Below are 142858 nucleotides of genomic sequence, written 5' to 3'. Positions count from 1 at the left end.
ATATTGTGGACACAAATTTTGATAGGGTTAAAGTATGAATTTGGGAGCACAAAGAGGTTCCTGCAGCAGAAAAAAACGGGCCCGTTGATTTTTAAATAAACCCAACCCTTGGGAAACATTGGGAAATTTTATCTAGCACCCGGGCCCCCTTTTTTTTTGTTTAAAAGGGGTTAGTAAAGGCCCAAATTTAAAATCCCAGTCCCGAAACACTTTAAAAAATTTTGTGGGGAAAAATTTTAAAAAATTCATTTTCCGTTCCTGACTTTCACGCCCTTTTTTATCAAACAACATAGCCCTTAAAAACTTTTGGAAAATATTTTTGTAAATATTGGTGGAAAGAAAAAACCCTGTATAAAATCATTGCTTTGTTTAAAATAATACTATGTAAATTTAAAAAAAAAAAAAAGCCTTTTTTTTTAAATAAAAAAAAACGTTGGCCTAGATTTAAAAGGAAAAATTTTTAGGGACAATTGTTTTTTCAGTATTCTGTGGAAATTTTTTGGGCGATAGTTTATCCCAGCGTAACTAATAATATAGTTTTAACTTAACAAAAATACTTAAACAAATAATTTTCGTCCCATTTTTTTCCGGGTGGGAAGGCCCCGGGCTGCGTACGAAAAATCTTCATAGGTTTATTACGATGTTTTTATGAATGAATTCTCGTATGTTTTTTTTGCGCCCGTAGCCATGATGTCAACTGTTATTTAACGTTCTATAAAAACTTTATACATATCTTCAATAATTCCGAATGCAGGGGGAAAAAAAAAAACTTATTAACTTTTTATAAGTTTTAAGAAAAACCCCATTTTTTAAGGGGGGGTTAAAATTAAAAGTCTCGTATAGGGATTTTCCTACCCTTTTAAAATTTAAATGTTTACAGCGGGCTCCCCAAAAAAAAACCCCCCCCAAAATTTTAGTACAAAAATAATGTTATATGATTTTGGGAGTAGCCTTATTTTAAGGGGTTGTGATTTTAAACCGGCTAAGTGTGACTTCCTGTCTTTTCCGAGTAAAAAAAAAAAACCCCGAAAAACATAATTACAAATACGTTTGGTTTTTCCCCCCCCCCCCCCCGGGAAAAAAGAAAAAAGGGTACATTTCCTTTCCAAAACCTTTATTTATTTTTTAAGATATTTTTTTTGGTTGGGGAACCCTTTTTTTTTGGGTTAAATAAAAATTTTTTTTTAAAAGGGTTTGGTTTTAAATTCGGGAAAAAACCCCGGGTTGGGTAAAAAGGGGAAACTACTTTTTTTATTGTACGCAAAATTGGGGCCTAAATAAATACAAAAAAACACGTTTGCCCCAAAGAAAAATAAAAATAATTTGAAACTTTTTTTAAAATTTATTCCAAAAAAAAGGGGGTTTTAAAGGTGTTTATTCTTTTAATTTAACGTACACGTTTTAACAAATTTTTTGGGTCTTTAAAAATTTAAATTTTACCTTTACCTTTAACCAGGGCCCTTTGGGAAATTCTATTTTAAAGCCCTAGTAATAACTGACTTTTTGGGACACAATTTTGGTAACGTTTCAAAAAAAAATTTAAGTGGTTATTCCAATTCAAAAATTTTTCCAAACTATGTGACTTCGTTTTCTTTTATATTTTTTTTAAAAAAAAAAATTTAAAATATCCCAAAAATTTAAAGGGTTTAAAAAGCGTTTTCGTATTAAAATGTTTTTTTTACTTTTTAAAAAATAAAAAAATAAATTTTTATTGGTAAAAATTTTAAAAAGTTCTCTTTAAAATTTTTTAAAACCTAAAGGGGTTTAAAATCAAAGAAAAGAAATTTTGGCATTTTAAAAATAAATTAAATTTTTTTTAAAAATGTACTTTTTTTTACATTTAGGGGTTTTCTTTACGTTAAAAGAAAAAAAAAGTATTTTTTTTTTTTTTTCCCCTTTTTTTCTTTTCCCCCCTTTTTCCCTATTCCAACCACGTGACACCTAAATAAAAAAATTTTATAAATACGGGTCCCTTAGTTACAAGATTTAAACACAATTTTTTTTAAAAAACACAAAAATTCATTTGATTGGAAAGGGTTCCCAAAACAGGGGGGGTTTTTTCCTTTTCGGAAGCAAAAAATTTATACGCCATAGATCAAAGGTCTAATTAGGGGGGAGCAAAAAAAACATGTTTTTTTTTTTCGTTTTTTATAAAAGATTAAGTGGAAAATTTAAAGGGTTTTAAAAAAGGGGTAATTGGGGGCTTTGGGGAATAAATGTATGTAAAATAAAATTTTAAAAGGAAAAAGGGAATAAGTGAAAAATTTTTTTTAAAATATATTTTTTTTTTGGGGGAAAAAAAGGAATTTAAATTTTCATATTTTAAAAGGCAGGAAAAAATTTTTTCAAAATTTGGGTTATTTTTTTCCCGGTGTTTTTTTTCATTTTTAATTAATACGGGCAAATTTTTAAGAGGGCCCCTATCCATTGAGTAAAAGATATAAATAAAAAAATTTTTTAAAATAATTTTTTTAATTTTTTTGGGGGGTTCCCTTTTTAAAATCACACACAAAATCCCAAAATTAAGGGAAGCAACTAAATTTTCTTTTATGTAAAAAGGGCCCAGTTTCACATTTAAAACTCGTTTTTTACGTATTTGTATTTTTGTGTTTGAAAAAATTGGCCAGTTTAAATCCCCGAACCTTTCAAAATATGTAAGACCAAAAGCCCACGATAGCAATGAAATTTTAATAAATTTGTTTTTCTTTTTGAGCTAAAAAAAACCCCCAAAAGTTTTAAACGAGCAAATAAATTTTGTTTTTTCCCTTTGTTAAAAAGTGTTTTTTTTTTTTTCTATACTTTTGGAAAAGGGTACGTGAATTACCCCGGGGCGCCAAAATGTTAACTAGGCAAATGCGGGGGTTTATTGAGCACTTTGTGAAGCGTGGGGGGCAAATGTCAAGAAAAATTCCGGAACTTTTGGAGGGCATGATTTTAAATAAAAACAGAAATGGGGGAAAAAAGAAATTCACAGAAACCCAGGGCCCCTCCACAAAAAGCATGTTTTCATCAAAAAGACTCTTTTTTAACTTTTCTTAAAAAAACAATCGGAAAAAACCCCTTTTGTTCCGGCCCCCTGTAACTTAATTCCCTAAAGATTTCGTTCTCCAAAAAAGACATGAAATTTTTCGCGGTTACAAAAAAACCGGGCATCTGTTTAAATATTAGATTAAATTTGATTTTTTTTATTTGTCGCATTCCCCCCAACCCTTTTTTTTCCCAAAAAAAAATCCCAAATTTTTCATTTAAACTTTTTAAAAAATTTCATATTTTTTTAAAATAAAGCGTTTTTGGGGCTTTAAATTGCACGCTTTTGCTTTCCCCCCATTTTATAAAACTTTTATATAAATTAAAATTTTATTAATACAATTAAAACATTTTCCCTTTTTTTGTTTTAAAAAAATAGATGTACGGGCCCAAGCTTTGAATTTCTAACAGCCCATTAAAAATTTAAAAAATTTTTTCTTTCTTAAAATATGAAATTTTTGCCCTTTTGGTCACGGAAAATCAAAATTTTTTGAATAAGGGGGCTTCGTTTTTAAAAACTTTTAAAAACCTTTTTGGCTTTTTTCCAAATTGGAAAATGTTTTTTAAAACTTCTTTTTGACAAATTTAAATTGTATTCGAAAATAAGTTTTTTCCCTTAAATTAAAATTTTTTGGCCGGGTTGAATACCCCCCTTTTTTTTAAATTTTATTTGGGCTTTAAGCAAGTGTTTTTTTAATTTAAACCCTTTAAAGGCAATAATTTTTTTTTTTGGCGGCCCTTTTTATTTTTAAAATCGCTTTAAATTTAAAGTACCTTTTTTTCTGCCCTCTTTACAACTGAAATTTTCGTTTAGCAACTTGGTCTTTTTTTTTGGAGAAGTGACCGGAAATACCCAGGTATTAAGTACCTTTTAAAAGTTTTTCCGAAATTTTTATTATTTTTAACGCGGTCCTTTGGCCCGAATTTTCCACATTAATTTTGGGCCCAATTCCCATACGGTGCCCGTTTGGGCCGTCTCACGGAAAAACTCGTGCACTGCAGGATTTTAAATTTTTTCAGATTGATTTTCGGTGCCCAAAAGAATAGCCCCTGAGAAAAAAAACCCGGGCGAATCTGCCAAAGGTGTAAAATAAAATGAGTTTAATTTGTTATAAAACTGAACGTAACTTTACCTTTTCTTTTTCTTTTTAAAAGAACAATGTTTAACAGATAAAAATGTATAAAAAAATCTTTAAAAAATTTAAAATTTTTTTTGGGTAATAAATTTAAACATGGGATGCGGGCCTTTTAAATTTTGGAAATTTTGCCCTTTTAAAGGTATATTTTTTAAATTTAACTTGAAGGGCCCAAAAATAAAAGGTTTAAACAAAAAAGGTTTTAATAAATTTGGGGGAATTTTATTTTGAATTTTTTAAAAGGGAAAAGGCATTTAAAAAAAAGTTTTATTTGTTTATTTGGACGGCTGGGCTAATTATTTTTGGGAAATTTGTTGGAAGAAATTTTAAAATTGTCGGGTTTTAAAACTTAATATAGTAAAATATTTATAATTTTCCCTAAAAAGAATATTTTTATTCATATTTTTAAATTTTTAATATTTAAATCCTTTGTTTTCTATTTTAAAAACCTTTTTTTTTTTCCCAAGCAATATTTTAAAAAATTTTTAAAATGTACTTTTCTGTTTTTTTTTTATAAAATATTTTGGAATTTGGCCTTTTTAAACCCAAATTTCCTTTAAATGTATAAAATTTTTTGAAAAAAAAGTTAAAAAAATTCCCCCTTGGTTTTTGCTTTTTTTCAGTAATTTTTAATAGTATAAAAAAATTTAATTTACAAATTCCTAGTTTTGCCTTTTTTTAAAAATTTGGGGAGAAAGGGGTTTCAGGAATCGGGAAATTTTTTATGGTCCCCTTTTCACTTTTAAAATTGAAACTGAAAATTTTAAATTTTTCAAGAAAATTTTGGGTTTCTTTTTTCAAATGACTAAAATTCCATTAAAATTTTAAAATGGGTAATAAAAAAAAATTTCCCACTTTTTCTTAAAAAACCCCAAATTTGACATTTTGGAGATAACCCATTTGCACGAGCTCATTATCTCCCATTTACACTTAACAGATACGCTAGTAATAAAAGACAGGCGATATTCATCTAAACACTGTTCATTTTCAGAAAGATAAAAGTGAAATTTACTAATCCAGTAAGGATACGAGGGAATTAGAGACGCCGTGGGATTTGTTTAACTTTACGATATTTCCGGCGGCAACATTTCAAATACAGGTAATATTCCCATAAATACAGCTCAAGTTATTAGGCAAGTGAAATTTATTAATTCACATTCGTCGTAATTGAATGATCTGGATTTGGAAAGACATAGTATTGTCATGGCCTTATTTAGTAATAAATATTGCCACGATGATTTCGTGCAGGTTTTTGCATTGGTTAAGCCGTTTTATTGGAAGCATAAACAAACTACCATAATAATACGAAGCAATTTCATTAAAACAGGAATTCTAGAATTTTTTTTTTTGTATTTATTATTTATTAAGATTATATCTTATTACTTAAGGCTTGATCGTCCCTAGAACAATTGACTAAAATCATGTGATGTGTAAAAATTCCATCCATTATTTACAATTACTAAATATACATTGTTATAATACTAATTAACTCCAACATGGATCTATATTTAGTAACCTTTTTTAAATTAGATTTTCTACTTACATTGAGTATCCATTGCTCATCCAACTCATTCCTGCATTCAAAATTCCAACTAATCATCTATATAACAGTTAAAATATTTAGTAGTTATGATTTGCTAAGTATAAATTTTAAATGATATTATTGTCCACTGATTTTTTACAGTATTTTATGCCGAAAATGTACATTCAGTGTTAAAATACAAGACAAATATATTTCTTTTATAGAACTTTAAGAACATGTTTTATATACAAAAACTTCCTTTGAAATAACAGTTTCTATGCATTACGCATTTATATACATCTATCTAGTAAAACATTTTTTATGATGATTGATATCAAATGGTTTTACAAAATGATAATAAATGATAATTATCTATAAATATAATAATATAATGATGACTGATGATGCTTGTTCGTGTTTATTGTTGTTGTTGATGATGATGATCAAATACAATTTATAATATAATGATATGATTGATAATAATAACAATAATAAAATGTAATAAATTATATAATGTTTATGTTAATTATGAAAAGAAGGAGAAAAAAGAAAGAAAAAGATGATGATGTTGATGATGATAAAAACATAAATAATAATAACTAATAATAAATGAAAATAAAAATAAATACATTCAACAGCAAATCTTTCGATAACAAATATCATCGAAGCATCTTCATAAATGAAATGTGGTGCATTATGTGCTAATATTTTTGACTTATAAATTCGCGTGTCAAATTGATGCACGATGTTTCATAAAGGTTGATAAATAGGTCAATATTTGTAAATTGTTCAGACATGTCTTATTTTAAATTATTAATTATTTGATAGAAATAGTTAAAAAAAAAAATCAAAACATAACTTTGGTATAAATCTCTTTTTTTATCCCTTTTTGCTTAAAAATAAAGCCACAATAAAACTAAAAACATTGTACATGGTTAATACACATTAATTTTTGATGACTTATTAATATTATATAATATTGATGCGCATAAGATTTTCAAAAGCAGAATATCTGTTTGACAAATATTTTATACATAACTGTAACAGAGTATTATCTCCGTCGCGGGATCTACTTTCTTGTTAGCCCCACAAAGCCAAAAAATCTTTGAAAATCAACGTAAATATGCATGGGATTTTTTCTTTTAATCTTCATAATCAGAGGGAAATCACTAGGGTAATTAACGAGATATCAGAGACATCTGATTCCCACAATTTTCCTTTTTATTTTCCGAGATGTCGCGATGTGACGCGTGGTGAAACATTGCGCAAGGATTATTTTTCGTGCAAAAAATCACGCTGTGTTAAAAATCACCGTTGCGCATTATGCAGTAAATATTATATAATCCAAACAAAAAAAATGATCTTGTCGCCATCTGACAAAATTTACACAAGTATTAGTATCAGCAATAGGTATTGTTTCTGATTTGATTAAATTATGATGTACTGGTCACAGGTGACATTCATTTTTCTGCATAAGCCATCGACGCGAAGCTGCAATCACCTAGTGAGCATTGTTGATGCTCAAAGTCGTCTTGTCTTTGAACTTTGTTTTAAAAATAAATATATTTAATATTTTAATGAACGCGAAGAATGCTACATTCCATTGAGTACAATTACGATATTTTTCAATATTTAATGATCAGTAGCAATTTTCATTTTTGTATTTTTATTTAGATGCCAAAATTATTTAAGACAATTGCCTTTTAAAATGAAAGAATAGAAATATTAAATATTTATTTCGTAAGTAATCGGAAAAGTTGGTAAATTCAGATTTATAGAAGATATAATTTTCACCCCTTCCAATCCATTTTATGAATGTAATCACGATGGCGTAATCGGAGAGCTCACATCTCGCAGTCACGGCGCCGGTAGTCAGATATTAAATGATAAATGAATTCGGCGGGAAACTTTGAGAATCTGTAGAGGCAAACTCTTACGGCTTTGTTAAAAAATATTGCAATTATTCGACTCAACTGACTCAAATGTATTATACCACGATGAAAGAAAAGTTGTCTAATCTTCTTTTTTTAATAATAAAAAGTATAGTACATGAATTAAAGTTGGTATGCCACTTGGAAAAAAGAAATCGTCTATATCTTAATGTTTGCCATTAATATTTTATTACATTACACACTAAATATACATATAGATTAAAATCTTTTAAACGTAAATTACAACTTAAAGAGTTCACTTATATAGCATAAAACACTCACCATTTGATCATGAATAAATAATGATGACGTCGATGTCCGCACGTTGCTGTCAGTGAGCATTGGCAGTGACAGGCCCCCTTCCATTCTCCACACAGGAGAAAGCATAACTGAGTCTTTCATGGCACATAGTTGACCAACTGCGACATCTAGAGTCACTAAGAATGTCATCGTTCTTAACACTTGATTATAAGAAGTCCCAAATATATCTTGTCGCCTAATTTAAAGTTTGTATTTTGCTAAGCTTGTCAACGCGAATGTTGGAATGATTGTCGTAGGCTGGTGAAAAGCGTCGTTAAGACTCTGAGTACGTTGTGTCGCTCCCGGACGTTTGCCATGCATCTTTGTGTTGCAGAATCTTCCAAAGACTGGGGACCTTTTCCGCCTTTTTTCGACCCAGTTTTCAACTTCCTGCTCTCATTGAACCGTCTGGGGACGACACATTTTCAACACTGTCACTTCGTCTGCTGAAACTTCCGCTTCTTTGGTTGTGTTCGTCCTTTGAGAGACTGAAGTTATCACTTCATCACTAAGGGGCTATATTCGGTATGTTCTTGTTTTATGAAAAAGTCCCAAATGTTGATGCGGCAAATGAAGCGGAACTGTTGCTAATTGCTGGTGGGCGTGGGGTGATTTCGCTCAGATATTGGTGTTTGCGTCAAAATGTGGTTAACGTGAGCGTGTTTTCCATGCCGGAAGTTGTCTCCGATTCCTTCTTGCTCCATTCTGCAAGAGAATGGTCCGGAATCATACTTTCTCTAAAACTGCTGAATGTTTCTGTAATTTAAAGTTTTGTTCAAATTTATGACGCTTATTTTTTAAAAACTATTGTCCTAGCTTAAATTCAGATTTACATTGAAAAAAAAAATGTTAAACACAAATTATCAAAGTAGTTTCGTATGTCTTCCAATTATCACTAATTATCACCAATACATCACTAATTCCACCTTTCGCACGACACGGATGATAAAAAAATCAAAAACACAACTTTTCCCCGAATGTTACTAATTTTAACTCCACGTGCAGAAATTGAGCGTTAAACTCTATGCGAACGTTATAAGACAGCTACCCTCCACGGAGATGTTGGAGTGATTTTTTCATTTTTACTATTTTCCAGAAAATATATATGAGGGAAAAATGCTACCAAAATCTTAAGTGGGCGGATGTTAGCCGTTCAAGAGATTACCCTCTAAGAAGCATCTGCGCATTGCTTATGGCCAGAGAAGTGTCAATTCAAAACAGCGGGGCGTTTCGCGCATGACCAAATGGCGTCTCGGATTTACGTTCCCGTACCGGCGTGCGCTTCGTGTGATAAGCATAGCACTTCTTCTGCATTTGTAATTGGTGATCAAAATGAATCAAAACAGAGTCATAAATTACTCATGACTTTGTTCTTCACGTTGCCATGTAACAGCATGTAGCACGCGGTCTGTTTATACCAGTACGACAAAATACGCATTACACAAAAAATATATACAGAACGTATTTTACGAAACAAACAATACCGTATTGCAAAAGTAATATAGTATATATATATATACATAATCAATTAAGAGCACATTTAACAATTTATTCAAATATAGGTAAATTTGCTTCAAAAACAATTTATATGCTTTGAAATAAAATTCATGTTCACATAACCTAATTTGGAAAAGACTGCGGCCGATTTCACTTTCTTTTAGATTTTTTTTAAAAAAACAACCGCATAATTATTTATTTACATATCCCTTAAGAGAAAAATGTCAGTAAAAAAATATTCCATATGTCCGAAGATATTCATTTAATATACTTTAGTATAGAAAATGTGAAGAAAGTATAATTTAATAATGACTAATATATCATTCTGTTAATATAATAAATAACTGAATATAAATAAAAGTATTTTAAAAATGTACTTAATTGAAATTTTGTTAGATCTACAGTTTTTTTTATTAATAAGTTTTTTATTATATTTGTTGTTGTTGTTGTTGAAAATTTTGTCATTTTTAATTAACTTCAAAATTCAACACAGAAACAATTATTTCTTGATGACCGGAAACTGCGCAAATCATATATGAATTTACCCAGTTTTTTTTCAAATGGTAAAATATGAAATTGCGAATAAATATCACTTAAAATATTAATTTTTAGCATTATTTATTTTTGGCCAGAAGTCTCCTCGAATTCCATTATCGTAAAAGTATTTTAATTACATTATGTATATATCAATGAAATAGTATGTTTTGTGAGTAAAAATTAACCTTAAATAATCTATATTTGCATCATTCATTATGAAATCATATTTGTCAACCAAAAAACTACATCTGAAAAATGCCGTGAAAAATATTTTTTAAAACGAATTAGGAATGTACGAGTATTTTATTCATTGTCTTATACACATGTTTAATGCGTGTTTAATGCGCACTGTATAAATTTGAAAGAATATTTTCAAGTCTACATTCTCAGTGAGAAAATATAGAATATTTCACTCCAAAAATTTTTTTTTATATGTATAATTATTATTATTTAAAATCTAATTATAATGTAATGATATATTATGTAAGTAAAGTGGGGACGTAGAAGGCATCCTATGTTAACGGGACTGACAGCTTCTATGATCCGTGCCAAACTGAAGTGTAAAGTAAACAGAAATCTTGAGATATTCGTTAGGTTTGATGATGAAAAGCATTTCCTTGACAAGTTGATATTTAAGTGCATTTAAGTGCCTAAGATGACGAACATGTTTTGTTTACTCCAGGGTATAATCCTATCATGGCCTATTAGGTGACAAAATGATACCTTTTTTCTTCCGTTAAAACCCGTGAAACACCGTACTTTACCGAGGGTGCATAAATTGTTATCAAGTACACGTTAATAAATTTATTATCCAATTTATATCCGATTACATTAATTGCGTTTTAAATAAAAAAAATAAATAGGATATAATCAATTAAGAATTTGTTTGATTTTTTCACCTCATGCTTTAATTTTTTATCTGTCCGTCTATCGAGGTAAATCAACTTTCTCTTCTTCTCTTTTCTTGGTTGGGTTATACATCCGCCACAAGGACAGTATAGGTCATTATGGCGACTTTTCATCTTTACTGGTGAAGGAAGTCCTCATGTGCCTTTCCGTAGATTAATTTCAGGCACGAACGGGCACCTGAGTAGAACCACCGACCTTCCGTAAGCTAGATGAATAGCTTCCTCACATAAAAATCTAAAGTCAAAGTATGGATTCGAACATATCACAATGAGGGGGCAATTGGTTTGAAGTCAACGACCTTAATTCGTACTTCGTTTCATTATTTATACACATAAAATATTTCAGACAAGTTTCCCTTGATTGCTCTATTTGCGTTCATTGTGTGTTCGTAGCCTTGAAATATTCTTATTACTATTTGCATAAAACAAATAAGAAAAAGCTACATCACCAAAGCCAACATTGAATTCCTAATGGGAAAAGGACAACGTCTTCATCCGGGCTTCATTTTATCATTTAACATGTACTAAACAAACCAAAGAAAAAATAACCAAGTTTCAATGTTTTAGGTTAAACTCTTACTCTACCGGAAACGGAAGTCACCAGTATAAAGCCAGGTTACAAGAACCGTGCTGTGGTACGTTATCGGAGACTTATGGACAAAGATGTCGGACTCTGAACCCAGGGGTCATGATTTCGAGCCCAACTGGGTCTCGACCAAGATTTCTAGTAAGTGAACTGGAGCGAGATTAAAATATCTTGCAAGATTTTTTCTTACAATTACGCATATATATAAGACTTAAATGAAACATAACTATGCTATAATGTAAAGAGAACACTATGAATTTGACCAAAAATTATAATAACAACAACACCCCCTAAAAACAACAACATTTTTCGGTATTACAGCTTTTTTTACAATTCATAATTACAAAAACTAAAACAGCACTATTTTGAACTTGTACTGAGTCGCAAAATTTTGATATTTAGTCGTTTTTTATATTGACTATAAAAACCGAACTTTCCGAATAATGCCCATTATTTCATTATAATATCCCTTTGGCAATTTGGATTTGTATTAAAGAACAATAAAATCGCAGAAGCAAATTTTATGAATGTAATTTGAATTACAGCAGTGAGAAGTGAATCAAATAATGCATTCTAACATCTGTTCACACTTGAAACAAAATGAAATAAATGTACGAATAAAAAAAAACCAAAATAATAAAAATATTAAGAGAACTGTATGTAATAATATATGCAACAGTACACGTATTAAATCAAGTGTATTTCATATACAAAACACATAAGATTACAGTATTCTTATAAAATGAATGAACGCTCTAAATTTTGACAACTTTATTCAAGTATTTCTTGAGGATTTCGCCTAAAAACAATGTGAGACAGAGAAATCATATTTGCAAAATTTCATATTTATGTTGTCAATTTTCCATTGTCGTTTAGATGATATTTTTATAAAAATAAATTCAAACACAAAATGATTAATATTTATTAGTAAGCATTTACTACATTACATTGGTCGCACGACATGTCTTATTCCATAAGCAAGTTTAAAAACTGAAATAACTTTTGTTACATATATATTTCTTTTGGATAAAATGTACATCTTCTCGATGCATTAACAATCTTAGACATATCTCACCACTTTACCCACGACCCCAATCCATCTGTTATAAGGTAGGTAAAAGTTCATCTTACAAATTAAAGGCCCACTGAACTTTCTTGCAAACTTTCATTCCATTTTGTCTGACACATAACAGGTCTAATTGACATCTAGGCGTTTCTTAGTAATTTCTGCCCATTCACTGTTTCTTTTGATGCCTGCATATTAAAAGATGAAATTTCATCCTTTTGTACAAGTTTGATAGTTTTAGCATCATTGATCAATCAATTTTATATCTGTAAACTTCGTAAATCTGAAGTTTGAATCTTTCATAAAAACTAATTTATTACAGGGTATGAACTTGCAGCTATATTTTAATTGTAGCAGAGTATTATCATTACCTCCGTGAGTATGAAATGAAAGTAAAATGGTAGTGTTGGTAGTTTTCCCTTTTGGATCACGGCAGTAAGCCACATTGAATTTACCAGAGCACAGTTCAGTCACCGCATAGTTCGTGGGCAGGCTGTGAAATGACGAGGAACTTTAATATTCATGTTATTATGTATATTAATAAAATCTGTTTTAAATTTTAAAAACGCAAGTCAAGGGGTTTTCGGTAAAGAGGATTTTATCCGGCCTCCCATGCATGTTTAACATTTAAAGGGACAGTTCTTAACTTCTTCGAATCTTGTATCAACTATTACTAGACAATAATTTCATTTTAAAACATTAAAAAAGTATATATTTTATCACGGATCTTAGGCAATATAAATCCGTGATTTTATATAGCATTTATTTATATTATTATTATTATTATTACTTACTTAAATACTGCAAATACAAAAAATATGTGTCACAACAAGGAAAATAATTATATCAATCAAAACATGTTTTAATATATGTAAAATCTTAGTTTCAAAATAAACAGAGCTTGAATATCAATCGAGGATCTCGTGACCGGAAGTGTGTTAGCTGCGGGACTACTTTCGCGGATACTGAGGCTTATCCAATAAACACTTGACGAAAATGTCTCAAATGATGACAGATAAGTGTGAAGTGGAAAGCTGAAATGTGTTATGCATGTAACCAGATTAGCTCCCGAAGTGTTTGATTTACTTACCGAAACCCAAATCTCATTAATATAGACGCTTGCCTTTATTTCGTTACGATACCCCACCCCCAACCTCTACACACACTTTCTGGCACGCTATTAAATTAAGTTTTACAACTGTTTAAAATGAAAACAAAAACAACGTGACATTGTCTGTTTAAATTAACGAAAGTACAACAGACACTTAACATAAGTACAAAAATAAAACAACCCTACCAACCACAACAACGATGACGACGACGACGACGACGACGACGATGATGATGATGATGATGATGATGATGATGATGATGATGATGATGATAAATAGACAAATAGATTAATAGATAATAATAATAATAATAATTATAAAAAATAAGAAAAAATAACAACAATAAACAATATAAAACCAACAACAACACCTTTTTTCTTATCGGACACCCTTACAACATATTACATGTATTAGCAAGGCTTATTATGGTATATGTACTTGTAAATGTCGGCAGTTTTAAAACGTAAAGCAATTATAAGGGCAGCTACAGCATTTTCTATCAGAGGGGCCTGCAAAATTTCGGCAATGGATAAGGGGGTTTACTAGTTTTCAGAGAAGGTTAAGAGTAGAACTTTTCTGTTTTATACTCATTTCTGCGTGATGTTTTCCAAGAAAAAAAAAACCCAATAAAACAACATGATGTTGTCAAAATCTCAAAGGGGTTCCATATACTAGCCATATCCCAGGAGAGGGGATTCATGAACCCAATGAAACCAACCCCTGTAAATCCGTACATGCATTATATCAACTATCAAGTTTGTAAAAGAACACACTTTCTCTCTAAAATACAATGTAGTTAAATTTGTATGGTTTTCCGTTTTTCACCAGTTCAGACTGGTTATAAGTTTTTCACGTGCAGGTCACTTTGTTAACACCGTTGTGTGATGAACACGTCTCTTTACATCACGTGATTTAGAAACAAATCACCTCTCCTTAATTAAATTATAAAATGATGATTAAAAATATATCTTGATATTTCATGAACTTATTGTGATAAGTACCGCACTAGCATTATACTTTCCATTTTAGTTACAATTCTTTGTTTTTCGAAAGGTATTCCTTGACTTAAATTATATTACAAAAATAATACAGTATTAAAGTTTAAGTGCATGGTGATAAATAAGTGTGACAGTTAGTTTGCAAGTTTCCGCTTCGTAAGAAATCTTGCTCCTTTTTCCCACGACTGATAAACTCTCAGGTTACATTCGGCATCGCATCAGAAATAAGGGAGCGTGTGTTTTATGAATGAAAACATGAAATATTTTGACTGAGTGACGGACGCGAAACGCATCAATCTAGAATGATTTAGGCATATTGTAGTTCTCGGTAGAATGGTTTTCTTTTCCATTTTTATATTTTTCTGTAGCATCACCCCGTATAACCGGCACCAGTGATGACAGATTGATGCAGTGATGACAGATTTCTACAGGTAGGTTATAAGCTTGCTTGGTTGGCATATTTATATTACGCAAATAAGGTCAAAACGTCAACTGAAAGAACTGTACAGTAATTTTGGACTCGTTTACCCATTTTACAAAATATTTTGAGCGAGTTAAAACAGCAGCTTCGGAAAAAATCATACTTGCAAATGATTGTTTATTGTTCAATTATCTTAAGTTTGTAAGTAATGAGAATGGTTGTACTTTTAGTTCACAATCCCTCAAGTTGAAATAAATGAATGAATTTTGTGTTATGCGCAAATGTCATTCATTACTTAGGGTCACGCATGCAAACTATCAGCCCAGTATGTCTTTTCTAGAGAATATCAGGCGTCCAAACTGATCGACGTGCAAATGCTGCAGTTGAAGACAGAAATTTTAGCTAATAATTTTTGAAGTTGCCGATAAAAAAAATAACGCTCTGAAAGCGGCAAACATCGTGACAGAAAAGCAAGATCTCTCTTTTATTAATTTCTTTATTTGTATCGTTCCTTTATCCACATTTGAGAAATTAAACTACCTTTGAAATGTTTTTTTTTTCTATTGGCCGAAAAGAAACAAAATAATTCGGTAAGTCCATAGAAAAAAGCCTTTAACATGATTATTATAAATAGAGTAATTAACATGAAAATACTTAATTTTCTATGTATGAGAGAAAGCCTTATCTGTAATGTCACGCACTTAACATTGAGTTCATTGACATTGAGTTATTCTTTTAACATAGACATACAAAGGGAAACGGACAAAAGCCCTCCCGGACAAAAGCCCTCCCGTCAAAAAATGACAAGGCGGACAAAAGCCCTCCCATGAAAATGACAGGGCGGACAAAAGCCCTCCCGTGAAAATAACAGGGTGGACATATACAAATTGACTATATTTTACAAATTATGTTAAGATGATTATAATTATAATAACGGTTTCTCAAATATTTTTGAGAATCCTAGTTCTGTAAATTTTTGTGTGAATTTATTTGTAGATTGATAGATACTTTTAAGCAAGAATGGTATGGATAGATAACACAAGCTCTATTTTGAATATGTATCTACCTTTAAATATATATAAAAAATACTTAGACATATTACTAAACTAATTACGCATTTAATTTTTTAAACGTCGAATTTCATTGCGGCATTTGAGACTAGAAACAGGGTAATAATTTACCAAGAAACTAAATATATTGTTTATGTTGTAACACAAGAAATATTGATGATGAATTCCACTTTATTTGCATATATCAATGTTTTTTTTTCTCAAAAAAAAAGAGAAAGAAGTATATCAATAGTTTTTAATATATATGTAAATATATGTTAAATGTATACCATTAAACCTTTGTTATATGATCTTCATATTTGTCATGTTTATCATTGATGTTTATGTATTGAAATAATATTCTTATGTGTAAGGCTAATTAAATATATGTTCTGTTCTGTTCTGTTACAAGTAGGATTAGGCGGGTAAGAAGTTAAATGTATATACTGGCAAAAATCGCCCCCAGGTCAATATTAGCAAACAAAGTGCGAAATATATCTCCGACATATTATGCATACGAAAACGTTTTTGTTTTTAGAAAGAAAATACATATAAATCTTTAATATACAATAAAATGAAAAGTAGAAATTAACTGGAAACTCATTTTTTACCTATAAATTAAATATGATCTTTATAAAATTTCATACGAAACTTAAAAGGACGAAACCCGATTTCTCGCTTGGTTTGTATAACTAGGTTGTATATACATGTATACCAATTTAAGACAAACCCTTATAATTTAGTCTCCTTATCAACAACGATAAGGAAATGACATATTTGAAAGTCTGCCCCTTGAAGAAGGGGCGGACAACCCTTTGTCCCTTTCTCATACGAGAAGGGAAATCTTGTGATGCGTGTATGTGGTCGCACGGTAAATTTTCTTCCAACATGTCCTCGACGCGTGTATGTGGTCGCACGGTCGAAACTCTCTATTAAGACATTTTTTTTAATCGTGTGTTTTTTTTTATCGTGTCAAATTTTAATAAGACCTTTAAATTCATATAAATTAAGTTTTTTGTTCTATTTTTATCAATTAATAAGAAGGATTTTACTCCTAAATATGAAAAATAAAACTATTTCTTTCTTATAACGAGTACTCTATATGACTTTAAAAAGACTAATCAGAAAAAATAGGGGATGAGAAATTAAATCTTAATAAGGACTTTTGTAAATTTTAAATAGGAGTTTTAGAAGTCTAATTACCAGAAATAGATTCCTTATTAAACTTTGTAACTCCTAGGTAGGTTTTAATCCTCCTAATAAGTATATATAGAATTAATAATTAGGCTTTTACTGTCTTATTTACGAGTTCAAAATCCTGATTAGCCTAATATATTTCCTATTAGGATGTTTTTTTATATTAAAAAACCTTATTAAGATGAACAAAATTAGAGTAGACATTTTTTTATTTCTGCTATTAGAAGGATGAAAATCTGAAATAAAAGACTGATAAGGAGAACTATAATAATATAATTAGAACGCAGTATATTGACAAAAAATCTTAGTTAGGACTTGGTAAATTTTTTATATGGAACGCACAAAGTTATGAGTTAAACTTTGTTACTTTTACATAAGTTTTAAACAAAGTTCTAAGGATTTTGATTTTCTTTTAATAAGTATTTTCAATACAGAAGTTCCTATTTCGGCTTTTTACTGTCATAATGACGAGTTAAAAACCCTAATAGACTTTTAAAACTTTTCTTTAAAATTTTCATTAAGAGTAACAAAGTTCAAATAAGGTTTTTTGTTTCTATAAATTAGAAGTCAAAAATTCTTTATCAAACCAACCTAGAAGTAATCAGTAAATTTTAGGTTTCTGTCATCACTGCAGCAATCTGCCATCACTGGTGCCGGTTATACGGCGTGGACATGATGCACCAAATTGTAAATAAGTAGTCCGTGGTGAAGGGTGGTCATATAACGTACATTCTTCTGTAAATATAATATTTATATTTCGGTTATAAAACTGTTTTAGATTTAGGGAGAATTACTGCTGTTATTTTTATTATTATCATTATTATTATTACTACTATTATTATTATATTTTTTTATTATTATTATTCAATCATTGTTATTGTTATTAAGTATTATTAGTATTTTTATTGAATGATCAACTTAAATGGCAAATGTCATTTACATTTATACTTTTTTCTATTGTTTTCAACATTATCAGAAATACTTATGGAAAATGTGCCAAACCACGTTTAGATGAATGTCACATGCATGAAATCTTCAAGTTTGCTTAATTGAAATTTATTAACGTACAATATTTGTGTGTTAAATTTCGATAATCAACCACTGGAATATCGAAAGAACATGATTTTAATATTAATTTTTTTGCAAGTTTTACAAAAAATATCTTATTAGATTTAGCTTTATAACGATTTATCCGGATTATTTTCTTAATTCAAAAGACATCGGTCATTTAGTTATTTTAATAATGCCTGTTACCTCTTTTCGAACATCTTGTTCAAATCATTTTTATCACTGTTACACAATATTTACATTTATTTTACGAGGTTACCTTTCACCACCTATAACTGGTGCAATATGGGCAGTCGTAAAAGCCAGTACCCGGTATCTCCGGTAATGAAGAAATAATTCTGTCACTCGTGACGACGACCGTAGTTTGAAATGTAAAGAATGGTGCAACTGATTGGAACTAATAGCATTATCATTCTAGTCAATTACACTATTTAAATGACCATCCTTATCGTGATTTTATGATACTGTTCTCTGATATGATGACATCACAAATGATAGTGGCGCCGCCTAGTAAGGGGCTGATCAGTTAACTCTACGACAATAAGGGCCGGCGATCGAGGCTAAGGAACAAAACAGAACAGAACATAAGTTTTATCAAAGACTTAATAAGCATACAGCTCATCGTCATAACAATACAATTATACATACAATTGATATAAAGTATAAATAAACGTTACAGCAAAATTGTTTAAATTCAACAGTTGAGAGTGACCTGTGTAAGAATGTTACCAGAGTACATAATAATTATATCTTTCATTGGAATATTATGACATTATGATAATAATAACAAAAGGATTTATAAGTTGTTAAATTGGTCAGTTTTCTAAATTGCAAGATTATGTATAGACATCTTACATTTTGAATTTAAGAGTTCTATAAAATTAAACATACTTGGGCGTGTATAGTAGAATCTGGGAAAATATTTTCTCATATAATCATGATAAAAAGGCAAAGCAAAACAAAGTGGAATTCGTCGTCGATATCATTTGAATTGCAAATTATACAATAATGTCGATTTCTTTAAATATTGTTATTGTTATGTCGACCAATAAAGAAACGAAATGCTGATAATTATTTTTTATTAACCGCGTTTATCTAAGCTATACATGTTTATTTAGTTTGATCTACTACGTACACGTTTAATTTTTTAACAATCCGATTTTATATAGTCACCTCTTGGGCGTTAAATGTGGCATTATGCTATATAGTTTGAAACCGTACTGATGCTTTATATAAAAGGCTCAAAAAGCAGTTCAAAAATTCAAATTCGCTTCAGGTCCAAATTTAAAAAGATAATGTAAAAAAGACTTTCAATACGACTATAGCGTTTAGACCAATTATAACTATTGTTTTTATCTAAAATATCAAATATACAGTGCTTTAATGATTTTCATGTAAAGGGAGGTAACTTTAAAATAAGTATTAGAATCGAACGACAAGAGTTAATTTTCCTTCACAGTATAACACGTGCTATTCACTACACGCAAATTTATCTAAGATAACACGTAAAGGAACTCCACTTAGACCCAAAGACTTAAAAACGTAAAATTTTACTGTCTTACATAGGTCAAAATAATGGTACACTTATTAAAAAAAAACCTTAAACAGGCGAGATGCTTTTTGTAAAAGTTCGGAAGCCATCTTTAAAAAATTGAAAAATCGTAAAGTGGCGAAGTTAAAATCATGAAGTTCAAAACATAACTTTATGAAGTTGAAATCGTGAATTTTTGAAGTTGAAATCGTGAATTAGTGAATTGAAATCGTGAATTAGTGAATTGAAATCGTGAATTCATGAAGATGAAATCGTGACAATATAGTTAAATTCAGCATTTAGAAAATATTTTTTTTATTCATGCAAGAAGTTTATAAAAAAGTATAACATTTTTACGACATCTCTTTGATTTTTTTTTTTTAACTAAATGTCAAAAAATTAAGGACAATACCATATATGCGACCTACAGAAAATTATAACATTTGAGACAAAAGATAGAGAGCTGTTATCAGTTAGTACTTAGTTTTCATACAAACATGGCGACGATAAAATTTCTACTACATGTATATTTAGGTAATTTATTCTTTACTTATATTTCTTTAATATCATTTATTGTTTAACCACTTTTGATGTTAAAATAGTTATTTGAAATCTTCCTCTGGAACCGTATATAGATGAAAAATGTGAAGTCAGTTAATGTTTATTATCATTTGTTTTCTTGAGTTGCATTAGTTGAGTTTTGAAAGTTCATATCGTGTATATACAGGTTAGACTTTAAAAGGAAACCATTAATAGAAAGAGCATTGGAACACGAAGCAATCTTATTATGTACGAGGGGGCGTATCAAGTGTTTTTGGTATTTCTTTCTCTTTGTATCATAGGCAAAAATAAAAACACTTTCCTTTCGTCAAATTTACTGAAACCCCAGAATAAATGAACAAATGTACGAGCATCAAAATATGATTTTTCTATCATTATCTCTTTCCCTGTTGTCATTATACTTAGTAAATTAAACCCCAAGAAAAATATAAGCCAATCAACGAGCATGATCTATGTACAGATAGTTGAGGTGACTAGAGTTCGGATAATAATTCTGCCACTGCATTTAACGGGCATTGTGCATGTATGAGTATGCCAATTAACTCTCATAAAAAGGGCCCCAAACTATGATATCATATTATAACATGGCCGGTTGGCAATGACTATATCGGCTTTGCAGAAAAATACAGTTTACAACTTCATGAATTAGAAGACAAAAGCTGTACAAGAGGAGCAATGACCGAGTGGTAAAGGGGCCTGCATCTGAACCCAAGGAACATGGGTTCGAGTACTACATACTTCAAGACTATGTTTCCTCGAATGACACCAATACCGCTTGATTCGAGAGTGTTCAAAATAAGCTATTAGCTTACTTCTCTTCATCGAGCTGAAATAAAAAAATAATTATTTTTTTTGTAAAAATTGTCATATTTATAAAAAAGTCATTTTTGTCTCATAAAGAAGCGACACTTATCTGGTTATATACAACATCTGTAGAGCTACACCCTTTGGGAGACAAAACGTTAGGTTGTTGTTGAGAGGAGTTTCTGTAGCTCGAAAACCATTATTTAAACAATGTTTTTCCTTTCTTCAGAAAAAAATATTTTATTCGTTTCTGGGGGCATATTCTGCCTTTAAATGATAATGCTTTAAATTATTGAGTAGAAAATAAACCTTGCCTGACACAAACTATCTTACACCAAATATTTTGAATCATTTTCAGTACTGGTCTTGCTTACATCATGTATTGACGCAGACAAAAGGCTAGGTATGCTTAACATTACTTTAAAATTTTATTTTTCTAATAAAATTAAGAATACGATCTACGAACGACAGAATTAAAACGGGAAATATTTAAAACATGGACCAGTGTGTGCATCGTTTCTGGTGCGTGTTCAATTGATGATGGTTTCAAGTCCTTGTCTGAGATCATTACGTCTTAGGGTGTTCCGCAGGGTTCTATATTAGGTCCTATTTGATTGTTGTTGTTTTTATTTACACTTAAGAAGTAAGGAAAATTATGGTAAATTACTAAAATGTGTGAAGCTAGTTATTATTGATATAAATGTTAAAGTTATGTAACTTCAGAATATTTCCATTTATTGAAGTTGCAGACACCGATCTTTGCAAACCTTTACAAGCACCAGCTCACGGTACCATAGCTTGTGCGCCAGGATTTCCATTTTAGTAAGTTCAAATTTTCCAAAAAAAAAGTTCAAAAAAATTTTCCCTTTTCAATAAAAAACATTTCATTTTTGTAAAAAAATTTATCCTTAAAAACGTATTTTCCTTGAAAGTTTTTGTGCTTTTAAAAACAAATGGAAAATTTTTTGTTTCCAGTTCTTGCAGGCGTCATGCGATTCGGGTACCATTTTTCCCATCTAATGACGTCAGAAAAAACGGGAATGGACCAGATGTTCGGGAAGGGTTTTTGACCCCCCCCTGGAAAAGAACATTTTTCCGCTGTATTCCGTAAGTTTGCCAAAAACAAATCTGTTAATCGAAAATTGAAAAAATTTATTCAAAATTTTTCTTTTTTTTTGTTTTCCTTTTCGGGATTTTAAATTTGACCATAGTTAGAAAATGCAAGAACGTTAAAAAAATTTTTTACTCACAAAAAAAATTTTTTTTTGAAATTAATTTTTGGTTTTTTTTTATTTTTTAGTGGTTAAGCAAAAAAAGTAATCTTTTAAAATTTGCGTCTTTTTTTTAAAATTAAAATGCCAACCAATAATCATTTATTTATTTAAACGAGCATTGTCAACCTTACCCCCCCTTTCCCGGAAAATTTTTTTTCCCTTTTCCTTCAGAAGTTTAAATTTCCCAAAATTTTAAAAAAATCCTTTCTTTAATTAAATTTCTTTTTGGGGAAAAACCCGGTTTTCTTAAACTTTTTCCCTTTTTTTAATTTGGAAAAATTTGTTTATTTTGAGGGGTCCGGGGGAAGTTTTTGGGTGATAGAAACGAGAATTGTTCGGGAATGGTTCGATCCTCCTGGCCAAGAACATATCGGATTTCTAAGTTGCCAGAAAAACAAATTGTTATAAAATACGTTGACTATTAAAAAAGACGGTAAGGTTATTTTCTTTAGTTCAATAATATTTCATTGCCAACTAAATAATACATGTAAAATATGAATAATACAAAACAAATTTTTTTTTTTTTTTTTTTTTTTTTTTTTTTTTGAAATGGGTAAAATATGTTCCTTAACATTACATGTTTATTGCAAGACAATACCAAGCCATTAGATCAATTATGAAAAACAACAATAACAACAACAAAACAACAACAACAATAACAGAAACAAAACCACAAAAGCCTTTTACAACATTATTTAGTGTAGGGATAGATTGTTTTAGTATTAACATGTATAGTGTGAACAACGCAGAATTCATGGACCATTTACTGTTACCATTAAGATGTAAAAATATCTACTGTAACTGTATTATTAATAAATGTCTTTGATTATTCACATAGGTGTACCAATACACAATATTGGCAAACGATATTTGCGTAAGTACTTAATTAATAATTCAATTACCCAACACCATCACAGCATTAACATCCTCTCCCACCCTAATCCCCACCCTAATATAATGTAAATGGGTAAATACTTTGAACATTTTTTCTTGGTAAAACTGTTAAAAGTTATTTTCATTAAAAAATTAAGTCACATGTCAACCAAATTATTCGCGTTCTTTAACTTTAATGAGAAGTCAGATGGGTTATAGAAAATTAGCTTAATTTTATTTTTTAATATTCGACGAAACATGTAAAATTAGACAATAATCAACTGAACATATTGTTCATTCGAATGCGAGTAGAATAAACAAAATATATTATCACCAATTACAGTTGGTATTGTATATCAATGGGGTCCATGGGCCTCTTTCACAACATGTACGGACTGCGTTAACGGGAGTAAGCAACGTCAACGTTATTGCTATGACGACAGCAAACAGCACGTGCAGGGGAGTTACTGCAAAGGCTATGCAATTGAATTTAGACCATGTTTACCGGCAGACTGTGGTATACATATTTCTTATTATTACTGTACTTGTATCGGTACCAGTTTTATGAAACTTGTAATGCTTAGTCTTAAATCTGTGTAACAGTTAAGGTATCAAGGCCATAGCACTTTCCGCCAGACTGCGGTAACCGTAACATACAAACATCCATACATCTACTGTATAATCATTAACTATGTCAAGCCAGAAGTTCGATACTCACTGTTAGCTTCATTTTAACGGTGATAGATGTAAGTAAAACATTTAGATTATACATGTACTTATTTCCGGAAAGGAATTGACTTTTTATGTATTTTGTACCAAACGCAACACACCAAAGGTAATTCTTAAATCCAGATTCTAATATTTATCCTGTTTCATTTACATATATGCTCACGTGATAGATTTTATCATTTATACACAGATTCCTGTGTTGACACGTATAACCCTGGTGTGCCGTGCCCTTTAGATTATTGCACTGTTTATGCTGAATGGTCAAAAACCTACTGCAAAAAGACATGCGGACACTGCAGTACACCAGGTAACAATGAATCAACATTTAGTATTTGAGATCTGCTGCCGTGCTGGGGAAGACAGCCGATTTGGCCGGTCCAGCAATCATAAATTTATTAATTTATTTACGCTGTTTCAATTACGACAAAAATATTTTGTCTCAAAACATTCTACTCACTTGAGTGAGCGGGCTCTAATCTTTATTCCTTAAATAATAATGTAATATCTTTTAAAAAAGATATTGCGGACTGGACCGACTTTTGAATCGGTTTTCTGCGCCCATGCAGATCACAAAAGGTCACGCGGTACAGGTATCGTGAAACGATATAAATTGTTGTAAGAAAAAAAAAAAACAATTCATATACATTTAAATGATGAACAAAAACATTGTCAGTGTTGCAGTCCTTTGAAATATAGAGGATGAATATCATTTTATATTTCCTTGTGTGTACTCGCTTTGATAGTTTTCGCTGACAAGCAATATCTTGCAGTGTAAAAAAGCAAACAACAAAAAACACACAAAATAACAACAACAACAAAACAATAAAAAAAAACACAATAACAGCATGGCAATACATCGAACTGTTATCGAAATTTATAAATAATTCTGCATATTTAACAAGATTTTAAAAAAAGAGTATGTAACTGCATTGTCTATGTAGTTAAAATGACTATATATTCTAAAGATGTTTAAAACAAAGCATTTAATCTTACACACAAGCTCCAGTTATCAACGGCAATTGGGGAAGCTGGAGCCAGTATAGTGTATGTAGTCGTTTGTGTGGCAAGGGAACCAGGTCGCGTTACAGGTCGTGTAATAATCCGCCGCCTTCCGGTGGTGGGCATGGTTGCTACGGAAACAGTAATGAGGCAACATCTTGCAACGTCGCCCAATGCTCGAGTAAGTCTTCGTTACTTTACCATATTTTAATGCCAGTACACATACCAAACAAGCACTAACGAGCATTTTGAATAAATTAAGTTACCAAAAATAAGGGAAACCACTCCGCATAAACTTTGCCTCGTATAATTTACATTTTCAAAACTAGCATTTCCATACTTATTATTAATATACAAAGAAGCTTATTTTAACATTCATTATTTTGATAGCACTTATAGCTTTCACTATAAAGACAGATCATAATAAAAATAGGTTAAGTGTCCATGGACGAGCTCAAACCATTTTTTTTTTTTCATTTTTGGGCGTTCTTTAATAGTTCCGGGTTTTCTCTATTCCAAATCGATCACTGTTTTAAGACCCTTATACACTGACTCCTTGATTTTATTCTTCTTAAAGTCGATGGTCGTTGGAGCAACTGGAACACGTGGTCTTCCTGTTCAGTGTCGTGTGGACTTGGAGTTATAACACGTGACCGGATGTGCGACAACCCAGCGCCTGTTGGGAATGGGGCACCTTGCAATGGCAACAGTACAGAAAAGCACGAATGCACAGTTGGTCCATGTGCAGGTAAAACAAACTCGTGTTGTCTTTTTTTTAGACTTAGCCGCTCATATACATTTAATCAAGTTTTAATACTTAACAAATATTTTTCTCGATATTTTAAAGGCCCATTATGCCCCAGGAATGCTTTTATTCTTATTTCGCATAACCGTTTTAATTTTTGATGTTCTTATTTTAATTTTATAGTTTCAAAAGTTACTCATTGGCCAATTTACTGAATTATAAATTTCATATGTGGCTCTTTTTTTGCATTTAGTACCGTTATCATGATTTGTATTTTGTATGGAAGTTAAAATACTACTTTGTTAACATTTTGCTACTTTTATCATTTCACATTTAGCAATATCTTCTTCGGGTACCAATCATTTACCATTCTCTTAAACTATTATTTAAACGTTATCAAAGTCATGATAAGAAATTATTTATTCGTTTCTGTGTCTTTATTTGCCTTTAAATAATAATTATCTTTGTTCCATGTAATTATCTTGTAAAACTACTGAGTGGGTATTCAATATGTGCAAAACCACTGTATATACTCTGATAATTGTATATTTTTAAATGTGACTTTATAAAAATGAATCGTTTTGCTTTTTTTCAAGCGTTAATTTGTTGTTGTTGTTGATGCTGTTGATTATATGTCTTGCTTAAAGTGTATATTAAAAAGTGCATTAATTACTTGTAAGTGACTTTGAAGCCCATGGGGCTGATTTTAATATAATGTATTTAATTTCATACGAATATCACATGCCAATATAATAAAATAATTACTTAAATTACATATATCTAATTTTCCAGAATGGTCACACTGGTTTAACGGTGACTGCTCTGTGTCGTGCGGAAATGGAACGATGGAGCGTCTCCGACATTGCAGTACAGGCCGGGAATCAGACTGTAATGGTATAGCATATGAGATGGTACCCTGTAGTAATGTCGAATGTATATAACATATATTTGAAATAAATTTAACAGTTTTGTACTGTTTGTCAAAGCAGAGAGATTGAAGACGGATTTCAGTTTTAATTTCTTCTCAACATGATACACCAAATTGTAAATAAGTAGTCCATGGTGAAGGGTGGTCATACAGTTTACGTACATTATTCTGTATTTATAATATTTATATTTCTGTTATAAAACTGTTTAAGATTTATGTAGCATTACTATTATTATTATTATTATTATTATTAGTATTATTATTATTATTATTATCATCATCATCATCATCATCATTATCATCATCATCATCATCATCATCATCATCATCATCATCATCATCATCATCATCATCATCATCATCATCATTATTATTATTATCATCACATCATTATTATTATTATTATTATCATTATTATCATTATTATTATTATTATAATTATTATTATTCAATCATTGTTATTCTTATTTAGTATTTTTATTGAATGATCAACTTAAATGGCAAATGTCATTTACATTTATATTTTTTTCTATTGTTTTCAACATTATTAGAAATACTTATGGAAAATGTGCCAAACCACTTTTAGATGAATGTCACATGCATGAAATCTTCAAGTTTGCTTAATTGAAATTTATTAACGTACATTATTTGTGTGTTAAATTTCGATAATCAGCCACTGGAATATCGAAAGAACATGATTTTAAAATTTGCAAGTTTTACAAAAAAAAATTCTTATTAGATTTAGCTTTGTAACGATTTATCCGGATTATTTTCTTCATTCAAAAGACATCGGTCATTTAGTTATTTTAATAATGCATGTTACCTCTTTTCGAGCATCTTGTTCAAATCATTTCTGGGAGAGGACATTTATTAGCTTTATAGCTTTCTGCCCAATCCCAAAATGTACTTTGTAAATATTGTTCACTTGCTAAATGTTTTGTTGAATAAATATGTTTAAACCAAATCATTTTTATCACTGTTACACAATATTTACATTCATTTTACGAGGTTACCTTTCACCACCTATAACTGGTGCAATATGGGCAGTCGTAAAAGCCAGTACCCGGTATCTCCGGTAATGAAGAAATAATTCTGTCACTCGTGACGACGACCGTAGTTTGAAATGTAAAGAATGGTGCCACTGATTGGAACTAATAGCATTATCATTCTAGTCAATTACACTATTTAAATGACCGTTCTTATCGTGATTTTATGATACTGTTCTCTGATATCATGACATCACAAATGATAGTGGGCCGCCTAGTAAGGTGCTGATCAGTTAACTCTGCGACAATAAGGGCTGGGGATCGACGGTAAAGAACAAAACAGAACAGAACAGAAGTTTTATCAAAGACTTAAGCATAAGCTCATCGTCATAACAATACAATTATACATACAATTCATATAAAGTATAAATAAACGTTACAACAAAATTGTTTAAATTGAACAGTTGAGAGTGGTCTGAGTAAGCACGTTATCAGAGTATATATATCATTTATAGGAATTTTATGACATTATGATAATAATAACAAACAGGATTAATATGCTGTTTGTTATTGGTCAAGTCCCTGTCTGAAGCTTTTTTTACAGTAAATCCAAGATTATGTAGAGTTTCATGACACAGTTCTATAAATTTAAACATACTTGGGCGTGTATAGTAGAATCTGGGAAAATATTTTCTCATATAATCACAAGTAGAGATTTTGATCCTAAAGCATCAAGTCGCCGGATAGAAAAATGATTGTATTATCATAAATATAAGAAAATATAAGTTTAATGGTTCAAGTATAAAAATAAGAGGAACAATGAGTTGAGTAATGTTTGCCACTGAGGCTGGTAAGGCAAGTGCTATGCTGGTAATTCTTCTTGTAATTATACTGTTGTACCATACATTGAAATCCGTATAGGTTACTAGTTCAGATTCAGATAATTACCGACAAATAATTACCGATCATCGAATATTTGCAAAGTGACTATGAAAATATATATGTTTAATTATTACATGAAACAATACAATTTTACTGTAAAAGTGTTGTACATCATTATTATGTGCTGTAGAAAAAAATATATAATTTAGTTGAAATCAATACACGTATTCCAATCGTTACATACGATATATAAAATTAACGTTTAATTGCCTTTCAGTGCGATAAACTATCAACACAAAGATAGTTTATTATTTTTTTCTATGTATCTAATACGATTCCGGACCCCTGACGTCATACCGTTTTGGAAACCTGCGTGACGGAAACCGACGGAATATACCGAAATCAACGATTACCATTATATATTTCAATAATGTGCCTCTTAAGCATAACATTATTTTGGGATGTTCAACTTAAACTAAACAATTGAACTTTCTTGACGAATGTTTGACAGAAAGGGCCAAGTTAAACCCTTTACCAAGAAGAAAGGAAAAGGTTTTGAAAATGTATTTTTAAAGTAAACAGGTTTCTCTTATGATATAAAGTATGAACCTGATTAATGAAAAATAACTTATGTAATTATCTGTACAAAATTACAATGATTTACATCTTATCAGTTACCACCATTAACAAATTAACTGTCTTATCAGCAATCTAGCTGTTACTATTAATAGATTTTATAACGATATACAACATATATAAACATGTAGTCACGTGATTCTTACGAAAGACCAGGGAGCATTTGTTTATAATTAGATAAAATAATGTAATATAAAAGGTCTCATAAAAATAAACAACCAAATTATTGTAAAGAGTCCTTTCAAATATCATTCATGATTTATTTATTATAAAATAGCAATGCTTGACACATAGAAAAAAGTAATAGTATCTCTAATATTCAATGACTGATCCTTGGGGATACGTTATTGATTCATTTTATGAAAATTGTAATGTTGCTTTTTAAGACGTCAATATGTGCATATTTCATTCATCTGAGCAAAGTTATCATATGTTTGATTTTTTGTGATTACTGAAAAATAATTGTTGTCTTTAATTGTTCAATGATTGATATGCTTTTATTTTCAGATTTTAAGGGCTTCTCCTACCATAGGTATAATATTAAACTATTACAAATATAGTCGCCGGTTTCTACCGGCGACTAATGATAAAAAAGGCAAAGTAAAACAATGTGGAATTCGTCCTCGATATCATTTGAATTGCAAATTATACAATAATGTCGATTTCTTTAAATATTGTTATTGTTAAGTCGACCAGTAAATGAAAAGGAAATGCTGATAATTATTTTTTTTAACCGCGTTTATTAAAGATATACATGTATTTTAGTTTGATGTACTACCGTACAAGTCAATCCGATTTTATGTAGTCTCCTCTTGGACGTTAAAGGTGACATAATTCTATATAGTTTGAAACCGTACTGATGCTTTATATAAAAGGCTAAAAAAGCAGTTCAAAAATTCAAAAATCGCTTCACATCCAAATTTAAAAAGATAATGTAAAAAGTCTTTCAATACGACTATAGCATTCAGACCAATTATATCTAAAATATCAAATACTCAGTACTATAATGATTTTCATGTAAAGGGAGGTAACTTTAAAATAAGTATTAGAATCGAACGACAAGAGTTAATTTTCCTTCACAGTAAAACACGTGCTATTCACTACACGCAAATTTAACTAAGAAAACACATAAACCAAACTCTAAAAAGAACTCCACTTAGACCCAAAGACTTAAAAACGTAAAAATTGACTATCTTACATAGGTCAAAATAATGGTACACTTATTAAAAAAACAACCTTAAACAGGCAAGATGCTTTTTGTAAAAGTTCGGAAGCCATCTTCAGGAAATTGAAAAATCATAAAGTTCAAAACGCGAATTCACGAAGTTGAAATCATGAAGTTCAAAACATAACTTCATGAAGTTGAATCCGTGAAGTTGAAATCGTGAATTTGTTAAGTTGAAATCGTGAATTAGTGAATTGAAATCCTGAATTCGTGAAGGTGAAATCGTGACAATATAATTAAATTCAGCATTTAGAAAATATTTTATTCATGCAAGAGTTTATAAAAAAAGTATCACATTTTAACGTCAGCTCTTTGTTTTCTTTTTTTAACTAAATGTCAAAATTAAGGACAATACTATGCGACCTACAGAAAATTATAACATTTGAGACAAAAGATAGAGAGCTGTTATCAGTTAGTACTTAGTTTTCATACAAACATGGCGACGATAAAATTTCTACTACATGTATATTTAGGTAATTTATTCTTTACTTATATTTCTTTAATATCATTTATTGTTTAACCACTTTTGATGTTAAAATAATTATTTGAAATCTTCCTCTGGAACCGTATATAGATGAAAAATGTGAAGTCAGTTAATGTTTATTATCATTTTGTTTATTGAGTTGCGATTGGTTGAGTTTTGAAAGTTCATATCGTGTATATCACAGGTTAAACTTTAAAGGAAACCATTAATAGAAAGAGCATTGGAACACGAAGCAATCTTATTTGTACGAGGTGGCGTATCCAAGTGTTTATGGTATTCTTTCTCTTTTGTATCATAGGCAAAAATAAAAACACTTCCCTTGTCGTCAAATTATGAAACCCCAGAATAAATGAACAAATGTACGAGCAGCAAAATATGATTTTCCTATCAGTATCTCTTTCCCTGTCGTCATAATAAGTAAACCCCAGAAAAAATGTAACCAGTCAACGAGCATGGTCTATTATCATCTCCGACAGAGTGTGAGGTAACTAGAGTTCGGGTAACTAATTCCTGCACTCCAGTTAAGGCATTGTGCATGTTTGGGTGGGTATACGATGAAATTCATTTTCCCCAAACTATGATACCATAATACGATATGGCCGGTTGGCAATGACTATATCGGCAATTTATGCTCAATTTTGCAGAAAAAACATTTTATTCTTAATGAATTTGAAGACAATTTGAAAATATTGATTTGCCGTGTTATATTCAAGGGGAGCAGTGACCTAGTGAAAAAGACGCCTGCATCTGAACCCAAGGAACATGGGCTCGAGCCCTTTACGACTATGATAACAATATATTAATTCTAGTGTTCCATATAAGACAACAGCTTACTTCTGTTAATCGAGCTTAAAAAATGTCATATTTTTCATTTTTTTTTGTTATCATTTATATTTTGTGCGCCATACGTTATCATTTCCGGAAAATGCCCCGATTTTAATATTTTCAGCGGTTATTCTAGACAAAATAGGCATGAATGCTTAGATGACAACATATTACAACTTTTTAAAGTCAGTGGTTTCAGTTGATATACATATATGTAAACGAAACATAAATTTTAGAGAAGAAGCCGTACGTTACCACGATCAAACCGGTGGAAAATTATCTCGCTTCGAATCTGGTGACGCGCATTTCAGATTAAGTACGGGACGAAACATCATGAAATAAAATCCTGTGTGCCAGTAAAATTGTGGAGAAGGTTATTATATGTACCTTTACATTAGAACATCACGAATTTCTGAGAAAAAAGGGAAAAACCTACTTTTTGGCTGCATCCGCTATCTTGTTTGTTTGGGTAACGAACGGCGTGATTCTCCCCCCCCCCCCCCCCGTGGTTTATATTATGGTTTATTGAATCATTTCGTCAAATATTTTTTTTTGTTAACAAAAATATGAAAAAAGGAGCAATTTATACCGCCCAAAGCTTTGTCCATTTGGGCACTTTGTCACTTGTTCATAAACATTGAAGGCCCATTATGCTTCAGAAATGGTTTATTTTATATTTCATAAAACCTTTTCATATTTGGTGTCCTGTTAAAGTTTCCAAAGAGTTACTAATCTGCCCATTACCTGGATAATATTTCGCTTTTGTTGCTTCCTGTGAATAACTATAGTTATAGTTAGTGATTTAGTATTTTTGTATGGAAGTCAAAATAGTACTTTGTTTACATTTTGCTACTTTTATGACAAATAATAGAACGTTCAGTGCTACGTTTTGGTCAGGTAATAAGCCTCGCACATGCTCGAAAACCCTATCTTAAAGATCCTGTATGCTTTGTGATTGATATTGTTACTGTTTGTAACACTTGCAAAAAATTATATATGTATATAATTATGCAAATAAAACAATTTTCAAACATCGAAGAATATGGAAAATGTGTACTGCAAATATTTGTGCACATTATATTTAATCAATAAATTATATTATTCATTTCTTATTGGAAAATTTGACTTAGAATTTATAGAAAATAAATTTCTAATTACCTCCCTTTATTTACATGAAATGTTAAATTCGGTAATATCTTTATAAATAATGCTTATTGGAACTTACATAATTGACAAATGTTAATTTGAGCATCATATTTATGAAATAAAACCATGAAAAAAATGTGTTACAGGATCTTTAAACATTATTAACTTATGTTTGTCCTTTAAAATAAAGGAACATTTTATTCGTTTCTTGGGCATATTTGATGCTTAATATATTGAATAGAAAATAAACCATGCCTGACATCAAATATTTTGAATTATTTTCAGTACTGGTATTGCCTACATCATATATTGACGCAGATAAAAGGCAAGGTATGCTTAACATTACTTAAAAATTTTATTTTTCTAATAAAATACGATCTACGAAAGACAGAAATAAAACGGGAAATATTTAAAAAATGGACCAGTGTGTGCATCGTTTCTGTCGCATGTTCATTTGATGATGGTTTCAAGTCCTTGTCTGAGATTATTACGTCTAAGGGTTTTCCGCAGGGTTCTATATTAGTTCCTATTTGATTGTTGTTCTTTATTTACACTTAAGTAGTTAAGAAAATTATAGTAAATTACTAAAATGTGTGAAAATAATTCCCGTGAAACTTGAATTTTCTGTTTATTATACACATGTATCTTTCTTTTGACCTTACAATTCTGAAGATTTCCCGTTTTGTATAAATTTAGAAGAAACAGGGTCTTTCAAATTGAAATTCTAAAAGAACCTGGAAGAAAGTAGTCCGGCAAGAAACCAGTGAAAATATGGAAATTTGGTTTTTCTGCTCTGAAAAATACAGACATTTAATAATTCTTTTTATTTTTTTCATTCGTCCGTCCGTCCGCTCGTTGATTATAGATTATAAACTTTATTGAATTTCTGTATTAGTATAGTGTAAATGTATAATACAAGACAATACCAATCCATTTGACCAATGACAAAAACAACTTGCCATTGACAACATTATTTAGTGAAGTGATAGGTTGTTTTAAGAAGAAACATTTATACGGGTGTACAACGTATGAAACATGTAATGCGCCCTGTTTAAACCGTATTCTACTTTAATTGTAATACTTAGTATTATTACTTATTACTTATTATTATTATTTACAAAGGTGTACCAGAACACGCTGTCGGCAAACGGTATTTGCGTAAGTATTTACCCTGTCCCAACCTAACCAGTAACCTTATGTAAATACTTTGAACATTAATTCTTGGTAAAACTGTTTAAGGGTATAAAGCTATATCTTATGCAATATCTTTGTAAAATTAATCAACAATATAATGATATTGCTTTAATAATATTATGGTTGATTCTCGAAATAGTTGTAACTTAAGATGTCTATATGTTATTTTAATACAAATAAATAATGTACGTGAACAGAATAAAATGTTCCGGAACAAAATATTATTTTCCTATTTAAAGTAAGGTTTTGTCTGTTTAGCAATGATATTATGCGCATGCCCAATTCATACCATATCTATTTCAGGCAAGCATTTTCGAAGTATTTCTTTTTTTTTTTGAATTATTATTCTTTTTTGCAGCAGATGTATAGCATTACACATTTAAAAACTTATTTTATTGAAAATTGAAATAACGTGTAAGCTGAATATTTGCATTCTTTAACTTTTAAAGGCATATAATGCCTCAGAAATCCACATTTTAATTTTTTTTTTTTAGAATTATTTGTTTAATTAATGGATCAAGTGCATATAAGATGTTTACAATTGAAAAAAGAAGCGCAACCTGAGCATGCAGAACGTTATGTGCCGTTTATATAGCAATATTATGTTAACAAAGTAGTCTTTTGACTTCAATACAAAATACCAATTCACTATAATTATACCAATTGTGATGCTGAAGTTAGTTCATGTAGGTAGAAAAAAAGTATTTTTGGAAACTGTAACAAGATACTAAAATTAACCAGTTTTTTGAGCAATAGAAATGATTGCCTTTCTTAGCCATAATGGACCTTTAAGGACATATTACTAGCCAGAAGTCAGATGGGTTATCAAGAATAAGCTATATTTTATTTTTTTTATGATTCAAACAATTGCAAATGGGCGACGAAATGCGTAAAATTTGACAATAATCAACTTCACATATTGTTCATTTGAATGTGAGTAGAATAAACAAAATATATTATCACCAATTGAAGATTCAACGGATTTTCAATTAACGTAACGACATGTATTTCATTGACGTCAGAAATGACGTCAAAATGGTATGTGAATCAATTTTCATTCATTCAAACGCAAGGAACTGTCAAATATCATAGTCTGAACGAACAATACCAGCAAATGATGAAATAATTCAATAGTCGGGGATAACTTATTCTAGTTATACAATTTTCACCACCTTAATTCTAAAATATAACATTAAAAAAAATATAGATTCTATTTTCATACAGTTGGCAACGTATATCAATGGGGTCCATGGACCTCTTTCACAACATGTACGGACTGCGTTAACGGGAGCAAGCAACGTCATCGTAATTGCTATGACGACAACAAGCAGGACGTGCACGGAAGTAACTGCAAAGGCTATGCAATCGAATTTAGGCCATGTTTGGCGGCAGATTGCGGTAATATATATTTCTCATTATTACTGTTCAAGTATCGAAATCATTTTCATGAAACTTGTAATGCTTTGTAACACCGCACTTTGGGGTCAAACGCATTTTGGGGTCCGACCCCAAAGTGCGTTACACTTCGCACCGCACTTTGGGGTCCAACGCACTTTGGGGTCAAAATCGAGAAATTGACCCCAAAAAGCGTTAATATGCTACATATCAACGCACTTTGGGTTCAAGAGGTCTAAAGGTGTCATCTGAGTTCTGCTTAAATACTGAGCACTGACTTATTTTCAATCTGTGACATTGGAATATTTGAGGTAGAGTTCAAGATGGCGGTCAATACTTTATGAAAGTTTCATTAATTTTACCACTTGAAATATCTAAAAATTGTTTCGTTTTGCATTCATATTTTATTTTTGATTTTCGTACATATCTAATTTTTGTTTTTCAGACATATTTTAGCCAATCAAAACAGCCTTCAAATATCATAACAGCCCATAGTTGAGTATAAAACTAGCACAGTGGTTTGGTCACATTTCGGCCCATTTTTGAAATCGACCCAATCGTTTTCGGCCGGGCAAGTCTGGTTTCGGCCGTCCTTTTTCGGCCAATTTTTTATATTATATGTATTTTATATAATTATTGTTTTCTGTTATTAAATACTGTTATATTAGTGTCTATTTGGAAAGGGCTGTTGATTGGTGATCAGTTATTATTCCATGAATATGCACCACTCAACCCCACCCCCGAGTATTGAGAATAATGAAACTTAGGCCAATTCTTTAGCCCACCCAGATAATGTGCAGAACTTATATGCCAGGTGTGCCGGCTCAAGGTCGGGGTCACACATACAGGTCAAAGGATAAAGACTTGGGTTTCATGTCCGCTCCTTATCTTCGAATTTAAGGCACCTTGTGACAAATGTTAACCACATCGAGACCATATGCAGAACCTTTCTTTGGGTTACCGCGGACTTTATATACATGTATATACATGTATATTATATAACTAAAAAAGAATATGTATGCAAAACTAAAAAAGTATGTATTCAAAACTAAAAAAGAAATATGTACGACAAACACAAAAAATATGTACGAAAAAACAAAAAAAAAAAAGTATAAAAAAATACAAATGTCACTTTTATGCCACCGTTCAAAATACTCTAGTACAGAAATTGTATATTCCTAGAATTAAAAGATGCTGCGAAAAATATCCCGTTCTGTCGGTCATTTACTTGATAACTTTTGGTGCCATATTGAGCCCCATTTTAAATATGTAGGGAATGAAATAAAATGCACTTAATAATTTTTTCCAAAGTACTATTAATATACTCTATTGCAATGTTCTGGTGAAACATCAAGTTTTTCGATCGGACAGTGACTATAAATAGTGATTTTTACAAATACGTTATTAAGCTTATCAACAAACTTAAGGGTTTTTGTAAGCTCCGTAACAACCGTTCGCCAGAGGCTTTTTTATGGGAAATCTTACATACTTCTTAAGAAAGAGCAAACATGAATTTTATGATGTTTAAATAATGGTATCAGAGAAATGTAAGATGCTTGTTATCTGAAGAAAGTAGCGATAAATGTGAAATTATTTGTCATAAAAGTAGTCAAAACAATGTAGTATTTGACTTCCATATAAAATACTAATTCACTATAACTGTACTCATTATTGCCAAAAAGCAACAGATGAAAAAGATGGTTCAGGTAATTGGCCAATGTGTATGTTTTGGATAACATAGAAGAACATCAAAATAAAAAGCTTTTAGGAAAAACAAATAAAAGCATAATGGACCTTTAAAACGTTATTTTGACCCTCGGGGGATCGATACCCCACAATCCCCTCTTTATCCCCATTGAGAATTTTACATTATTCTGAAGCTCCGCTCTTAATGTACGACTACTTAAATAGTTGATGTTCTTAGTACTGCCTGTGCGGACTACTACTTAAAAGCTGCAATATACCTAGTCAAGTTTCTTATATGTCAAATTTAGCTGAATAAATGGCTATTTCAACATATTATCAGGCACAATTTTTACTGAAATGTCTTACTAAGATTTTCCAGAATGTATACCTTTGTCTATGCTAAGACTATCATATTTCTATAAAATGTGTAAATAATAAACGGGAAAATTATGCATTTAGCTAAAAACAAGGAGTTAATGAAAGGTGTGCAGAATGGATAATAAATAAAATAAATGGAAAATTTGAGAAAAAATATTTTAAGCTTAATAATTGATACAAATTCTTTATTTAGTGATTTATTTGGTGAAAGTTCTACACTTACTAATCAAGACCATTTAAATCCCTATTGATTCTACTATAATTCAGGGCACATGTTTGTGTCTATTTAATACCTTGATTTTGTGTTTACCATTGGCTTTGACTACAATATATTATTTAAAACATAATGAACATAGATTTTCTCTGACCCCAAAGTGCGGTCGTTTGCCTGATGTTGAAAAATGCATATGTGCCCGTTTAACGCACTTTGGGGTCGAAATTGGACCCCAAAGTGCGTGACGCACTCTGAGGTCGGATCCTAAAGTACGTAACGCACTTTGCGGTCGGACCCCAAAGTGCGGTGTTACAATGCTTAGTCTTAAATCTGTGTAACAGTTAAGGTATCAAGGCCATAGCGCTTTTCGCCAGACCGTAACATACGACCCTATTCAGGGCGATTATCAGATCCCATGAACAAACATCCATACATCTACTGTAAAATCATTAACTATGTCAAGTCAGGAGTTCGATACTCACTGTTAGCTTCATTTTAACGGTGATAGATGTAAGTAAAACATTTAGATTAAACATGTATCTTTTACCGAAAAGGAATTGACTTTTCATAAATTTTGTATTAAACATAACGCAACACACCAAAGATAATTCATAAATCAAGATTTTAATGTTTATCCTGTTTCATTTCCATATATGCTCACATGATAGATTTAATAATTTGTACACAGATTCTTGTATTGACACGTATATTCCTCGTGTGCCGTGCCCTGTAACATATTGCACTGATTACCCAGATTGGTCAAAAACCATCTGCAAAAAGACATGCGGACACTGCAGTACACCAGGTAACAATGATTCAACATTTAGTACTTTCTCTGTATGTGAGAAGTTAGCAGTTAGCAGTGAGCTTAGCAAAAAGGCATTACGATTTATATAGGGAAATCAATGATCTGCTGTTATGCTCAGCTGGGTAAGCTGGGTAGCAGAGCATCCCAAAATAAAGTGTAGAAGTGCTTTGCTGGTATGCTCAGCTGGCTAGGCAATCTAGCAGGCCATTCCTTAATATAGTGTAATTATGTTCTGCTGGTATGCTCAGCTGGCTAGGCAATCTAGCGGGGCGTTCCAAAATATAGCGTAAAAATGCTCTGCTGGTATGCTCAGCTGGCTAAGCAATCTAGCGGGGCATTCCAAAATATAGTGCAAAAAATGCTCTGCTGGTATGCTCAGCTGGCTAAGCAATCAAGCGGGGCATTCCAAAATATAGTGTAAAAACGCTTTGCTGTTATGCTCAGCTGGCTAAGCAATCTAGCGGGGCATTCCAAAATATAGCGTAAACAATGCTCTGCTGTTATGCTCAGCTGGCTAAGCAATCTAGCGGGGCATTCCAAAATATAATGTAAAAATGCTCTGCTGTTATGCTCAGCTGGCTAAGCAATCAAGCGGATCATTCCAAAATATAGTGTAAACATGATCTGCTGGTATGCTCAGCTGGCTAGGCAATTTAGCAGGGCATTCCTAAATATAGTGTAAAAATGCTTAGCTATCATGCTCAGCTGGCTAGGCAATCTAGCGGGGCATTCCAAAATATAGTGTTAAAATGCTCTGCTGAATTGCTCAGCTGGCTAGGCAATCTAGAAGGGCATTCCTAAATATAGTGTTAAAAATGCTCAGCTGGCTAGGCAATCCAGCAGAGCATTCCTAAACATAGTGTAAAAATGCTCTGCTGGTAAGCTCAGCTGGCTAAGCAATCTAGCGGAACGTTCCAAAATATAGTGGGAAAAATGCTCTGCTGGTATGCGCAGCTGGCTAAGCAATCTAGCAGGGCATTCCTAAATATATTGTTAAAAATGCTCAGCTGGCTTGGCAATCCAGCAAAGCATTCTGAAAATTAGTGTAAAAATGTTCTGCCAGAATTGTCTAGGCCAACTAGCAGGGCATTCTTAAATAAAGTATAAATTTCGTTGGTATGCAACTGATTATTTGGCACTCGTAGACTTTCTGAAATATTTAGTGCCAATGTAGATAATGACATTTTTGACTTCTACGGGACCCTCAAGTGTCTATTTCTTTGGTCTCCGACTGATTCTGGGACGATCGCAGATTTTCAGGAATTCTTGGTGTTAATGCACATAATGACATTTGTGAAGTTTTAGGACCATCCAGAGTCCATTTCGTTGGTCTGCGAAAGTTTCTGAAACACTCGCAGACTTTCAGAAATTTTCGGTGCCAATGGAGAAAATGACATTTTTATTTCAAAAGGACCCTCCTGAGTCTATTTTGTTGGTCTGCGACTGATTCTAAGTCATTCGCAGACTTTCAGGAATTTTGGTGTCAATGCAGAAAATGATATTTCTGACTTATTGGGACCTTCCTTAATCCATTTTTTTGGTCTGCGACTGATTCTGAGACAATCACAGACATTTTTAGGAATTTTGATGTCAAGGCAGATAATGACATTTTTACTTCTAGGGACCATTCAGGGTCCATTTTTTGGTCTGCGACTTATTCTTGGACATTCAAAGACTTTCAGGAATTTTTGGTGCCAATAGAGATAATTACAATTTTGACATTTTTGACCACCAAATTGACGACTGATTATTGGGTACTTACAGACTTTCAGGAATTTTTGGTGCTTATGCAGATAATGACATTCTAGAGTAAAAATGCTCTGCTTATGACTAAGGGGTCCTTAAAAGTAAAGCATGTCATGATCTGCAACGGCACTAAACATCCTGAAGTCTGCGAGTCTCAAAATATCAGTCGCAGACCCAAGAAATATACTCTGGCGGTTCCCTAGAAGTCATAAATGTCATTTTCTCCATTGGCATCAAAATTCCTGAAAGTCTGCAAGTGTCCCAAAATCAGTCGAAGACCATAAAAATGGACTCTGGCGGGTCCCTGGAAGTAAAAATTGCCATCATCTCTATTGGCACCAAACTTTCCTGAAAGTCTGCGAGTGTCTAACAATACGCTTTAGGCAAATGGACTCCTAAAGGTCCCTAGAAGTCAAAAATTATTTCCAAGGCACCAACCATTCCTGAAAGTCTGCAAGTGTCCGAGAATCAGTCACAGACCAACAAAATGGACTCTTGAGGGTCCCTAGAAGTCTAAATTTCAATATCAGCATTGGCACCAAAATTCCTGAAAGTCTGCGAGTGTGCATAAAAAGTCGCAGGACAATGAAATAGTCTCTTAAAGGTCCATAGAAGTCAAAACTATCATTTTTTCTATTGGCACCGAAAATTCCTGAGAAGTCTGCGAGTGCCTCAGAAGTGCCTAGAAGTCGGAAATGTCAATAAAACGTTGGCAACAAGAAATCCTGGAACTCAGAATCAGTCTGCCAGCAGAGCTTATTAATAATATAATTCAGAATGCACCGCAAGATTGCTTATCCAACACAGCATTTTCACACTATTTTTCAGAATGTTCTGCTAGGTTGCCTAGCCAGCTTAGCATTCCAGCAGAGCATTTTTACAATATATTTAGTAATGCTCTGCTAGATTGCCAAGACAGCTGAGTATTGCAGCAGAGCAATTTAACACTTTATTTAGGAATTCCCTGCTAGACTGCTTAGCCAGCTTAGCATTCCAGCAGAGCATTTTTACACTATATTTAGGAATGCCCTGCTAGATTGTCAAGCCAGCTTAGCATTCCACCAGAGCATTTTTACACTATATTTAGTAATGCCCTGCTCGATGGCCTAGCCAGCTGAGCATTCCAGCAGAGCATATTTTTCACTATATTAAGGAATGCTCTGCTATAGTGCCTAGCCAGTTGCGCATTCCTGCAGAGCATTTTAACACTATATTTAGTAATGCCCTGCTTGAGTGCCTAGCCAGCTAAGCATTCCAGCAGAGCATTTTTACACTATCTTTCGTAATGCTCTGCTAGATTTCCTAGTCAGCTTAGCATTCCAGCAGAGCATTTGTACACTATATTTAGTAACGCCCTGCTAGATTGTTTAGCTATCTTAGCATTCCAGCAGAGCATTTTTTCACTATATTTAGTAATGCACTGCTAGATAGCCTAGCCAGCATTGCATTCCAGCAGAGCATTTTAACTCTATATTTAGAAATGCCCTGCTAGATTGCCTAGCCAGCTTAGCGTTCCAGCAGAGCATTTTTACCCTATATTTAGTAATGCACTGCTAGATAGCCTAGCCAGCATTGCATTCCAGCAGAGCATTTTAACTCTATATTTAGAAATGCCCTGCTAGATTGCCTAGCCAGCTTAGCGTTCCAGCAGAGCATTTTTACCCTATATTTAGTAATGCACTGCTAGTTTGCCTAGCCAGCTGAGCATTCCACAGGAGCATTTTTTCACTATATTAAGGAATGCTATGCTATAGTGCCTAGCCAGCTGAACATTCCTGCAGAGCATTTTAACACTATATTTAGTAATGCCCTGCTTGATTGCCAAGACAGCTGAGTATTGCAGCAGAGCAATTTTACACTTTATTTAGTAATGCCCTGCTAGATTGCCTAGCCAGCTTAAAATTCCACCAGAGCATTGTTTCACTATACCCGGTATTAAGGAATGCCCTGCTAGATTGCCTAGTTAGCTTAGCATTCCACCAGAGTATTATACACTATATTTAGTTATGCCCTGCTAGATTGCCTAGCCAGCTTAGCATTCCAGCAGAGCATTTTTACCCTTTATTTAGTAACACCCTTCTAGATTGCCTAACCAGTTTAGCATTCCAGCAGAGCATTTTTTCACTATAACTAAGAATGCTCTGCTAGATTGCATAGCCAGCTTAGCATTCCAGAATAGCATTTGTACACTATATTTCGTAATGCTCTGCTAGATTGCATAGCCAGCTTAGCATTCCAGCAGAGCATTTTTACACTATTTTTAGTAATGCCCTGCTAGATTGCCTAGCCAGCTTAGCATTCCAGCAGAACCTTTTTTTCACTATATTTAGGAATGCCCTGCTAGATTGCCGAACCAGCTTAGCATTCCAACAGAGCATTTTTACGCTATATTTAGTAATGCCCTGCTAGATTGCCTAGCCAGCTTAATATTCCAGCAGAGCATTTTTACACTATATTTAGGAATGCCCTGCTAGATTGCCTAGCCAGCTCAGCTAGCCAGCTGAGCATTCCAGCAGAGCATTTTAACACTATATTTAGTAATGCATAGCCAGCTGAGCGCTCCAGCAGAGCATTTTTTCACTATATCTAGGAATGCTCTGCTAGATTGCCAAGACAGCTGAGTATTGCAGCAGAGCATTTTTACACTATATTTAGGAATGCCCTGCTAGTTGCCCAAAACAGCTGAGCATTTCAGCAGATCATTGACTTCCCTATATAAATTGAAATGCCTTTTTGCTAAGCTCACTGTTCACTGCTAACTTCTCACATACACTTTCTCTTTGTAAATTACAAGATAGACTTAAGAAATAGCAAACCGACCAGACAGTGCCTTTACCGCGTGACATTTTGTGATCTGCGTGAGGCAGACAGCCGATTTGGCCGGTCCAACAATCATAAATTGAGCCGCGTCATGACAAAACCAACATAGTGCGTTTGCGACCAGCATGGATCCAGACCAGCCTGCGCATCCGTGCAGTCTGATCAGGATCCATGCTGTTCGCTATCGGTTTTTCTACTTGTTATAGAGTTTGTAAGCGAACAGCATGGATCCTGATCAGACTGCACGGATGCGCAGGCTGGTCTGGATCCATGCTGGTCGCAAACATATTATGTTGGTTTTGTCATGGCGTGGCTCAATTTATTTACGCTGTTTCAATTACGACAAAAATATTTTGTCTCAAAACATTCTACTCACTTGAATGAGCGGGCTCTAAACTTTATCCCTTAAATAATAATGGATTTTTTTAAAAAAAGATATTGCGGATTGGACCGATTTTTGAATCGGTTGTCTGCGCCTATGCAGATCACAAAAGGTCACGTGGTACAGGCAACGTGAGGCGATACTAGTATATACTCAGAATTTTAAAGTTGTAAGACTTTGTCAATGATGAAATCCTTTGAAATAATTATAGAGGATGAATATTATTTTATATTTCGTTGCGTAAATTTGCTTTCATAGTTTTGGCTGACAACCAACACTTTGCAGTATTAAAAAAACAACAACAACAACAGCATGGCAATTTATTGACATGGTATCGAAATAATGTTTTTTTTCTTCTGCAAATTCCACAGATTTTACAAGCATTAAAAAGATCTTGTAACTGTATTGTCTATGTAGTTAAAATGAAAAATATTCTGATAAAGATATTTAAACACTGAATTTAATCTTCCATACAAGCTCCAGTTATCAACGGCAATTGGGGAAGCTGGGGCCAGTATAGTACATGTAGTCATTCGTGTGGCACGGGAACCATGTCGCGTTACAGGGCGTGTAATAATCCACCGCCTTCCGGTGGTGGGTATGGTTGCTATGGAAACAATTATGAGACAACTTATTGCAACATCGTTCAATGCTCGAGTAAGTCTTTGTTTTTACATATTTTAATACTAGTACACATAGCAAACGAGCACTAACGAGCATTATGAATAGATTAAGTTACCAAAATAAGGGAAACCACTCCGCATAAACTTTGCCTCGTATAATTAACATTTTCAAACCTAGCATTTCCATACTTATTATTAATATACAAAGAAGCTTATTTTAACATTCATTATTTTGATAGCACTTTTAGCTTTCCCTATAAAGACAGATCATAATAAAAATAGGTTAGTGTCCATGGACGAGCTCAAACCATTTTTTTTTCGTTTTTGGGCGTTCTTTAATATTTCCGGTTTTTCTCTATTCCAAATCGATCACCGTTTTAAGACCCTTAAACACTGACTCCTTGATTTTATTCTTCTTAAAGTCGATGGCCGTTGGAGCAACTGGAACACGTGGTCTTCCTGTTCAGTGTCATGTGGACTTGGAGTTATAACACGTGACCGGATGTGCAACAACCCAGCGCCTGTTGGGAATGGGGCACCTTGCAATGGCAACAGTACAGAAAAGCACGAATGCACAGTTGGTCCGTGTGCAGGTAAAACAAACTCGTGTTGTCTTTTTTAGACTAAGCCGCTCAAATACATTTTATCAAATTTTGATACTTAACAAATATTTTTCTCTCGATATTTTATAGGCCCGTTATGCCTCAGAAATGCTTTTATTCTTATTTCGCAAAACCGTTTTAATTTTTGATGTACATATTTTAATTTTATAGTTTCCAAAGTTACTCATTGGCCAATTAACTGAATTATAAATTTCATATGTGGCTCTTTTTTGCATTTAATACCGTTATCGTGATTTTATATTTTGTATGGAAGTTAAAATACTACTTTGTTAACATTTTGCTATTTTTATCATTTCACATTTAGCAATATCTTCTTCGGGTACCAATCATTTACTATTCTCTTTAACCATTATTTAAACGTTATCAAATTCGTGATTAGAAATTATTTATTCGTTTCTGTGTCTTTATTTGCCTTTAAATAATAATTATCTTTGTTCCATGTAATTATCTTGAAATAAATATTTGTAAAACCACTGAGTGGGTATTCAAGATGTGCAATACCGCTTTATATATTCTGATAATTGTATATTCTTAAATGTGACTTTATAAAAATGTATCGTTTTGCTTTTTTCTAGCGTTAATTTGTTGTTGTTGATGCCGTTTATTTAAATGTCTTGCTTAAAGTTCGATTTTGTTCCGTGTATATTGAAAAGTGAATTAATTACTTGTAAGTGACTTTGAAGCCCATGGGGCTGATTTTAATATAATGTTTTTCATTTCATACGAATATCACATGCCAACATAATAAAATAATTACTTAAATTACCTATATCTAATTTTCCAGAATGGTCACACTGGTTTAACGGTGACTGCTCTGTGTCGTGCGGAAATGGAACGATGGAGCGTCTCCGACATTGCAGTACAGGCCGGGAATCAGACTGTAATGGTATAGCATATGAGATGGTTCCCTGTAGTAATGTCGAATGTATATAGCATATATTTGAAATAAATTTAACAGTTTTGTACTGTTTGTCAAAGCAGAGAGATTGAAGACGAATTTCAGTTTTAATTTCTTCTCAACATGATGCACCAAATTGTAAATAAGTAGTCCATGGTGAAGGGTGGTCATACAGTTTACGTACATTATTCTGTATTTATAATATTTATATTTCTGTTATAAAACTGTTTAAGATTTATGTAGCATTACTATTATTATTATTATTATTATTATTATTATTATTATTATTATTATTATTATTATTATCATCATTATTATTATCATTATTATTATTATTATTATTATTATTATTATTATTATCATCATTATTATTATTATTATTATTATTATTATTATCATTATTATTATTATTATTGTTATTATTATTATTATTATTATTATTTTTATTATTATTCAATCATTGTTATTCTTATTTAGTATTTTTATTGAATGATCAACTTTAATGGCAAATGTTATTTACATTTATATTTTTTTCTATTGTTTTCAACATTATTAGAAATACTTATGGAAAATGTGCCAAACCACTTTTAGATGAATGTCACATGCATGAAATCTTCAAGTTTGCTTAATTGAAATTTATTAACGTACATTATTTGTGTGTTAAATTTCGATAATCAGTCACTGGAATATCGAAAGAACATGATTTTAAAATTTGCAAGTTTTACAAAAAAAAAATCTTATTAGATTTAGCTTTATAACGATTTATCCGGATTATTTTCTTCATTCAAAAGACATCGGTCATTTAGTTATTTTAATAATGCCTGTTACCTCTTTTCGAACATCTTGTTCAAATCATTTTTATCACTGTTACACAATATTTACATTCATTTTACGAGGTTACCTTTCACTACCTATAACTGGTGCAATATGGGCAGTCGTAAAAGCCAGTACCCGGTATCTCCGGTAATGAAGAAATAATTCTGTCACTCGTGACGACGACCGTAGTTTGAAATGTAAAGAATGGTGCAACTGATTGGAACTAATAGCATTATCATTCTAGTCAATTACACTATTTAAATGACCGTCCTTATCGTAATTTTATGATACTGTTCTGTGATATGATGACATCACAAATGATAGTGGCGCCGCCTAGTAAGGGGCTGTTCAGTTAATTCTACGACAATAAGAGCCGGGGATCGCGGTAAAGAACAAATCAGAACAGAACAGAACAGAAGTTTCATCAAAGACTTAAGCATTCAGCTCATCGTCATAACAATACAATTATACATACAATTCATATAAACTATAAATAAACGTTACAACAAAATTGTTTAAATTGATCAGTTGAGAGTGGTCTGAGTAAGCACGTTATCAGAGTATATATATCATTTATAGGAATTTTATGACATTATGATAATAATAACAAAAGGATTTATAAGTTGTTAAATTGGTCAGTTTTCTAAATTGCAAGATTATGTAGAGACATCTTACATTTTGAATTTAAGAATTCTATAAATTTAAACATACTTGGGCGTGTATAGTAGAATCTTGGAAAATATTTTCTCATGTTTTCATGATAAAAAAGGCAAAATAAAACTTTCGTCCTCGATATCATTTGGATTTTAAATTGCACAATAACGTCGATTTCTTTAAATATTGTTATTGTTATGTCGACCACTAAAGAAACGAAATGCTAATTTTTTTTTACCGCGTTTATTAAAGATATACATGTATTTTAGTTTGATGTACTACCGTACAAGTTAAATTTTTACAATCCGATTTTATGTAGTCACCTCTTGGACGTTAAATGTGACATAATTCTATATAGTTTGAAACCGTACTGATGCTTTATATAAAAGGCTCAAAAAGCAGTTCAAAAATTCAAAAATCGCGTCACATCAAAATTAAAAAAAGTCTTTCAATACGACTATAGCGTTTAGACCAATTATAACTATTGTTTTTATGTAAAAGTACTATAATGATTTTTCATGTAAAGGGAGGTAACTTTAAATTAAGTATTAGAATCGAACGACAAGAGTTAATTTTCCTCAACAGTATAACACGTGTACGGAAGCCCATTTAGGCCATTTTGTGTTAGAAGTTAGAACTTAGATGTTAGATCTTGGAACTTATATCTTAGAACTTAGGTCTTAGCTCTTAGAACTTAGAGGTTCCGTAAAGGCGGGAAAACGCCATATTGACTGCACAATAGACAAGAAGATGTGTGAGGCAAACTTTTTATTATATTTCTTGAATTTTATTTTTGTAATTTAAAGTATTGTTAGAGATATAGCTAGTACGTTAAAAGATTAATGATTATATCTGGGTAAAAAAAACAACCAATTTCAATGGCAGGCAAAGACGACAGTCTGTCTTCAACAGACTGGGACAAACTCCATGAGCGGCTATTTTAGCCAGTTCAGCTATTTTTGCCGAACCTGGCTACAACAAAAATCTACGACAAGGGCACAAGTGTCGAAACTGATATATGTTGTCTGTATTTGTGTAATTCCCCAATTATCATGTATAATTGTGTATCTGTTAGTGTTATAATAATTTTAAAAATGTTTTCTAATGTGTATTTAAATAATTTGATTATATTTCCTATTGCAGAATCTTCTTCATCCCTTTTCCGGACGACGAAAATGGTCTCTAAATGGGCATGGACGATTGGAATTTGGCTCTTTGTTATTACACCAGGAACAAGTGTTGTAATCATAGATTTAACTGTCATTCTCAGAGGTGCGCATTTAACAAGATTAGAATTGATAAACTTTGTTTACATATAAGTTAAAGCCATCTTGATTCTGCATCCAATGATCGATCTGTACAGTCGACTTATGTTATGGCTCTTAGTATCAAACAGCGACAAATTGCTTGCAGTGATAGCGTCATACTACCCAGACACATTAACAAAATAGAAATTGCCCCAAGGCTCCTTCGAAGTCGTTGTGATGGAGGAAATGAAAATTCAACGGTAGCATTGCTTCAACCATTTTTCAGATAAAACGGCACAGAAAGCGTATCAAGGTTGAAAAGTTTTATGTATGGAAAGATTGTAGCAAATCAGCGTTTAGAATCCTGGTAGGGATAACTTCGTATACAAGGTTGCACTGGTGGATTTCTTTTTTCAAGGATCTTACTGATTTCAAAGTTTGGATATAACAAATCGTGTACACATTGAATACCTAAGACATTGTTTAATGAATTTGACCCTAGAAGAAATCTAAATGATAAGCTAAACTCAAAATAATTTTGAAATACCTTACGGAAGACCTGATATAATATTGTTTGTACCTGGAATCTATGGTGTGCATATTTTGGTCATCGTGTTAATCAAGAAGACATACATATATGCAAGAACTTTATGCATCTCTTAAACGGCTTCATTGTAACCAAACCGAGAAACATGTTTGAGTGTTGTCGTCGAGTAACAGAAAGCTTTTGACATCTATAAAACGAATCGTTAACATCAATTGTACCTTGAATTTAACAGATGATGGTGGAGCATTAACAATGACTTACAATGAGCATGTAATTGGGTTTCGTGTTGGCATTCATAATTATAAATTATACTATTTCTTAATTAATTATTATAGAAATTATATTATTAATTATATTATAATTAAAAAATAAGATTTATGTTATTTCAGAGCCTTCAACCTGTGTGTCCCAATATATATCATTTTCGTAAATGATACCAGGAATCTTGTTGAAAAACCTATTGAACTGTTTCAAGTTACTGTTAATGAGGAACGTCTAGTGTACAAACCAGAGCTTCAATAAATGTCCCGATCAAATTGTTTGTCTATTTTACATTTAAAATTATATGTATGTGTACTTTGCATAAGCGGTCAATCCTACCGTGTTTCCATTTCTACTAGGTCCAGCTCGCAGTGGCCACTTAAATTAAAGATAACCATTTTTCTTAATTTTAACGACGTGCACTTCTGTATTAATATTTGATGAAATTATCAGCGGGTTGTTACTGATTGTGGTTACCATAATTATTATATAAGTATATTTAAAGACAAAGATTTGTCTACAAATTGCCATTTCTACAATAAGGTTACAAAAGGGGCATAATTGTGCACAAATGTTTGATGGTGTGACCAGCTCTTGGCTACAAATTGGAGCCATCAGTACATTCAAAAGGAATCGCATTACGGAATTGGCATAATATAATGTTATGTTCGTCACATTGGCAACGTACCAAATGATGGCTTATCAAGCAAATGTTGCATAACAAGCTATAATACTAGATGTAAAGTGGGCAAAAAATGATGAAAGAGTCCATGGCGATTTTATAAAAACAACATGCCATTATTATGGCTATAGTTGTATGTTCCCTTAAATTTCAGTGATAAGTCAAATCACAGAGTGCAAAAGTGTTTCTGACTATGCAGTACGTTTATTTTTTGTTAGTGTGTGTATGCGTGTGGGAGGGGGCTTTGAATCAAAGAAGTTTCAGCATCAGAAGAACTTCACGAGATACTTCTGTACGTGCGCCTGTCTTTTAGACGCATGTTTAAATGTGCTGGCCAACATGTTTAACAATGCGATGCAGACAAAATAGACGTATATCCAAGCGGAGACCTCGTCTTGATTGTTTGAAATGAAGGGCTTTAAATAGGTGGTCCAAAGGGGCCCGTGCCAGTGAAAGACCTACAAAGTGGCCTAAACGAGGTTCAACTATCTTAGAATTTAGACATTAGAACTTAGAAGTTGGAACTTAGTTATTAGAACTTAGTTATTAGAACTTAGTTCTTAGAACTTAGTTCTTAGAACTTAGATATTAGAACTTAGACATTAGAACTTAGACATTAGAACTTTAAAAATCGGTTTTGCAAGAGCTTAAAGAAGGAAATATAACTGCCTTCTCATACATAAAACTTTAATAAAGTTACAGTAAACTGCAAAACATGATAAAAGACACTCATTTATCACAAAAAAAGAATATCACAATCTCGACAGGAACTTGTCGATAGCATACCCACATACTCACTCAAAATAAAGTTAATACTTCAGCTCTGTTACAATAATACTTTTGGTAAAGATCAATGATATATGTAGGTCAACATTAACTATCAGCTTATGTTTAAATGATAATAATAAAATGGTGAATATTGTTGTATGGAAAATGCAACTCACAATACCTCATGCTGAGGTACGCTATTAATGGATGATCTGCTAAGAATTATTCTAAAGAAAAAATGGAAATACAGACCCGCCTAGTACTTTTGTAATGGTTGGCTCCTTACAAAACTTCACTAGTCGTAATGTCGAAAGAATAATAAAACTTATTTTTAAACGTTTAGTTAAAAGTTTAATAAGATTTCATATCGTTTCTGAATCCGTCAGTTATATTCAAAACATACATGCACATGAACTTGAAAATTAAACCAAAATGATGTACAAAGAACTTTGATATACATTTCTGTAAAATGTCTAGTTTGTTTAATGAGTCAAGATAGTATTACGCTTTCACACTTGGCACTCCTCTGGATTGCTACAATAATTGGGTCCCTTGCTTCGTCCTCAGGTGTACGTGTTTTGCGTCGGCTTTCAGTATTAGTTTAATATCCTTGTTAAATCAACTATGAATAAGTTATTTTTTAATCAGTTCTAGTCTTGTTAAATGCGCTCCTTTGAGAATGACAGCTAAATCCATAATCACAGCACTGGATACTGGTTATATGACAGCTAATTCCAAACATACATGTCCATATAACATCATTTTCGTCGTCCGGAAAAGGAATAAAGAAGATTCTTCAATAGGAAAAATAATCAAAATATTTTTGTAAACATTACAAAACCAAAACTGACAGTTACACAATCCAAATTTTACAATCAATGAATTACTCAAATACAGGCAACATATATCAGCTTGACGCTTGGGTCCGTCATCGTAGGTCTTTTTTGTTGCAAGGTTTGTCTAAAATAGCTGCAAAGGGCTAAATAGCCACCTTTGCCTGCTATTGAAATTGGTTGCTTTTTAACACGCCTTTTAGATTATACAGATATAATCATCTTATCTTTTAACATAATAGCTATATATCTGCAATGTACAAAAAGTATAAAATTAAAGAAACATAATAAGAAGTTACCTCACAAATATCTCCATGTCTATCTTTCAGTCAATATGGCGTTTTCCCGCCTATGTGGAACCTCTAAGAGCTAAGATCTAAGTTCTAAGATCTAACATCTAAGCTCTAACTTCTAACTCAAAACGGCCTCAAAGGGCTTCCGTACACGTGCTATTCAACACACGCAAATTTATCTAAGAAAACACATAAACCAAACTCTAAAAGGAACTCTACTTAGACCCAAAAACCTAAAAACGTAAAAATTGACTATCTCACATAGGTCAAAATAATGGTACACTTAGTAATAGAAAGAGCACCGAAACACGAGGCTATCTGATTTGTACGAGGGGGCGTAGCCCCCGAGTATTAATCAGATTCCCAAGTGTTTTGGTGTTCTTTCTCTTTTGTATCATAGTCAAGCATAAAATCACGTTCCCTGTTGTCAGAATATGAAACCCCGGCAAAATTGAACCAATGAACGAACATCTGAATATGACATTTCTGTCGCTTTCCCTTTCTCTGCCGTCACAATATGTAAACCCCAGCAAAAATGAGCCAATCAATGGGCATGCTCTGGAGTGCGGGTAACTAATACCCGCGCTCCAGTTACCGGACTGTGCATGTATATGTATACGATTTAACCCTGACACATTTTCAACAGAAAGGTCTCCAAACTATGATACAATTAAAAAAACAACCTTAAACAGGCAAGATGCTTTTCGGAAGCCATCTTCAAAAAATTGAAAAATCGTAAAGTGACGAAGTTGAAATCATGAAGTTCAAAACATAACTTCATGAAGTTGAAATCGTGAATTAATAAACTGAAATCGTCAATTCATGAAGATGAAATCGTGACAATATAAGTAAATTCAGCATTTAGAAAATATTTTATTCATGCAAGAGTTTACAAAAAAGTATAACATTTTAACGACAGCTCTTTGATTTCTTTTTTTAACTAAATGTCAAAATTAAGGACAATACTATGCGACCTATAGAAAATTATAACATTTGAGACAAAAGATAGAGAGCTGTTATCAGTTAGTACTTAGTTTTCATACAAACATGGCGACGATAAAATTTCTACTACATGTATATTTAGGTAATTTATTCTTTACTTATATTTCTTTAATATCATTTATTGTTTAACCACTTTTGATATTAAAATAATTATTTGAAATCTTCCTCTGGAACCGTATATAGATGAAAAATGTGAAGTCAGTTAATGTTTATTATCATTTTGTTTATTGAGTTGCGATTGGTTGAGTTTTGAAAGTTCATATCGTGTATATCACAGGTTAGACTTTAAAGGAAACCATTTAAGAAAGAGCATTGGAACACGAAGCAATCTTATTTGTACGAGGGGGCGTATCCAAGTGTTTTTGGTATTCTTTCTCTTTTGTATCATAGGCAAAAATAAAAACACTTTCCTTGTCGTCAAATTATGAAACCCCAGAATAAATGAACAAATGTACGAGCATCAAAATATGATTTTTCTATCATTATCTCTTTCCCTGTTGTCATTATACTAGTAAATAAACCCCAGAAAAAATATAGCCAATCAACGAGCATGATCTATGTACAGATAGTGAGGTGACTAGAGTTCGGATAAATAATTCCTGCACTCCAGTTAACGCATTGTGCATGTATGATTATGCGATTTAACTCTCAATAAAAAGGTCCCCTAACTATGATATTATATTATAATATGGCCGGTTGGCAATGACTATATTGGCTTTGCAGAAAATACAGTTTACTCTTCATGAATTTGAAGACAAAAGCTGTACAAGAGGAGCAATGACCGAGTGGTAAAGGGGCCTGCATCTGAACCCAAGGAACATGGGTTTGAGTACTACATACTTCAAGACTATGCTTCCTCGTATGACACCAATACCGCTTGATTCGAGAGTGTTCAAAATGAACTATTAGCTTACTTCTCTTCATCGAGCTGAAATAATTTTTTTTTTAAATTGTTATATTAAAAAAAAGTCTTTTTTTTTGTCTCATAAAGAAGCGACAAATATCCGGTTATATATAATATCTGTAGAGCATCGCCCTTTGGCAGACAAAACGTTAGGTTGTTGTTGAGAGGAGTTGCTTTACCTCGAAATCCTCCTATTTTTCCTTTCTAAAGAACGAAAATTTTATTCGTTTCTGGGGCATATTCTGCCTTTAAATGATAATGCTTTAATTTATTGAGTAGAAAATAAACCTTGCCTGACACAAACTATCTGACACCAAATATTTTGAATTATTTTCAGTACTGGTCTTGCCTACATCATGTATTGACGCAGACAAAAGGCTAGGTATGCTTAACATTACTTTAAAATTTTATTTTTCTAATAAAATTAAGAATACGATCTACGAACGACAGAATTAAAACGGAAAATATTTAAAACATGGACCAGTGTGTGCATCGTTTCTGGTGCGTGTTCAATTGATGATGGTTTCAAGTCCTTGTCTGAGATCATTACGTCTTAGGGTGTTCCGCAGGGTTCTATATTAGGTCCTATTTGATTGTTGTTGTTTATTTACACTTAAGAAGTAAGGAAAATTATGGTAAATTACTAAAATGTGTGAAGCTAGTTATTATTGATATAAATGTTAAAGTTATGTAACTTCAAAATATTTCCATTTATTGAAGTTACAGACACCGATATTTGCAAACCTTTACAAGCACCCGCTCACGGTACCATAGCTTGTGCGCCAGGATTTCCATTTTAGTAAGTTCAAATTTTCAAAATTAGTTCAAACAAATCCTTTCTTTTTAATATAAACATGTTCATTTTGTAGAAATATACATTTATATCTTAAAGAACGCTATCCTGATATATAACTAAACTCTCAGAAAGAGTTTTGCATGCTAACAAGTTGTGTCCAAAACTTATGAGTAAATTTTGTTTCCAGTTCTTGCACGGCGTCGTGCGATGCCGGGTACCAGTTTCCATCTGGAATGACGTCAGACAAACGGGAATGCGACCAGATGTTCGGGGAATGGTTCGGCCCTCCTGGCAAGAACATATCCGACTGTATCCGTAAGTTCTGCCAGCCACTATACCTTAATCGTGCTGAGATGCTGAAATTGAAAGAAAGTTATTCATAACAATTTCTGTTTTATTTTCCGTTATTGACGCTTTATCGTGTATTCAATAGAACATATAAGTCTATGTATAAAAACATCAACGGTGAAATAAAGCGTTACATACACAAAACTAAGACTGCGCTTTTCAATAAAAATAATCTGACGGTTTTTTTATCTACATTTTAGTGATTAAGACAAAAAAAGTAAATCATTTAAATGTCAGTAGCTACTTTTTTTAAAACATATATGTTGAAGTAATGCAAGTTCAATACATTTCGATTCATTTTTTTCACAGCGAGATATTGTCAACCTTTACCAGCACCTGGTCACGGCACCATAGTTTGTGGGTCAGGATTTCCATTCTAGTAAGTTCAAATGTACAAAATTAGTTCAAACAAATCCTTTCTTTCAATATAAACATGTTCATTTTATGGCAAAAACAGATCCGTATCTTCATCAACGTTATCTGACGCTTGGATAGCTTGTGCTTAGATCTACTGAGTAAATTTTGTTTCCAGTTCTTGCAAGGCGTCATGCGATGCCGGGTACCAGTTCCCATCTGGAATGACGTCAGAGAAACGGGAATGCGACCAGATGTTCGGGGAATGGTTCGACCCTCCTGGCAAGAACATATCCGACTGTATCCGTAAGTTGCCAGAAACAAATCTGTATACTATACGTAGACATTGAGCTATAAATAGTAAATTCAGTCCATTATATTGTGTTTTCTGTTGTCATAGTAACGGAATCAATAGAACCATAGTTACGGAAAAATAGTAACGGGAAGAATCGATATAAATTTTATCTCACAAAAAGTAATATATATTTGATTGGTTTATATTTGTTTTATTTTCTTCAGCTGTCTGCAAGCCCAATTGTCAAAATGGCGGGAAATGTATCTTACCAAATACTTGCGCCTGTGCGGGTGGTTTCATGGGTGAACAGTGCCAAGACCGTAAGTATAATCTTAAAAATTATATTTTGAATTTTAAAATCTCAAATATGAAAATAATCATATGTCACTCGAGGTTACCCCCACTCGTGAAATATTAATTTTCATACCACTCGATGAAGATAAATCCCATATTTATAGAAACACTTGACTTTTTTCTGTTTATTATATATTTCTTTGATCTTGCAATTCTTAAGACTTATACTTTTTAATTTTGTGTATTGTATAAATTTAGAAGAAAGAAGTCCGGCAAGATAATAGTGAAAGCACGGAAAATATGTTTTTACTGCAATGAAAATTCATTCATTCATTTTTTTGTTCTTTCTTTCGTCCGTCCGTCAGTTAATTACATGATATAAACGTTATTAAATTTCTGTTCTATTAAAAATGACGGTAAGATTGTTTTCTTTAGTTCAATAATATTTCATTGCAACTAAATAATACATGTAAAATATGAATAATACAAAACAATTTTTTTTTGTGAAATGGGTAAAATATGTTCCTTAGCATTATATGTTTATTGCAAGACAATACCAAGCCATTAGATCAATTATGAAAAACAACAATAACAACAACAACAACAATAACAGAAACAAAACCACTTGCCTATTACAACATTATTTAGTGTAGGGATAGATTGTTTTTAGTATAAACATGTACATGTGAACAACGCAGAATTCATTGACTTTTTACTGTTATCATAGTTAAATTATTATAAGATATAAAATATCTACTGTAACTGTATTATTAATTAATGTCTTTGATTATTCACATAGGTGTACCAGTACACACTATTGGCAAACGATATTTGCGTAAGTACTTAATTGATAATTCTATTACCCAACACCATCCTCTCCCACCCTAATCCCCACCCTTACATTATGTAAATGCGTAAATACTTTGAACATTATTTCTTGGTAAAACTGTTAAAAGTTTTTTCATTAAAAAATGAAGTCACATGTCAACCAAATTATTCGCGTTCTTTAACTTTAATGAGAAGTCAGATGGGTTATCGAAAATTAGCTAAATTTTATTTTTTAATATTCGACGAAACATGTAAAATTAGACAATAATCAACTCAACATATTGTTCATTCGAATGCGAGTAGAATAAACAAAATATATTATCACCAATTACAGTTGGTATTGTATATCAATGGGGTCCATGGGCCTCTTTCACAACATGTACGGACTGCGTTAACGGGAGTAAGCAACGTCAACGTTATTGCTATGATGACAACAAACAGCACGTGCAGGGAAGTTACTGCAAAGGCTATGCAATTGAATTTAGACCATGTTTACCGGCAGACTGTGGTATACATATTTCTTATTATTACTGTACTTGTATCGGAACCAGTTTTATGAAACTTATAATGCATAGTCGTAAATCTGTGTAACAATTAAGGTATCAAGGCCATAGCACTTTCCGCCAGACCATAACATACGGGCCTATTCAGGAAGATTTTCAGATTTACTGTATAAGTATTAACTATGTCAAGCCAGGAGTTCGATACTCACTGTTAGCTTCATTTTAACGGTGATAGATGTAAGTAAAACATTTAGATTGTACATGTACTTATTTCCGGAAAAGAAATGACTTTTTATGTATTTTGTACCAAACGCAACACACCAAAGGTAATTCTTAAATCCAGATTTTAATATTTATCCTGTTTCATTTACATATATGCTCACGTGATAGATTTTATCATTTATACACAGATTCCTGTGTTGACACGTATAACCCTGGTGTGCCGTGCCCTTTAGATTATTGCACTGTTTATGCTGAATGGTCAAAAACCTACTGCAAAAAGACATGCGGACACTGCAGTACACCAGGTAACAATGATTCAACATTTAGTACTATCTCTCTGTAAATTACAAAATAGACTCGACCAGACGGTGCCTACACCACGTGATATCTTGTGATTTGCCGATTCGGTAGGTCCAGCAATCAGAAACTTATTTACGTTGTTTCACTTACGACAAAAAAAAAATTGTCTCAAAACATTCTACTCACTTGAATGAGCGGGCTCTAAACTTTATCCCTTAAATAATAATGGATTTTTAAAAAAAAAAGATATTGCGGATTGGATCGATTTTTGAATCGGTTTTCTGCGCCTATGCAGATCACAAAAGGTCACGTGGTACAGGACCGTGAGTCGATATACAGTTGTAAGAAATACATTTAAAAGATGAACAAAGACATTGTCAATGTTGCAGTCCTTTGAAATATAGAGGATGAATATCATTTTATATTTCCTTGTGTATACTCGCTCTCATAGTTTTCGCTGACAAGCAATATATCTTGTATGATAAAAACAACAACAACAACAACAACAAAACTCTCACACAAAACAACAACAACAAAAATAAAAAAACAGCATGACAATACATTGAACTTTTATCGAATTTTTTTAATAATTCAGAAGATTTTACAAGATTTTAAAAGAAGATTATGTAACTGCATTGTCTATGAAGTTAAAATGAAAAATATTCTGATAAAGATATTAAAACACAGCATTTACTCTTCCATACAAGCTCCAGTTATCAACGGCAATTGGGGAAGCTGGAGCCAGTATAGTGTATGTAGTCGTTTGTGTGGCAAGGGAACCAGGTCGCGTTACAGGTCGTGTAATAATCCGCCGCCTTCCGGTGGTGGGCATGGTTGCTACGGAAACAGTAATGAGGCAACATCTTGCAACGTCGCCCCATGCTCGAGTAAGTCTTCGTTACTTTACCGTATTTTTATGCCAGTACACATACCAAACAAGCACTAACGAGCATTTTGAATAAATTAAGTTACCAAAAATAAGGTAAACCACTCTGTATAAACTTTGCCTCGATGAATGAATTTATATTTTCAAAATTAGCATTCACATATTATGAATATACATAGAAACTTTCATTTTAGCACTCATTATTTTGATAGCACTTAAAAATTTCTCTATAAAGACAGATCATAAAAATAGGCTAAGTTTCCATGTGCGAGCTCAAACACATTTTGTCGTTTTTAGGCGTTCTTTGAGAATTCCGTTTTTGTCTATTCTAAATCGATCACCGTTTTTAGACCCTTATACACTGACTCCTTGATTTTATTCTTCTTAAAGTCGATGGCCGTTGGAGTAACTGGAACACGTGGTCTTCCTGTTCAGTGTCGTGTGGACTTGGAGTTATAACACGTGACCGGATGTGCGACAACCCAGCGCCTGTTGGAAATGGGGCACCTTGCAATGGCAACAGTAAAGAAATGCATGAATGCACAGTTGGTCCGTGTGCAGGTAAAACAATTCGTGTTGTCTTTTTTAGACTAAGCCGCTCAAATACATTTTATCAAATTTTAATACTTAACAAACATTTTTTCTCGATATTTTAAAGGCCAATTATGCCTCAGAAATGCTTTTATTCTTATTTCGCAAAAACGTTTTAATTTTTGATGTTCTTATTTTAATTTTATACTTTCAAAAGTTACTCATTGGCCAATTAACTGAATTATAAATTTTGTATATTATTAAGTGTAATAATTACTTGTAAGTGACTTTGAAGCCCATTGGCCCTTTTTTTAGATAATGAATCTCATTTCATGCGAGTATCACATGAGAATATCTAGGCATATATCTAATTTTCCAGAATGGTCACACTGGTTTAACGGTGACTGCTCTGTGTCGTGCGGAAATGGAACGATGGAGCGTCTCCGACATTGCAGTACAGGCCGGGAATCAGACTGTAATGGTATAGCATATGAGATGGTTCCCTGTAGTAATGTCGAATGTATATAACATATATTTGAAATAAATTTAAAAGTTTTGTACTGTTTGTCAAAGCAGAGAGATTGAAGACGAATTTCAGTTTTAATTTCTTTCCTACTGTGCGGAAATACAGGGAAACGGTGACAATACATATGAATGTATTTTTCACTGATCATAAAATGACGAAGTTTTCGGAACTTTTTTACAGTTATGAGAGACTCTATAGTGAATATATACAATGTAATTTCCATTTGGATCTCTGCCGAAAGCATATGGATGTTTCAGTTAACAGAATCATAAAAATTGTAAGACAGATTTAAAACAATAAATTTACAACCTTCTCAAAATAAGAACACATTTTTAAAATTATTAAACTAGTCGTTTGAAGTTAAAACATTAACTTTATATTTTACGACAATTATAATTTAATAAGGTCAGTGTGTCATGCTATAATAACTCGACAGTTTGTTCAGGTATACAAGCAAATACAATAAAAGTTCAAGAGTTTCCTGAAAAGCAGTACAATACAAATAACAAGTTTACAAAAACTCTGTTTTTCTTTACATCTAAAATATAGTGTCAGGGGAAGGAACTCTTCAGACTATAAAGTTCATACCCGCATAATGAATTATGCACGCGAAAAATATCTTAAAGGCCAAATATGCCCCAGAAATGCTTTTATTTCTATTTCGCAAAACCTTTCAAATTTTATTTATTTCCTGTTTTAGTTTCCAAAAAGTGACTCATTGGCAAATTATCTGTACCATCTTTTGGTTCTGTTGCTTTTTGACAATAAGTACAGTTCTAGTTACTTAGTATTTAATATGGAAGTGAAAAAAACTACTGTGTTTACATTTTGCTACTTTTATGAGCAATAAGTTCCCATTAAGGTGATAAGCACGATGATTTAAAAACCATTATTTGAATGTTATACAACTCACATTTGACCTTTCTAAAGGATGAAATTTTCAATCATTTCTGGGAAATGATGTGCCTTTAAAACAAATCGACTTTTAGCATAAAAACAAAGACTGCGTCCTTTTCTTAAACGAAATGTTATAAAACTCATATATGACTTTCCTAAAGAAAGCAACAAAAAAATCCTTTCTGAGACATGATGTGCCTTTACAACAAATTTATTTTTTGGCATTAATAACGTGGCGGCTTCTTTTATTTTGACGGACTTTATTATTTAAATTTTATTAAACTCATGTTTGACATTTCTAAAGAGGGATTTTTTTTTCTGAGACATGATGCGCCTTTAAAACAAATTGACTGTTGGTCGGCTCCATTTTCAAGATATCTTTACGGCCTTTGAATTTATGATGCAATCTAATGTACAGCGCTTGGTATGCAATTCTTCACCGATTTTCAATTTAAATTGTTCGGCATTAAGATTTTATTTTCGTTATCTCTGGCTCAAGATATACTTTCTTTTCTATCAAGGCACAATGATGTCATGGAAAGGATTTGAGATAAAAGAATGTTTGAACACTTAGTTATCTCCGTGAAAAAGTTTCATTTATGAAAGTCGGTGTTTTTAGGCCAATATTTGCTTTATTTGGTTTATGTTATATTTCACTTTGTTTCTCTTATCTGTTGATTTGAATAGCCCCAGTTTTAAGTATTTCTGAAAGATATTCGCTGGTAGTTTATATTACAGGCGTTCCTGTGTCATTTATAAGTATTAAATTATTTTCTCCGCAAGAAACTGCCAACTTCTCCACATAAAAGATATTTGCAACAGCGATGAAGCTACTCTGAATTCTGTAAAAGTAATACAGCCGGGACAGCTCGGTTATTACCATAATATGAAGTTGAGAAAATCCTTAGTATTGTATAATATTAACAGATAAAATAAACATTCTGAAACATAGCGCGAAAGAAAATAAAATTACTGGTACGTGGTACGATTGGTCGAAAATGGAAGGTCATTCATCATGTGCTGATAATAATAATAATAATAATAATAATAATAATAATAATAATAATAATAATTAATAATAATAATAATAATGATAATAATAATAATAATAATAATAATAATGATAATAATTAATAATAATAATAATAATAATTATAATAATAATAATAATAATAATATAATAATAATAATTAATAATAATAATAATAATAATAATAATAAAAATGAAAATAACCAGTTTTAAATATCTGATAATCTATGTATTCTTGCGAATTCTAACACGACCCGCATTTCTCCCTATTGAACATAGAAAAACCGAAAGTGTGTGTTATTATGCTATAAAATCACTGTTTGACGTTCTATATTTAGACATGTGACGTAATCATTATACATGTGACGTAACCACTAAAAATGTGACGCGCTGACAATAAGTACGGAAACAAATCAGGCGCAATTTAGCTAAATATCAGGTACGGCAGCATTAATTTGTTGATGTCGTGTTAGAATCGAAATCAAATAATATATCCAAATCGGTGATTTTATTGCTTGATAACACACTGTTTGTCGTTCTGATGCGCATCATTATATCACGAGGGCGTATCCTCGCATCCGAACTCCAAACAGTGATGTTATTGAGCAATAAAATCACAGTTTGGGATATATTATTTCTTAATTGTACGTCACTGTATTTTTGACGTTACGTCATAACCTTTGACCAATTCTGCTTAGTTTACTCAGTGATTTAACACTACTGTAAACGTGGAAATTGACTTTTATCTGTAATAAGACGGACATGATGGACAAAAGTTGAGACGAAATATAGCCTACAGACGGCAGCCATTTTATTTCTGGTTGCATTTTGGTTAAAATATCACGTGGGTTATATTAACTAGAAATTTACGCTGGTTAAATTTATTCAAATCTATATACAATCGGTTAAGCAAAGTTTAACCTTAAATCTGACTTAACCATAGATTTAACCAATCTAATCAACGTTTGTACGAGTATGTGCTGGATAATGCATTGATCATTGAAACAAAATGGTATATGGAACAGAAAATAGATAGATTTATAATATTGATGAATAAGTTAATATTCTAATATGCATTTTATATCAACTTGATAAATGGCAACAAAAATCACTAGATTTACACGCCTGTGACATTTACACATTGTCTTATTCTTAATACCGCATGATTATATTTTATTTAATAAAGATAAAGATCTTAAGCAAGTATGTAAAAAAAAACTTTCTGAAAGATAACAGTTTTAAACGACAGAAGGTTATCTGTGGCAGATGTTTTTATCTGATATATGGCATGATCATGTAAATTTATATAATAAGAATATAATTGATATATACCACTGTAATCGGCCGATTGGTTTCGAACCACTTGACTCTCATCGCCGGAAGTCAGGTTCTTTTCGACCAGCAACTGTCGTTATTAAAATTATCATACACGGATAGGAAGCTCTGAAAATAGACAATAGTCATATTCAGACCCATAAGCCTTTGAATGCTTTGGTGATTCCGCTAGTCTCAGCGATATGAATATTTAACGAAATGATAATAACTGTATTTTCTGCATCAGAAAAAAAATTGTACTGCATAATAATAAATGTGATCTTGTATAACAGATCCTAAAGGCTTATATATGTCATGTAATGAAACGACCAGCATGTCGTTTTTCCCGCCAAAATATTCAGACAAGTCACTTCATTGTCATCTGGGCGCTTGTGTCTTTATTGTCATCTGGGCGCTCGAGCACGTGCAGTCGCACGAATATAAAACGCAAAAACGATTACTCAGAAATCAGCCAGGTGTAACCTGCATGTTACTAATACCTGTGTGATGTCATGTTTTAAACAATTGAACGGCAGCATTAAAAAACGGACAATCTGTAGGCAAATAATACGTACATACCCCACCACTCACGAATACACCGTTTAATAAATTTGCAATTTATTGTTTTTTCATATTTCCTTATTGAAATATCGAGCAGAAAACAACATTATAGATTTTACAAACGGAAGGGCTTATCTCTTCATCTTTTCGTTCTTTTCGTTTTGCATTGATATTTGGTCTATTGAACTAAACACGTAAACCAAACAAATTAATTAGATATGACCTTAAATTTAGTGCGAGAGTTGAACATTACGAAAGGTGATCAACGTGGTATAAGATAAGGTCTCTGTTAGCAATTGTTTAAACACCACTTTAAAGGAATAAATGGATAATTTCGTTCAATTTACAACTTTTTATGGTCAAGATACCGTTGGCTGGATTCAAATATGTGCAACCGGGAAGTTTTAATGAGTTTATGTTACTGTTGTGAAAATAATGTGACGCCGAAATGGCCTTAATATGCTGGGATAGTCGTTTAGTCGTGTATTTAATAATGTCTTGTCCGTATGTAAACATGATGTCAAAATCTTGACAGCTAAACAACATAGGTGTTACCGCAAACTCAAGAAAAAGTAACTGTTAGTTCATTATAACACGGCGTTATTTTGAATGAAAAAAACAAACAAACAACAACAAAAAGTTATCGATATCTAAATGATTATAATAATAATAATCAAAACTCTTAACAGTTCATTTGCTAACAATGCACGTTTATCGCACGAAACGAATAATGCACGATTAAAAAATCAATGACTGGTAATTGTTCAATTTAATAGTTAAAGTTACATACGGCGGTGGAAAATACTTACTTTACGGACCATGTTTTACTTGTAGAAAATCACAAAATATATGGAACTGAAGTTATAAAGTTGCTATATCAGAGATGGGATTTTACTAAATATAAGGTGAGTTAACAATATGAAAATATCGTTTTTATATAATTTACAGCTTTCTACATATCATGATAAATGAGCTATAATGTCATATCTAATCACCTCGATGAATAACGTCATGTCTCATAATTAAGACAGGACATTAATTTGAGAGAATTTAGTAAGTGTATTTATATGTTTATTTGGATAAAAAAGTGTGTAAACTTATGATAACAGTGTTGTTATAGAAGTATCTATTTGTGAATTGTTTCTTGTTGGTTCATTTAAAGGCACATTATGCTCGGAAATGAATATTTTTTGACTGACTTTAGAAAGGGCAAACGTGAGTTTTATAATGTTTAAATGATGGTTTTGTGGTATGTTAGATACTTATCACCTGAAGAAAGTAGCACTGGATGTGACATTATTTGTCATAAAAGTAGCAAAATGTAAACAAAGTAGTATTTTGACTTCCATACAAAATACCAAATTACTATAAATATGTTGATTAACAACAAAAAAAAACAGATGCAAAAGATGGTTCAGGTACTTGGACAATGAGTAAAGTTCTGGAAACTATAAGAGGACATCAAAAATTAAAAGCTTTTGAGAAATAAGATAAAAAGCATTTCTCGGGCATAATAGACATTTAATAAAATAACAATAAAGCGCTGATATGACCGTCTGCGAAATATCTCAAGGCTATCAATACTAAATTCTATAAGGCGCGTATATAGCGAGCCTGCCAAAACTATATTGGACGAGATGTTACCCGAGTCCAATATGTATGTTTTGCAAATGTGTACCAAAGTCAAAGTCAAAATATCTTTATTTTTCATCAGTTCACAAAAAGTGACAACATGATGCATTTCAAAAATTATGAAACAATTAAATTCGGGTAAAAAATAGGACAAAGTAGGCTAGCAAAGATCGCATTTTCGAAAAGTGAGGATCCTTTCATAAAGAAAAGGAAAAGTTGATTTAAAGTTTCTTTTCTTGTATATAACTTCAGGCTACGAGAAAGTGTGAGAAAATTATTATATTCAAATATAACAAATTGATTCAAAAAAGATAAAATAAAAAAAAACTTATAGGCGGAGAAAAGTTGATTGAAACGAAATTAATGTACACCGAACGATTTTTATTATTGTCTCAATTTGTCTTGTTATGTCGATGAAGCGTTACGTAAGGCAACGCTCCTAATTTTATATTTACAGACTAATGCGCGTGTAGTCTGTGACCTATATCCGCGTGACATACCCGGTCTGAGCACAAATGAGCCGCGTCACGACAAAACCAACACAATGGGCCCGCGACCAGCATGGACCCAGACCAGCCCCCGCACCCGCGCAGTCCGATCAGGATCCACGCTGCTCGCTAACAGTTTCTCTACTTGTAATAGGGTTTGTAAGCGAACAGCATGGATCCCGACCAGACCGCGCGGACGCGCAGGCCGGTCCGGACCCATGCCGCCCGCAAACCCACCACGTTGGCCCCGTCGCGACACGGCTAAAATGATCTATATTAAGTAACGCGGAATCGGAATCTTTCGCTTGAGTAATTTTAATTGTAAACGTTGTAAAACGGTATGTTTACATAAGGCGAGACGGAATTTTTTCTTTCTTGAAATTAAGTTTCAAAAAGCTGTCAAAACGAATCAATATTTTATGCAGCACTGTATAATGACTTCTTTATTTCACACACTTCACAATTTCCAACATTATGACAGAACTTTGTTACTTCGAATACAATATAGTTTTGATACGGATATTTTAGACTCGAAAAATAAAAAAGAGGCTAGACAGAACACACTATTGGTTAGTCCAATAGATTAGACGTTACAGGCTTGTTATAGTTTTATGTTGGTCAAGCCTGACGTCTAATAGTTATTGCTAATAAACGCGTAGCATTTTGAAAAATTAAAAAAATGTCTGTTGACTTGCCTCTCAAGCTTTATTCAAAAGCTTATCTTCTGTTCTTTCAATTGCATGGTCTATCATTAACAAAAACTTTCAAACAATGTACTTATCAATTAAAAATAAAATATAAATATCAGTCTATTTCGCTCATCGGCCATATTGGTTAAGTAAAGCGTTTTACAGATTGATTCCAATTTTTTGAACGGAAAAATATATTCAAACACACTGACGGTGCATGGGCAATTATTTCGTTGAAAAAATATTCCGTTAGAAACTTCTGGACTCATTTAAACGCTTGCATTTGAATTAGCCAATCAGATTTCGCGCACTGTATGGCGGCCATTTGTATATCGGCTGTACAAGGAATTTAATTAAATGAGAGGATTTAATCATGACTTTTCGGATGTGACAGTTCAATTATTTTGTTAAAAGGTATTTATTTTTTAGTTTTGTTCATAAATAGGTCAAAATTAATGTAAATACACGCTGTTTTAATTGTTTAAATTCATTAGATCTAAATCGATGTCTAATGTCAATTTTTTTGCTACACGATTTTGCAAAGATCTGTTAAGATGGAAAATGAAAAATGTAAAATATCAGATTAATGAATGATAAATATGAAATAGGTTACGTATAGGTCTTATAATTAGGACTAACTATTGGTTTGATAGGACTTGAAACATTTAAAAATAGGCTAAATTGACAATGTTGGATCCATAGTCATTTCTATTCAAACATCAAGTTTCACACGACTGATAGTAGTTTTCATTACTATTGTTAACAACAGATTAACATTTTTTTTTCTAATTTGCTTTTTTTGCAAACGCTAAAAGAAGTACATGTAATTATAAAATCGCAAACGCTAAAAGAAGTAATTAAAAAAATGATATTACTGTGTTGAAATAATTCTATTCGCCACGTGTTTTTATCAGAAATCTGTCTTTCAACAGTTCAAATAATTTCGTGACAACCTTTAATTTGTTAAGACATCGCCTTTATCCTAAATCTTATTATAATGAAATGTAATATCAACAATGGCGTTATATTTGCTATCTTAACTCGATTTAGAATTGTAGTAGATGTATTTGTAGATAAAAGACAAATGAAGCGGTAGAGTTCAAAAAGGAGCTACTGAAATGTTAGATAATTATATTGAAATTTGAAAAAGATTTATATTTTGACCACACGGTGGTTAACATTAATTCATTTATACAGATTTAGAAATTATTGAATGGGAAGAAAGACATAGGTTATAAAAGAAATTTTATACTTACAGTGAAATGTTGTAAACTTATTGTAGAACGATATTGGCATATTTTGTATCATATTTGGAGAAATATATTGATTACACGATGGTTTACATTTGAATTTTTAATGAGATCTTTGGTTCAGTGTGGAACATTATTCAAACCAAAGCCCATATGGCGTTACGTCAGGTGCGTGCAGTCTCGAACATTTTTGTTGATCCATAGCTGACATGAACGCAATAGATACTGATTAAATGATAGATCCCTGCCCTGATATTTTATTTGAATAACAATAGATTTAACCACAAACATTGGCATGACTGTGTTCCTTTGTTAGTTGTATCATAGTTTGGGGACTTTTCTGTTGAAAAAGTGTCAGAGTTAAATCGTATACATATACACGCACAGTGCGGTAACTGGAGTGCAGGTATCAGTTACCCGCACTCCAGAGCATGCCCGCTGATTGGCTCATTTTTGCTGGGGTTTACTTATTGTGACGGCAGAGAAAGGGAAAGCGGCAGAAATATCATATTAAGATGCTCGTTCATTGGTTACTTTTTTCTGGGGTTTCATATTCTGGCAACAGGGAACGTGTTGTTATGTTTGACTATGATACAAAAGAGAAAGAACACCAAAACACTCGGCAATCTGATTTATACTCGGGGGCTACGCCCCCTCGTACAAATCAGATAGCCTCGTGTTTCGATGCTCTTTCTATTACTTATTTACTAATCAGATTATTTGAATTAGATAAATTAGGGATAACTTATAGTATTTTTTAATGGGGGGGGGGGCATATTTGACTTTTTTTGACACATTTAAGATGAACACGTGTTTTTTTTATTAATCTGGTCATAATTTTTCTTCCCAATTCCGATACTCTTGCCTGTGTGTGACATGTCATAAAGACTGTGAAGCAACAAAGCGACGGTGTGAAATGACATAAAGACAATGTGAAGTGACAAAGCGACGGTGTAAAATGACATAAAGACAATGTGAAGTGATATAGCGACGGTATGAAATGACATAAAGACAATGTGAAGTGACATAGCGACGGTGTAAGATGAAATAAAGACCATGTGAAGTGACAAAGCGACGGTGTAAGATGAAATAAAGACTGTGAAGTGACATAGCAACGGTTTGAAATGACATATCGACAATGTGAAGTGACAAAGCGACGGTGTGAAATGACATAAAGACAATGTGAAGTGAAATAGCGACGGTATGAAATGACATAAAGACAATGTGAAGTGACAAAGCGACGGTGTGAAATGACATAAAGACAATGTGAAGTGACATAGCGACGGTGTGAAAGGACATCAAGACAATGTGAAGTGACATAGCGACGGTGTGAAATGACATAAAGACAATGTGAAGTGACAAAGCGACGGTGTGAAATCACATAAGGACAATATGAACTGACAAAGCGACAGTGTGAAATGACATAAAGAAAATGTGAGGCGACTTAGCGACGGTGTGAAATGACACAAAGACAATTTGAGGTGACATAGCGACGGTGTGAAATGACAAAAAGACAACGTGAAGTGACAAAGCAACGGTGTGAAATGACATAAGACATAGTGAAGTGACAAAGCGACAGTGTGAAATGACAGAAAGACAAAGTGCAGGGAAATTACGGGACTGTATTTGTAATAAGAAACACTGGAACTATGCATACTGGAACAGCAATTCAACGAGTTTAAGATCAATTCTTAATATATATATATATATATATATACATATTTTTTTCGAGTTTAGAAAGCATGTAGTATATCGTAATGTCAATTTAGGTTGTCGAGTGTCACATCGTTACGAATAGTCGTGTGCCGACGAGCGAAATAACATGGCACATTAAAGACACCATACCTAACCATAACTAGACCAGTAGCACAAATATAATCTGTATAGGGGCAAGTAAAGTATACTTTTCTAGATAACAAAAATGTGCAATAACAAATATTCTTCATAAAGGATATATTGAATTGCACTTAAAATCTCGCTACAGTTCAAAACATAGAAATTTCGTTGATAGATACGAAAAATATTGGTCAACCTTTAGGTGTTTTTGTTATTGAATATGTTGCAATGATTTTGCAGTATATGTATTTATCACCATATTTCTACTGCGTGATTAAGGCAGTAAAGGCTGTTTATACTAATTTTGACCTATTTTTGGTAATTAACATGGCTTGCAATTGCTGCTTGAAATGCGTGATTAATTTCTTCATTCACTTCTAAATACTTTACTTTTAAATATATTTTTTTAACAATTTTCATGAAAATAAAGACGAATTTTGAGGCACGCTGCTTAAGCTTATAACATGTATATAATAGTCTGTACGTATCTATGTTTTTATTTCATACCGCTGATATCACGAAAATTATGTAACATTTTTCCCTCCAATGACAGGGTAAAGTTGATCATTGATAGAGTGTTTGATTTAGTTAAAATTGTCTCATGCATTCATAGAATTTATGATGACTTCTTGATCAGGAGATGGGTTTTTTTCCTGGTGTCTTTTTAATATTTAAGGCCGTCCTTAAATGTATCTAATTTGTTAAAAGTCCTATGTTATCGCCTATTGGTCTACTTCTAATAAATTTATACAAGATTGTGAAGAAAGCTCGTCTATGTGTCATGGAATGGGAATGGGGACATGGGACATGGTCGTTATACCGAGAGAGAGGTTTGGGGGGAAATACTTGAATTTCCGAGGATGCCACCCAGACAAAACTGCCACCTCTCCCTTTACTTTTCCGGACTCTGCTATGAACCTTTTTTTTTATTTCAAAGTGGCATCTGCATTATCTGAGATTTGCCTTGCTTTTCAATAGTTTAAGATGAATCGTAACATCAAAATTATCGTAAAAGTTGTGGAAAGAAATCATAGAACATTTATATAAACATTTATATATTTTTGTTACGGAAGCATTGTATTAATGAATGCACATTTTTTAAATATTTATAAATACTGTCCTAGGATGATAATTAGGTCTTAACGGTACACGGGAAAGTCCAAAAACGGGGTTATCTGGATTATTATCCGATATAGGAAAAGTAAACACTTAGGCCTCCATATACTATATAGCACAATTCTTACAGATTACCGTTAATTATGGCTCTGCCGGTAGATCGAAGTATTTGTAGCTTTTAATGTTTTGTACTCATAGGTTCGAACCCCACGTAGTGCCATTTTATAACCACAGTTTTTTTTATTCTTGCTCTGTTTTTTATCATTATTATTTAGTTATTTTTCCTTTTCCTTTTTGTTTTCTTCTTATAATATATAAAAAAAACCGGTCAAACTTGTTTTCTGAACAATTGACTGTGCTTGGGTAAAAAAAAATGTGTCTCAGCATTACTCAAACTTCTGCCTGTACGGGTAAAACACATTACCGACACGGTTGCTCTACCTACTGCGCTAACAAGACATATGATAACATTTAGTTTTATTTTCATTTTTATAGGTTACACAGTAACACACAATTCCTTTTACCCTAACTAAATTCGACTGGCGTTAGGCCTATTTGTAAACTTTGCAAACCATTTAGCTCACTTGAACCAAGTGTCCAAACACTTCACGCCCTGTCTCTTGATATCAAAGTTTTTATATGTGTAAAAAGAACTCTGTTTTGTATGGAAAACGTTATTTTTAGAGCGGGCTCAATTGTCAAGTGGTAACACTGACTGACTGCAAATCCAGGGACGGCGAGTTCGATATCCCTTATCTTCCCCAATAAACTGGCAGTCTTATCGATTACTCGAGCTCCCGTGCATTAGTGCAAAATACCCTCTGTGTGTTAAAAAACCAACATTCTTCAAGAGATGATACTGATTAAGTAGCAAAATTTTCAACAACAACAAAAGAAAAAAAATAATAAATAAAAAAACATTGTGCAAAAAGTCTCAAGAAATAATTTACATGCTATGTTTTATTATTGACTGATTTTGCAGTATTTATCACCATATTTCAATTGCGTGACTAACACGATAAGGGCAATCTTTTGCATACTTTGATCTCATTTTGGTAAATTACGTATATGGTAAGTGCCGTTTGCTGTGTTAATTACTTTCTTTGTACTCTCCACAGTATTATACTTTTTGAAAACATTTTCAAATGTTCATGAAAATTAACATAAGTCTGGAGGCATTCTGCCTTAAAAATGTCATAATTATCGTCTTTTCACTTTTCTTTCAATTAAGCACATGCGATACTATAATTGTATGAACTTTTTGGAAAAAAAATAATAAGAGAAATATAATATTTTTCCGGTCTTTTCTTCTCGGGTATTTAAAAATCTATCAACCGCCACCCTTTTACCACATTAGGGAAAAATACCTGGTGCGCATTATAAGACTAGTAATTGTCCTGTACCATTGTTTCGTCATACCATTGTTGTGTCGTATTATGTCTGATTTATACCACCGTTTCCCCTTATTTTGTCTTTTTTATGCCTTAGTTTCCTCTATTTTTGTCTGATTTATACCTCTACTGATTTATACCACCGTTTCTTCTAATTTTGTCTATGCTATCGTTTTGTCTAATTTTGTCTGATTTATGCTATCGTTTCATCTAATTTTGTCTGATTTATACCACCGTTTCCTCTAATTTTGTCTTTTTTATGCCTTAGTTTCCTCTATTTTTGTCTGATTTATACCATCGTTTCCTCTAATTTTGTCTTTTTTATGCCTTCGTTTCCTCTAATTTTGTCTGATTTATGCTATCGTTTTGTCTAATTTTGTCTGATTTATGCTATCGTTTCGTCTAATTTAGTCTGATTTATACCACTGTTTTCTCTAATTTTGTCTTAATAGGCCTTCGTTTCCTCTAATTTTGTCTGATTTATGCTATCGTTTCATCTAATTTTGTCTGATTTATACCATCGTTTCTTCTAATTTTGTCTTATTTATGCTACCGTTTCATCTAATTTTGTCTGATTTATACCATCGTTTCTTCTAATTTTGTCTAATTTATGCTATCGTTTCGTCTAATTGTGTCTGATTTTTACCACCGTTTCCACTAATTTTGTCTTTTTTATGCATTCGTTTCCTTTAATTTTTGTCTGATTTATGCTATCGTTTTGTCTACTTTTGTCTTCTTTTTGCTACCGTTTCCTCTAATTTTGTCTGATTTATGCTATCGTTTCCTCTAAATTTGTCTGATTTATGTTATCGTTTCATCTAATTTTGTCTGTTTTATACCATCGTTTCTTCTAATTTTGTCTGATTTATGCAACCATTTAATCTAATTTTGTTAGATTTTTATACCATTGTTCCGTTTTATATCATTTTTTGCCTAGTTCATTCCATTGTTTACTCTGATATATCATGCCAGTAAAACATACAACACGTTTTTCGGAATGCATCCGCTATGAATTGATTTACAACTTTAAATCATTATATTGAATTTTTCGTTCTTTTCTTTTTAACTTTAAGGCATATAATTATCGAGAAGACGTATACAACGATCTTACGGATTGTCGTAGCAATTATCACTAAGCAAATATCCATAGAAACGGAAAAAGTGATAATTTACAAGCCGATCTCAGCCCCGAAAGAAAAGAAGTTCACTAGTTGAATATAGGGTGTATTAGGAGAAAACAGAAAGTGTTTTTTTTTGTTGGAATTAAAAAAAATTGTATATTGTATTCTGACTGCATTTTTTATATTTTACAATTATTTTTTAATTATTCATGTAACATGACAGGATTTATTTAAATATGATTGGTTAACAGTTTAAATATAGTTGAAGATTGTTTAATTTCAGACTGGTATTGAAGATTCATGCGGCTGACGTAGTTTGTGACAGAAATTATGAAGTGGAATACAAGGTAATTTAAATTAATCTGACCATTTCCACGGTATAAATATCTTTAATGGACCTGTCTATCTTTCAATCTGGACAAAACTCATTCATCTCAAAAACATTTGCTTAATGGCGAACAGTGCTGCGCAGATCAGGATCCATGGTGTTCACTATAGTTTCTCTACTTGTAATAGGGTTGGTAAGCGAACAGCATGGATCCTGATCAGACTGCGCGGATGCGCAGGCTAATCTGGATCCATGCTGGTCGCAAACGCACTATGTTGTTTTTGTCGTGACGCGGTTCATATGATTATAGTTGTTAAAATATTAACAACAGATATTACTGCTGTATAATCATTTTTTCTTAAATGAACTTATGCAGTGTTACAAACATATGATTTCGTAAACGGCATCTAAAATAATTAGCCTGCTACATTGTTCGATATTAACAAATACCAATTTTTTTGAGAAACTACAAAATGTCTATATACTTTAAGGATTAAAATACATTGTCCACGTTTTTGCATCCTTGATATTTTTTTGACATTCGCTTGCAATCACTTGCGCTAAAGGTACATATGTTTTGAGTGTGTAAGCTATAAAAATGTTGGCAACTATAAAAATGTTTGCAATTCTTGATCAATCTAGGCCCATGTTGGACCGTATTTGGTACAAAAACGAATATGGTACAAATGTACCATATTCGGTCGAATATGGTACAAATGTACCATATTCGGACCGAATATGGTACAATTTTCGACCGAATATGGTACAAACATTGTACCATATTCGGTTGGAATAAGTTTTTCTATGCTCGCCAAAACGTATTTGGTACATACCAAAAAAACTCATAAAATGAAAATGGCCTACGTATATGGTACATAAATTATGTATTTCTTAATAAATGAAATAGTCTGCCGATGTGTAAACTTTTTTTCAAACTCAAATACATTGTATTAACCTAATATTGGAAGTGACAAAAGTATCATCATCATCATCATCATCATCATCATCATCATCATCATCATCATCGTCGTCGTCGTCGTCGTCGTCGTCGTCGTAACTAGCAGTAACAGAAACAGCTAACCTAACCACACTTTACATGGATTTTGCTGGTTGTGTAACTGTTTCGCCGGCTAGCTCAGTCGGTTGCGCGTCAGATTGGCACGCAGGCGGCCTGGGTTCGATTCCCGGGCGGGCCAGATACTTTCGTGGAGATTGGTCACGAAATGATTTCTACGGCCATTCTTCCCCTACCGCTGTTTCAAGTAGGGCAGTTGTCAATTACTGGCGAATGTATCTGCTTAGTACTGGTTACTAAGTACTAGTACTCTAAGACTAGAGACGTGCTTGCTCCAGGTAACTCTGTAAAAGTTTGAGGATTATCGCATTTTGGTTATGTTCATAGAGTGTGAACTTGTAAGGGTAAAGGTAGGCGAGCAAATCCATGAAGCGCGCCAGCGCTTCTTGGAAAATTTGATCGTTTAATACCCCTCGGTATTAATGCTTATATTTTAATACATTTTAATAATAATTGGTAGGTTTTGTCCAGATATGATTGCTTTAAGCAAACGTCGTTGCAGGAATGTCGACGTCGCATTCGATTGGTCGAATGACGTCGCGTCAGCCATATTAATGATTTCGTGCATTGTTTGGGTCAATCTAGATCATTAATAGCAATTTTCAAATTTTTAAAACTTTTTTTTTCGAAAGTGTATTTTCACCAAAATCCGATTTAAGAGATTTTGAGCTCTTTTAAATGAATATATCTCTCCAAAAATAAGGATGTTTGACTGGCTGCTTTAGACAGGTGTGACTGTATTCCTAAACATTAGGCGAAAAGAAAAAAAATTGTCTGGTTCCGGTGACCCGACCCTACCTATTTTTTTCGCCCGACCCTAAACTTTTTTTTATTTGAATACGAAAAAATTGGTCCGATTTTTTACTCAATATTCAAGAGAATTGTAAAGAATGATGATGTTGGTTTTGATGGTGATGATGATGGTGGTGTTGGTGAAGATAACAACGATGATGATCATTGGGGTGTTGATAATTGATGTGATGATGATGATGATGATGATGATAACAAACGTATTTTGATGATTATGACAGCGATGTTTATCGGTCGATGATGATTATTATAATGATGATGATTATGATGACAAATGTGTTTTGATGATGCTGACGGCGATTTTTATCGGTAGATTATGATGATGATGATGTGCTGACCGTCGTTATCATCATTACAAAACTTTTGTCATCATCATCACCATCGACCGAAAAACATCGCAGTTATCATCATCACATTTTTGTGATCTTCATTACGATGATGATAATGGTGATGATGATGATGGTGTTGATGATGATGATGACCTTGATGATTGTGGTGATAATGATGGTGATGATGATGACAATGATGATAAAAGTTTGTGATGATGATGATGACGGTAATTTTGATCGTCGTCATCATCATCAAAACTTTTGTCATCATCATGACGATGATGATGATAATGGCGTTAATGGTGACGATGATGATGATGGTGTTTATGGTGAAGATGATGATGTAATTGATGATGATGACAATGGTGATGATGATTGGGGTTTGATGATTGTGATGATGATAACTGCGATGCTTATCGGCCGATGATAATGATTATAATGATGATGATGAAAAAAGTTTTTTATTATGTTGACGCCAATGATTACCGGCTGCCGATGATGATGATTATGATGATGATGATGATGATGATGCTGATGATGATGATGATGATGATGATGATGATGATGATAATGATGATGATGGTGATGATGATGAGATAACGATGATGATGATGATGATGATGATGATGACGATGATGAGTGTGTACCATATTCGGAACGAATGTGGTACATTTTTCATCCGAATATGGTACAAGTTTGTACCATATTTGGTCAGGCATTTTACCCCAAAACTGCAGATACGTATATGGTACAATTAGACAGTTGTACCATATTCGGCCGAATATGGTACAAATTTGTACCATATTCGTTTTTGTACCAAATACGGTCCGACAGGCCCATATGGTTTACCCTAATTTCCGATCCAAAATTTAGTTCAATATTTTCTAATAATTTTTACTTCACGTTATTTCAGATGTATGGTCGTCGGTCTTATGGTAGTTGTAGCCATGTTTGCAACAATGCAGTTGATTCAAGTCACCAATCAGTACAATAACATACATGGTCGTGAACTGACAGCGATTGAGCATGCGCAAAATATTTTGAAGAAATCATGCCGGGAGGTATTTCCGGTTCCGCAAGGCGTACGCATTTTCTCAGACGGAAGACAGGTCCGCCATTTTGCTTTTCTCAAGGTTCACAAAGCAGCAAGTGGAACAGCTACTTCAATCTTTTTCCGATTCGGAATGACTCGGGGTTTAACGTTCGTTTTGCCAAAGTGGTTGAACATTGTCAGTTCAACAGATACGCTGACCGAGAAACAGATCCATCCTCGGCTGAATAAATCATTCGACATCATGACTAGTCACGTGATTTATAATAAAACAGCTTTTGGCAAATTTCTTCACAGTGATTCCGTGTATGTAGGTATCATTCGGGAGCCATATCAGCAGTTTAAATCTAGCATGAATTACATGGCACCAAAATACGTGTATAATATTTCTAAAGTAAATCCTATTCAACAGTATTTACAAGATCCACTTAAATACGAAACTGCAAAAAGCCCGCGGTTTTCGTGGATAAACAATCGCCAGGCAGCAGAGTTTGGGACTCCTGATGAAATTATTATGAAAAGAAACAAAACTGCAATGAAAGAGTATGTAAAAAAGCTTGATAAAGAATTTCATCTAGTGATAATCTCAGAGTTTTTCGACGAATCCATAGTTCTGCTCCGTCGGATGTTTAACTGGAGCTTGAAAGATATACTCTACAGACGACTGCACACACGTGGTTGGGACCGGAAGTTAACTCTTCCAAAACCACGTGACCGGAAGCTATACCGCCGTTATGCATTTGCAGACTATGCAATTTACGATTTCTTTTACAAAAGACTTTGGAAACAAGCTATACAAGCCGGTGAAGATTTTTTCGGTGAAGTGCTTCATTTTAAACAGGTCCGAGACGAGGTGGATGATTTTTGCAAAGTGTTTCCAAATATAACAGAAACGTATACTGTCGAAAGAAGCGAATGGAATAAAGAATTCTCATTGGATAAAGAGTTTTGTGGGATGATGTATTCCGAGGAAGAAGACTGGGTTAAGAAAATAGCCCTCAAGCAATATAATATACATCCGAAATGATTCTAGTCTTGGTACGATAGTGACACATAATTATATATGTGAACACTGTAGCAAAAATTCGCCGGATGTGTTCTCAAGGCAATGTGCATTTTTTATTGCCAATTTGGCGATTTTTTTATTGTCAATGTGGCAATATGTTCTTTTGATTAGCAAATTAGCAATTAGCATTTTGTTTGGCAATTCCATCTGTATTATCGTATATAATTAGTTAAATATCATAAAACATACATCCGTAGCATTTATATTTAACTCTGGCGATTATTTCTTCATGTAATTCCATGTACTTTTGAAAATAACATTTCTTTTTTTGTGATAAAAATAGTATGAGTATACTTTTACGAGTATTTATTAAAATTGACTGCTTTGAAGGTTGGGTGGATTGAAATTCTTTTTACCGGAAGTACAATTCTATTGTTGTTTTTTTTAACAAATGGTTATTTTGTACAGAGAGATGTGATTGGTTGATAAATCATGCGTCCGTCTTTAGCAAATTATCACTCTAACTTACCGGATCTCAGAAAAAAGTTTAATTTAGTACTAGATTTCCATTTTATGTATCGTATGATATAGTGTTGTTTCACTGGTGTTTATTATGTGGTATTGCACTGTTTTGATAGTGTTTATCTGTTATATTTCGTTTGACTTAACTGTGCTACGTGTGATTAACTATTAGTGCATTTTGTATTTGACAAAAGTATCAAGATGAATTATTATGTATGGAACGAGACAGAGAAAATATAAGGACGTCATATTTATATGATTTAAATGTTTGTTAATATTTCAATGTGCACACTTAATTTACATATCCTCACTTTGAATAACATTATTCAGTCTACGGAAACACTTTGATTCCAATTTAAGAGATTATTATGCCTGCACGTGTATAATGTTCACATCTATCCGACGTATTCCGCTATTGAATATGACTTGATTTAGGGTCATTGTTCATTGTATCATCCTATCTATTCGAGATATTGCCACAGTCATGTTGTCGTTCCCATTGTCGATATCGTTGCCGTCCGAAAACTTTAATCATAATTATCTTTTCTTTTTTTGCTAATTGATTGTCTTCATACTCCGAGTCTCGGACACAACAACATTTGGTCAAGACCCATTTGTAGACTAGACTGAATTTTACCTTGACTCATTTAAGACATTGACATTGAAGGTGAAAATGCTTGAGTTAGTTTCGCTATAGCTGGTTATAACATGATATTGGAAATAATAAATTAATTACCCTTGGAACAAGACCTTTAAGAAGACCTAACTAAATTTGACCTTGTCCAAAAATGACCTTGATCTCGAAGTTCAAAGCATTCCATTTGCTATGTTTGACTATTTCTTTTGATTAATGAATATATTGTCTAATACTTTTGTTATAACTAATCTTGATAATACGTTAAAAGAAGGTAAATTCATAACTTTATCTCGACATGCGACCTTGACCTGCATGGTCAATGTTTTAAGTCATGCTAAAATTGGCTATAACTTTGCCTTTTTTCAATGTATTTGATTCATTAACAACACTTATGACAAAACTGGCAAGTTGAAAAATTCTTGACAATCACCGTCAAGATCTTAAATCATTAACAGACGGTTTTGATTCATGTTGAGTCAAAACAACACTTATAACTGAAATTTGCTTGAATTGTCATGAATTTGTCCTTTATTTAGGAATTTGATTAAAACTTGAAGAATATGAATGTGAAGTATTTGAAAACTTTTCACCACAATGAGCTTTCATGGGTGTGTGTTTTTGTTAAGTTTGACAAAACTTGCCAAATGTTTACAATTAATAATTATTCAGCTATAGTTCTGTACATCTGTTATAACCATTTATATCATTATATTTAAACCACTTCAGGTAGCTCGCAAAGCTTAAGGCAACATAATAAAGCATGCAAACACGGTAAATAATAGTGCAAATGTTTGGATTTTAACCGAATATTGCATTTTTCAGCCGTAGGTTGGTATTTCTTACCGTGACTTCCGGTAAATTTACGGGCTAAAGTCCAACATTTTCCCGGTATTTGCCGGAAAGGCAATCCATATAGTATTCAAAAAAAGAGCACTTAACCAAGCAAAAGTTTATTTATGATTAACACGGCAAAGTAGTTTAAAAAAAAATTAAAAAAAAAATAAATGACTTTTTTCATTAGGATAATACAGAAAGAAATCATATAGATTATTTAAGGGGAATCGTATTTCTAGTGATTACATTTATAGTCTATAAATTAACTCATGAGACTTATTTGACATAGTTGACAAGACTTTGTAATGAAATAAAAACTAGGCATGTGTATATTATGAAGCAGAAAAAGGCACATCACAGTAATGTGTCATTATTTCTATGTGAATCAGTTTTTTCGTCCAACTACTTTGTTACTTTAATAATTATCCAATGCTTGATTAATTGAATATGACAAATGCTTTTCTTGGTATTAGTATATTTCAATGATAAATGACGTCATTTTCTGTTCCTCTAGATAATAAATCATTAACGCTGTAAGATAGATAAGGAAAGCGGTGGCCTAGTGTCCGACTCTCAAGGGTTCGAGTCTTACTTGGGTCACGACCATGATTTTTCATATAATACCAGTACTGGTTGGTTTAAGGAAGCGGATTCGAAAGTTGCGTGAACTTGTTTCGCAATCGAGCTAAAATAAATATGTTAAAAGTAATAATCAAAGAATCACTCTGAAGAAACCGATTTTGACAGATGAAGAACTATTGCATATAATATTTAAAATCCAAGTGAACTTTTTTTGTCATATCAGTAAGCAAAATACAGTGTATGACTAAATTTATTGTTTTTGTCACTTTTTTTCTTGCTTACATAATAGCCTGTTTCTGTTAATTTCAGCTCTTAGATTTAATTGAAAGTGTTCTTAAGTAAGTATTTACTAAACTAAAGCAGTGAATAGTGGCGCAGCACTAAGCAGTAAACTAATCACTGGGCAATGATCATTACTGCACCTGCCGTATTGGTTACTGACAAAAATTATATAATACATAAATGAAGAAAATGGCATGAACAGTGAAGCGTGCTGCTTATGTATGAAAAAATAAAACACCCTGACAGACATAAAATATTGATACTTTATATCTTTATAAATTATATAATTTATTCATTGCACTAGAAGGAAGTTTCTCCTCGTTTCATTGAAGAGTAATAAAATCTTATAGGGACTCCACTGAGGTCTTTTTATGACATGACGGGACTGGAAATAATTTCTTGAGATTTGTGTACCATTTGATGAAGGTCTAGACAAATAACTAGTGTGCACATTTTCAGATTATTCTTACAGAATCATCATTTTTAATTTTTAAATGACCCAAAATTTATAGCTTCGGGACATAAAATACGCAAAATCGAGTTTTTATTTTTATTTCGCGCATTATTTGTTAATTAACTTTTGCAGTTTTTCCATAATAAGCGCTTTACTTGATCGATGTAAGAACTTCTTAGGTTTTTTTGTACCCCAGTGGAGCTCCTCAGTTTTCACCACGTTGTTAAATTTATTCTATTAAATTTGAAGTATTTACATTGCATGCTTTAGATCTTGTCATAAGTATGTTTTATGTGACGTAATAAATAAAGAAAATGCTGATGTCATTATTTTTTGTTCTTTATGAGCCATGTTAACCGGCCATGTAAGTTTTTGATGTTTTCTTAATAGATTTTTTTCATTGTTTTTTTTGTAAAAATGATATTGGCAACGAGTTTAATTCGAAACACATGTAGTTCGGTATTTTGCCAAAATAACAAACAGTAATAAATATCACACCCTAAACCCATGACAGAGATCATGGGTTCGAACCCTTCTCGGGACACGACCATTTTTTCCCATATGACACCTGTACTGGTTCGTTCCGGGGAGCGGATTCGAAAGTGATTAATACTAGTATAAGTTGCAAAAAACTTGTTTCGCAATCGAACTTGAATAAATATGTTTAAACTAACATCACACGTGTTAATGTATATTGTCGAAATTATCATGTTTAACACACGATAATCGTATCATTGAAACCTTTAAAATGTTCGTATAACACAACAACAACAACGACAACAAAGTTTTTAACTTAAATTACTTATTATGTTGTTGGTGTTGGTAGTTTTCACTACGTATCACGGCAGTAAAATCCACATTTAATTTACCAGAACAAAGTTTAGCCGGGCAGACTGTCAAACATTTTAACATTACTAGTTGCCTTAACTTTCGCAAGAAACTGATAACTTCTGCACATGCCAACAGAGGTAAAGTGCGAAAAACCTTAGAAAAGATTTCATGATTAATCACAACGAAAGTGACCTGCGCCGTCCGAAAATCGAACCCGGATCGCCCGATTCACCGATTTAAGACGGTTCATTGATTGGTACTGATAGATATATACCTAATTGAAATATTCGGGTCTCAACTTTTGTTTGTCTTCTCAAGATTTATAGTACATTTAAGACAAGTTTAGTATAAGTTTGCGTTGGAAATATATTGACTGCTACGGGCGTAAGGTCAAAGAAAATCGACAATATGCACGTTCCACTCACACCGAATCTTAAGTTTATAGTTTATTTGTTTAGTTTTAAGTTTGTATTCTCTATATATCACTTTGGGCGGAGAGAAAATTGCAATATTTTAACAAAATGCAATGAATACTTTTTAAACTGCGCTTTCGCATGTTAACAAAAGGCGATCACCTTTTTTTCTAATTTCATGCCTTATAAGTAAGCTACTGACTGTTTTTATTAAATTATACAGTACAGTAAAAAGCACGCACGTTAAGATGGTGTCGGACGTACAAAGGCTACACGAAAACTTCTAAGACAAAAAAAAATTATTAAAGTAACCATTGCCGTGTAACAGAAGTCGGCAAGTGTGAAGTTGGCGACCTAGCGGCATCAGCCGAGCGGCGTAAAGTTAGCCTAGTGGCCTAGTAGCGTAAAGTTGGCAGACTAGCGGCACGGCGGCCTGGCGGCGTGAAGATTACGGTCTATTGGTCCAACGACCTAGCGGTCCAGGAGCCTTATCATTTAAAGTTGTGTAGAAGTTTTGTAAAAAAAACCAAACAATTAAAACGGCTGTTAATGAAGCTTTTAAGGTATATCCTGACATTTAAAAGATATTATTATATAAAAGGATAAGAAAAGATAAAATCTTTGAAAATAATGAATTTTGTTCAGTATCATGAAGGGTTTAGACAGTACCTTTCATATCACATGCGCTAATTAGGCTATTAGAAGCATGGTTAACAGATATAGATGCTGGTAAATATGTTGAAACTGTATTTTTAGATCTAGAAAAACTTTTTATCTTCTGAACATGCATTTTGAGTAGAAATATACTATTTTACTCAATGCCTAGATGCTCAAACTTTAGATTCTATCTCGCATAACTTTTACGATGAATACATGACTACATTTTCAAATCACATTTATACCCCATATGTGTATATAGAGAGATTAAAGCTTTAAGAATGATATCACGTGGTAGAGTTATCTGTGATAAGATGGTCAGTCGATTTTATACTATAGACAACGAAAGAGGTCAAATTGTCACAACGACATGAAAACTCAGTGTAACATTTTCTTTGTACGGATATGCATTCAACCTAACGTTTTACCTTTAGAAAACGCAACACGAAAATGAACTTTGGATATTAAACATTTACCTGGCAATGTGAGATCATACTTCAAAGGGAGATAACTTATGTTAACTAGTGTGTAAACATTTTAAATTGTCATTCGCCTGCCAGCGACTACTTAAATGGAGATATATATTCATCAAGACTAAAGGTACAATTATCGTGCAATTTACTTAATTAACTTGTGTTGTTAACAAGAAAATACACGTTCATGGTGATTATTTTTATCATAGATCGTGATTTCAACAAACACCATATCTAGTCGTTGTTTTCAAATAGAACGTTTTCCTATGACCCGTATACATGTATATAACAGACCGGTGGGGACATTTCAACTTCAAGATTTACCGATTTCATCTTCATGAATTCACAATTCAAACGTCATGGATTCACGAATTCACAATTTTAATTTCATGAATTCATCGTTTCAATGTCACGAATTCAGCACTTCAACTTTACAGCTTCAATTTGTGAATTCACGAAGATGAAATCGGGAATTCATGCAGTTGAAATGTCCCCACCGGTCTTCCATACGTAAAGCATCAAACTGTTCCACTTCACTATATTTATAGAATTAACTTGACCGTACGGATTTGTCAAATACCATGGTCAAGATTAAGGCACATTATGTAAAATCAATATTTTGAAATCCAATTTTAACAATTCACTTTTCCTATTCATTTAAACTCTAGCTCTTCTAAATGTATCCTAACTAAAGTCAATTTTTGAAGACTTCAATGTGTTAAGAATAAGTTTTTAAAACTGGACTTTAAAAATTCGTCGGATTGTAGATTCACGTTGGCTAATTTTCAAGTTGTCTTACATTAGAACAACATTCAATTTCAAGTCATCTGTCGTAAATTGATCACGAGTCGTGCATATACAAATGTACCGACTTACGACTTTTTAAATCTGTTTTCATTTCTTTTTATAACACGCGGTAAGGGAAGCATTTGTGGAACTAGATCGACATAAGATCAAATAGCACAGTGTATAACGAGTTTACTTCCGGTTATCGCAAGAAAGAAACAAGTTGAAATAGGTGTAATTATATTTATAGCTCATAGACCGGAAGTAGCAGGTGCTTGTTATCGCAAACTATGGTACACTATGAATTACACAGACTTGCAAGACGTGATGCAGTGATTTCGTCCACCCTTGTGTACAGTTAAGAGTGCATCTTCAATGATAAACTGACAATCTTTTACACCGTGAAAAATCAACGTGGAAATGGCGAAGAAGAGTACATCTTTACTGACGAAGTTAAAGACACAACCGATATACAGGGAGAAGTTCTTGCACACTGTCTGGATATGCTGGACTTTTATTATGCTGGTGGGTAAATCTTACACATAATCATATCGTGGCATTGTCTGAACTTTTTTTTTCAAGCGAACTACAGTAAAACCTCTGCAGAAGATCACCCTTTTGGAGACACAGATTTTGGGCGTTGATTAGAGGTGCTGCTCTACAAAGGTTAAAACGGCAGAGAAAGAGTTGAAACTGTTGGTAAGAGGTTTGTTGCTTAACAGAGGGCCGTTCTGTGGAGGTTACACTGTAGTTCCAAATGCAAATGATTCGGACAATGTGAATAGAAATAATACTCATGCAAAATAAAATGGAACGATAATTCTATATAAACTTCCATTGAATTTGTACCAGTTTTGTAGATTAAATGCCATTCTTGTGCTTAGAAAAAGAATAGAGAAACCTTCAAAAAGGGCAATTGTACATGACAAGGGGCTTATAAAATACATATTGTTCATATGAAGTTGTATACAAGTACATATAGAAATGAAGGAGTTAAACAATATATAAATTAACAAGTATTTGTTTCAGGGATGGGTGGAGTCACTGTTTGGACCAACATTTCCAGACCTTCGTCTAATTACAGGCGAGAACCTTGAAACTGCGTCATGGCTCGTGACAATTACAGCTTCCGGTTTCCTGATTGGTTCCGGCGTGACTGGTCTTATGTACGACAAATACGACAAACTGGTTCTAGTGATCGGTTCAATCATTGGAACAGCGGTAACAATGGTGGCTGTTCCATGGTGCACCTATTTCTGGTTAATGATGGTGGTGAAGTGCATTTCGGGAATGTTTGCAGCAGGGGTCGATACAGGTGAGGTAACCACTTCGATTAAATTAAGTAAAGCTAACCCAACAACAACAACAACAACAACAAACTCAGCAGTCGATGTTTCTGACATGGAAATAATTATGTAGCCAGGTCAAAGAAAGACGTTAGTCAAGTAACCAATATAAATCAACAGTTTCTATTACAATAGAATATTAGATTGAACTGTCTGAAGGTTTAAATTTAAAATAGCTAATTGCTGAGTTTACTTTACCTCATATATACGCGAAACAACGCACTTTCGACCCCCACCCCGTTTAGGCCTCAAATAGTGAAAACATGTCCTGTTTGGACCCCAAACACATGTTTTCGTTTGAGAAATGTTGATAAAAAGGGATTACTTTTTCGGCGCCGCCCCCTTTCAGAAAGGTACATCAAAGGGTTGCCAGAAGAGGGATGTGCACCCTTCTGTTTTTGGGTGTTCAAAGGGGGCGGCAGCCCCCCCCCCCCCCTCATCGCCTAGAAATTTTGAACATGTGACTGGCTAAAAATGGCCTCAGGTCGATCGTAAAGTAACGTGTAACTAACGCTGAAAAGCCTTTTATACTTTCTCAATCCATTGAGAAGTTGCAGAACTTTGAAATCAGTTTTGATGGGGAAAAAAACAATGTAAAATAGTGATTTTTGGCAATTTTGAGACGTTCCCTCGTTGCCATGGTAACAGGAAATCAAAGATTGAGCATGCTGTTACAGAGGTTATGGTCCAGTCACCATTTGTACCAAGTTTTTCATCAGTATTGAAGCTTTTTTCATAGTTTCATAGCAGTTTGAACTTGTAACAGGAGGCTTTTCAATGAAAACGGCCATTTTTTCGCAATATGCTCATGCGGTGCAAGGTTAAAGGATACCGTGGCATTTCTTACAGAATTTTAATAGTTAAGTAGAAATATGCAAACGATAATATTCACATTTTACAATATAAACATGTTTGGCAAAATGGATGTATCCGAAAATCTGAATCTGAAACTGGTCAGTCCTGAAAAGAATTTTCCTCAAATGGTAAATTAAACCATATAACGTGAAATATGCTAATCTTTTAATCAGAGTTTTAATCTGAATTCTAATCCGGACCAAATGCTTTTCTTTATCCCATTAGAAGCTATAAAGGGGAGAAAACCCAAATGCGTTCGGCATATTTCGCTAATTTCCGTATCTTGTACGTCGGTATAATCAAGCAACTTAATTTCTGGTGTCATTTTTCTATCATTGATATCAATTTTTTTAACTTGTTGAAGATTGGTTAATGTTTTAGCCGGTGATAAAATTTTACTTACCGCAGCAAACGACTTGCAAATCTCATACCGGAAGTGTGAAAACGAAAATAACATTTTTGCGCATGCGTACTTGCATATCTCATGGTACTTGCAAAACTCATATGACACCGGTGATAAGGGTCGTTAGAAATGCAGCATTTTACTAAATCTTGATACTCCATCTAACAGAGTCTGCAATTTTCATCTTTGGAATGTGTTACCATTGCTGTCAATGGATCTTCGTGGTTCTCAAAACAGTAGGTGTCACGTGATCTGTGGCAGCTCTGTAAAGAGTTCCTTGTTACTACATTTTGGTGGTGTAATATATCTCTACTCCTTTGGGTTAATAGGGTCATTGATTTTATGTTAAAATATAAAACAAGCAAAGAAGACGTATCTAAAGCTCTTGATTATTATAATTTTTCAGGTGGAAATGCTGAAATTGTCAATATTTGGGGCGCCGACGCAGCACCTTATATGCAAGCAATACATTTTTGCTTCAGCATCGGCGGAGCGATTGCCCCATTTATAGCCGAACCATTCCTGGCAACTCAAATAGAATCATCTACCAATGACAGTACTATCAGTGTTGAAAATAGTTCTTTAGAATATAAACATACTCATGAATCGGTTCATTTACTTAACTCTAGTTTGGGCTTGCATGTACAAGAAAATAGTTCCGTTTTATTAGGAGTTACAGCGGAAGAAAATGTCACGGGTACAAAAGTTCATGCGTTTGGAGAAACCTCAGTGCAATATTCATATTTGATAACAGGTATATTAACACTCATAACAGTAATTCCATTTTCTATGATGCTTTGTCTACGTCCAAAGGATGTCGCGAAAACTGAAGCTGTAACAGAGAAAAGGGACCCGACAAATTTTAAAGAATTACCGCTTCCGGTAAGGGTAGTAATTCTTACATGTCTATCGCTTCTGATCATAATTTATTGTGGAACTGACGACACATATGCTGGGTTTTTAATGACATTTGTGTTGACAGAATTACATTGGACAAAATCGGAAGGTTCATTGGCTAGCTCTCTTCACTGGGCGTGTTTTGGGGTAGCAAGACTTGGGTGTATTTTTCTTGTCCGATTTGTTAAAACATCTAAACTAATGATCATATTTGGTATATTGGCGGTACTTTCATTTACAGGATTATTGCTTTCAACGCTTTATGGTATTAAGCCATTGATATGGATTTTCATTGGCTGTCCGGGAATATCGTTGTCATTTATATTTCCGGCCATGTTCACATGGACGAATGAAAATATCGTTGTGGTCTCGGGAAAGATGTCGGCCATGTTTTTGATGTCTGCATCAACCGGTGTAATGTTATTTCCATTGCTGTTCGGCTATACAATGGAAAGGTTTTCACCTCGATGGTTTATTTATTTACTGCTTGGACAAAGTATTTCTTGGATTTTATTGTTCATATGTACAGTACTTCTTACAAAATGTTTATTGAAACCACTTCCTAAAGTGTTAGAAATTCGGGTTCCAATGCTAAGTAGAAGAAATAGCTAAAGATTGAGCAATGTATCAACAAACTTTTATTGTATGAAGTCTGTAACAGTCTTTCATTGAAAGGTTGGTGATATGTATTACAAAGCTGTATGAACACTGTGACCTAGAAATAATAAATTTGACAAGAAAAAATCTATGCTATTTTTATTTTCTTGCAATTGTTTTGCAGAAATTTGCAAGTTTTTATAAAAGTAAAAGTCGAATCTTTTACTGCAATGACAAAACTAAACAAGAATCGCTATGAAAGATGACAATAAAGTCTAACACATGTATATGCAGCGCTTTTCTGTGGTGGCTGATTTCTACATCACTATATTGTTGTCACGTGGAGACGTTATGTTGTTGTTTTGACATTAATTAACACGCATCCCTGTTTACTACCATTTGTCACGGTATGGATGCGGTATAGATACGGTGGTTCCCCGGCGATTCCCGGTGTCAAGCCGATAGAACACGGTTCTGGGCTTCCTTCTTGGTGAGTGCCGATGAGCCCTGAAAAAGTATTAAACATTTTAATGCAACCGTGGCGATGTCCCGGTTTGTCCCGATTCACCAAGGTTTGTACCGGTTCTTCACGGAATCGCTATGGTCCTACGCCGGTTAAGCACGGTTGCTCCCGATGGCAAACAGGGACGCCAAACCGAGACAGTGTAAATGGGAGTTTTACAGCCTATCATCAATGAATAAAAAGTACATTTTTTGAAACGCAATTAATGCATTATTCATCAACGGATTTTTTCGTAATTCCGTCGGTACTGCTCCGTCGGTACTGCTCCGTCGGTACTGTTGAACAGTTTGTCTAAATTTGACTCTTCAAACGATTAGCCATCTGGATGATGAGGACAAAACTTAGTCCTGCTTCAAATCTAATCAATATTTTGATGTATAGAGGATATTTAAGTTTCTTCTATAAATACAGGATTTATTTTCATCCAGATATATGAAAATAAATATTTCACAAGTGCCAGTAACCACGAGTGAAATATGATAATTTTCCGCCCGATAATGATAATTTTCTGTTTACAATATATTCTTTTTCTCTTTTTAATCTTATGAACAGGTAGAATTCCCTTTTACTTTTGTATATTGGCTGAATTTAGAAGAAAATAGTCCGGTAAGACACCAATGAAAATACGGAAAATATGTTTCACTGTAGTGAAAAATAGATTGTTAAAGTGAAAATACGGAAAATAAAAATAAGCATTTTATTTCATCAATATTCCTCAATGTTTTGTTTATAAGTATACAATTATACTTTTTTTCTCTTTTTTAATCTCATGAATAGGTAGAATTCCCTTTTAGTTTTGTATTTTGGCTGAATTAGAAGAAAATAGTCCGACTAGACACCAGTGAAAATATGGAAAATATGTTTCCCTGCAGTGAAAAATAAATTTTTAAAGTGAAAATACGGAAAATAAAAATACACATTTTATTTCATCAATGTTGCTCAATATTTTATTTATAAGTATATACTATAGATTAGCTAGCGCATATTTTTACTGCATTTGATAAAATTTAAGGGAGAGAAATCTTAAAGAGTTTTAGATGGTGTCTAACAGATTAGCTTCCCTTTAATTATATATATTTAAGTCAAGCTGATATTTTCAATGGAAAGAAACTTCGAAATTACATTTTTTTGTCACTCGCGTGATAAAATTTCAATTACTGCAGCTCCTGGCGCAGTATGACTGAGAGAAAAAAAGAGAGATATTTTCACTCATTAAAGGCCCACTTTGACTCAGAAATCCCTTTTTTCAAATTGTTTTCAAATGTCAAATGTGTGCTAAATAATGGTTTAATAATGAATTTAGAGCATATTAGATGTTAAACAACTGAAGAAAGTACCACAAAACATGCATTTATGTGCCATGTAGGTATTAAAATGTAAACAAAGTAATATTTGACTTCCATACAAGATAACCAATATAATTACGCCAATCACAAAAGAGCAATAAATAACTCAACATTTGGCCAATGATTAACTTTTTGGAAACTGAAAACATACACCGAAAACAAGAAGATTTTGTGAAATAAAAGTAATAGCATTTTTGGGAATTAAAGGGCCTTTAAGGTTAAGATCTGTACATAGAATAATAGATGAGAGACATATGACGTCAGACTATCACCAAAGAGATAGGAGGAGTTAAGCCACTCTCGCATTCTACGAACCAGCTGCCGATGTACAGAATGAGCCGAGGGAGTGATCCTGCAAAGTAGACAGGGACAACGAGTAAGGTTACTCGGATGTGTGAATCCGCAGTACGAAGTGGCGGCTTAAATGGTAGGGCATTTGCGTGGCACCAACAGCCCTTTTCATTTTGTCCCGAGCTAATGTACGTTAACGTGCACATTGACCGCTGTACAGTGACATACTTTCATCTTTGGCTAGTACTCTAAGGATATTGCAAGGGGGATAAATTACAAAGACTTTGTGCTTCAAAATTAACTGTTAAAAGGCATGGCTGTTGACATGTCCGGTGTCCGTACTCGACAGTCAAATTTGCTTTTTGTGCTCTAACGGGTGGATGAACCCTCATTAAAGAACACAGATTCGATACTAGACAAACATGCATACATCGTCCAGTCAGCTAAATCGGTAGAGCATTAGACACCGAACCGTGCGACCCTGGTTCGATTCCCGGATGGTGCAGGTCACTGTCGTTGTGCAAAAGCATCTAGCACTGGTAAACTGCTTGACAGCTTACCCAAAAACGACACGTTGGATGAAATATGCTCTGGTGAAACTGCCGTGAACCGGAAAAGTGAAACAAATAACAAAGAAAAAAAATAGTATAATCAACAAAACAAAAACAAAAACCCCACAAAAAACAACAACAAACAAACAAGAAAAGCATCACTTCCAATCCGTATAATTTCCAAAATAATGATTGATAGCAAATAATTTTACAGCAGCATCTATTTGTATTCATTTATTAAAATAAACATGTACACGTATCATTCTCTATTATTTATCGTGTAAACGTCATTGATGTTAGTGTTCTGTGTTTTGTAGAGAACGATTACGTAGAGCAAGACTGCATCGGCCATGTCGGCGCCTCTTGCCGAGTCGGTGCCTGGGTAGATGCCGGCAAAGGTTCCGGGTAAGCATAACCGGCTGTTTGTAGCTGACTCATTTGTGCCAAAAGCATGTTTTGTTCATTGCATAACTCTTGTAGTACTTTTGGATCTTTTTCTTCAGTTTGCCGTTCCTTAATTTCATTAAGAAGTTCCATCTGTTCTGATTGAAATTCTTCAACATTCCTTTTGATGTACTCTTGCATACCTATCAACGTCGTACCGTTCTCTTGTTGGCCAACTTGTTGTTGTTGTTGTTGTCCAAAAATTGCTTGTTGTTGTCCAACTGGTTGTTGTGGTTGTCCAAACATATATTGCTGTTGTCCAACAGGCTGTGGTTGTCCGAACATTGCTTGTTGTCCAACTGACTGTTGTTGCTGTCCAATCATTTGTTGTTGCTGTTGTTGACCAAGCTGTTGTAGATATGGCTGCATTCCCTGTATTATCTGTAACATCATCGTTTGTTGTTGTTGTAAATGTTTGACGTCCTTTCCATATGTGGCATCTTCTCCACCTGCAGTGAACCATAGGGATAATATAATATATGTGATATGTAGTAGTCTAAAACACTATATACATGTAGTTATTGACTAGTGAGCAATTGAATATGATGTGATATTCACTTGTAGAAAGACATATTGACCTATGCGATATTGATAATAATTATATTACAGATACGATTTATTAAATATGAGCTTATAGAAGTAATGATAAAATTCATTTAGTAGTGGTAAACAGCAGTTAGTAGCAGTTGCAGCAACAGCAGCAGTAGCAGCAGAAGTAGAAGTAGTAGTGAGTCGTGGTTGCGGTACTACTACTAGTAGTAGTGGCGGTGATGGTGGTGGCGGCGGCGGTAATAGTAGTTATAGCAGCAATAGCAGTAGCACAGATGTAGCAGCAATAGCAGTAGCAGCAGCAGTAGCAGTGCATTAGCAGCAGCAGTAGATCAGCAGTAACAGCAGCAGCAGTAGCAGTTGTAGTATTGCAGCAGCTCTTTCTACAACTAATTTAGAGTTTAGAGTAGAAGCAGGTAGTATTTGTGACATCTGCAGTAGTAATAATTGTAGTGGTAGCAGCAGTTCGGCAACAACCACAACAACATTAGTAGTAGTTTAACCAACAGCAGCAGCAGCAGAAGCATTATTTTGTTATTTGGTGAAGTTTTACGTCTCACCATCACAGTCTCGAGAGTGGAACACCATATGGATCTCAAAATTGAGCATCGGTAAAAATAAAGATGTGAATTTACCCTGATGTTTAATTTTCCTTTAGATTGGCTATTTATTGTTGATGTTAAAGTGATCCATAGTTTTGTAGGAAGCAGAAACATTATTTTTTTTCTGGTGAGGTTTTACATCGCACCAACATATGGGGTGAACCCCATGTAGGCCTCAAAATTGAGCAGCGGTAAAAATAAATATGTAAATTTCCGCTAATTTTTACTTGTTCCTTTAGATTGCCTATTTAATGTTTATATGAAAGTGATCCGTAGTTTTGTAGATGATTTTCTTTATCACATATGGATCTCTTCAGCACATATGAAGCTAGACTGGAATTTTAGCCAGCAAGTCTTTTATCTTATATTGTGTCAAATCTCAATATTTCAATAAGGGTTTGTTTGAAAGATTAACATCGTTCGGTGTTAAGATTTAGTAAAAATTGTATTTTGAATCCGTTAAGTGATATTTTCTTCATAAGTTTGCATACTTTGGGCACACCAGAACCAACAACGGAAAGAATATCTCAACAAAGAATAAAAAAAAATCTGATACAAAAATGGTCAAATTTAGAGAAAATTTTAGAGGGTAGAATCACATTACTGACGCTCAATTTGATATCCATTTTTATAATCATGATTATACTTTATCTAACAGTATAGCTTAAATCTTACCCATGCAACAAAAAAGACTTGCACCACTCCCCCGACTACGACGGCCAAACCCTGTTCCCCCTCCGGCAATGCCAACTCGGTTAGAACGACCTTTGTGCCCTCCGAGTCCTGTGCGCCTTCCGAACCCCCCGTGTCCTGTTCTCCCTCCGAACCCTCCGCCTGCGCGCCCTCCGAACCCTCCGCCTGTTCGTCCGCCTGTGCGTCCGCCTGTGCGTCCTCCGAACCCTCCGCCTGAGCGCCCTTTACCCCCAATCCCTCCGAGCCCCATGATGTGTACCTGTATAAAACAAGACGATTTATGAAATTTAAATCATAGCAATTTGAATATAGAAATCATCTCCAGAGTCATTGTTTTCAAAGTATTCTTTTATTTCCATTTTTTACATAGCATTTTAAGTTTAGTAGTTTAAACATTTTACAACTCATGTTTTTTGTTAACAAATCCCTTTAAATCTTAACTAATTAACTTAAGTAATACACTATTTTTTCGCACATTCCATTACAATATATATTCTTTGTGAATGAATGTCAATATTGCGCTAGTACAAGGTTTTCTTCAAAAGTGTCTTCTTATAGAGGAAAGAACGTTAATTAGAAGACAATTAACAAGGATAAACAACAAATTGTCTCAAGCGAGATAAAAACATTCTCTTTCTAAGAACTCCCACGGTAAAGCCATTAGTATTGTACATAAGTTACGTCTCGAATTAAGGGATGTAAAATCTCTATGAAAAAATACAGAAAGGCGACACAAGACTTTTAGAACAAAAATCTTTCATGCCAAAGAAAACAAAAACAAAAACACAAACAAACAAACAACAGCAGGGCGACATAAGACTTGCATGTTAAAAGGTGTACGTCATTTAAGTGGCCAAAGCAGGACACCTGCACTAAATCCACGTGGAAGGTAGCAGTTATTTAAAGTGTTCTTCTAATACGAGACGTAACACGACAATTTTCGACTAGCTCTACCGGACCCAGGAGGTAAAGTGTCGTATAAGTATATTAACAAGCTGTTATTGATCACTCCGCCGATTCTAAATAAACTGAATTAAAATCTATAAGATATTTTTCAGCAATTAATAAATTATTCAGATCAAGTGGGTTACATTGTATAAATTCACGACGTAACGCTTGATAATGCAAAAGAAATCATATTTGAACAATTAATAGAAACATTGAATGTTTATTGTCCGTTTACTGAACTTTTTAAATAAACATTTTAGGACCGAAAATAGAATGATATGTGCGGTACATAAACTGAATAGGAAAACTGTATTGATATTCTTAAATATGTTCCTAAATTCTACCACAGTTAATACACCAAAGCACATACTTGCAGCCACCGCTGTCAAGCCGTTTACCAGTACTAGTTGCCTTCACATTAAATTTTGCAAGAAACTGTAATATCCGTGAAATGAAAGAGGGCACGAGAAAAGCTTGACGCTTTGGCTTATCAGTAATGAATTTATTAATAATCTGGTTAAGATGGATATTCAAGCAGTCCGATGAATTTTAAAAGTAAGTATATACAAAGTTGCAAACCACTCAGATCACGTGACTGACTTGTCCATACATTATTAGTTTTGTTTTGATGCGGAAAATGCCAATTTTATAATTAGGCACCAGCAAGTTTGTTTTGTACATTATAGAATAGTGAGGTCTGCTATATATTCACATTTATTAGCCTCAGTCATTTTTGTAACTTATATAGATTTTGTTCTTATGTAAATACTACATTATAAATTGAAATGTATAAATGCGTCAATAATCGAAATAGCTGAAAAACATTAATTAAAATATAACGTTCAACTACTGCAATAAATATGTAAAATTAACCTGGGACTATAAACCTTTAAGATCATATATAAACATTCAAGTAAATAAAAAAATAACTTACACTATAGTCCTTTAAACTTTTCTTTCTTATTTTTGAGAACTTGTTCCACTGAAAATGTCTACAAGGTTGATTTCTGTAGATAATATTAAGTGTAAACCTAGATCTATTTATACACAATACGTCAGAGTATTTTGCAAAGACCTATATATCTGGCTCCTCCTCTAAACAGGTCATTCGATCTCCTTCTCGCATGCTCAAAATACTGGGTAAATTAAATTATAGCCGAGCTAGCTTCTGCAAATTTCTTTCAGATCATAAGCTGCCGTGAACAAACATTAAAGAAATTATGAAGCTGCTCTGGACATAAATAAATAAATATAAAATATACCTCGATTCAATTCGTGTGTTTAAGTAGCGGAAGGTAGATTTTTTATTATGATATTCCTTAGAATTTATTTTATCATGAATATCATTTTTCTTAAAAACAGACCTTACAGACCCATCCATTTTTTCTAAAGTTTTGTTTTGTCAAATGTTAGAAAAACCGTGACTATATTAAAGAACGTTGCAAATACTTTTCTGACATAGATGTATAGATCTATATGCAGGTCTCTCTTGAAATAAGATTTAGCATTTAAACACATGAACTTGAAGTTCTGTCAATAAAAGCAGTAAAGTCCGATTAAAAAAATATTTATGGAGAAAATTATATTTCTTTGCTGCCTATTTATTTAGGATAGATCCACTCGGTACTGCACCCACTGCCTTTTTTGTAAAACACCTTTTATGACTTTTGGTCTTTTTATTATTATTATTAATGCAGAAAACATTCATGACAAGAGGAACAACTCTTAATTGAACATCAATATTAAAACAGTAGCATTTGTTTCCCTTGAGTAGATAATCGTGATGTTAAAGTTCTAAATAATTTCTATCTAATGTTATATTAAAAATAGGTCTGGCATTGATAACGTTTTACAATATTGGTAAGGTACTATTGAATTACTTTCTTTATAATCTTTGTAGAATCCTAAAAGAAATCTTTGTTCCTCTTAAATTGTATAGCTCATTATATTGTATGTATATGCATAAATGTTTTGTGTTGTGAAAAAAAAAAATCTGAAAAAAAAAGTTGGCAGTCTAGTAGCCTGAAGTTGGCAGCCTAGCTGCCTGGAGTTGGCTTCCTAGCAACCGAGCAACCTGAAGTTGGCTTCCTGGCAGCCGAGCAGCCTGAAACTGGCAGCCTTAAGACGACTGTTAGTCTGCCAAAATCAAAAGCTTCGAAGACTGTAAAATTCAGCATCTTAAAATGTGAAGATCTTGATAATGAAAATAAGCGTATATTAATCTAAGGAAGTGCTTATAAAGCGTTCTTGACCGTTTTCTTGTTACTTATATTTTTGGTTTTCTTTAGGCTGTTAGGCTGCCAATTCCAGGCTGCTAAGCTGCCAATTTCAGGATGCTAGGCTACCAATTTCAGGCTGCTAAATTGCTAGGCTGCCAACTTCAGGCTGCTAAGCTGCCAGCTTCATGCTGCCAGGCTGCCAACTTCAGGCTGCTAAGCTGCCAGCTTCATGCTGCCAGGCTGCCAACTTCAGGCTGCTAAGCTGCCAGCTTCATGCTGCCAGGCTGCCAACTTCAGGCTGCTAAGCTGCCAGCTTCATGCTGCCAGGCTGCCAACTTCAGGCTTCTAAGCTGCCAGCTTCATGCTGCCAGGCTGCCAACTTCACGAGCATATATACTATTAACAAATCCAAGTATTGTTTCACGTTTAGTTTTTCACGTCTCGATGTAAATATCGATTTGAAACTGAATACATTTAAAATGTTATTGCGTTTGACAGTTGCTGCGTATCAGATGAAATAAACAATAAACGTACATCAATAAATAATAACCTTTGAACATTTACTAAGTAAAGCAGATAAATCAATACAGAAGTACATGTATGCACATTTAATGGTTATATTTAATAGATATAACGATTTTTGACAGATTATATGGGCCTACATAAAACGTTATATCATATACAACCAATCAAAAAATCTTCATAACGAATTTATGATACAGCAAACTTCCTTTTTGAGAGGAAAAATTGTGATTTCTTCATAAATTGACTGCAGCCGTGTGTATAAAACTATATATAATCGTCACAATTATCCAATGAAAAACGACCTTACAAATGTGCAGTATTCATATACATAAAAAATTCATATACATGTATAAAACAATTGTAAACAAAATAATAAATGAAATGAGTGAGTAAAGCAGAACAGTTCATTCTAAAATTTCATATATTCATGTAAATTGTATAACGTGTTGAGCAATGGAAGAACGTAGAAAACGTAGAAAAAGTTTATTATTTTAAGACTGCATTGGCGCCTCTTGCGAAGGCTGTGCCTGGGCGGGCGCCGGCAAAGGTTCCGGGTAAGCATAACCGGCTGATTGTAACTGACTCATTTGTGCCAAAAGCATGTTTTGTTCATTGAATAACTCCTGGAGTTTTACTGGATCTTTTTCTTCCGCTTGTCTTTTCATAATTTCATTAAGAAGTTCCATTTGTTCGGATTGCAATTCTTTAACATGCTCTTCGTTGTAAGCCAGAGGAGAACCTTGCGCAGCTGGCATACCAATAGGCGTCACACCGTACTGTTGTTCTCCAAATGGTTGTTGTTGTTGTTGTTGTCCAAATGGTTGTTGTTGTTGTTGTTGTTGTTGTTGAACAAACATTTCTTGTTGTTGTCCAACTGGTTGTGGTTGTCCAAACATTTGTTGTGGTTGTCCAAATGGTTGTTGTGTTTGTCCAAACATTTGTTGTTGTTGTCCAAACATTTGTTGTTGTTGGCCAGGCTGTTGTTGTGCCATTATAGCCTGTATCATCATCATTTGTTGTTGTTGTAAGTGTTGGATGTCCTGTCCATAACTGACATTTTTTCTTGATCTACCTGCAGTAAACAATAAGGATAACGATACAATCTGTGATGTGTATGTATAAAACAATGATAATTATACTAAAGTTATCATAAAGAATTATTCATGATAATATACATGTCGTAGTTGTAGTAACTAGTAGCTAGTAGCAGTAGGAGCAGTAGAAATAGAAGCAGTTTAAGCAGTAGGTAAAACAAAGTAGAAGTAGTAGTAGTAGAAGAATAATAAGTAGCAGCAGCAGAGTCAGTAATATTAGTAGCAGTAGCAGTAGCAATAACAGCAGTTTTAGCAATAGCTGCAGTAGTAGTAAAAGTAGCAATAGCAGTAGCAGTAGCAGCAGCAGCAGTAGCAGTAGTGGTAGAAGTAGTAGTAGCAGTAGTAGCAGTAGAAGTAATAATAATACTGGTAAATGATGATGATAATGATGATAATGATGATGATGCTGATTATAATGATGATGATGCTGATTATAATGATGATGATGCTGATTATAATGATGATGATGCTGATTATAATGATGATGATGATGATGATAATGATGATGATGATGATGATGATTATGATGATGATGATGATGATGATGCTCATTATGATGATTTTAATGATGATGAAAAGAAAAAAGATACTAGTCATTATCATTGCTCCGCGCCCACAGGCGCGGAGCTATTAGTGTTTACTATTTTTTTTTGTCCATGGCCCCGGATTTGATCAATTAATCCTTTCGATTTACAGCTAAAAGTAAATCCCCATTCAAGAACTCCTTTCAATTTCTATATTGGTTTCCCCTTCGGTGAGTCGCAGCATGTCATATTAATGAATGAGAACCGGAAAGCTGTTCTGCTGTACATGAATTCGAAAGCTATAAATAGCTATAAATGTTCTGATTTTTGACACTCAGGTTATTTCCCTTTTTTAGTAGTACATGAAATTATAATTTGTTACATTTTGAATTTCATTTACACACAGCATATCAAGTATACTATTAGTGATTGAATTTGTCAATATAAAGAAGATTTCAGACATAAGACTTTAACAATTTTGCTTTTGATAATTATTCTTAAAGCTGCATACCTCCAGATGACCCAAAATATTTCAAGAAAATTAAACTTGGAAAAACCATACTAAAACTTTGAGAAAAGTGAACAAATTAAAGATTCAAGTAATAATTATCTTATGTGCAATTAATGACTGTATTTTGTAGTATTTAACACCGTATTTCTACTGCGTTACTAACGCAGTAGGGGCTATTTATGCATATTTTGACCTCTTTTTGGTAATTGACGTGGATTTTAAGTGCCGATTGTAATGTGTCAAGTACTTTCTTTGTTCATTTCACAATATTTTACCTTTAAATACATTTTCAAAATTTTCATGAAAATTAGGATGAATCTGGAGGCGTGCTGCTTTAATTTATATTTATGAAATCAAATGTTTAATAATTAACATGTTGATAAATTGGTTGTTTTGAAATAATTAAAGTTTAGTTTATAAGGTAACATTTCATTCGCTTCATTGTTATGCATACCACTATATGCTTCAAAATTAACTCTTAAGGGTATGACTGGTGACATGTCCGGGGTCCGTACTCGACAGGGAAAGCTGCATTTTGTGGCCTTACATGTACCAGCGGATGGACCCTCATTAAGCATACATAGGCTATAGATAGATATCATGATAACAAAAGAAACTTTGACGTGCAGTTTAAACATGAAGTGTAATGTTTTTATGAATGGTTTTAAAGCAATTCAACAAAAATATATATTGATCTCCCAATAAATCTCCCAATAAATCAATTAACAATAGTTTTTATTTATATATGTTTCACAAATGTCAAACAGCTTTTTTATCTTTGACTCGCACGAACATGATGTTAGTGAATTTCCTCATACCTGCCTAAAATCCAGGTAACTGTCTTCTATTATATTGATAAATACTGTATCACCATGTAACGCGTGTATAACAAACAAACAAATTCCTGGATTTGTTTTTTTTGAAATTCATCCCATTTTTTCATTCCAGAGTGTGTTCTACTTTCAGTATTGAACGAAACCATTTTTTTTTAATTTGACATGAAAAAATGCATGTTATATTACTATATTAAAATATTAGTCCCTTTTGTTACTTTTTATTAGTCCCTTTTGTATATTTGTTACAATTATAATAATAATAAAATAACAGCCTTTGATATTTTTATCATCTTATGTTACTGACTACAGTAGTGACACAAACAGAACACAGTACAGTCATGAAAAAAAAAATCAAAAAAAAAAAAAAAAAATCAAATCAAAAACATAACATTTACAAGTCTTGTAAGTCTTGTTTGTATTCAATGGAATTACTTTCCTTACCAGGTAGGCATCAGTGAAAGCATTTTTTATATTAAATATCTTTCCCCTCTTTTTAATTATGGACAGTGCATAAGATAAGTATAATTATGCAAAAAATGGTTTACAAAACATTCGGAAAAAAATCAACAATAGTACTTGATCTGAATATAACATGACCTGTGCGTAGGAATAATTTGGTAAGGTATCTGTAAAGAGCGCATTTTTTTGCGCGGAGCTTCTCAATTGCTGCACTGCAGCAACATTTGTACTTGTAATTTTAATTATTTCGACGTTTAAATGATCATGTTTCGGCTTTATCTAACAGTTTAACATAAATCTTACCCATGCAACAGAGAAATAGTAAACCAAGGCCTCCACCTCTACCCCGACGCCGACGGCCAAACCTATTTCGCCTTCTACCAAAGCCAACTCGTCGGTGTCGACGACCAGCGCGCCTTCCGCGCCCTCCCCGTCTCAATCCCATCCCCATGGTTTAAAATGTGTATCTGTATGAAACAAAACGATGAATAAAATTCAAATCATATCAATTTTTTTACGACAATTTCATTGTTTACGACAATCAATGTTGGTATGACGTTGCGTAATTCGTAAACAAAACAAATTAGGCACTTAATTAACGGTAGAAAGATATTAGGAAAGAGATGGTTTATTTAGGTTATCGTAATATAACTGGGCCTGCTGCGAAATTGCCTTTGTCTAGGCCAAAAGGACTGGGGTATGTGAACGTGGGGCGGCGGGGTTTAAAAGAAACCGGTAAAATAATGTTTATTAATAATGCGGGTAATTTAGGGTTTTCGAAAGTGGGGGTGTCGGTCCTCGTTACAATGTAAAAAATCTACGAAAACGACGAGTGAAAGTAAACTCACGCTTTTATTAATAAAAATCCTCTTTAATATTAACCAATCACTTTAACTAGATATAATACACCATTTTCAACATTTTCCATTCCATGTTATTATATATCCTTTTGTGATGGAATGTCAATATTTTCGTTTAATATTTAACGAGCTATTATTGAGCGCTTTATGATTCTCATTGAACTGAATTAAAATCTCTAAGATATAAATTGTATACGGAGTCAGATCAAGTGTTAAATTAACTTGCATTTTATAACAAGTAAGTTCCCGTGACAACGCGTAGTATTTCAAAATAAAACATATCCAAATTATCAACTAGAAATATTAAACATATTCTTTTTTTCCGTTTACTTAATATCATATTTCGAGGTCAAAAATAGAATGTATAAAGTGAACAGGTAAAGTATGTATGGAAAGGTTTAAATAATTATGTTCCTAAATTTCACCTCATTTTTACCGAGTAGGTGGTCTATGATTGTGGCTAGTTAGGGGAGATTTCATAAAGATGTTAAGATGATGGACTCTGGATATGTGTAAACATAATCTAACTTCGTTATTAAAGGCCCATTATGCGTCAGAAATGTTTTTATACATCAAAAGCTTTTCAATTTTAGTGTACTTGTATAGTTTCAAAAAATTGCGAAGCGAATAATTTGTTTTTTCTGTTGCATTTTGGCAATAAGTACGGTTATAGAGATTCTGCATTTTGTATAAAAATCAAAATACTACTTTGTTTACAGTTTGTTACTTTTATTACAATTGTCTTCATAATTAGAGCTACGAAATTTCCTCAGGTAACAAGCATCTAAAATGTGCTTTTAGTCTAAATCCATGCTTTAAACGTTATAATACTCTTTTTTTTACCCTTTCTTAATCAGAAAAAATATGTTTCTGAGCCTCAATGTGCCTTTAACGGAAATTAACGGAAAAGTGTGAATTATTATAACAGGATAAGTTTAGCATGATGTTAGCCATCTGACCTATGGGCTTATCAGCAATGAAATTTATCGATAGTCTGATTAAGACCGGTGATGAATTTTAGTAGTAGCCATCTACACAGCTGTAAACCAATCAGATCACGTGACTGGTACATGTATATTCATACTATGTAAACATACCCGTTCAATCAATGATGTTGCTAAAACTGAATTTTATTTTGTTTTATTTGATGCGAAAATGCAAATTATACAAATGTATATCTATACAGTAGTAAGTTTGTAATCGTTAATAAAATTTGTACAGTATATTTATAGAAAAGTCTAATGCATATATTTCATTGAATTTCCACTTGTTGTTCAGAACATATTTAGTAGAAATTGTTTACTACAACATAAATCTACATATAAATATATAAACGCGTCATCAATAGAAAAAAGCTGAATTAAAACATTCATTAAAACATAAAGTGTTAACGTAAATTAATCGATAAAATTAACCTGGGACATAATAAAATGTATTACATCCCTTACTTACTTTTAATAATTTAATAAGATCATAAAAAGAAACATTCAAGTAAACAAAACATAACTTACATACTCGCCCTTTAAATTCTTTTTTATTCTTCTTTTTTTTATCACGATTCTTTTGAAATACTACACGAAGAATTTCTGCTAGTGGTATAGTCCATTTTGAAATACTATCAATAATCTGCAGGTCAGAACGGGTCGATAAAAGTACATAGGTTCACGCGTTGTACTTTTTCACCATGTGTAGCATGTAATGCGTAGTTGCGGTAATACCAAAACCAAATCCACGGTGTTTATAACATGTACGACTATTTAGTAAAAACTTTGGGAAACTTAAACTTTTCTCTTTTAGGGTTTTTATACCATGGTAAATAATATACTATCATTTGAAATTATCTATATCAGAATAAAACAGACAAATGACAATAACATAAAGAATGTTCTTCAATATACATGTATAACACAGTCACTGGTTATTTAAACTCAATTCCACACATATCTGTAGTTTGAATTTCAGCTATTATGGACGCAGACTTTATAAAATAGCAATTATTCTAAAATAACTAGGCTTAATATTTCGAGACAACTAGAATAGTATACTGGCACGCGAGTAGTTTCCATACAAATGCAGTGCCCGTCTTTTTCGTATAAACGCTTGATTTCTAATAACATTATAATTTTCTGCTAAACTCAAACTTAAATTCGTTTAATAAGTCAAGTGATACAGTTGACTGTCTCATAACTCAGACGTCGCGAGTTCAAATCTAAATGAGGACCGTAACCAAGATAACTTCTTAAATAAAGATGAGCAGTCCGGATTTCAGGAGAGTGGAGGTGAAATGACACCAAATTCATCAAGATTAACGAGCATTAAATAACTATGAAATAAAAACATTACATAAACCATAACAATTACAACATTTTGTTTAGATGAACATGTAAGCAGTTGACACACGTATACTGTAAAATATTATAGAATATAATATTTTTTTTTTCAATCATGGGCCATCGCTGGCGTTTTATCACAATTTAATAATATACATAATATGCATGTAATAACCAAGGATTACAACTGATTGTTTAACACAAATAGTGATTGAAATACGTGCATTTGTTTCCTTTTCATCAAATATGAATCTTAAAATATGTTTAATTCGACGCTTGGTTACATTATTCAAAAACGTCTAAAAAACATTATTTTTATGTTTGCTCAAGTTCGAGTCCTGAACCATCGAGCTCTTTGAGTAGTTTGTCAATTTTCGCACTTTGCTCCTCCGTCAGGACTTGCCGCCAAACACCAGGTTTACCTTAAAACAAATAGGTTTTAAATGATAAATCAATTTTAAAGCGGCCTTCAGTTTTAATTTTTTGTTGGAAAATCAGTGTTCTGTTTGGTTTCAAACTAAGCATGTCAGTAACTATATCTAGGAAAGCCTTCTTCAACACAGCGTCCGGGGAGCCATTTATAACGCGATAATGACGTTCGATTCTAAAAATAGAAGATTGGGAGCCGAATCGTCCACTTACTATTTAACATATAAAGAGCGGACAGGTAGATCATTTAAGGGTATCGAGGGGTTTCCTTATTGTTTATGTATTTTAAGGATGGCAAATTTGATTTTCCACTTTAATTCTTTTAATTTTACAATTCTATGAAACGATTTATCTAAAAATAACATTTAACCTTAAGAAAAGCTGAAGGCCGCTTTAATGTGTATTAAGTCTTCATTTGTTTTGCTATTATTATATTTCTTCTCATGAGATATGATTATGAAAGTTTTATGTTTTCAATCAGCAAAGAAGTATGATTTCATAAACTTACAAATAATGATCCAAAAATTCAGAAGATTATTAAAGGAGTATTGTCTTGTAATGAAAAAATATCCATGCACAAACAAAATATACATGTACATGTAAATACAAATGTACCTTTGTTTATAAATCCACCTTCAGAGTTGTCATTTACGTATCGAATGTCTCTCCAGTATGACATGTTTACTTTGTCATTGTCCCTCATCTTGTCCACGTGACAATGTTCCACAATCCTCGTGACGTCATCTTCAGAAAGAGTACGTCCTAGAAAGGTCGCAATAGTCCTGACCGTAGCTGTCTTGTCCTGAAAATAAATGAAATATATATGTGTTAGTGACCTGTGATGGCGAAGCAATTGTATTGTACCAGTCTGAAGTTTTACATGTGCCAAATGTTGCTCCAAATTTAGCTGTAGTTTAGAATATCGCCGTATTCACGGAAAATAATAACACCGAATATACTGTCAAAAATAACATCCCGTAAAAACGGAATATATCACGGTTCATACGGATTATAATATCACCGTATATACGGAAGAGAATATCACCGTATATACGGAAGATAATATCTTCGTTTATTATATAATCTATAAATAGCTTTGAAATGCCTTTCCCTGATTGGCTAACAAGCAACTTTTTGTAAAAAATAACAGGTCAATATCAGAGTATATTCACTGTTTTTTTTCCTAAAAATAGATTTTCAGAGTATATTCACTGGTTTTTCTTCTAAAAATAGACTTTCTGGAAATCCCTAAAAGACGCGAGACTTTGGCGCGACGTCACGCCAAGTTTGTTGTTATTATTCTGAAGAAACGTTGAGTTGGGTGTACATAAGAGTCAAATTAGTCTATTTTAGTTACTGTTTTTCATATTTAAGAAAAATAGGGATTAGCATGCCAATGGAAAGGGCCAAATTATGGAAACAGTAGACAAGCTGAAAAATAATGATTTCCGTCGTATGCAATGGCAGATGTGATAAGCCATATAAAAGCTATTTATAGATTATATAATAAAACAGATATGTACTTTTTAGCTGTTGAATATGATGTGATATGTGCTGAAAAATTAATATTGACCTCGGCTATCGCCTCGGTCAATATTAATTTTTTCAGTACATATCACATCATATTCAACAGCTAAAAAGTCCATATTTGTATAATATACGAAGAGACTGTCACAGCATATACGGAATATATCACCGTATGTACGGAAGATAACATCACCGTATATACGGAAGCTATCCCAGTGTATACAGAAGCTACCACAGTTTATATGGATAAAGTTATTACCGAATATACAGAAGGGAACATCGCCGTATTCAAACCTCATTAAGTGTCTATTATTGCTTTTAGAATCCATTTACAACTAGATTATAGCATAACAAATGTATTGTATAATTAAGAATCTTTGTCCCGGTTCACAACAATAGTAGAGTACAAGTAAATACAAAACAGAAAACTAAACATTTCAATTAAAACTGATATAGATGATTAAGTAACATCATAAACTTTGATTTGTTTACATACCTTAATTACGTCTTCATACTTTAAGAATAAAATATTTTTGTTGTTTCTTCTTTCCCAGTATTCTAAGACATGTCTTGGCCAGGGGCAAGCATATCCTGTGATAGAAATGAAAAGTTTTAAAATAAATGTGTAACTGTTTTACGAAGGTTTTATCTCAGACAAAGAAAAGAACGCTGGCACCAAAATCACGAAAAATATATGAAAGTATAAACGGGAATTTGGTGCAAGAGAAGTAATTCTTGATTATTCTTTGGGCAGCCTGTGTTAATAAGTATCATTTTATTCACTTTATGATTCTGGTGCCACTGAAATTACATAAAGATAGTTCTACATATGAGTCAGTATACAGTATGCAGACTACTTTTTACGTCTTATGTTACATAATATAAAGCTTGGTATATGCAGAAATACCTTTTCCTTCCACAAATGCGTCAATAAACTGATCGAAAGATTTGTCACCGTCCACAAGTTGATCTCCCCATTGCATCAAACGGTAAAACGATGTGACGACATCTTTTGGATTTCGTACCAAATATATAATCTGAAATAATGTAAATTTATCGTTTTGACCATGCAGTATGTAAGTCGAACCTTTTATTTTATGCTTTTCAGTGGATTACTGATTTATCCGTGGAAATTACATTTGATAATTTCGCAGTAAAAATTATCAAAATATAATTTCACACTTTTCAATGACGAAACTACTTTTTTAAGGGTTTCCCCATGTGGTACCTCAATTTTATTTTTGCTGACGATTCTGACAATGTTTACAATGACAATGAGTGTTTAAAGAAAAAGCAAAGCTGAAATTGATAAATAACTTAAATGTCAAAAGTAATAAAAAGAAGAAAACTTACTTCTATTATCACCAAATTTCATCTCTAAATTTTTTTTGTTTCATTTTTTACAGTCTGAAAAATACATTCTTTCCACATGTAAAACAACTCTTGATGACATTTGGGCATATTAAAGTATCCTACGAGCAATAACTGTCGTATGCTTTATGAAATATTGGAAAGCAATGGCAGCCATCTGCTCGTAGAATACGTAAACTACCCAGCGTTCCTGAGCCAGCTTCCAAGTTTTCCATTTTCCTATCTGCGTTTCTGAATGTTTTCACATCTGTCAACACTCATTTTTGTCTGTTACAATCCTCAAATAAGTTTTCTTTCTTTTAAAAAGGTGTATGACTAACAAATCCAAATGATATTCCTCTGAATCAAACACAATTATTTTCCTCCCATGAAATACACAACTTTAAAAAATGACCGCATACATTTAACAAAGCCAGGTCTAATATAAATTCGCAGTAATTAACAGAAATTTGGATGGATGGTTGGACTTTTTCTCCAACAAGAATTGTTTGTTTTTATTATCAAAACAAGCGAACATTCATATTTTATAATAAAATGGATAATATCACCGTCATTTAACGTTGATTGCCGAATTTATTTTGCAGCTCAAGACTTCTCGTATTTAATGAGAAATTCTGACTAAATGGGGCTCTCAATGGGGAAAACAGATTTTAATATTAACATTAACTTTATGGAAATTTCGTTTTAACTTGTTTTTAAGCATAAAATAAAAAGAAAATTTGTTTCTTTGGTGTGTAAGATGTAATTTTATTTCATCTCGTGAACTTTAAAATAGTATTTTTACTGTTTTTAAAGCCCACTCGATGAAATAAAATTCCATCTTGCACACAAACAAACAAATATCCTCTATTAAATGTACAAGAAAATGGTATCCAAAAGGTAACATCATTAAAATTACTAAATTTCAAGAAACAGCCTTTTATCCATTTTACTGACTTTTTTTTTACATACGACATATATTTGTAATTATTATCACTATCTGATAGATCATGAAATGAAGGCAACAGTTACCCTTCCTTTTCCATTTTGTAGTTGCGTTGGCAACAGGAAGTGATGTAAATGAGACTTGATCATGCGCGGTGACTTCATCTCCACAATGAACTTCAGTCCTAACAAACCAATTACAATGTATGCAATTTAAACCGATTTCCTCACAAATTTTAACGCTTATTTTACTTTATGCGATGATGCCTTCAAATAACAACAACATTAGTAACAACAACAACAACAGCAACAGAAATAAACATCCCCTACACCAACCTACACAAATGTACACTTACTGGTGCGCTTTCTAATAATACAAATTCAATTTTTTATTCATGTACATTGTATTAACCTTTGATTTATTGCTCATGAATATTAATTCCGGAATCAAAGAGCGGCATGCGGTTACTTTAATATGTCGCGTCCACGAGTCAGTTAATTGTACATTTGTCTTCTTATTTCATATTATGTCATACTACATGCATTTACTTGAGAATAAAGAAGCAACGGTTATCCTATAAGGGGAGATCACTGCGTGGGAGCTTGATAAAGAAATACCCTATCGCAACTACTCGGCCCATTCCGTCAGTCTTCGGATAAATTATTATAGATAATAGCCGAGGCAGTTCCGAATGAGAAGTACCTTTATAGTAAGGGTACCTGTCGTCTTTAACTTCAATCATTGGAAACCTTTCATCTAGCTGAACTTTAGAAGCAGTGTCAAAATCAAGCGTCTGTATTAGATAAACCATTTCCTGTGTCATAGTAGTACCTGTAAAACATCAAACAAAAATTTAGAGAAGTTGATATTTTCTTTTCCCACATTTTTTCTTTCAAATGCTTGTTTTATTGTACAATATGTACTGGAATAGAAATTTAAGCGAATATTTGTCCATACAAGGCGCTTCCAAAAAATTAGTTTAAGGGTTTGTACTTTATTCTAAAAACGGTCTCAAGGGAATTCAAGATGCTTTTTTTTCGGCATGATTTCATTATAAAATGGTATTAAAAGCGATACCCTTTTTCTTAATGAAAACATTTTAGAAAACAGCATTTTTCAGAAATTAATGTAAGAGTTAGCACATGTTCTAACTTACCAGATCGTGGGTAAGTTATCACCTAGATATTACACGAACTATTTTACCAGATCGTGGATAAATTATAATCCAGATATCAGAAGAACTAACTTACCAGATCGTGGGTAAGTTATGACCCAGATATCATCCTCTCTCGTATCCATATGCTCTATCTCTTCAATTTCATTTTCAAACATTAAAATCCCTTTATAAATCTTTCGGATCAGGGGTAATTTCGGCTTTTTATTTCCTTCAGGTGAGATTTTATCTGCCATTGTTTTATCCTCGTTAAAAAACAAATTCATCAAAATTATATGCTTATATTATAATGCTACTTTAAAGTGATAATTAAATTCATAAATTTATCTAGTTTCGTACCCTACATTTTGTGAACTTAGTTATCATTAAGGTGTATGTTCACATCTATATATAACTCAAATATTTTGGTTATATAAAATCATCATTTAAAAATTGCATGGGGATATGATTTTTTCAATGGGGACAATTTTTTTTTCGGGAGGGGCATAAAAATTTGATCTTCTAAAGTATCTAAAAAGTTTGGGTTAAAATTTCCTATCCAAAAACCCTAAAAATTTAACCATTTCTACAATTTACAACAACCCCAAAACTATATTTAAAGAAACCCGCAACTTGCAAAAGTAAAAAATAGATTATATTGGCACCAAAATTTTCTTAAAAACTTTGGGTCCTTTTCAACAAAGGGCATTTTTGTATAGCTATTTAAATTTTTAACATACAGTATTACTGTTTGTTTAGTTTCATAAATTCTTATTTAATCGGTTTGGGGTAATACGTTAAAAAAGAGCTAGAAAAAATTTTTTTCCGGGAAAATAAAACCCCCCTCCCCTCCCCCCGCAAAAGCACTCGGGGCCCCTCCCCCCGACTGGGCCCCCAAATTTTAAGGGCATCTCAAGTTTGGGTTTGGTTTATTTTTAAAGGGGTTTTTTATTGCATTGTGTTTTGTTTTTTTGTGTTTTTTTGAATTTACTTTAAAAGTTTTTTTGTGTACTTTCAGGACCTCATTTCTGGGGAAAAGGGTTTTAAAAAAGTACTACCCGCCAGCAGCGGGACAAATTTTAAAAGGTTAAAACAGAATGAAAAATTCTGAAAAAGGTAGATTTAAAAATTTTCGGGGCCCTTTTTTGGAACTTGATAGTTTTTTTGATTTTGAAATTGAAGACAGTAAATAATTTTATCAAGGGAAAAGTGGAAACCCCGATTTAAAATCCCAAAAAGTGGGCTGATTTTTCCTGAAAGAAATACGAAATATGCCGGGGTTTGAGACCATAAAAAGGCCGCCAAACTTTAGAAAAAAAATAAAAACACTCTAGGTTTTAATTTTAAACTCCAAGGGGGATATCTGCCCTCCCACCTTTAAAAAAATTCATCCAAGTTTTAGATTTGTTTGTTTTCCTCATATTACTTTCAGGTGATTTTTTGCCGTTAATTTGCTTAATCAGCAATTTAGACGTACGGTACATCAAGGATAAAAAATGAAGGTGGGAGCAAATCGTGACGTACCAAACGCTTGAAATAACATAATCACACGCGGGGAAAAAAGCGTTTACCTTTACCGAGACGTCAAATATTCAAGTGTGGTCCATTCTAAAAAAAACTCATCTCATTGCCAATGTTAGATGTTATAAATGAATGATAATGCAAAATACAACATGGAAATTGACATAAATAATTGCGATACAAATTATCACAATGGACAGTCATTAAAACTATCAATACAAAACATGTATTTTGACAACCGACTGGTCAGTTTGACAAATAGCAACACTGACCATGTCGCGACAGGAAGTCTGGTGGGTACATTGTCACGTGACTCAGCAAGTTTCGCATCCGGTGTACATGTTACAGCCGTCAATATATGAACACGTTAGAGTTTTGTAACAATAATAATTATATGAGAATTGAGTAACATTGGAATAACAATAAGGTGAGATTTTTGTTTGTAGAGTTCATATTTTAATTTTTTGATGGTCATTTCATAGAACAGATATATTGTAATGAAATATTTGTATTATTAATTTTCTGTGTGTGTGTTTTTTGTTTTTTGTTTTTTTTTGTCAAATGAATTGAAAAAAGAAGAGAAAATAAAAAATAATTGTAAAAAAATCACACAGTTATAAATAGAATCGCAATATACACGTATATGATTCAATTTACTTGAACGCAGCTAACAAAATTAATGGCACTATATTAGATAAGTTATAGAATTATTTTTCTCGCATTGCACTTCGCAAGATCGTTTAAAATTGCAGTCATAAAGGGGTGGAAACCTGAATATTCAAAATTTTGAGTGCATTATTGCAATATGCGGTTCAGATAGTGACATATTACAAATAATTTTGCTCTTAAGATATTAAATCGAATTGCCTTAAGGTTTTGAACATTGCTCCGGCCTTTAATTATATAAAACAATATGACTTCATTGTATAACAAATAGATCGGAAAGATGAGAAGTTGTCTATGTGGAACGTTGGTTGTCATATCAGCTTACTTGGCTCTGGCACACTCACTTGGTAAGACTTTTTGTCAACTGGTATTATGAAACTTAAACGATAAAATAAATAAACATATTATCTTTTTGTGTAAACTTTGTAAGTTACCTTCGAAAATAAAAGTATTATTATTATTATTATTATTATTATTATTATTATTATTATTATTATTATTATTATCTTCATACTAATCTATCAAGAATTGTTAAAACAAGGTAAAAAGGATGTGCAACAGCAATAGTTAATTGAACAAAAAAAAAACATTCGTTACAAACGTCCGACTGCGCTCTTACTTTAACTAAATCAAAGCTAAGAACGAAATGAAAATCCTTGGAATATGTATGTAAATTTTGAGAAATATTGATTCTTTCCAATGATCTTTGAGTTAACTGTACGGGAATTCCACAATTCTCACAAATTTACCATAAATGGTTGGTGAGAAGAGCAGTGTTTAAAACCGGAAATGGAAATAAAATGTCGCAAATTATAAAGGTTTATTTTTTCTTATCATGCTTTTTGTACGTAAAATAAGGCATTATGTATTCATATATTGTTTGTCTCACAGTCAGATTGAAAGCAGACGTGGAATATTACCCGAACGGAAACACAACAAGCGCCCTCTTCCGGTGTTCGGCAGGTCAAGGTCACATGTACTATTTAAATCATATTATCACATGGAGTAGAATAGGTCGCGACGGGCGCGAGGTGTATTTATCATTGAACTGGGATCTCGTACAGGAAGGCTCAACGTCACAGTATATAATCACTTCACGACTTTACAATGAAGGACCAAACAACGGCACAAAAAGTAGTCCCATAATGTACTTCGTTCTCGGCAAGACTGGTGAGTCTAAAATTTCATTCAAAAAATGTAATTTAAGTAACCGTATAAACAACGAATTGGTCCACAAGTGAGGAGCATTTTCCAATCAGAATTACCACGAGTGAAAGAACGCGACCAGGCCTAAAAATAAATTGATCAAAACTGTGTAAAAAAAATCTCGTAGTTTTCGGTAAAATATTAAGAGTTTTTAAAAGATTTAAATTTGGAAATATTATGGAAAATGTTAATGGAGATCTTTAAAAAATCACAATTTTGCATTGATATACATGTAAGCCAGGCCTAAAATCCATGCAGACCAAACCAGTTATGACTGACTAACTTTAGAAATTTCTATATTGATATTATCCGATTGATAGACAGTCCTGAAAAATTCAGTCTTGAAAAGTGTATTTACAAATTCAGCAGGTTTAAATAAGGTTTGCAAATGAGTACAGTCTTCTAGTGCTTCTCGTGTTAAATCTATATGAGCCGCGCCATGACAAAGCCAACATAGTGCGTTTGCGCCCAGCATGGATCCAGACCTGCCTGCGCATCCACGAAGTCTGATCGTGATCCATGCTGTTCGTTGTCAGTTTCCCTACTTGTTATAGGGTTGGTAAGCGAACAACATGAATCCTGATCAGACTGCGCGGATGCGAAGGTTGGTCTGGATCCATGCTGGTCGCAAATGCACTATGGCGGAGCTCATATTTTTTTCTTGCAGCTCATCTCATTACCTTTAATGTTAGAAGTAGGATAAGTCGCTTATAGAATTTAAATGCGTACTTTGGCAAAAATGCCCCCAAGGTTAATATTTGCAAACAATGTGTGTGAAAGTTATCTCCCATATTTAATGCATATAAAACGTTTTTGAAACGTTCATGTTTTACAAAAATATAATAATTCTATTATATACATTGAATAAAAAGTAGAAACAGTTGTAAACTTAAAATTTTCCAGAAAATTAAATATGATTATTTTAAAAATGTCATAGCGAACTTAAAAGAACGAAAACGGATACTCCGCTGGTTTGCATAACTATTTTTGTATATAAACCACTTCAAGAAACGTGAGCGAAAATTAGCCTCCTTATTAGACCTTTCTATCTGAAACGGACTTCGTAAACGGACTTCGTAATACGGAATAATAAAATAAAAAGAATACAAGTTTCCTAATTCATGTATTCTTTGTTGTAGTGCTAATACCAACATGCCATTAAGTTTTGAGTGTTGTGAAAGCAAGACTAAAGGTAAATGTCATTACTGCTGTCCCTGCTGACGCCAAAGTGGGGGTGGATCTCCTGTAGAGAGCGTGATATTTTCTTATTTGATTCACAACTCCTGCGATGAGCCGGTCGATTTACATTGACTTGTATTGTGTTTTTTTTTTTTTTTTTGTTCGTTTGTTGTTGGTTTGTTTTTATTTGGTCTTTATATATATTATGTTTATACAATTATTGTCTCCATCTTTAATGTGTTGATGGTTTATAGAAATACTATAACTAGCATATGTATGTAAGAAAACCCGCTGCATTACAGTTTTAGCATATTGGTATTTTTATTATTTACGTTTTGAGAAAATCCCCAAATTCATTCCGTATTACGAAGTCCATTTACGAAATCCGTTTAAGATAGAAAGGTCTAATAACAACAATAAGGGAATGGCATATTTTTAAAGTCTGCCCTTAAATTAAGGGCGGACAACTCTTTGTCCTTTTCTCGTATGAGAAGAGGAATTCAGTGATGCGTGTATGTGGTCGCACGGTCACTTTCCTTACAACTTGTCCTCGATGCATGTATGTGGTCGCATGGTCAAAAATGTTTTGGTACTAAATTAGAAGTTTTAAAAGCTTTATTAGGACCTTGATTTTCCTAAAAAGAGAGATGAAAATTTTTACTTATAAAAACCAAATTATTTCTAAAAGCCTAGTTAAAATAAATAAAATCCTAATTAAGACTTTAAATTGTAAGTACCAACCTTGAGCTTAAAGGCCTAAATATAAAATAAATACCTTATTTGAACTGTGTTAGATTTATTTTACAAAGAACTAATAAAAATTTTATTTCTGCTTATCCTAATAAAGTTAATAAAGCTTCTAATCAGGACCTATAATTTCCTAATTATTTCTTAAAGCAACATTTAAAAGCAGCATTCTGTGACAGTAATACGAAAGACCAGTGGGGGACATGAATTCGCGATTTAAACTTCACGATTTCAACTTCAAGAATTCACGGGTACTACTTCACGATTTCAACTTAACAAATTCATGATTTAAAAGTGAAATCGTGAATTCACGAAGCAGAAAATGTAAATACGTGAAATTGAATTAGTGAATTCATAAAGTTGAATTCGTGTAGTTGAAATCCTGCATTCATGAAGTTGAAATCGTGAATTCACGGAACTGAAATCGTGAAGTTAAAAACGTGAATTCATAAAGTAGTAATCGTTTATTCATGAAGTTAAGCTTGTGAATTCATGAATTCCGTATGTTTAAAACGTGAATTCACGTAGATAAGCTGAAATCGTAAATTCACGAGGTGAAATCATGAAGTTGAAATCGTGAATTCCTGAATTAGAAATCGTGAATTCATGAATTCCGTATGTTGAAAACGTGAATTTACGAAGATGTAATCAGATCTTTATTAAGTTGAAACGTCCCCACCGGTCTAAAATACAGTAAAGTCATTTAGTGTCCAGCTTTATTTGTCATCCAATGAAAACGCTGTATTTCTTAAAAATTATGTTCGTAATTTTCATAGAAGGAAAAAAGTCGATACTATATTGAAATCCGTTCATAGTCGCCTTCTATTTTTCATAGTGCTTCATAGTACCGCGTAGTGACGTAACCAAGGGCCAAATAAAGCTTGACACTAAACATGTCGCTATCGCTCCCGTCGAAGTTTCTAATTTCTGTAGAACAGCATGGATGAACACTAAGTATATGTTAGTGTCCAGCTTTATTTGTCATCCAATGAAAACGCTGTATTTCTTAAAAATTATGTGTGTTAATTTTCATAGAAGAAAAAAAGTCGATACTATATTGAAATCCGTTCATAGTCGCCTTCTATTTTTCATAGTGCTTCATAGTACCGCGTAGTGACGTAATCAAGGGCCAAATAAAGCTTGACACTAACATATACATAGTGATTTTCCAGCTTGATTGGTGGGTAGAGCTAGATCTCTGGTGCACCTCCGTGCACGAGGGAACCTGAGTAGAACCACCAACATTTCGTACGTTAGCTGGATAGCTTCCTCACATGAAAAAACCGAAGTCCCTTGCGGGATTCTAAACAACAGCGGTGAGGGGCAAATAGATGGACCTATGTCTGGTTATAAATTTGCAAAAGTACGGAAAGCAATATTTTAAAAAAAGTATTATATGCACCTGACATGTAGCGTTGTTGCATACTATACATAATGTTTTTTACATTTCATTTGCACACAAACATGGTCATTTAAACTGATTAGGTCTATGATGGAAAATATGCAAAACCATAAATATTTATGTAGTTATAAGTATCATGTGTGATAGGGTTATATATGGATGTTGATTATAAAATGCTCTTGAACAAAATATTAGTTATTCATCATATAAATGCCATTTTAAATAATGTAAAACTAGATAAACATTTTTGTTTAAGAAATATTTTATAAGTATATCCAAACGATACGTTTCTGTTGTTTTATCAATGTTATAGATGTTTCTTAAGAAAGTGCCCATCGTAGACCAATCCACTTTAAATAGCCAATGTATATGAATATACATCTTGCGACATTAAGCGGTAATGTTGCGACAACAAGGAAAAATACCATGATTGTGACATTTAGCGGCGGTTGCGACATTTAGCGGAATTGATGCGACATTGAGCGGCAATTGTGCGACATGCGACATTAAGCGGGGTTGCGACATATAACGGCGCCACACAAAAAAGTGTGATAGCTGTACCTATATGAAAAACTATTCATTTGTAGTAAAATAAATAGCTACATTCACAGACTAGCACGTTTTTCACGAATTATTTTACATTTACTTAAGATAAATACGTATTTATAAATATTGTTTTTCATGCAGAAATTACATCAGACGACCACGGAGAATATATTTGTCGTCTGCACGATTATGACAGAAATGTGATAGATGAATACAGAATTCCAATACTTGTATTTGGTAAGAGTATACAAAACATTCTGCTATGTCAATTGGAATATTATTCGTTTATTTTCTTACCCCTTCCTTTACTCGTTTATCGAAGTGCCGTGTGACTTGCCATTTCCTGCGTATATGAAATATGAATTTCTCCTTGAATTTCATGGATTCCCAGCCATAAGTAACAATTTAAGTAGGTCACCTTTTTTATTCTACAATTAGGTTTGAAAATTATTTCATATTTAGATATAATAACAAGCAATAAAACAATATGCTTTAATATCTATAAGATTAGAGAAACCGGAAATGGACAATTATTGTTAGTTGACTTGCATGTTTTATACTTTATTGATGTAAACAGGCTTCTATTTGAAAGACACTGGTGTAAATTGGCGCGAATTAATTATGTGATACCACGTCAAGATTTAATTTTGCAATGAATGATTACATTGAATTATGTTTCGTTATTTCAGATAAAGGAATAACATTATCTCCGTACAAGATTGCAGCTGACGCTGGATCTGACATTGCTATAAACTGTATGCAGAACACTTCCGCTTCAAATGGCAGCCATATTGCTTTACATCACGTGACAAAAGATGGCGTATCCAACACAATTGTTGATGGCGGGAAAATTGTGACAGGAAATTTAACTAAGAGATATGATTTTGTCTCTAGAAATAATGGCAATGGAATATTGCACAATATCGTTACGCTTAAATGTAACTATATACTTTTATTTTTATTTACTCTGAGAAGAATACTTGTAGTAGCGAGTTATCTTATCACTAATTAATATACTTTAGTGTTTGAAATCATTTTTTGTCCAATAGCATTGCAGTATCAGTCTAGTAAATTGGCTGTTTATAGAAAGATTTCTAACACTGCGACGTTCTTGGCTATTTTAATGTTATAAATTCTTACAAATAAACACTAAGCTAATCTTAATGGTATTCAAACTTTAAATGACAGAACAGTTTCCATTTACAACAAATCTTACGTTAATTTTTATTTGCAACAGCCACCCACCCAACAAAGAAAAAAAAAACAGAAAAAAAACGAATGAGCTTATAAATAGTAAAAGTTATCTGGAGGTATTGCATTGTACAATAATTAGACGGGACTTTTTCATATTCTTTTTTTACATAAGTAAACGCACTGTCAATATCAACTGTTCTTTTCTGTGTAAAATGTATCATTTGCATGTAACATACATATGTATAACATATTTATATAATATATAATTTTAGCAACTTCAACAACAGACGACGGCCATATTGTTTGTGAAATGAGAAATGGCAGTCAGATTGTTACAGAAACAAACGCCACTCTCAGTATTGCAGGTAGGTGTGGATGGGATAATATATGTCCTTAATCTTAACATATAACCTTAAAAACATCAGTGCTGTAAAACATAATTATGTTATCGTTGATTGCATGTTTTTTACACAGTTCAAATTTAATTAACAGACAAAAGTTACAAATAGGGAACTTTGTAAAATAAGGTAAAATGTAATAAGAAAATGGCCTGTAACAGATAATGTATGTCTGGTAAAATTTCTGAAATTATGTAATGGACAATATCCGCCCTTAATCTGAAACAGTTTCCTATTGTGTTTAATGGGAATTTTAATACAAACAATATGCAGCAAAAAGAATACATGTCTTCCGGTTCAATGGCACGTGCCGATGTGCAGGCTTGTTTGGCTATACAAGGATATGCTATGAACTTATTGGATCGCCACTAGACTCGAAGGGTTTATTTAGAAGTCATACTGATTTTAGAAACATTTTTTGATAAAGATTTGACATATCGCAAACTGAACAAAGGTTTCCTACCAATAAACCATTTCCTTAATTTCTTTTATCGATTCGCCGACCTTATATAATCATTCTGAAAAAAAAATGTCATCACCAACAAATCTATATACATTGTATTACAGTTCCAAAGTTAACGGTGTCGCCGCTTTACTTTCTGAAAGTGCCAGAAGATGCCGTGGCACATTTCAAATGTGAATGTTCTATACAAGATACGGCGGCATGTATAGACAATGATATGGTATGGTCGTTTGTAAACACAACCACTGGGGTAAAGACTCCGATTTATAAAAGAGGGAAATTGTTGGACAATTCAAGCGTTTACGAAATACATATCAGCCAAAATGGTTCAGCGATAAATTTGACTGTTCAGGGTGAGTAAAAACTTATTGTTTCTTCTTTTTTTGAACAGGTATTTTGTATGTAAACATATTCCAGGATTGTCATTCTTCATATTCTGTCATATTTACAGTCAGAAAGTAACATGTACTTTATATGTTGAAACGGGTTCTTTCTAGTTGAAAGACCCGGGGCCAAGTTGAAATCTTCTTTTTGAAAGACTTTGGTTGAAATCAAGACGAAAAAAGCATTACATTACTATTTGAATTTTATCCGTCAACTTGGCAATCCGTTCGACGTAAGCAAACAATTCCCTTGTTGAAATCAAGATGAAAAACGCATTACGTTATAATTTGTTTTTCTTCAGCCGATTTGGTAATCCGTGTGACGTTAGAAAAGTAAAATATGTAGACCGTAATATATTTCAGGACTTAAGATGCCGTTTTACGAAGTAGGGGAATATGTTTGTAGTCTGGAAGAAAAATCAACAGGAAATGAGATTACACAAGCCACTATACCCGTCAGTATAACACGTATGTACATGTATATACAGTTTTTTTCAGTACTTTGATATTGAAATCACTTACGCATTGAATGGACTGTTTTTAAATCAAAGGCTATACACAAAACATTTTACTGGTGAAAAGGCAACCACAAATAAGAAAACCAAAACAATATTGAATTTTATTCATTCCTAGTTTTTTCTTTATCTGGATTTAGAGATTTTAGCTTACTGTATGGAAAAAGTGAATAGGATAATTATGTTTATTTCCTTAATTTTTTGTGATTTTTTATTTACCTCCTTAAGGCTTAGGATAGGAAACCCATGTTTAATTCATGTCTTTGAATAATTTAATCGTACCAAGTTGCCGTGGCACTGTAAAAGCAAGAAAATTAAATTAATAAATAAGGTAATATAACTTTTTCTTTTTAAAAATCATGATATAAAATGACGCCCAGAAAAGGGGCCCGGTAAGTTAGTGGTCAAAGCGACCGCTGCTACCCCCAGGGATCGTAAAGTTCAAGCCGTCTCCTCCCACACATTGTTATCAATGAAAGCGCCAAGAGTAGTCCAAACATGCACACAAGCTTCATTATAAAAAGGCTCAAATAAATGTTTTTACTACCCAGAAAATGGTCATGTTTGTAATGAAATTGTAATGTTTTCAAACACGTTTCTTTCTCTTTATTTAGCTATTAATATGGGCGCGCTGGCGTTATTAGACGACTACCCAGCTAGTATAAGATTACTGTGTACCATGAGTGGATCTACGTGGGACAACCATTATTTTGATGATCATAAAATGTCCTGGGTATACGACAAAGATGGTACGTCACAGAAAGTCGCGTCAAATGGCGCGCTGGAGACAGGGTATAGTGTGGACAAGTTTTCAATGATGTTCGACAGCCGAAGATATTACTCAATATTGACAATCAAATGTAAGGTCAGCTCTGTTATTCAATCAACATGCCATGTCTCCAGATTCATGCTAATTTTCATGAATAATTTTAAAATGTATTTAAAAGTAAATTACACTTTTTTCTAAAACATATTAAAGCAACATGCAATATCTCCAGATTTATGCTTATTTTCATGAAAATTTAATTTTTAAAATGTATTTAAAAATAAAATATAATTGTGAAGTTATGGTGGCCATGTTATTTTTTTGCTGAGCAAGGCGCCAGGCGAAATCACGATGATTAATACAACAAAGTGATAACCATTTTATGTATATTGTCTTTGCTCCGCGAGGCACCAGGTGGGAACACGAAAATACGATATTCCTTATCAGTTAACACAAAAATGAACACAGACAATTGCAAGGGCTTTATCAATATAGACATAAACCTTTTTCACATTTTTTTCAGCCGTGGAGAAGAAAGATTACGGGGATTATAATTGTCAATTAACAAACAACTATTCTGGTACCATCTTGATGACAGAGAAACTGAAAATGTATGGTCGAGGTAAGTTTCCCCCATACATTTATTAACCTATACCATACAAAACACAAAAATAAAGTAGGTCCCTTACTGCCATAATCAAAATAATGCCTGTTAAAAGAAAACAGACAAATTTATAATGGTTATAGGATTATTACTTTGTTCACTTTAACTCAATGATCAGGATTTTGAATTTCATCGGACTGCAACCAATCATGGAATAATTAAAGTGAAAGCCTATCTGACCTGGAAAAGGGTCAATCCATCGGAAGCACTGAAAACAAAAAAAATACGCGAAAATCTGAGATTCGGTAAGATCGCGTCTGTTCATGAGGTATAATGGAAAAGTGCAACATCCCTCACGCCCTACATCCCTCACGCCCTCTAGCCTCGGCTTAGGTGGCATCCAATCTCCAAACCAAGTTTTATTTTAGTGACATGGCATGTAAAAATAATTTTATCTTGCAAAACCATCTAAAAGCAATTAGGATTAGCTCTTCGGAAATGTTCATACAAGTTTATTGTGGCCTTTATATTTCAAATTGACACACTTCCTAAACTAAACAGGACTTTATACCTATTTAAGTCCCAGTTTATTGTTTTTACTAAACTTTTCTTGAAATAACAAGAGAACATTACATTATACTAAATTTTTTCTCCTCATTTATTTCAGGTAACATTACAATATTTTCTTCAATGAACAATCTGTAAAAGACAGAAGGCGGAGCACAGACAACTAACATATAGAAGAGCCCTATACCATATAAAAATAAAAACAGCAGCCAGTGCAAATTTCCAAGCTACATAAGACAAGTGTTGCAAAAAAAACAACAACACAAAACCGTGTGATATAAAAGCAGCGGATAGCAAATTTTAAACAACAGAAGCTATTGTATTAATTTCTTATGCAAACTTCTATATCAATTGTGGTTCAGTCTGGGCATGATAAAACACCAATTTATCGAGATATTCATGACAACACTGCTTAAAAAACACTTTTTATTTTCTTTGATGGGTGTGTACTTTGTATGTTCTACCTAACATGTTATACCTTCTACAAAACAATAATAATCAAATGATAATTTCATCAACGTTTTTAAAGCTTAAACCTTTATGTACAGTTACTATTGAATTTCCCCCTTTCCACCACTTTTTGTGACAAAAGAAACACATGCATAATGGTAAATTGTAAATAAAAAAAGAATAACAACATAAAATGAATTTGTTTTCTTTATTCCTTTATTTCATCACTTGCAAGCTATTCTTAAACATTGTATATTAAACTGTGAAATAGGAAGACATAACATCTTTAACATTTACCTTTGAAATAAAAAAAAAAAATCTCGAGACGGAAAACCAGTCAAGAACAAAACAATATGATTGGGTAATGAATTGCATAAAGTTGAAGAATAATTGGTCGATTAATTGCATAGAATTTAAATAAACCAGAAATATGAATGGTCAGTAATTTGCATAGAGATTAAATAAATCAGAAATATGATTGGTAAATTAAGCGCATAAAGATGAAATTTGCCATCAATTATTTGAATAGAGTTGATATAAACCAGAAATATGATTGGTTAATTACTTGCATAGACATGAAATAAACCAGAAATTTGATTGGTTAATTACTTGCTTATTGAGTTGAAAACAAATATGATTGGTTGATAGAGTTGCGTATATTTGAAATTGACCAATGACAGTGTCGTTCAAGACTGGTTTTATTTTCTCTGTATTCATTACCCTGGAATAGGATAACAAAAGTACACAAATCAAAAACTGCGTAGAAAGTTCTGAACACGTTTTTGCACAGTGACCAAGACAAAATTTTAAAAGCTAAAGTATTGGGTTTTCAAAATAAAATGTAATACACAGAGTCAAGTGTCAAACAAACATAAAATGTAAATGCTTCAAAACTGGCTTATCTAACATGTTACTTTTCCCTGAAAATATAGATTAATATTTCACAACACATAATAAAATGCCCATATTTTCTGCACAAAACAAAACTACTATTCTATTTGTACATTTCTACCCTGCCTTTCTTTCTTGAGAAATTATTTGTAAAATTGGTGAATAGAAATATGTGATGATTTCTAAAATTTCTTGACTTTAATCTAATAGTTATCACTTATTCAGTCCAGAGCTCCTTTCTTGAAATTTTTACAGCATATTTCTTTAGAAAAATAGTCATATTTAATTAACACTTTCATTACTGAAAAAATCCATTCTTAACATTTTACAGCTAATTACTATATTTTTTGTTAAGAAAAAAGACAATTTATCTAACACTCTTAATACTGGAAGAAAACAATAACTTTCTTAACATTTTATAGCTAATTACTATTGTCTTGCTTTAATTTCAATATTCTACTGTCCTTAAAAAACAAAATTAAGGTGAACAAATGCTAAATACATGCTTGCTTTTTTTAGAACAAAAAACACAAGTTGTGGTTTTAAGCTACTGTTTAAGAAAAATGCAATATGCATCATTTATCTCATTTTTAAACCTAGACACAAGTCTCTGATTGGTTAAAATTCTGGCCCTCTGATTGGTTAAAATTCTAACTCAAAAGCTGATTGGACGGTTTTAGAAATGTTGAAAAGTCCATTTGGTGGAGGGGAAGGCAGGTATACAAGACCCCATTGTGAACCACTGGAATCAACCGTAACAGAAACACCTGTAACTACTGCACCATTGCTTGACAGGCTACCTGTAAATAAAACAAGAACTTAATTACATATGTATTATATATAAAATTACATATGAGCAGCGTCACGACAAAATCAACGTAATGCGTTTGCAACCAGCATGGATCCAGACCAGCCTGGGTATCCGCGCAGTCTGATCAGGATCCATGCTGTTCCCTTACAAATCCTATTACTAGTAGAGAAACTGATAGCGAACAGCATGGATCCTGATCAGACTGTGTGGATGCGCAGGCTGGTCTGGATCCATGCTGGTCGCAAAGCTAGTATGTTGGTTTTGTCGTGATGCAGCTCATATATATTATATATAAAATGAGTACTTGCAATTTGAAACACTCAAGCCTAGTCTTATCATGATGTACCAGAAATTCTTTTAGAACAAGATTAACATTTTAGTTGTAATATATGCATATGAATGTATGCATATGAATGTGGAATGAGAAGAGAGGTAACTTTGTTATTTAATGTTGGAAATCCTTGCAGAGTTGCCTCCCTTCCATTATGTTACTTTTACCGTCTCTCATAATTCTGAATAGAATAGCCGTACACAAACAACTCTTCATTTGTAAAATTATGTCATTGAATAGTTTTTATGTTGTTTTGTATGGATGAGACTGAAATAAACATTATACACAAAAATGTATATTATATATATGTAGCACATATCTAACTTAAATTTTAAGTTAAAATCATGAAAAAACATAATTGTTACTTTTTTGGTTCAGTTTTACAAGTACTTTCCTCAACAATGTAAACGTAATATGACCACTTTCCAGCTTTACTGGTGGACCTTAGCTATCACTTTGTGCATTATTTAAAATACGTTATATTTATAATGTACATTAGCTAAACTGTGACATACCTGCAACAGTAGCTAGCAATTTCGGATCACTCTTTGCTTGAAACAGTATAGCTGATCCACTGAGTACAGCTGGGGTAGAGAATTGGGCCCCATTGATACTGATGAGAAGTGCCTGGCCCCCGGATGTGGTCCCTATCAACGTCCGTCCGTCAGCACAAACACTGACCATCTGACTGTACTGAGCTTCCTTGTTCACTTCATACTTACTTTCAACCTAGAAATAACAACATATAAAATAATTTCTTGGTATTTTAGACCTGATAAACTATAAGACAAACGAAAATAATCAAGTATAAATTAACTAAAATTGTGAATGATATTCCGTCTTCAATGGTAAAGCACTATTTCTTATCTACCTACCATTTACAGAAGATATTGGTCAAAAAATAAAGTTGCGGGAAGAAATTACAAAAGGACAAATACATGTTTATGTTCCCAAATTTTTACGGGTAGCATAGAAATTGAATAAACCAACACTGACAGTATAGAGTCAGGTCAGGTTGTACAAATAAGCAGGCTGGCATGCCTCTGTACTGGTGGCAAATGCTAATCGCTTCTGGATCAGGACGGTTAAGAGTTCAAACAGAGACTGGTATAAACCAAGTTTGACTTGAATCTAACAAACAGTGAGAAGATTTTCAAGTGGTATATATTAATGCAAAGCATTATGTACTGAACTGTAATATTTTTCAATTAAAGATTTGTCTATTAATACGAGGATATTGAACTTAATTTATTGATGGAGTCTAATAAAAATATAATGTGAGCCTCTGGTGAGCATAATATTGTTTTATTCAATGAGTTCAATAAATTTACTATTGTATCTACATAAATATAATAAACTATTTTTCACATATTTCAAAATAAGAATGGTTTACTGTTTATAAAGAGTCATTTTTCTTTGAAGTGCCTATAGTGTAACGCTAACATTTATGGCCCTTTTATACTATGTTTTCATAGTGCAAAGGACGTCACGTTAAAATATATGTACAGCCATGCAATACAGTTTTTAGAGGTTGAAGTAAAATAAACACACCTGTATACCCCGTTGTTTGGCTACGGCCGGGGCACTGACTAGATTTAATGCTGCGTCCCCGGCTCCCCCTTCATCAGTCAATAAACCGGAGAGAACCGAAGCTGCGAGATAACTCCCAGCATCCTTCAACCCAGCACCTATAAATAGAATATTTGTCTTTCCGAACTAGTCACCTAAATATTTGCAATTTTCGACACTGACAAATCTTAATCAATGATCAAAGTGACATTATTCTCTTTCTTTTTTTTTGCTGTAAAGTTGAGTTGAATTAGAAATTTATTTCAAAAGTTATGCTATCATAATGGTGATCGACCAATAATAGATATAAATCATTTTTGAATAATGTGTATGATACAGTATAAAACCTACCAAAATTATTTAAAGACTTCCCCTCTCTTATTACGGATTCAGAATAACCTATACATTTGGATCCTTATTATAGGAATATCCATTGGTCACATAGAATTTTCCTTTTTCGTAGTAAAATATAAAATTGAACATATTTATGGCAAAAAGTCAAGTTAGTTTTAGTTTTATCTGTTCACGAAAAAAAAAAAAAAAGAATCAACTATCTAATTCAAGTATTTTTTTTATCTAAGGACATATTACAGGACTTTTGTATTATATTTTTTGTAATCTACACATCAAAATCCACTAAAAACAGAAAAAAACATGCATATTCTTGCGGGGAGACTTTTAAATAACTGAAATCATCTTACCACATGAAGTAATACTGACTCCTTTCTTGGGATCCACACCTAACCTTGCTAATATACTGCCCAGACTTCTCCCTAGATCTACCCATGGCTGAGTATCGGCACTTAATGCATTATGCATAGCATGAGCATTTATCTACAAACAGGTAAGACATTTAAAGCTAGTTACACCAGCAGTATTGCAAATAAAATTATAACAGTTCTATGTTATCGGGAAAGAGCCAAGCCGGCGTGCACTTCTGACAAGACTCTGGTGCTTATACCATTTGTGTGACTATTTGTGGTCAATGTTGGGCAGAAAACCAATCAAGGTAGTGTTTTTCTTTCATAACTTACAGTTTGGTGTCTGCTTTTTTAGCGAATCATCCATACCTAAAATGTTTCTTGTGGAAAAATTAGTGTTTTGTTTTCCCATAAAGTGAAACAGTTTTCAAATTTCTGACTGTTCAAATACTATATGAAAAAATGTACTGATTTTCTTCCTTAAACAAAATTATTATTTGCAGTGGATAGATGACTTTTGGCTAACCTCGTGTCTTACAAACTTAAAGCAACACCAGGGGCCAAAACCACCTCACCTGTTTGAGCTAAGAGATGCATAGACTCCAGTAATTCGAACCCATTTAGTCGCCTCTTACAATCCTACAGTGATAAATGATGGCTGCAATTCTGACGCCTCAAACCCTTTAAGGTTTTGTTTGTTTGTTTGGGTTTTACATCACATCGACACAGTATAGGTCATATCCCGACGTTCCAGCTTCCCTGGTGGAGGAAGACCTCAGGTGCCCTTTCGTGCATTATTTTAGGCACGAACGGGCACCTGTGTAGAACCACCGACGTTCCGTAAGCTAGAAACCCTTTAAGGTAACCCCTCAGCAACAAGGGGGGTGAGGGATATTTAACAATAGTTATGAGGCAAAACTTTTTATATGAACTGTATACTTACTGCACCAAACAGACTTCTACCATGCATCACATCAACAAATTGTTCAGCTATCTCCACGGCAACACGTTTCTGAGCTTCAACGGTGCTAGCTCCTAGATGAGGGGTGGGGATCACTTTAGGGTGCTTAGCTAGGGTATAATCATCTGGGGGCTCCTGTAATGTAAGAGTATATAATTATTTCAAGTGTATAGAACTATACCGCTACTGCCGGTAAATATTTCATTAGAAATAATTTTATACATTTTAAGTACATAAACATTATGATGTATACTTCTCAAGCTCGGGATCGTGGGTTTGAGCTCTATTTGGGTCATAGGCATGTCTTCCAACATGACACTAGTCCTGATTATTTCAAGGAGGCATACTCTGGACTGGTTCAGATAAAAATGTTTTTAAACAAAATCTGATACCATTTGCTTAACTGTTAACTAATTCAAGGGCAGTAACTCTATATTCACTAAATGGCACAATAAGATAAAGTTATACAAGGGATGTAAAAACAATAATCACATGCATTAATCTTGTGTCATAAATATGTGCAACAGCTGCTCAACAGTAAGTCAGTAAGGTAAATCCTATCATCATCATTAGATTAGTACAGATGCTGCCAAATCTTTATTAATGATCACCTTGAAATAGAATACTCCATACAGAATACCTCCATAAATCAATTAACATTCTAGCTCTTTTGTTTACATTTTGATGCAAATAGCCGTACTAGAGCTATTACCTGACAATGAAAGCAAATAATATCTTTAAGGACAACACTAGTCTTATGATCTGAGAAAAAAACTAGAAATGTGTCCATAGGACACGGATTCCCCCACATGCCACTGTTCTGTCAATCTTATGACTCTAGGTCAAATATTTTGGACTACATGTGCCACAAGTTGAAAACTAAAAATCAACAAAGGGCCATAATTCTGTTAAATTTGGTCGCAGAAAAAATTCCTTCCTTTACTACCATCTACACATTAAGGTTGTTCATCCCTGGAAGTTTAAGCAAAATCTGCCATCCGGTTTAAGAGGAATTGCGTTCACAAAATTTCTACATAGTATATAGTGTAAAAATCAACAAAGGGCCATAATTCTGTTAAATTTGGTCGCAGCAAAAATTCCTTCCTTTACTACCATCTACACATTAAGGTTGTTCATCCCTGGAAGTTTAAGCAAAATCTGCCATCCGGTTTAAGAGGAGTTGCGTTCACAAGATTTCGGGACGTACGGACGGACGGACGAACAAGTGCAACGCTATATGCTCCCACTCTGTGGGGGCATAAAAATTTTAGGTTGGGGTGGGAGGGTAGAGGAGTGTTGGATTTTATGTCGCACCAACATTGTATAAGTCATATGACAACTTTCCAACGTTAATTGTGGAATACGACCTCATGTGCTCCTCTGTGCATTATTTCAGGCACAAACAGGCACCCAAGTAGAACCAATGACATTCAGTAACCTAGCTGAATCAGGGCTGCAGATAACATGCGTATTTGCGTTATTACCCAATTAAAATGTCTAAAAACCCAATAGAAATAATAACTAAGGGTAAGAAAAAGTAAATGAATTATTATTTATACAAACTACATTTGAACTGGTGCGTAATGACGAAAATTATTACTTAACGCGTACATCAGGCAGATCATACTGTTTCAGACTGTTTTAACCTTTAAATAATATATAGGGCAACTTGGAAATCTCCTAGGCCAATAAACCATAAAGCAAAGTAGTAAGTAGCTTTTTTATTACCGTTCAAAACCTACAAATGTCTACAATGAAGGTCAAAAATTTTGGGTAAAACGCATGAACTTGTACTTTATAACCCAAATTGGTTGGAGGGGGTAGGGTAAAAAATACAGAAATAACTCAAAGAAAATAGAAAAAACCCAATAGATCACAAAATAAGGGGTAATTACCCAATATACACAAAATGTTATCTGTAGCCCTGGCTGAATAGCTTTCTCACAATAGGCGGGATTCGAACCCGCAGCAGTAATGTAAGTAAGTAATGCCTTCCTTTAACAAGGCTTACAAATTCTATTTCCAGATCTTCCATTTGGGTCTCAGCAAAGGGCTAGTGGTTATAAATAAGTGACCTAAACCACGCGGCCATGGACACTTTTACATAACTAATATCAATGGATGCCTTTACATTAATAATGAACAAACAGTTATCATACATACATTAACATAGACATCTAACCCTGCACCGCCACACTGGCCGGCATCCAATGCCTTCAATAGGGCAGCTTCATCTATGATACCACCTCGAGCACAGTTCACAACCTTCACTCCTTTCTTACACTTGGCAAACACAGCCTCGTTTATCAAATCTGTAACGACATGTGAATTACAGACTCAATTATTTGATTACATAAGTAATGTTTTCTTTTTTTTCTGGTCCTTTGGGATCACTGTTTCTAGCATATTTAATAACAGAATTGAAGACAAGATTGAAGAACCAAATATGACAAACTGAATTAATGTTTCACAGTCTCAAAAACTTTAAATATATCAGCTCCTTTTGAAAAACTATTGCCATGCAAAACATAGATATATTTTACGGTCTGTAAAATTTGTATGTTGGCTCCTTTTATATAACTTAAAGACAAATATACAACTTTAAGACAAAGATATCTGTTTCAAGTCATCAATCCATTTGATCAAACATGCCTTGCATTGAGAGTTTTCTAAGGTAATTACAATGACTTTTAGTATTTTGATATTGATTATAATACCACTCATAACAATGCTGTTGCTGAAATACCCTTGCATGTATTCTAACTTGTTGCCGCTCGGATATAACAATTTTCGAATATAACAATATAAATTTGGCGGTGTTTACTGTCAATATCTCATGCTAAAACTGAACAGCTAACTTACTCTGAAGCCAAATTATTTTATTTTTCATTGACTAAATTTTAAAACAAAAATGAAAGGAACTTACTCCTTGTTTGTGGTATGAGGGGGGTATGGACAGTGATATAATCAGCCAGGGGCCAGATCTTTTCCAGTTCCATCCATTCTGTATCAAACTGTGCACTCACTGACCCTGGTATAATAGGGTCATAACCTATTGTCTGATAAAATAAAAATAGAAAAATTTTTAATTTCAGGTTATGATTAAATTTTCAACCAAATTCACGGACGGCCTTTGACCTGCAATATTAGAAACCGTCTATTACAGATATTTTCAAATTGTCTATGAAAAGTTGCAAACCTATTACTTTTATGTTACATTATACTTTTCATATTGAAACAAAAACATCTTGTTACTTTTTTGTTTCTGTTCTAAAGGTACCCTTTCCACTGCCATGTTTCAAGAATTAACGGTAAATTTGAGTAAATTTTTCAGAATGTTTTCATGTAGGGTTGTATTATACTAACTCTATAGTGCTTTCACACAGACAAAGATATGATTTGAGTGTCCTTATTTTAAGTAATCCAAAATTAATACACATTACCGTCATTCCAAAAGACTGCATTCTAAGAGCCACTTCTTTGCCAATTCTACCAAGCCCGATTATAGCAAGAGTTTTCCCGCTTAATTCTGATCCCATAAAGCTCTTCCTATCCCATGTTCCGGCTCGCATAGTTGCTACAGCATTTGGTATATCTCTACAATAAACAGAGGGGAACATGTACAGCATTCGATTTCTTTTAAGTGCGACTTAGATGTGTTAAAAAACAACAAACACAACCAAAATGCATTTTTCTTGATTTTTAAGAAGTTTCTTTGAAAAATCCTTAAGACATTAAGATGTTGCCCATTGAAGGTACTGTTCATCCCCCAAACCCCCAACAAGCCGCCATTATTATAATTATGATTAACAGGTTTTTTTTTTCATTCTGTAAAACTGGTAAAAAAAACTTTTGACTGATCATATGCTTTACCAATTGAAAATAATGAACTTTAAAAAGTCTACCAATCAATTTGAAAACTTTGATAAACTAGAAATGTGTCCATAGGACACAGGTGCCCCCACCGCGCCACTGTTCTGTCAATCTTTTTACTAAGTCAAGGGAAATAACTCTACAAATACTGGATAAATCCACAAGCGAAACCCCAGGTGCAAATCTAAATATGCTGAGCAACCTGCCCATAAGGTTTAATGACTATCTCAAATCCTTTTTGAGTAACTTGCGACACAAGTTGAAAATTGCAAAATTTTACTAAGTGAAGGGCAATAACTCTAAAAATACTAAATAAATCCCGACAAAAATACCTGGTGCACAACTGCACATGCTGATCAATATTCCTGTAAAGTTACATGACTCTAGGTCAAATACTTTTTGAGTTACGTGTGACACATGTTGAAAATTGCAAAATTTTACTAAGTCAAGGGCAATAACTCTGAAAATACTAAAAATATCCAGACGAAAATACCCAGGTGCACAACTACACATGCTGATCAACATTCCTGTAAAGTTTCATGACTCTAGGTCAAATACTTTTTGAGTAACGTGCGACACAAAAGTGAACGGACGGACGGACGGACAAGGGTAAATCTAAATGCCCGCCACTAACGTGGGGGCACAAAAATTATTTTTTATACTAGTCCTATGCTATCAAATATATTACTAACGGAAATGTTATAAACTTTACTTTCTTTATTTTACTATGAGTTGTCTCCCTTACCTTGACAAACAGCACATCAAGGCACATGTATGTTCAGCAGCACTTAGAGTGTTCCCCCCTGGTGTACTGAAATATACATATACAAATCTATATAGTTACTTTATCCCATTGAACATTATCTAAAATAAATTGATTCAAGCCAATTATAGCTACTAACCTAACCCATGCACAGTTTTTCTTTTTTTTCCATCTCAAACTTCATATAAACTTTAAACAAGAGGGCCAAGATGGCCCTAGATCGCTCACCTGACCAAGTTTGCTGACAATTAAGTCATAAATGTGACCACTAGAGTGTTAACGAAAAAATGTGGAAGGACGACAGACAACTGATGATGGACATTAACGATCCAAAAAGCTCACCCTCAGCTAGCTCAGGTGAGCTAAATATAATCTCACTAAAGGTTAACAAAAATTAGTGGGGGCGTAGCCTAGTTGTTAACATGTCAGACTACTAATCTAAGGATTGCTGATCGCATGGGTTCAGACCCTGTCAGGGACAAGCCGTTGTTTCCTTGAGCAAGCAGCTTTACATTCATTGCTTAGTACTGGTTGGTTTGAGGAACGGATTCATGAGTGTTATCAATAAGCATAAAGCTTCCAACACAATCAAACTAAAATAAATTTGTATAAACTAAAGGTTTAGAACGTTATCCGTAACCGTGCAATAGTTTTACATACCAGTATAAGAAAATTCTAAAAGCTTTTCTCACTTGATTAAGGTGCGTTATAACACCTTAACCTAAACATACTTCATAACAATTATCCCTCGTTTAGTTGCGGCATCACAGTCAATGTTGTCTACCCCTGTACCAGCTCGGCCTATGATCTTCAAGTTAGTGGCAGCATTTATAACATCTGCAGTTACTTTAGTTGCTGAGCGAACAATCAACCCATCATATTTCTAAAAAAAAAAAAAAAAAATAATAAAATATGTGACTTTCATTAATACCATCAAACTTGCTCATTTAACTCTCACAGGAGTTAACATGTACAAGTACAATAATACATAAGGGGTGGCATATCATCATGGTTGATAACCTGAGAAGAGGGATAGCAAATTATTATGGCTGACAAGTAGAGATGAGGGGTGGCATATCATCATGGCTGACAAAAAGAGATTGGGGGTAGCATGCAATCATGGCTGATGACCTGAGATGAAGGGTAGCACAATCATCATCATGGCTGACAACCAAAGAGGGGTAGTAGCATATAATCATGGCTGACACATAGAGATAAGGGGTAGCATATCATCATGGCTGACAACGAGAGACAAGGGGTAGCATATCATTATGGCTGACAACCAGAGATGAGGGGTGGCAGATTATCATGGCTGAAAAGTAGGGACGAGGGACAGCTGAGCATATAATCATGGCTGACATGTAGAGATAAGGGAGAGCTGAGCATATAATCATGGCTGACAACCAGATATGAAGGGTAGCATGTTATCATGTCTGACAACAAGAAAATCAGATGAGGGGATCACATCATCATGGCTGACAACCAGAAAATGATTAATGGTAACATTTCATTACCAGATATCAAAACCTGAAATCAAATTCCAACAACTGAGAATGGAATTTACCCACACATTTGATAAAATTTTCAATTTCAATTCAATTTAATGTGAAATGGTACATTGCATAAGCTATCTATAGTAACAGCTTTTTGTCTATCAGTCAATTAAATTTGCATATCACTGTTTTGGGACACACATGCCTGATTTAAAATTTATGTCCTTGAAAATGTTATCCTTGAAAGCTTTCAAAAGTATCTTCGTTGATGTCTATTTAAAGTTCAATGTTAGAATGATCTGGTGTTATTTCTCACATTGGAAAATTTCTGTCAGCAGAAACCTTTCAAATATCAACATTTATCAATCATCACTATCTTTAACATGACTTTATCTCAGCACATATTAAAGGGACACAACTGCTACAGCATATATGGACATTTAAAGGCCCATTATGCCTAAAAAAAATTTTTTGTTTTGTTTTTGTTTCTCGATATCTTTAAATTTTTGGTGTCCTGTTAAAGTTTCTCAAAGGTTACAAGTTAATGTAATTGGCTAATTACCTGAACCATCTTTTGATTCTCTTGCTTTGATTTAGCAATTAATAAAGTTATATTGTTTAGTTTTTTATATGAAAGTCAAAATACTACCTAGCTTGTTTACATTTTGTTACCTTTATGATAAAAAGTTTTATATTCAGCCCTTATTTCTCAGGTGATAAGCATGAAACATGCTTTAAAACATTCTTTATAAACATCAAAATACTCATGTCTAAGGAAAAACTTATTTTGTTTCATCTGAGGCACAATGTGCCTTTAAAATTTTTTTATTAAAGTAGTATAAATTGCTCAAATATTCATATATTTTCACCTTAACATTTGTTTTTTACCTATCTCATCTTGGTAAAGGAAACAAAAGTATATGCTAACTAATGCTAACTGTTATGCAAACACTTTATCTAAAAGTATGCCATGGCTTTCACTCATAGTCGTGATAATGCATAAGTTTATGTAACAATCTAATCTTATACATGCTACACTGTTTCTTAAACATAAATTTAAGTTTGCTATCAATATTGTAATAGTACATTGTATCTTAACCTACAATCTATGAGTCATTTAATCATTAATTCATACTTGTCTTATCTTCAAGTAAGAAAATAATTTTTTTTTATATTTGGGAACATCATCATAAACATTAGGCACTCAGTATGGGCCTCAACAAAATTTAGTCTATTTATAGATGACCTGGTGATCTTAATATAGAAGAGTAAATTTCCATCAAATTCGCATGGCTGATATATTTAGCTGAGTTAACAAAAACACACAATGAATCAAAGTTTAAAGTGACCTGAACATGTCAAATTGTATTGCGTAGTACAACACATGTTGACTTGCAGAGGGTTGTATGAAAATAAGCTAATGAGTTTATATGTACTTTAAAGTTATATATTGTGACCCAGGTAAAATCATATATAGCATAGCATCATAAAATAAACTAGGATCTAGGTAAAGGCCTGTAAAAGATGTATGTAGAAACTAGGCTAAAAACATAATTATGGTATAGGTTAAAAAAAACCAATACAATCTTCTCCCATATGCATGTACATGTAATAAACTATGTGCCTATTAATTTTGTACAGGGAAAAAATTATGATATCAACTCTGTAAAAAATGTTAAAAGTTATACATTTTAAATGGAAATTTTCCCAGTAGATCTACTGGTATAAATTAATTTAAAAATGCATATTCAAAATAAATTAAAAATTTTCCTTTTCACAAGTAAATTGCATGGAAAACAATTATGGAAAATAACAAAAAATTAACTTTATCACTAGTTATGATTAATTATCTTTTAAATTTTGGTCATTCGTATTAATTAAATATTTACGTGCAAAAAAGTCTTACATTACTTAAGAGCTACCTTATGTGCACTTTACTCACTTAAAGTGCTTGACCCACAAACCTTGCCTTTAATTCACTGACAATTTGAGCTTAATTGATTACCTTCAAAATAAGCTGACTTTGTTGTTTTTTATGATAGATCTTTAAAATTCTATATTTTTTGTGTAAAATAAATTTTAACACATGTTTCTAGTGTAAAACAAATTCTAAATTGTCTTTCTACTAAGTATAAAACTCAGAGCCCTATGGACATTTCTTAAGTACATAAAGTGGAATAGTTCAATAAAAGTTCATGTTATAGTTCTGGCTCATAGTGACCTACAAGTATGACCCTTACATGATGTGTGAAATTTCAAGTGAATACTAACATACTAGTTGTAAATGATATAAACATGAAGTTACACATGCAAAACCTTAACCAAAACCTTAAAGGCCAGAGTGAGTAGGTATGACCCTGTATTCTTCAAATAGCCCAGCTCAAAACGGGGACAACACCTAGATATTTGGAATGGTATAGAAATATCAAGAGTTAGAATAAAGCAATCACATTGTACTAAACAAATCCTCAATGGCCTAGAGATACACGTACAAGATTTTGTAAACAACTCAAGTTAGCGATAGCTAAGTTAGTTAGACCACTGGCTATCACTCCTGAGGTCCTGGGTTCGATCCAGGGCAACACCCTTGGGATTTATCAGAGATATTTTCAGTGTCTCTCACCTACCTAGAGGTGTACTGGTAAAAAATCCAGGTAATCCTCGCAAGTATCAGTGCTATACACTGGGCATGTAAAATAACCAATGGGCCTATTCAATAAGAGTTAGGGAATGGTACCTGGATTCCCTTGTATCTCAAAGCTGTCTCTCAATTCAATTCAATGTATACCTGCTTACTGTAACCGTAAACAATTACAAGCAGTATGGTGTAGATGTAGATGTAGAGTTTATGTTTTATGCTTTATATCAACTTTTATGCAATCTAGTTAAAGCAGACGCAGCATGTAGAGTTTTGTGTAATCTGCATTAATTATTCAGTACATGGGACATACATCAGCATTTATTTAGTTATGCGTTAAACCATGTTGACTGTATTTATATTTAAAATCCAAATCCTGACTATTTGAATGTTAACTTAGGAGGATAACTGTTGGATGAGATGCGAAACAGTGATTTCAGTATCCAGTGAATCCAATAAATGATACAGTGATATCAGTAAATGATAGTGATCCCAGTATCCAGTGAATCCAGTAAATGGTGCAGAGATCCCAGTAAATGATACAGTGAATCCAGTAAATGATACAGTGAATCCAGTAAATGATACAGTGAATCCAGTATCCAGTGAATCCAATAAATGATACAGTGATATCAGTAAATGATAGTGATCCCAGTATCCAGTGAATCCAGTAAATGGTGCAGAGATCCCAGTAAATGATACAGTGAATCCAGTAAATGATACAGTGAATCCAATAAATGATAGTGAATCCAATAAATGATACAGTGAATCCAGTAAATGATACAGTGATCCCAGTAAATGATACAGTGAATCCAGTAAATGATAAGGTGAATCCAGTAAATGATACAGTGAATCCAATAAATGAAACAGTGAATCCAGTATATGATACAGTGAATCCAGTAAATGATACAATGAATCCAGTATCAAGTAAATCCAGTAAATACTACAGTGATCCCAGTAAATGATACAGTGAATCCAGTTAATGATACAGAGTTTCAAGTAAATGATACAATAAATTCAGTATCAAGTGAATCCAGTAAATAATACAGTGATCCCAGTAAATGATATAGTGATCCCAGTATCCAGTGATTCCAGTAAATGAGACAGTGATCCCAGTAAATGATATAGTGATTCCAGTAAACAGTGGATCCACAGGGATTTCCAGTAAGCGATACAGTGATTCTATTTCACAGTTAATCATACACACCCATCAGCAAGAAAAAATTTAATACAAGACAGTGGTGTTAAATGGTCAGAATTGGGGAGCTAAATATACTTTTTACGCATATATGATATTAAATGAAGCGAAGGAATTGAAAGAAAACACAGATATAAAATATAGAAAAAAGTACCGAAATTTCAGCAAGAAACTTCTCCTTGTCTGTGCGTAGTTTTGTATCTTTGACAACCTCAATTCCATTTTCCTTTAGGACCTCCACACATCTTGGGTCAATTTCGTCACTAATAAACACCCGTTTTAATTCTATTACCATGATTATTTCCAATAAGCACACGGAGCATCAGATCTAACCGGCTTATTTTGCAAAAATGACACGTGAAAAAGGGGGAGAACTCTCACTGATTTTGAACACTATAAATTATCTGGCAGACCGGAGGCCCGTAGGGGGGTAAATTTTAACTGATAAAATTTATCTAAAAATGATAAATTATTTATATAAGAAATTTACATGTATACCAACTAAAATTGAAAATATTTGAATACAAATGCTTGAATATTTAAATATTATCTTTGAAATTAAGACACTGACCTAATTAAATGTCTTTTAATTGTGTTAATTATTTTAACGTAGTTTTTGATGTTTAATGTAGATTTCTTTAAATTTTAAATGAAAATATTAAAATTTCAGTATAAGATGAAATTTTTCTGTACATTTTTGGTATTTTTTTTATTTATAGATTAAACCCGTTGAAAAAGGCAGGTTGGATTTTTCTTTTCCTTATGAGCGCATTTCCAATTGCTAGTTAATGGTTCTATATGTTAATCACAGTCTCCTTAGGCGTCCCCAGGGCTCAGTCTTAGGATCTATCTTGTCTCTTATCGATATAAATGATCTTCCTGACTTTGTAAATCACTCTTTTGTTTGACTTCTTGCAGACGACATAACTGTGCATCTTTCTTTATTAACCCATGTTTTTATGCCAAAATTATCATAGCAATATCATAACTAATGAATTTAAAAGAAGTTTCAAGTTTAATTTCGTTATTAATGCATGTTGTGTTGTTCACATACTAGTCATATAGTTCTAAATGGACTAGAATGGTAGAAAGTGACGACCTTTCTAATCAGAACGTTACAAATAACGCAGAACATTACATAAATGTTAAACATAGACTGCTCTTAACCAGTTATACAGTTACTTTTGTACTTAATTTCGAAATATTTTTTTAAACCGAAAAATTCTTTAATTTGCACAATTTAAAAATTTAAAATTTGCCCAATGTTTACCAATTTCATAAAGGTCTTAAATTTTATTTTAAATTTTAAGGAATTTTAGTTAATTAAATAAAAATGAAAATTTGGGCAGGGAGTTATTTTCTAAAGGTATTTGCCCTCTGCATAGATGGAAAAAGTTTAAAGAACAATACAAAGGGAAAAAAGAAAAACAAATGGGATGTCATACATGTAACCCCACTCAGCTCAAAAAGTTTTGAAAGTTGAAAATAACCCAAAGGACATATTTGTATATAGTGTAAGGGGAATGGACTTAGAATTAAATTTCTGATTTAGGAAAAATGTTTTTTTTCCCAAAAATACATATTTTGTGAAATTCAATGATTGGACCCGTCCCCCTTTTAAAAAGTTTAAATACAAAGGGTTTTTAATACATGTTTAGCTCAAAAAAGTTTTGAATAAATTTTGGCCCTTAGGTATCTTTTCGCTGTGCAGGTCTTCTCAATAAAGTCCATCTACCTTTGAAGCTTGAACTTGATGGTAAAAATACTTTCCAAACGAGCACTGGAGTGTACCAATCACTGACGGACCGCTAGTGCCAATCTACCTACGTGCCCGTTTGTTCCACCAACAGTAAAGCTGGAAAGTTGGCATATGACCCACACAGTGTTGATGCGACGTAAAACCCAGCAGCAAAAAAAAAAAAAAAAAAAAAACAACAAAAAACAAAAAAAAAAAAACACTTTCAAGTTATGCTCAAGAAAAATTGTGGGACGGACAGACAGATGAAGGAGCCAAATAACAGCGGACGGAGACTATTATATCACCTGGCGAAGGAAAACTTGGTTCGAAATTCACAATTAAGCCTTAACCTGCTGAGCCCAGCTTTGATAGGCTCGGTTAAACAGAACAGTCAAAAACTAACCGTTTAGGAAATAGATATCAATTTTGAGTGCATTGTTGTTTGAAAAATGAAAGGCTAAAAATTAAAAGCCCCTGGTAAAAAGAAAGGGGGAAAATTTCTTCGGGGGTGATTATTTCCCAATATTTGAACAAAACGACTTATTTAAAAATAACAAAGCAAAAAAAATTAAATCTAAATTTCCCTTCTTAATTTACCAAAATGAAAGAATCGATTTAAAATTTGTTAACCTTAAGAATTTAAGGGGAAGGGAAATTTTTCCCCCCGTTTATTTCGTTTATATCGTCAATGACGCATAAGGGATGTAAGCTTCCCTTTTTTTGGATGGCGTATGTGTTAAATTGTGTAAATTGGGATTGACATTTATTTGTTTTATAGGGAAAAAAGTTTTAAATGTTAGAATTTTGTTTTATCAAGGGTTGGGGTTAAAATTTCAACCCGCACGAAACCGAACGACTGTTTAACCCAAAGATTTCTTATCTAGCGAGAAGGTTATTTAAATAAAATAAAAATAATTGTAGGAAATTGCTTTTTTAATGTGGCTTTTTTTGCAACTAAAACCCGGGAAAAAAAAAACAATAAAAATTTTTATATGTTAATTTTTTTAAAAAACCCGACACTTTTTAATAAAAAAGGTTGGAATTTTTTATTTTTTTAATTATATTTAAAAAATTTTTTTTTTTAAAAAATTTAAACTTTGTTTTAAAACAAACAGTGTCAGACAAAGGTTTAACTTTTTTCTTATGTAATAAAAAAATTCCCTGACAAAAAAATGTTTTCTTTTTACACTTATTAAAATTAAAATATTTGAAAAAAAAATTGTTTAATTTTTTTACTTTTTACATTTTACACCAAAAATCAGTAAAATAAAAAAGAAAAAAAAAGATGGGGGTTTTAATATGGCTCCCTGGGAAAATTTTAATTGTCCCTGACATGGAAAAGTAAAATTTATTATTATGAAGATTTTTGGCAGGTTATTTCTGGCCCCTTAATTTAAAAAAGTTCCTTTAGCCCCCAGGTGTTTGATTCACTGTGCTATGGGAAAATTAAAATTTGCTTTGGAAATCATGGTTGCTATAATAATTTACATTTTTTATGGGAAATTTAAAAGGTTTCTATTTAAGTCCCTTTATCTGTGGGGAAAATAAACCCTTTTTTCTTTAGATGGGGATTTTTAAAAAAATTTTTTCTACTTTTTTATTGCATTTTAAGGGAAAATTTGTTTCCCCGGGCGGGGGATGTTTTACCTTTATTCTATAAATTTTAACAATTTTTTTTAAAGGTACCTGAGTAGAAAACTGGCTTGGGGATCATGCAGGGGGGTCGAGAAACAAAAACATATAGATTTTTTTGTTATTAATTTGGTTTTCCCCCTTTGTTGGCCTGTCCCGAAGACATTTTAAATTTTATATGCCAAAAAACTTGTTTATATTTTCGTTCTCAAAATTTTTTCTTTTGACCCTATCCATAAGCGGGAAAATTTAAATTTTTGGAAAGGTTTTTATATAAAAATTAACATTTTTATTGGTTTAAAAAATTAAAATTGTAAAATTTTTAGGAACAATATCATCAGGCAGTCCCCTAACATCGGCACCAAGGGCCGCATTCGAAAGGGCGCTTTTGGGAGCGAAGCCGATAAATGTAAAATTTTTGAAATTTTAGTTTCATATTTTTGTGGTTTTTGGGTAAAAGGTTGCATTTTTTTTTTCCAAGGGGGAAATTTCCCCCCAATTTTTTTTTTTTTATAAGTTGGGAGTATTTAAATTTTAAATTTTTAAAAAAACATTTCTATTTAAAATTTTTTTAAAACCCTTTTGAATATTTAAAAAATTTTTTTTTTTTTTGTCAAGAAAACGGATTTTATTATTTTTTGTTTAGGGTATTTTTTGGGTTTAAGGGGTATTTTACTTTAAAATTTTTATAGTCGAAGTAAATTTTGTTTTTCTTATTGGGGTTTTTAATGAAAATTTATTTAATGTTATTGTAAAATTTGGTTTAAATTTCTAAAATAACCGTTTTGCTAGCTTTTTTGTGGAAATTTTTGTAGTCAAAAATATTTATATATAGGGAAAGATACAAATTTACATGCAGAGTTTCACTTATCCCACGAACGACTTTGACGACTTTTACGACTGCGCCGTGCACGGACAGTCCCGTACAGTTATTGAACATAATCAATCCCAGATATTGAGAAGGATATTGAAGGTCATCCCAGATAGTGAAAAGTTATTGAACGCTTTCTTGAAATTGTTGACCCCAGTTATTGAAAACTTATTGAACAGTTATATCAGCGTAATTCACTATTAAAGTGACCTTACAGATTGAGATTTTTCTCGTCATCAGTGAATATGGCTTCGACAGAGAACCCAATCGTTGCGGAGAAGAGCAAAATTACAAAGATGTAAATCAAGGCTTGCTAAACTTTCGAAGGGTATAAGTTTGCGCGTAAATGAGAAAGACAGTATCTCGTATGTACGTGAATTAAGGGAAGAAATGAACGAGTGCTGGAAGGAATTTGAATTTGAAAGAAACATGACAGTCTAGAAATATTCTCACATGAAGAACAATATGGAAAAAAAACGCTCACGCGACGTCACAAATGCAGAATTGGACTCATTGTTAGTACAATTCCAAGAATATATTGCTGCAAATAAGGACAGTTTGGCATCTTCAGTAAGTGAAAATGGAGGAAGCGAATTAACTGAAAACTCGAGATCATCCTCGAAGAGAAGACGTCAGCTTGCAGAGTTAAAGGTGGATCAGACAAGAAAACGTCACGAGCTGCAGAGAAAAATGCAAGAGTTGAATAATCAACAGGCAGAGTTGCAGCGAGAACTTGAACTGCAATCAGTTCAAGACCAGTTAGCGAGGTCCGAGTTGGATGATGAAAGTGACTCTGGTTCGAGCCCGAGCGAACGCGTTCGAAAATCCGTGTTGCCTGAAAAGACATTAAGATCACAGGAAAGAGTGCAGGAGTACGTTGATCAAATCACACAGACAAAGCTTACTACAGAGACGGAGCCACTTGTACAAGGACCTATTTGTGATGCACAATTTTTCCAAGGACTTAAAGCAATGACCGTTAGCGCGCAGGAGAGTCTCAACCTGCCAAAACCCGAACTGTTTACATTTAATAGAAATCCGGCGGATTTTAGTCAATTCATCTGTAATTTTGAGACAAATATAGAATCAAGGATAAATGACAATAGGTTAAAACTAAGCTATTTAATTCAGTTTTGTCAAGGTGACGCTAAGCGTAGTATTGAGGATTGTGTTGTGTTGCCGACCGAGGAGGGATTTGAACGAGCGAAACCGATATTAAAATCTAGGTATGGTCAGCCACATTTAGTTGCAAGATCACATGTTTAGAAATTAATCAAAGGCAATAGTATTAAAAATAATGACATATAGGGTCTCATGAATCTGTCTCTTGACATGGAAAAATGTCAGATCAATTTATCACAAGTACGGTTCATGCCGGATCTTAATAACACTGAAAATCTTAGAAATATTGTTCGCAGATTTTAATATTAGGTCGAAATATGTCGAGCGAGCAACCCGCTTAATTGAACAGGGAATGGAACCATTATTTGATGATCTTCTTACCTTTGTAAAAGAGAGGGCCACAGTTGCAAATACTATGTAAAGTATGACAACAGCAGTCTGAAAATGTCCGTATGGAGGCCGTAAAATGCCCCAGCATAAAAATCAGTGTCTTTATATTGTCTGGTCCTTTAGGATCATGTTATAACAATAGAATACCAATGTGCCAATGATAGTGTGGCATGAGAGATGTTGCATATTTCATAACATCCCATAAATAGACTCTTATCAAACCCAGTCTTCTATTATTATATTGCATTGTTACATTCTGTGTTTCCAATGGATATCCTTTTACATTACAACTAATGTATTTTTGAAATTATTTTAAACATTTTATTTCAGGTAAGATATGAAAGAAGAGACTGCGCATTCCATGAATGAACGCTTAATTCAGAATGAGCACAATTTACTGATAGTGTCCATGATGTATACAGAAGCATG

General features: G+C 32.9%; 10 protein-coding genes across 12 annotated transcripts; 6 read left to right on the top strand and 4 right to left on the bottom strand.

The window, feature by feature from the left end:
* Positions 1–33234: 33234 nt before the first annotated feature.
* LOC132724992 (coadhesin-like) lies at positions 33235–45843 on the top strand. Its single transcript, XM_060709986.1, has 7 exons — positions 33235–33313; positions 34106–34141; positions 35402–35575; positions 38539–38655; positions 44084–44263; positions 44652–44822; positions 45637–45843. Exons 1-7 carry the CDS (start codon positions 33235–33237, stop codon positions 45783–45785), a joined length of 906 nt encoding a protein of 301 aa, XP_060565969.1. The 3' UTR covers positions 45786–45843.
* A 6995-nt stretch (positions 45844–52838) lies between these two features.
* Positions 52839–59700, top strand: LOC132724986 (coadhesin-like). Its single transcript, XM_060709979.1, has 8 exons — positions 52839–52935; positions 54095–54139; positions 56644–56679; positions 57007–57180; positions 57586–57702; positions 58405–58584; positions 58974–59144; positions 59494–59700. The coding sequence occupies exons 1-8, from the start codon at positions 52899–52901 to the stop codon at positions 59640–59642; spliced, it is 909 nt and encodes a 302-aa protein (XP_060565962.1). The 5' UTR covers positions 52839–52898; the 3' UTR covers positions 59643–59700.
* Positions 59701–63688: 3988 nt separating this feature from the next.
* Positions 63689–80656, top strand: LOC132724984 (galactosylceramide sulfotransferase-like). The gene is made up of 3 exons (XM_060709978.1): positions 63689–64347; positions 73249–73312; positions 76421–80656. The coding sequence occupies exons 2-3, from the start codon at positions 73296–73298 to the stop codon at positions 77583–77585; spliced, it is 1182 nt and encodes a 393-aa protein (XP_060565961.1). The 5' UTR covers positions 63689–64347; positions 73249–73295; the 3' UTR covers positions 77586–80656.
* Positions 80657–83130: 2474 nt separating this feature from the next.
* On the top strand, positions 83131–88267 carry LOC132724995 (sodium-dependent glucose transporter 1A-like). The gene is made up of 4 exons (XM_060709990.1): positions 83131–83376; positions 84286–84560; positions 85065–85350; positions 87046–88267. The coding sequence occupies exons 2-4, from the start codon at positions 84456–84458 to the stop codon at positions 88146–88148; spliced, it is 1494 nt and encodes a 497-aa protein (XP_060565973.1). The 5' UTR covers positions 83131–83376; positions 84286–84455; the 3' UTR covers positions 88149–88267.
* A 2735-nt stretch (positions 88268–91002) lies between these two features.
* LOC132724994 (uncharacterized) lies at positions 91003–95192 on the bottom strand. The gene is made up of 3 exons (XM_060709988.1): positions 95015–95192; positions 93115–93391; positions 91003–91737 (listed from the first exon to the last, which is right to left on the bottom strand). The coding sequence occupies exons 2-3, from the start codon at positions 93380–93382 to the stop codon at positions 91169–91171; spliced, it is 837 nt and encodes a 278-aa protein (XP_060565971.1). The 5' UTR covers positions 93383–93391; positions 95015–95192; the 3' UTR covers positions 91003–91168.
* A 1463-nt stretch (positions 95193–96655) lies between these two features.
* LOC132724983 (bromodomain-containing protein DDB_G0280777-like) lies at positions 96656–102764 on the bottom strand. 3 transcript variants are annotated; one of them, XM_060709977.1, is made up of 4 exons: positions 101097–101383; positions 100552–100715; positions 97673–97896; positions 96656–97633 (listed from the first exon to the last, which is right to left on the bottom strand). In XM_060709977.1, exons 2-4 carry the CDS (start codon positions 100697–100699, stop codon positions 97316–97318), a joined length of 690 nt encoding a protein of 229 aa, XP_060565960.1. In that variant the 5' UTR covers positions 100700–100715; positions 101097–101383; the 3' UTR covers positions 96656–97315. The 3 variants fall into 3 exon arrangements, with proteins under 3 accessions (XP_060565960.1, XP_060565959.1, XP_060565958.1); XM_060709976.1 differs by lacking the exon at positions 101097–101383 and adding an exon at positions 102620–102764 and having other exon boundaries at positions 96657–97896; XM_060709975.1 differs by having other exon boundaries at positions 96658–97896; positions 101097–101382.
* A 989-nt stretch (positions 102765–103753) lies between these two features.
* Positions 103754–109114, bottom strand: LOC132724991 (sulfotransferase 4A1-like). Its single transcript, XM_060709985.1, has 7 exons — positions 108941–109114; positions 108393–108521; positions 107777–107874; positions 106302–106431; positions 105891–105985; positions 104483–104669; positions 103754–103860 (listed from the first exon to the last, which is right to left on the bottom strand). The coding sequence occupies exons 1-7, from the start codon at positions 109098–109100 to the stop codon at positions 103754–103756; spliced, it is 906 nt and encodes a 301-aa protein (XP_060565968.1). The 5' UTR covers positions 109101–109114.
* A 1536-nt stretch (positions 109115–110650) lies between these two features.
* Positions 110651–121629, top strand: LOC132724982 (uncharacterized). Its single transcript, XM_060709974.1, has 11 exons — positions 110651–110791; positions 111302–111377; positions 111922–112200; positions 116252–116347; positions 116800–117048; positions 117577–117669; positions 118270–118518; positions 118912–119016; positions 119678–119923; positions 120353–120451; positions 121101–121629. Exons 2-11 carry the CDS (start codon positions 111311–111313, stop codon positions 121136–121138), a joined length of 1521 nt encoding a protein of 506 aa, XP_060565957.1. The 5' UTR covers positions 110651–110791; positions 111302–111310; the 3' UTR covers positions 121139–121629.
* Positions 121630–121644: 15 nt separating this feature from the next.
* LOC132724981 (D-3-phosphoglycerate dehydrogenase-like) lies at positions 121645–137050 on the bottom strand. The gene is made up of 11 exons (XM_060709973.1): positions 136831–137050; positions 132082–132233; positions 131333–131398; positions 130158–130311; positions 129641–129773; positions 128878–129026; positions 126697–126849; positions 125754–125886; positions 125035–125171; positions 123999–124212; positions 121645–123141 (listed from the first exon to the last, which is right to left on the bottom strand). The coding sequence occupies exons 1-11, from the start codon at positions 136969–136971 to the stop codon at positions 122984–122986; spliced, it is 1590 nt and encodes a 529-aa protein (XP_060565956.1). The 5' UTR covers positions 136972–137050; the 3' UTR covers positions 121645–122983.
* A 4332-nt stretch (positions 137051–141382) lies between these two features.
* LOC132724990 (uncharacterized) lies at positions 141383–142183 on the top strand. Its single transcript, XM_060709984.1, has one exon. It carries the CDS (start codon positions 141383–141385, stop codon positions 142181–142183), a length of 801 nt encoding a protein of 266 aa, XP_060565967.1.
* Positions 142184–142858: the final 675 nt, after the last annotated feature.

The sequence above is a fragment of the Ruditapes philippinarum genome, unplaced genomic scaffold (assembly GCF_026571515.1).
Source record: "Ruditapes philippinarum isolate M1 unplaced genomic scaffold, ASM2657151v2 ctg732_1_1_1_1, whole genome shotgun sequence".
Lineage (NCBI taxonomy): Eukaryota > Metazoa > Mollusca > Bivalvia > Venerida > Veneridae > Ruditapes > Ruditapes philippinarum.
This window is presented reverse-complemented; position numbering and strand designations above follow the sequence as displayed.

Bases quoted from the DNA above. Each gene is read 5' to 3' on its own strand.
- LOC132724990 (XM_060709984.1), top strand. From the start codon at position 141,383: ATGGAAAAAAAACGCTCACGCGACGTCACAAATGCAGAATTGGACTCA.
- LOC132724992 (XM_060709986.1), top strand. From the start codon at position 33,235: ATGCCTGACATCAAATATTTTGAATTATTTTCAGTACTGGTATTGCCT. The intron at 33,314-34,105 runs GTATGCTTAACA...TTATTTACAAAG, and splicing joins TGACGCAGATAAAAGGCAAG to GTGTACCAGAACACGCTGTC. The intron at 35,576-38,538 runs GTAATATATATT...ATTTGTACACAG, and splicing joins ATGTTTGGCGGCAGATTGCG to ATTCTTGTATTGACACGTAT.
- LOC132724983 (XM_060709976.1), bottom strand. From the start codon at position 100,699: ATGGGGATGGGATTGAGACGGGGAGGGCGCGGAAGGCGCGCTGGTCGT. The intron at 97,897-100,551 runs GTAAGATTTATG...TGTTTACTGCAG, and splicing joins ACTATTTCTCTGTTGCATGG to GTAGATCAAGAAAAAATGTC.
- LOC132724994 (XM_060709988.1), bottom strand. From the start codon at position 93,382: ATGGGGCTCGGAGGGATTGGGGGTAAAGGGCGCTCAGGCGGAGGGTTC. The intron at 91,738-93,114 runs GTAAGATTTAAG...GGTTCACTGCAG, and splicing joins AAGTCTTTTTTGTTGCATGG to GTGGAGAAGATGCCACATAT.
- LOC132724995 (XM_060709990.1), top strand. From the start codon at position 84,456: ATGGCGAAGAAGAGTACATCTTTACTGACGAAGTTAAAGACACAACCG. The intron at 84,561-85,064 runs GTGGGTAAATCT...TATTTGTTTCAG, and splicing joins GCTGGACTTTTATTATGCTG to GGATGGGTGGAGTCACTGTT. The intron at 85,351-87,045 runs GTGAGGTAACCA...ATAATTTTTCAG, and splicing joins TGCAGCAGGGGTCGATACAG to GTGGAAATGCTGAAATTGTC.
- LOC132724982 (XM_060709974.1), top strand. From the start codon at position 111,311: ATGAGAAGTTGTCTATGTGGAACGTTGGTTGTCATATCAGCTTACTTG. The intron at 112,201-116,251 runs GTGAGTCTAAAA...TTTTTCATGCAG, and splicing joins CTTCGTTCTCGGCAAGACTG to AAATTACATCAGACGACCAC. The intron at 116,348-116,799 runs GTAAGAGTATAC...TCGTTATTTCAG, and splicing joins AATTCCAATACTTGTATTTG to ATAAAGGAATAACATTATCT.
- LOC132724991 (XM_060709985.1), bottom strand. From the start codon at position 109,100: ATGGCAGATAAAATCTCACCTGAAGGAAATAAAAAGCCGAAATTACCC. The intron at 108,522-108,940 runs GTAAGTTAGTTC...GATGTTTTACAG, and splicing joins CATAACTTACCCACGATCTG to GTACTACTATGACACAGGAA. The intron at 105,986-106,301 runs GTATTTCTGCAT...TTTCTATCACAG, and splicing joins CGCATTTGTGGAAGGAAAAG to GATATGCTTGCCCCTGGCCA.
- LOC132724986 (XM_060709979.1), top strand. From the start codon at position 52,899: ATGGCGACGATAAAATTTCTACTACATGTATATTTAG. The intron at 54,140-56,643 runs GTATGCTTAACA...TTATTCACATAG, and splicing joins TGACGCAGACAAAAGGCTAG to GTGTACCAGTACACACTATT. The intron at 58,585-58,973 runs GTAAGTCTTCGT...TTCTTCTTAAAG, and splicing joins CAACGTCGCCCCATGCTCGA to TCGATGGCCGTTGGAGTAAC.
- LOC132724981 (XM_060709973.1), bottom strand. From the start codon at position 136,971: ATGGTAATAGAATTAAAACGGGTGTTTATTAGTGACGAAATTGACCCA. The intron at 129,774-130,157 runs GTAATGTGTATT...TTATTTTATCAG, and splicing joins TGCAGTCTTTTGGAATGACG to ACAATAGGTTATGACCCTAT. The intron at 124,213-125,034 runs GTGTGTTTATTT...TGTTATTTCTAG, and splicing joins CCAAACAACGGGGTATACAG to GTTGAAAGTAAGTATGAAGT.